This window comes from Amaranthus tricolor, chromosome 1, assembly GCF_026212465.1.
Source record: "Amaranthus tricolor cultivar Red isolate AtriRed21 chromosome 1, ASM2621246v1, whole genome shotgun sequence".
NCBI lineage: Eukaryota > Viridiplantae > Streptophyta > Magnoliopsida > Caryophyllales > Amaranthaceae > Amaranthus > Amaranthus tricolor.
In genome coordinates, this window is record NC_080047.1 from 44,237,457 (window position 1) to 44,381,635 (window position 144,179).

The 144,179-nt window shown below is 33.3% G+C and overlaps 12 protein-coding genes and 1 non-coding gene across 27 annotated transcripts; 7 read left to right on the forward strand and 6 right to left on the reverse strand.

Annotated features, from left to right (window-relative positions):
• Positions 1-5,958: 5,958 nt before the first annotated feature.
• Positions 5,959-23,731, forward strand: LOC130801107 (uncharacterized). 13 transcript variants are annotated; one of them, XM_057664900.1, is made up of 31 exons: positions 5,980-6,117; positions 6,672-6,810; positions 6,984-7,090; positions 8,419-8,744; positions 9,042-9,202; positions 9,386-9,451; positions 11,145-11,262; positions 11,358-11,467; positions 11,550-11,645; positions 12,020-12,143; positions 14,544-14,611; positions 15,731-15,817; positions 15,932-16,087; positions 16,174-16,269; positions 16,741-16,800; positions 16,883-16,998; positions 17,085-17,172; positions 17,915-18,019; positions 18,110-18,214; positions 18,393-18,445; positions 18,540-18,603; positions 19,153-19,284; positions 19,939-20,051; positions 20,160-20,253; positions 20,501-20,720; positions 21,683-21,813; positions 22,351-22,497; positions 22,606-22,734; positions 23,036-23,134; positions 23,214-23,252; positions 23,329-23,731. In XM_057664900.1, exons 4-31 carry the CDS (start codon positions 8,504-8,506, stop codon positions 23,461-23,463), a joined length of 3,153 nt encoding a protein of 1,050 aa, XP_057520883.1. In that variant the 5' UTR covers positions 5,980-6,117; positions 6,672-6,810; positions 6,984-7,090; positions 8,419-8,503; the 3' UTR covers positions 23,464-23,731. The 13 variants fall into 13 exon arrangements, with proteins under 13 accessions (XP_057520879.1, XP_057520883.1, XP_057520857.1 ...); XM_057664896.1 differs by lacking the exons at positions 6,672-6,810; positions 6,984-7,090 and adding an exon at positions 8,061-8,254 and having other exon boundaries at positions 5,959-6,117; XM_057664874.1 differs by having other exon boundaries at positions 6,672-8,254.
• Positions 23,732-24,720: 989 nt separating this feature from the next.
• LOC130801156 (transcription factor IIIA-like) lies at positions 24,721-28,126 on the reverse strand. The gene is made up of 6 exons (XM_057664933.1): positions 27,931-28,126; positions 27,684-27,821; positions 25,721-26,009; positions 25,408-25,637; positions 25,162-25,305; positions 24,721-25,060 (listed from the first exon to the last, which is right to left on the reverse strand). The coding sequence occupies exons 1-6, from the start codon at positions 28,063-28,065 to the stop codon at positions 24,881-24,883; spliced, it is 1,116 nt and encodes a 371-aa protein (XP_057520916.1). The 5' UTR covers positions 28,066-28,126; the 3' UTR covers positions 24,721-24,880.
• A 5,613-nt stretch (positions 28,127-33,739) lies between these two features.
• On the forward strand, positions 33,740-43,747 carry LOC130800920 (alpha-L-arabinofuranosidase 1-like). Of its 3 annotated transcripts, none has more exons than XM_057664676.1 (17): positions 33,740-34,190; positions 34,764-34,981; positions 35,777-35,831; positions 36,870-37,081; positions 37,329-37,450; positions 37,547-37,700; positions 38,420-38,489; positions 38,636-38,781; positions 38,876-38,921; positions 39,030-39,082; positions 39,614-39,758; positions 40,261-40,379; positions 40,480-40,551; positions 40,626-40,729; positions 41,548-41,803; positions 42,613-42,756; positions 43,269-43,747. In XM_057664676.1, the coding sequence occupies exons 2-17, from the start codon at positions 34,814-34,816 to the stop codon at positions 43,419-43,421; spliced, it is 2,019 nt and encodes a 672-aa protein (XP_057520659.1). In that variant the 5' UTR covers positions 33,740-34,190; positions 34,764-34,813; the 3' UTR covers positions 43,422-43,747. The 3 variants fall into 3 exon arrangements, with proteins under 3 accessions (XP_057520659.1, XP_057520653.1, XP_057520645.1); XM_057664670.1 differs by having other exon boundaries at positions 33,740-34,058; XM_057664662.1 differs by lacking the exon at positions 33,740-34,190 and adding an exon at positions 34,217-34,310.
• Positions 43,748-44,637: 890 nt separating this feature from the next.
• LOC130800936 (E3 ubiquitin-protein ligase At4g11680-like) lies at positions 44,638-50,598 on the forward strand. The gene is made up of 4 exons (XM_057664683.1): positions 44,638-45,227; positions 46,298-46,417; positions 48,885-49,152; positions 50,091-50,598. The coding sequence occupies exons 1-4, from the start codon at positions 44,833-44,835 to the stop codon at positions 50,253-50,255; spliced, it is 948 nt and encodes a 315-aa protein (XP_057520666.1). The 5' UTR covers positions 44,638-44,832; the 3' UTR covers positions 50,256-50,598.
• A 721-nt stretch (positions 50,599-51,319) lies between these two features.
• On the reverse strand, positions 51,320-53,403 carry LOC130800943 (50S ribosomal protein 5 alpha, chloroplastic-like). The gene is made up of 2 exons (XM_057664692.1): positions 53,146-53,403; positions 51,320-51,956 (listed from the first exon to the last, which is right to left on the reverse strand). Exons 1-2 carry the CDS (start codon positions 53,222-53,224, stop codon positions 51,610-51,612), a joined length of 426 nt encoding a protein of 141 aa, XP_057520675.1. The 5' UTR covers positions 53,225-53,403; the 3' UTR covers positions 51,320-51,609.
• A 3,639-nt stretch (positions 53,404-57,042) lies between these two features.
• Positions 57,043-62,760, forward strand: LOC130826506 (probable protein S-acyltransferase 1). Its single transcript, XM_057692089.1, has 6 exons — positions 57,043-57,530; positions 58,596-58,775; positions 58,855-59,157; positions 59,782-60,003; positions 60,976-61,444; positions 62,259-62,760. Exons 1-5 carry the CDS (start codon positions 57,375-57,377, stop codon positions 61,417-61,419), a joined length of 1,305 nt encoding a protein of 434 aa, XP_057548072.1. The 5' UTR covers positions 57,043-57,374; the 3' UTR covers positions 61,420-61,444; positions 62,259-62,760.
• Positions 62,761-63,815: 1,055 nt separating this feature from the next.
• LOC130813712 (probable protein S-acyltransferase 4) lies at positions 63,816-70,569 on the forward strand. Its single transcript, XM_057679562.1, has 6 exons — positions 63,816-64,148; positions 65,703-65,876; positions 67,057-67,365; positions 67,873-68,094; positions 68,835-69,296; positions 70,132-70,569. Exons 1-5 carry the CDS (start codon positions 64,098-64,100, stop codon positions 69,252-69,254), a joined length of 1,176 nt encoding a protein of 391 aa, XP_057535545.1. The 5' UTR covers positions 63,816-64,097; the 3' UTR covers positions 69,255-69,296; positions 70,132-70,569.
• A 935-nt stretch (positions 70,570-71,504) lies between these two features.
• On the forward strand, positions 71,505-74,905 carry LOC130813702 (magnesium-protoporphyrin IX monomethyl ester [oxidative] cyclase, chloroplastic). Its single transcript, XM_057679551.1, has 5 exons — positions 71,505-72,377; positions 73,370-73,434; positions 73,725-74,052; positions 74,155-74,253; positions 74,478-74,905. Exons 1-5 carry the CDS (start codon positions 71,928-71,930, stop codon positions 74,739-74,741), a joined length of 1,206 nt encoding a protein of 401 aa, XP_057535534.1. The 5' UTR covers positions 71,505-71,927; the 3' UTR covers positions 74,742-74,905.
• Positions 72,895-72,966, reverse strand: TRNAC-GCA (transfer RNA cysteine (anticodon GCA)). Its single transcript has one exon. It is a non-coding gene; the product is annotated as a tRNA-Cys (tRNA).
• On the reverse strand, positions 74,659-77,913 carry LOC130813720 (probable aquaporin SIP2-1). Its single transcript, XM_057679572.1, has 3 exons — positions 77,488-77,913; positions 75,697-75,957; positions 74,659-75,608 (listed from the first exon to the last, which is right to left on the reverse strand). The coding sequence occupies exons 1-3, from the start codon at positions 77,773-77,775 to the stop codon at positions 75,447-75,449; spliced, it is 711 nt and encodes a 236-aa protein (XP_057535555.1). The 5' UTR covers positions 77,776-77,913; the 3' UTR covers positions 74,659-75,446.
• Positions 77,914-79,959: 2,046 nt separating this feature from the next.
• LOC130813727 (protein MEN-8-like) lies at positions 79,960-81,481 on the reverse strand. Its single transcript, XM_057679586.1, has 2 exons — positions 81,132-81,481; positions 79,960-80,307 (listed from the first exon to the last, which is right to left on the reverse strand). The coding sequence occupies exons 1-2, from the start codon at positions 81,454-81,456 to the stop codon at positions 80,069-80,071; spliced, it is 564 nt and encodes a 187-aa protein (XP_057535569.1). The 5' UTR covers positions 81,457-81,481; the 3' UTR covers positions 79,960-80,068.
• Positions 81,482-114,255: 32,774 nt separating this feature from the next.
• LOC130799991 (calmodulin-2/4) lies at positions 114,256-115,560 on the forward strand. Its single transcript, XM_057663314.1, has 2 exons — positions 114,256-114,716; positions 114,814-115,560. Exons 1-2 carry the CDS (start codon positions 114,683-114,685, stop codon positions 115,185-115,187), a joined length of 408 nt encoding a protein of 135 aa, XP_057519297.1. The 5' UTR covers positions 114,256-114,682; the 3' UTR covers positions 115,188-115,560.
• Positions 115,561-116,849: 1,289 nt separating this feature from the next.
• Positions 116,850-131,557, reverse strand: LOC130799974 (ubiquitin-conjugating enzyme E2 22-like). Its single transcript, XM_057663290.1, has 7 exons — positions 131,114-131,557; positions 130,106-130,280; positions 124,660-124,804; positions 124,405-124,482; positions 118,116-118,228; positions 117,886-117,989; positions 116,850-117,425 (listed from the first exon to the last, which is right to left on the reverse strand). Exons 1-7 carry the CDS (start codon positions 131,353-131,355, stop codon positions 117,059-117,061), a joined length of 1,224 nt encoding a protein of 407 aa, XP_057519273.1. The 5' UTR covers positions 131,356-131,557; the 3' UTR covers positions 116,850-117,058.
• Positions 131,558-144,179: the final 12,622 nt, after the last annotated feature.

Here is a 144,179-nt window from a genome sequence, read left to right on the forward strand (position 1 = left end):
GGGCAAATTGTCGTGGACCCTATAGACTTTAATTATCTTTATATCGATTTATGGCTAAAATTATCGTATTAATTATTTAAAATAATAATAATGAATTTTATTGGTTAAATAAACTTATCTCTTTAAAATGATTCCATTTCATCTTGGTATTTTGATAAAAAATTTATTTTGAACATTTGTAATTATAAAGAATTATGAATCAGTTTATCGGTAAAATAGTCAAACTAACTTGTTGAAATGCTTAGCATTGTTTTTCTTGAACTTTTTAGTCAAAGACTAATCTCATTTATATTTTGGACCCTTAATAATTTGTCAGGTTATTTTTCATAGTTATGATAGACTCGTTGACTTATATGATTATCTATGACATAATAATGACTTAATTTAGCCTTTGGAATCTTAGTATAGTTATGAAAATTTATTATTTAATTAATATTAATTTATTAAATAACTATTAATTTGTTTCTATTAAAAAGGTAGAACTGTCTAAATTTTGACTAGTGAAAGTTTGACTTATAAGAATGTAAACTATTTCGGTTTAGAGTCTTGTTTGATGTTGCATGACATTGATTGTATGACTCTGTTAGTAAGGTAATGTCGAACCATGGACCGACATGTAAAATTCCGACGTCCGTGTTAGCCGGCACATAAAATGCGGTGTCAGACGGGGGGTCCGAAAAAACCCATCATGTGAAGTCTCGAGCATAACAGTATTGAGAGGAGTGACAAATTCCAACCACAGTTAGGGTTTAGAACTACGGTCCTCACCTAACCACACCCTTACATATATCAGTAGTCATTATTGTTATGAACTTGTGATGTGCTAGAATGGTAAAGTTATGAGGCTTAATCGAACTTGATTGAATAAGCATTAAGGTTACCAAGTATTTAGTAGTAGTAATGAACTTCTGCAAGTATTGAGAAAGTAACTTAATGGCTTAATAAAGGGCAATAATGAGTAATAACCTTCTATATTGTGCTTGATGATTATTTTGTAAGTATGAATTAACTATCGCATCATAAGCTTGTTGAGGAAATTGTACTCGGCTTTATCGTTGACAGACTCAATCGGCTGTCATCCGTATTATGAATGACAGTATTTTGCAGGAAAATTTAGCTCAGGTTTCGATCCAGGCCGCAACTTTAATTATTCTATCGAGGACTTAGCTACATTGATTTAACTTGATGACTTTGATGATTATAATGTACTTATTTTTTTTATCGTATTTAAGCAAACCTTATGTTATATTTTCTCAGTTGCAATTTTTTTTTAACTTTTGTTTTAAACGGTTTTAGTTTTAATGGTTTTTAGCAGTTCGACATTTTACATTTCCGCATTATTTTATTAATGTTAATTATGTATCGAGAGTGCCGCTCGTGCTACACCCATATTCGGATTCGTATTCGAGATCCAAATCCGTATCTAGCCCGTTTTAAATGGAAATTAAAAATAATATTTGGATACGTAAAAATGGATCCGGGTTTACAAATAGGGCCGGATCTAGAACCGTTCTACCCATGATTCACAAAAAAAAACCAACACAAAACAAGTACATATTTATAGATTATAAGACAAAAGGTACAACGCTACGACCTACGAGCATTTAAAATGTTTTAAACTAAAAAATAATAAACTATTGAACACAAATCTATATAACAAACTATAAACCCTAATTTTCTTGATAATAACACAACACAAGTACTAAAATACATATTAACATATTAAAAGACAAACCCTAAAACATCAATCCTTCATTAAAAAAACCATAAATCCTAATTTACTTGTTAAAAATACAACTAATGTATATGTTAACATATTCAAAGACATGAGATAGAAGGTTACAAGCATTTAAAAAGATCTTAAATCTCAAATGACAAATTCTAAATCACCATTCATGCATAAAAAAATCATAAACTCTAGCTTACTTGTTTATAACACAACACGATTACATATTAGCAAATTTAAAGACATAATGTAAAAGACTACAATAAAAAGATCTCAAATCTCAAATGACAAATCCTAAATCACCATTCATGCATAAAAAAATCATAAACCCTAGCTTACTTGTTTATAACACAATACAAGTACATATTAACAGATTTTAAAAACATGATGTAAAATGCTACAAGCATTTAAGAAGATCTTAAATCGAAAATGATAAACCCTAAAAAAATAATCAGGCATAACACAACCCATAAACACTAAATTACTTTTTAATTACACTACACAAAAGTACATATTTACATATTAAAAGGCATAAGGTACAAACCTATAGGTATTTAAAAAATCCCAAATCACATTTAACAAAACCTTAAAACACACATGATTAGAAATGCCAATAGAGATGGTCTGTTCAGACCTAGATCCGTTTTTTAAGTGAGATTCGTATTCAGATCCAAATCCGTTGAGTCGAAGGTGGATTTTTCTAATATTTTCCTTTTTCATAATTTTTTTTATCCTAGTTGTACTTTAGTTTACACTTGGACATATTTGAACCACTTAAACCTTGACATTTGGTTGGAAATTTGAGAGGGTACCATGTGAAATTTGACAACTCTTTTAATTAGTTGTATGATGTTGTCATTAGGGCTGCACACGGTCCGGTCTGGTCTGGTTTGACAGAAAAATCAGACCAGACCAGAAATTCCGGTCTGGAAATTTTCCAGACCAGACCAGACCAGTCAAGAGACCAGACCAGACCGTTCTAGAACGGTCTGGTCTGGTCTGGTCTACGGTTTTTTTTTTTTTTTTTGTATTTTTTTAATTGAGTGAAAATCTAAGATAAACGATAATCTGTAAACAAAATACATCATCAACATATTGACATTCAACATATCAAACGAGTAATACCAACATATTAACATTCAACATTCAACATAATTAGCAATTTAACATTCAGAATTTCAGAATGTTGATTCTTCCAATACTAGAAATCTACAATCAAACAAAATGGTGATTATTCAAAATTCCAATCAAACCCTAAAACTGAAAATTAAGCAATTACACATGTTAAACATAAAACAGAAGTCAACAAACGGTTAGATTTAATATCAGTTGCTATATCATGTTCACGGGAATTGACTGTGAAATATATGTGAATTATATTCTTGTATGATTGCTTAGTAATTGTCAAGATTGCTTAGATTTAATATCAGTAATACCAACATAGTCAAGATTGCTTAGTCAAGTTGTAACACAGACCACCAATTATTAACATAAAATGCCAAATTGTCAATGGAGGATGAAATGGAGGATGCCAAACAAAAACCCTAAAAATCAAAAACTGATAAAAAAACCCTAAAAATCAAAAAAATCAACCAATATACTTACATTACGAGATTCTACACTTGATTCCGTGGTGAATGGTGAGATTGGAGAATGAAGATTGGAGGACTGTCGACTTTGAAGCTTGAAGGAGGCGTCTTTGAAGGAAGCAGAGGCGTCTGGCGTCTTTGAAGAGAGGTCGATGGGTTGAAGCTTGAAGAGTTGAAGGAAGCGAGGCGTCTTTGAAGGAGGTCGATGGGTAGAAGCTTGAAGAGTTGAAGGAAGCGAGGCGAGGCTGTGCAGGAGGCGAGGTCGAGGAAGAGAGGAGAATGGGAGAAGGCGAGGAATGAGAGAGGAGGCGAGGAATGGGAGAGGCAGCCAGCAGGAATCACGACTAGTTGCCCTAATCCCCTAAAATTTGATTTTATTACGGTTTTCCGGTCCGGTCTGGTCTGAAAATTTTAAAACCGGGACCGGACCGTTTTGGATTACGGTCTGAAAAAAAAAACCAGACCAGACCATTTAGACCGTAGACCAGACCAAATATTAAATTTACGGTTTGGTCCGGTTTGGTTTACGGTTTAGACCAAATCGTGTTCAGCCCTAGTTGTCATAAATATCTTTCTAATTTTTTTTTCTTTTTCCTAATTTTTTTTTATCCTAGTTGTACTTTAGTTTACACTCGAACATATTTGGACCACTTAAACCTTGACATTTGGTTGGACATTTGAAATAGTGCAATGTGAAATTTAACAACTCTTTTAATTAGTTGTATGATTTATGTCTCAAAGATTGGACCGAGAACAAATTTATTTTGATGATCAATCACTTATTTTACAATGATACTATAAAAAATTCAAAGGTAAATTTAAAACAAAATCAAATGATGTGGTTAATATTTAAAAATTTATACTTAAGGAGGTTTGAATCCAAGTTAATACGCTAAATTTTCTATCTACTTAACCAGCACATATGATTTTATATATAAGAATAATATTATCATTTGACATTATTCATTAACCTTGAATCTGCGCCTGGTAGATTTACACTTGTAAGTCATTGTAACTCGCACAACTTTAACATAAAGTTATTTTCAATTAGGGAAAATACGGATATTCAGCAAACAAATGTTTGAATTACGAGGTTATATCTTATTACAACGTTTGAATTTTCATAGTTTCTTAAAAGTTATAAGTTTATTTTTTATTAATAGCAATAACCTTCAATGTAATTATATATCGTCTTTCTCAATCTCAAAAAAAATAATCATCTTTCTTTTTAAAAAAAATAACGTTTAGGTAAATTGGTTTTTGTAAGTGGAAAATACAAAAGAAAAATCATTCAATTGAAAGAATTTATTATTAAAAATCAACAAAAAAAATTATCCAGAAAGTCTTTTGTAAAACTGTTGATGAGCTCATATAATTAGTCAATTTTTTTAATTGATCACTTTAAGATTGTAAGTAATCACTTAAATATTATAAATGGTCACTCTAACATTATAAAAACCTAATCACTTTAATATTGTAAGTAATCACTTTAAAACAATAAATATATATTAGATCAGTCCAATAAAAATAGTCTGACCGAGAAACCATTCCATTCCAAAATCGGTGAAATTCATTTTATGGACTAGTGAGAGTCAATGGCATCTTACATATCTACACAAACATCTTTTTTGATATTACCTTTTCCATTCATCTATTTCCTTTTCATATTGATTTATTTTAAATTCCCATTCCTTTGTCCTTTGATTTTATAAGATATTCAATCAATTTTTTCTTTTCTTTCCTTTTACTTTTGATTTTTTTTTTGAAAATCTTGATTTTGTTAGATATCCAATTTGATTTGTATTTCAATCCTCCCTTTTTGTCCTGATTGTATCATATATTCAAATGAATTATCTTGATTTTACAAAATGATTAAACGATTTATTCGTTTTTTTTATTGTCACGTCAGCAAATAACCTGATATTCCAGTCGCTAACAAGTAAAAGTTTGTTGAATGAGACTAAGTTTAAAGTTCATCATAGCGTATACACATACATAAAATTCAACATGATAAACTATTTCTGGTCAAAATTTGACATGTTATATGCAATTTTTAGTTTAAACTGAAGTTTTCTTATGAGTTGAATTTCCCAAAAAACCCTAGATTGTTTATGAGAATAGATCAATCATGTGACGTGTAAATGACTTCTACATTTGTTGGTTCCGACTTCGTTAGTTATACAGTTGATGTACAGTATAATTATGATAGTTCAAACTGAAGTTTTTCTATGAATTGAGTTTTCCGAGAAATTCTGAATTACTGATAATAATTATAAACCAATAACAAAATGCATTACAATTAATTGCATTACTATACAAAATGTAATTTTAAGACTTATTATCATTTGCGGATTTTAGGTTAGCTAACTAGTTGGGATACTTTTTTTCACTTTTATTCTTGTAACATGAGTTTAATTCTCACCATCTATTAAAATAATTAATTTTCTCTATGTCTTTGTATAGATTCTCCAGATACAAAATAACTCATTATATCATCGAAGAATTTTAAATAAATCATAAAAGATTTTACCTAATTTTTTATTCAAATATATTTTTAAAAAAATAGTGAGGTGGGGCATGCACTTTTACCACCTCAACACAACATTTTGCCGATAGGATTCACTCTCCTTAAATTGGTTTTCTAGTCAATCTTTTCTTCTCTATATAAACTTCAAATAGTCCATTTTAGTAGGTTTCTTTTCTTTTTGCCCTTGTTCATTTTCTCTCATTGATTCTGATAAATAGCCTGAAATCCTTGATCAGTTGCTCATTAATCCAATTGAACTTCCCGCTGTTCAATTTGTAAGACCATTTTTTGATTCACCCTTGTTTTTATGTTTTTGAATTTTGTTTATTCATCAATTTGTATGTGCACCAGCTTTGTAAAAAATTAAATTCAAGAAATACCCGTCAAAGAAATCGAAAATGGGAGATGGGTTTTTGCTGCTTGTGAAATTTAATTAAAATGTGAGGCAATAGCGAATAAAGAACAAGAATAAAATCACAATTTTTATTTATACCCAATAAATTTGTGCAATAAATGATTCAATTGAACACTTGATTGATGGTTTTAATACTGATTAATGCATAGTTTGCTCTTTGAGTGGATTAAGTAAACCTGTGAAATGAATGATCATGATTGAAAATTCTCATCAAAGATGTACGTGGGAATAATCAAAATGTTTTGCTTGCAAGTGGGTTGAAGTTAATTTGGATTTTTTATTGTATCAAACATGCTATGGTTGGTGATGTTAATTCTATGTGATTTATTGATTATTATCTTTAGGGTTTAAAATGTGTCTGACTTTGCTTTTTTTTTTTTTTTTTCTTTTTTCTTTTTTTGCTATGGGGGGAAGGTGCTATTATTTGAGGAGGAATCCTTCCTTTAGCGTAGGTGATGTACACCACTCCATTGATATTTCATCTATGAAGTAATATGTGAAGCCTTGAAAGAAAAACAATTCAAGAATTTTTTGGTAAAAAGCTGATCAAGAGGTTTATGTATATTATCTCTTGCTTGGATTAATGTTTATTTGCTCTCTCTCCTCACTAGATATAGTTCATAAAGAATTTGTCTATTCTCGATTGAGTTTATTGGTTTCCGATATAATGGAATATGAAAAAAAATAAAATTATTCACCTGCGTTTCTCATTGGTTAAAGTTGCAGATTGTGTTTGATATCAAGGTTCAATTGAAAATGGCCTCTTTGGGTGAGGTTGCATAGATGCAACCCCACAAATTCTTCTTAGGTCGGAGCCACTTCTTGGCATTCGGGTAATAGAATCTATCAAAAAATCTGATGAAGATTATGTGTTAAAATAATAAAATTTTTGCTTCAAAGAAGTATTGTCACACTAATAAACATTAGATTGAGGAGCATCCTGAAACAGTGAAATTTCCTCGTGCGTTAGTTGTTAGTGGTTTGGTCTTATTTTCATAGTGCAATAGAGTTTCATACGGGTTGAGTTTTTGTGATTTGACTCGTTTCACTTGCTGTTTAAGTACTCAAAGTATGTTTTCCGAGCACCTTAAAGCTAGCTATACATGTAATGCACCTCCAGGCAAATTAAGCTCATTCTCTTCTATAGAGTTTCACTTCTTTGATCACCATTCTGTTTTGCACATTGAGCAATTATTTTAGATTGATTAAAGAGGCTAAGCTCTTGTATTGCACATTGTGGGGGGCCAATATTGTGGAAAATTTTAGTATTTTCCGTACAAATGATTGATCACGTTCTTGAATCTCAAGATGAGTTGAGTTCAAATTAGCTATAAAGGAGATAATGGTTGTTGTGTATTTATACTGTTGCCTTTAGCTCATTTAGCACATGATAATGAATGAGATTTATCTCCAATACCGTTTCAGTGCTTGATATTGCAGAAAACTCAAAGTACGTTATATTTATCATGGTGTACTTCGTACCCTTCTTTATGGTCAAATACTTTATATATTTTGGATATTCTAGAGATTTGGTGCATTTGCCGCTAATTTTCCATTTTTTTTCGCGTGATGCTAGTTTTCCATTTTCTTAGTGCCCAATCCTAGCTGTTTTATTGCATGCTATATTCGTGCATTTTCTGTTTCATTGCTAATGACAAATTGTCATGTGGGTTTTTGTTGTGGTTAGTTTGGGCATCATGTTTTGGAATTGATTTTCTTCTATGTAAAGATTTCTGGGCTCTCTCCTTTAACATTATAAATGGATTGATATCTATATTAATGCTGTTCTGTATCTTTTTTCAGATCAGCTGCGCTCTTCTCTGACCGTTATTTTTTGGTTCATTCGTTCAGACAACTGGATGGCTCTTTTAGTTTAAGTTGTAATTAATTTTTCAACTCATCCTGTAAGGCTGTAACACCAAATATTGTCATTCATTAAACTATTGGATGCTCTTATGTATCTATATCTGTGAAATTGAGCAGAAGCTATTCCATATGTATGCATTTTTATTCTATATAATCAAGCTTTATGCATTTACTTAAAAGAGTAAAGCTTTTTTTTAGTAGTGTTAATGAGCTTTACCTTACCGTTATTCTAATTCTGGCTTCATTAATTCTTTACATCTGGAGACATTTCTTGGATTTGGTGATAAACTTGCAGATTTCGCGCAGCGTTCTTCGAGAAACAAGAGAACACAATAGAAAATTACCTGCTTGGTTCTTCGAAAACTTGATATATTGCTTTCATGGAAAACTTGGCTCAGCTGGAAGCATTGTGCGAGATACTTTACAATTCACAAGACTCATCTGAGCGAGCTTATGCTGAGAACACTTTGAGATGCTTCACACAGGATACCAACTCCATGCCACAGTTGGAATACATACTTGAGAATGCAAGAAACCCATATGCAGTTTTATTTGCTAGTTCAAGTTTATTGAAGCATGTCACTGAAAATAGGCTCCCTTTGCAGCTACGCCTTCAAATTCGTAATTTTTTCCCACTTCATTTTGTACCGTGAATACTTTTTGTTTACTTCTATTCCTTATTGTTACTATCTAGAAGTTAGTCTCGAAAACCCAAGAAAACGATTAAACACAGTAGGTGTTGAGTCAGCTGATTTGAGATGTAGTATTAGATTTGCATTGTTGGGTTTTGTTACTCTTTGGAGAGGATGATATAAACATGTAATTTCATTGTTTTTCTCCCTTCTGTTGTATTTTGATATACTTTGGAACTTTATCCTCTTGTTTTTCTAATTTGACATGTGTGACTTTTATCTGAAGGCAATCACGTTGTAAATTATCTGGCTTCTAGAAGTGCCAACTTGGAGCATTTCGTTATGACGTCGTTGATTCAACTTTTGTGTCAAGTGACAAAATTTAGCTGGTTTGATGATGACAAATTCCCTGAGCTTGTTAATGATGTTGTGAACTTTTTGAACCAGGTTAGTGAACTGAAATAATCTCATATATCTGTGGATCGATGTATAACTTGCTGCGTAACATATGCTTCGTGTTAAAGTGGTTTACGTTGTTTTTATGCTTCAAAAGTTGCAACAGTAACTTTTAGCCTTGATGGCTTTCCAATAAAATTGGATTCATTTTATGGTCTTTGCCAAATTGTGTAGCAGGGAGTCGCTCATTGTGCAATTGGATTGAAGATCTTGAATCAACTTGTGATTGAGATGAATCAGGTAAGTTTTTATCGAGTATGGTATCTAATTAATTTATGATTATTGCTTGTATAAATCTATAGAGGGTAATATTTTTCCTTCATTGGTTTCATTTATTTTCGATTATTTATTGAATGTAGATGATCTTTAAATACATGAAGTCTTTGTTGGTTTGTACAGATTCTGACTATTAGGAGTTTAGTTTAGTTTATATAAGGATAGAATGTAGACTTAAATTGTGTGACTAAGTCTGGCAGCCGTGGCATTATAGTTTTTCATTGGGAATAATGCTTAATCATTTATGCAGGGTGCTGTATCTCAAACATTTAGCAACGTGCCTGTCAACTTGTTTATGTTGTATAAGATACTCTCATCAATAAAGCAGGCAACTGCAGCTGTTAAGTAACAAAACAAGATATTCCCCCCTAATAATTCAAGGACCATAGTGGATGTTAGAATGTCATTTCTGATCATTTTTACGAAAATTTCTGAACATTATTTATCTTCAAAAACTGTGATATTGTTTGGTAAATGTTAATTACAATTAGTAGAAGACAAAAATCCCTTAATAAAAATCTTGTCACTTATTGAATCATGACTATGAAATCATTGGGGATTTCACTACTTGCGTAAATTACTAGGTTGCAAAATTTAGAATTGGTGCGTAGTCAATTGTGTGTGCCTCTTTGAGGACCCTTTGTAGCCTGTCATTTCAACTTTTAAGTAGGTTGTAAAATACGAAAGGAAAAACTTTCAGGAATTATTTTTGGTTTTCTTTTAATGGTGAGAAAGATATAATCATTTGCTGTGAGATATAGTATCTTCTATCCTTCCTAAAGTGGATGGCAGTTTGTCGATTGGGAGGTTTATGGAAATACATTGCTCGTTGCTAAAGTAGAGTTAATTGGAATGATATGCTCTGTGTTGCGTTGTGCCAATAGTAAGACGTGCTCAATTCTTCCTTTATCACGAGGTGACATGTAATATTGATGGGAGCCTTTTTGTTTTGTGTGGCATGGCAGCACTAGTGTTTTCCCTTGTTATATCTCTATGGGTTTTGCCATGGCCAAGGAGAGGCAGATATCGGGGCATAAAAATGTTATGGAAATTTTTTGTAACTTAATTGATAATTTTTTGTAGGCCAGATGACTCAAAATATAGAATATGATCGAAATTCATTATAATAACGTTGTTCAATTTGTCAAATAATTATTGTCTGTCTTGTTAAGTCATATTACAATTCCTGACACAATCTTAGTACACATAGTCCAGAAACTTAATGAATGCTGTTGTGTTTCCAGATTTTTAACCAGCTTGTCTCATTCCATTCTTGTGCTTGTAGCTTTAGTATTTTGGCTATTGGATGGGATTGTTGATGTTCTGCAGGCTCACATGTATTGTCAGACTGTTGCTATTGTAGTAAATCAAATATTTGTAGTTGCTATCCTGGATTTAATGTCACTTGGAAGAAGAATCCATATGGATCACCATTGGAAGTTTGGAACTGATATATTAGTTCATGTAGCCGATCCAATCTTTTGGGATAAGGCTCTGGCATTGTTGTTGTATCCTGGGTTTAGTGGTACATAATATGTCATCGGTGGAATAAGTTAAGTTCTTTTGATGTTAGTTATGAAGATTGATTGTTAAGATTTCTTCTTGCGTCAACATCTGTATCTTACTAATTGGAGCTACAAAATCTTTCCAATTGCAGTCAACTCCAGGACTAACATTGACACAAAATCGGAAGGTGGCAACGAAGTTCAAAGACCATGCACTTCTCCAAATTTATGGAATATCTGTTACATCATTGCTTAGACTAAAAACTGATGGTAATGAGCTAAGTACTTTCGACATTGTGCAGGCATTAGTTTCGCATGTTATCTATTTCATATATCTTCAACCAACAGTTTCTTTGTTTTTGTAGCTCAACAGAAGTTGCAGGAGTTGGCTCTTTCACTTTCTCTACAATGTTTATCTTATGATTTTAATGGAACATCAATTGATGAAAGCTGTGATGAAACTGGTGCCAATCAGGTATATCAAATTGTGTAAAGTAGTTACTTTTGTTCTAAGCTCTGGTGATTTTCCATCAACCTTTTTTTCCAATGGGTGACAGATTCCACTCTCCTGGAGATCAATCATTGAGGAACCCTCTACAGTGCAAATATATTTTGATTATTATGCAATCACCAGCCCTCCTCTGTCAAAAGTAGTAAGTACACTTGAGTCTCACCTAAACAACTTTGTTTTGCAGGGAGTAGAAAATCGTATAGCTTGTGTTAATTTACTTGACGATGATAATCAAAAATCTGTAAATCCTCCTTTGGAATTGAGTTTCTCACCATGGTATCTATGAACATATGTGCCCTCTGTGTGAAACATGGATTTGGTTGTCGCGTATAATTTCATTGTTCGTGGAGGTGGGTTTTCACTTTATATACTCATAGTGTAAAGTTTGATGAATTGATTTTAGCAAGTGGTTGTACTTGCTTGTATTTACAGGCTTATGTGAGTATATGTAGTATTTTTTTATTGACACAAATGCATTTATAAATGTGAGCTGATGACTGAATATTTTGTATCAAGGCTTTGGAGTGTCTAGTGCGCTTGATATGTACTAGAAGAGGTTTATTCACAAGCAATACCACACGTATGCAATTTCTAACTTTGTGCATGATGGGAACAAAGGATATCCTGGAGACCGGGAGAGGTTAGTTCACTGATCAATGTTTTCAAGTCTTCATATTTTCTGTCCCTGTAATACGCAGACTGTTTGTAAACTCTTCTTTACTTCCTGTTCAATTTGCAATTGTAGTTATGTCTTGAGTCAAATCTGGATATTGTAGGCCGTGACTTGTTCCATCACTTTGTGAAGTCGAGGATGGATCCACAAACAACATTTTACCTAATTTTTTCTATTTTCCTTTATTCTCTCTTTCTTAATCTTTCCGTTGTAGGAGGCTGGGAGCCATTTGGGGTTAATAAATCCTCAGAGCACGAAGTTCTCATGCTACCAGTGGAACTTAAAAGAATAAACTTCTCTCTCAGCACTATGAGGTAGCTGTCTGCCACCTACAACCTTAGCTATTTTTTCTACCCCCTTCTTACTTTACATCCCCCACCAGCCACTGTAACCCGTATCTTATCACAGGGGTCCCTTCCTTTTCTTCTCTAAGTAAAGGCATCACCGTCCCTATATTCTCACCAAGGACACCTTAATCCGTATCGTGTGTTTCATTCACATCATTTAAGTCACTTTAGTACCGAAATCACCTATTAAAACCTACATTTAAATTGGAGAGGAGAGGGGTGGGGTATACCTTATTCTTGTACTAGAATTAATCATGTTCTGGAGAAAAAGTGAATTGATTGTGTTGGCGGTGTCTTCAGCTTTGTTTTATGAGCAAACATGGAAGTCAAGGAATTCAAAGCATTTAGTTGTGAGTCAAAGCTGCATTTTGTTCGTGCAGGTGTGCCACATTGAGGGTGTGGTAGTGTTCAGGTGTTGTGTGTGGGTTAAGTTGTTGGTCTCAACTGTGCATTTGTGTCTATGGGGAATGCTTCGTCAAATGGGTGGAGAGTGGGGGGTTAAAGTCAGAGATTAAGCTAGTGAGGGAGGGATGTGAGAGTGACCGAGGGAGGCATGGAGAGAGAGAGAGAGAGAGAGAGAGATAAATGATTATTGTACAAAGGCCGGAGAAGTGATGAATACCTTTTATTCCTGATAACTGTAAGGGTTTTTACATGTCAAACAATCTCGCAATCCTTGAGCTTCTATACTTCATTAATGTATCATATTCTCATAAATTATCGTTTGCCTTTTGTAGGGATGATCATAGATCTAGGACCTTATTGGACCCGCCCAGACTTGACCCTAATTGAGGATTCATGTCTCTTTTTTTCGAAACCTAATGGCTCTAGATTCAATAGAATATTGTTTGGGTCTGGGCGTCCCATACCCAATTCATGGCTAATTTTAGACTTATTTTAGATATATTTAGGCCCATTCTAATCTAGATTCAACCTATAGACCTACTTTAGACCTAATTACTAATTGGAGTATTGGGACTTAAAACTATAAATATAGTGGTTTACAAATTGACGCTAAGACCCATTAATGACCCAGTTTAGATCCTAGACCTATTAGATCGGTTGCTTTGGGTTTAAGGATTTCAGACCCTATGGGTTTGGCTCTGGTTCCATTCAATATAAATGAGTCAGTTGGGTGTGACTTGACCCTACCCAGTCTCAAGCATAGTGCGAAAATGAGGACGCATCACCGTATCACGATTGTATTGTAAAGGTACATGAATTTACCGCGACCGAAATATAGGCCGCATTGACCGTGAACCGCGATATCCATTTTGTGATTGTTATCGCGACCCTGAGCGAAACCGTATTTTTGCACTATGGTGTCGACCCATGTTCAAAACTAACCACAGCTTTAAAATTGATAGGCTACAACTCACTTATGAATAAAATTTGAATGTTTATCTATAAATGCTGTAATATTCATAGAACAATAATTTTTTTGAAGTTTCCTCATGACCAAACCTAACCCCCAGCTCTAAAAATGATAGGCTACATTTCACTTATAAATAAAATTTGAATGTTTGTCTATACTGTTGTAATATTTATAGAACAAATATTTTTTTCAAGTTGATTGATAAGATTATAAATGAATGCTATTTTCAAAGTATGAAAGTTTTGATAACAAAGATCATTGTTGCCAGATTTTAAAATTGAGTAAGTATCAACTTGGATTGATTGGACTAGCTGTAAATATAATTTACTCTAAATGCTATTAGCATTATCTGTTTAGGATGCACGAAGTGACATGATGTAATGTTGTCAATATGAAATCCTGTATCCATACTAGGTATATTCAAATTAAAATGATAGCATTGAATTATATGAATTTTCAAGCCTTATAGGGTCTGGAATTTGTTCACTTTGTATATTGGGATTTTTGAAATCATTCTATAATTTCATTAGATTCTTTATGAAGCAGATATGACCTTAGAATATTGTTTACAGTTACTTTTTTGATAAACAGCATATTCATATATAATACTAGGTATTTGAAGTCTTAACTCTGATTTTGGCACAGGTCTCAATCATCATGATAATTACCATGAACTTTGCCGTCTCCTTGGGCGTTTTAAACTAAATTATCCGGTACACATTTTCCCTTTTTATGCTTTTTGGGTACATGCATCTTGACTGACATCTGTATATTAAAGAGAATTGTTAGGATTCCTTTATGTGCTTTGCTTCATCAATCAGTACTGAATTTTTAGAGATTCAAGAACCTTAGTTGTCTTACTTTTACCTCCAACTTAAACCCTAATGCGCCATATTTCATTAGGAGAGACATGCTCGAGTTTAAATCCTGGAAGTATTACCACATTGTGAAGGTTTCTGAGCTTGCTATGATGATTTGTTTGACAGTTGCAAGCCTTTGGATCGTTTGTAAAAGTGGGCATCTGAGATTTGAAATGCTATTAGTTAATGGGCTAAGGCTTGGTTAAGGGAATGTTACTAATTGTTTAGTCTTTGGGAAAATTAATACTTGTCTATAGGCTTGGACCTTGTTAAATTTCCTACATGATCTTGGTAAAGTTTGGGCCAGACTATATAAAAACCCAAACACCATTATCTTTAAGGAGAAAGTAGGTTTTGGCTGAGTTTTACTGGACTTTGCTATGCTAGAAGAATCCTGTAGCTTTTTTAAGTGAAATTTCTTAAAATTATGTACGGAGGACTAAGTGACAACTTTACAATCACACTCTCTTGACTGTTCTTTTATTTAATTATACGATCCGGATATCTTGAGTACCTTGTCGCTTGTTAAAGCCAGTACGCAATAATAGTATATTTCTGACAGTCTCTCACGCTCATTTGTTTTGGTTTGTGTGGTCCGCAATATATTTTGAGATTAAGGATTTGGCGTTGTTACGTATTAGATGGAGTTGGAGCCTACATTGTATAAAATGCCTATGTTTTTGATAGATGCTTAATTCTGTGCATGCCTGCATATGAATGTTAACAACTGTCGAACAAAAACAACAATGCTAAAACCTTAATTTCAAGTTTCCAACTTTATATAAACTTGCATGCACTGAAATAACTACAGGAAGTTGTTATAATGGTAAAGTATACAGTCCTATTAAGTTTATTACATATCTCCCAAAAGCTCTCACAAGTCACATGGGGAACTTAAATGTTGCATACTCATTGGAACGGAGAGATGAGTTCAATGCTAAAAGTTTGTATTTTCCTAAAATTTTTATGCAGTTATCAGATTTGGTGAGTGTGGAATGCTTCAATACATGGATGAATCTAGTTTCAGATTTAACGCTGAAATCTCTGCAGTCTTGGAAGGTTAATGGCAATTTTAGATATTTTTGGAAGTCTGATGCATGAAGTTGAATTCTTTCTTTCTCTACATTGCGCAAAAAATACAAGTTGTATGAAAATGTTTGAATATTTTTTCAGTGGACAAGCAGCAGCATTTACTATCTTCTAGGACTAGTTTCCAAAATGATTACTACTTTACCATATTCAAAGGAATCGGCTGAAAAGTTACATTTAAATGAATTTGTGCCGAAGATTTTGGAAGGATTTATTTCTTCACGATTTGACTCAATACAGGTAAAGAAATTATGTTTTACACAGCTTTCGATTCATTTGTTTCTTATTTCTTCTGTGACCAAGTATCACTAACATTGTTTGGACAGGCTGGGTCCTCTGATGATCTTTCGGAAGATCCTCTCGACAATGTTGAGCTAATCCAGGATCAGCTTGATTTCTTTCCATATCTATTCAGATTCCAGGTTTGACCTAGAGTTTATGAAGAGTATGTGTTGTATTTGCCTAGTTCAGTGACATTGACCTTTGACCGGAAATTATGCAAAATTAATGTTCTTCTCACTTTTGGGGCTCATAGGGGGAGGGGGAGATGTTGGTATCTATGTTACTTAGACTCGGGTATTGATGTCGGATACTGGTACGTGTCCAAGCGTCAGATACGTCTAAATATTCAATTTTGCACCTAAAATGAAGTATCCTAGTGACATACCAATATCCGAACATCAAGAATTGAACATGGGTACGTGAAGCAAAATGAAGAGTTCGAGTAACATAGGTGGGTATAAAGGATAAAGGTCAAACCTTAACCTCAAAATCCAATGCCTGATCATTGTAGCTTTTTTCGGCTTATATTTTATTTGGGGTGGTGAGGGGTGGGGTTTGCTATGCTGATTGTAATTGTCATTGGTAATAAATTATTTTCTTCTTCATCGCAGTATGGGAGCTGCAGTACCTACTTAGCAAATATTATGGACCTACTCTTACAGGAATATATGGTATATAGTAGCCTTATAGTTATTGACTCTAAATATTGGAACTAAACATGAGTGGTTAATGATTGATGTGGTTGTGATATAGGAGGGTACGAAAGTCCAGGATTATGTTTCTAGTAGCAACATTGCAATTGTGGAGACCAAACTAGCTTGGATGGTTTATATAGTGGGTGCCATTATGAGAGTAAAAAATTACTCTGGGTATGGATTTCATCGTTGTCATTATTGCGTTTGAAGTTTTCAATAATAACATAGAACTAGTATGGATTCTTCTTTTTTTCTTGCAGTGGCGAACCAAATGAAGTTATCGACGCAGAACTTTCAGCACGTGTGTTGCAGCTGATAAATTTCATGGATGCTGGATCATATGTCCAGGTATCCTGACTGGATATTATGATTTATAATTTTTGTTATCTTTTAAACGTAAGCTTTTGAGGTGAGGTTTTGAGGGCTCCTTAGAAAATATTCATTTGTAATATTTTAATCTCCCTTCACTATTCTTGATGGTTATCCTTGCTATTAGCATGGCTTGACAATTTCTACTTCTTCACAGATCATAAAATTTAAGTATGGATCTACACTCTTTACCGATATTGCCGTAAAATTTTATCTTCGATCACTCAAAATTCCACTCATTTCAATCAATTCACATCTTCGTTTCTTATACTCCTATTACAAATAAAATCAAATATAATTCAATCAATAGGCAAAAAGAGATAATCAAGAAAATCACAATTTGGGAATGAAATAGTTAGCAAAGAACGGATAGAAAGTGAAGAGAAATGGATGGAAGAAGGAATAATTAGGGGAAGAGTGCGACATTCTCAGGGAATTCTTAGGGAAAGAGAAAGAAAACAAAATATAATCAAATCACTTCTATAATCTATTATTTAGAATTTGAAACTAGAAGGTCTTGGTTTTGTTACCGGAGGGATGGGAGTGGAAACAAACTAAAGGTAATTGTTATCCTAAAGTAATTGTAATATACTAATAGTTATCTAAGCGACAAACCAAATGCTTGTAATGGTAATTTTATTTTATTTTTTTCGTTACCATTCCATCAAATTTCCATACCAAACACCTCCTAAGTGCTTATTGATTTGCCTACATTTTTTAGAGATACAGTGAACTCAGCAGGCAGAGGCTTGAACTTGCAGTTCTCAGTTTCTTTCAAAGCTTTCGGATTACTTATGTTGGAGATCAGGCAATGCAAGCCTCTAAGGCAAGTGCATTCATTGAAGCAATTTCATTATAGGGTTATATTATACGATACCAGGATTAAATCTAGTGCCTTTGGTGTTTTCTGTTACAGCAGTTGTATCTTCGATTGTCTGAACTCCTTGGCCTGCATGACCATCTGTTGGTTTTGGATGTCATTGTTCAGAAAATCGCCAAGAATTTGAAGTTTTGTTCAGAGGTAACAAGAATAGTGTTTTTGCTTCAAATACACAAACCGTAACTCTTTTAAGATTCTTGAGTTGGATCATTAATTTAATGAGGAATGAAAATCAGAGCAACGACTACTACTTTATTACCTCGATGCCAATTTTATTGTCAGAATTCCTGTTGTTTAAGGATCTTTCTTCCTTCTGCAGAGTGATGACATTTTGGATCAAACACTTGCTCTATTCTTGGAGATGGCATCTGGGTTTGTTTTATACATAATGAAATTTACATGAACTTATTCTGATATTTCTTCCATTAACACGATTATGGTACAATTACATATCAATTTTATTCAGGTATTCGACGGGAAAGACTCTTTTAAAGCTGGATACTATTAAGTATTTAAAAGCAAATCACAGTGTAAGTAGAATTTCTTAGTTTCTCCTTCTCAATTTCATATACAAACCGTACGGATAGTCCAAATCACACTAAGGTAATAGGGATCCTAGAGCCTGGGCTTAAAACAGGTTTGGGGACTGGATTGGGGTGCGGCATAGTGCAAAAATTCGATTTCAGTCGGTCGCAGTAACCATCACAAAACGGATTTTGCAGTCATTGTGGCCTATATTTCAGTCGCGGTGAACTCAAAACATTTAGGATGCTGTCGTAATACGGTGATGCGGCCTTGTTTTTGCACTGTGCGTGTGTCATAAAGTGAGGTGCAATTTTAACAATGAAAAACTTTGTAAACATTGAATCAATGCAGCCATTGCAATTTTCACACCTTAGTGCACCTTTGTTACACCTCATTCAAAATACTCAACCCAGGCAATCCTATTTCCTAAGCGCTTGGGAAAACTGTGCTTTGGGTTCAGTGCCTAGCCACTCTTCAGCTGGTCCTTTTTATGCTCTGGTGGCTGCTTGTTATTATCAGTGACTTTGTTGATGTATTTTTTATTGGTCTATCAGAAGGAGAATTTTCTTTTCCTGAAAGACCACAATTCTCGTAGAAGAACCACTTTCTATTACACTATTGGCATATTGGTGTTCTCAGAAGATAGCATTGTCAAATTTAAGCAAACGATGGAGCCTTTTCAGCAGGTATGTGTTAAGTGTTGACCATTTACATAATTTTAATGTAACGGTCCATTTGTTAATCAGTACTAAATGGTGGAATTGTAATAAAAAAATTAGTGTAATTTTGGTAGGAATATCTCTTGACAAGTTTAATGGTTATGGTTATATTCCATCAACAATTTCACTTTCTTACAAAATTCATTTCAATGCATTATCATTTAAACATGTGGTATTAGGTGGTAATGGAAAACTGTGAAGAAAAAAACTTTTTTATGATCAGACTTTCATTACCGTGGGAATGACATGATAAATATCATGAAAATTTACACTTCAAATCACTCCCATTCTCACCATTTAATACCAACCACCAAACAGGCGTAAATGTACTTAAAATTTAAGTGTTGCTGCGTTGGAAAAGCCTCTTCTATTAATTCAAGCTAGTTAGTTGTAACTCCATCGTTTCTTAGTTGCAAATTTGCAACGTTTCTCCTAAAAAGTTTCCACATAAAAAGGAGAAACATTGTGATTAAAAGGAAAACAAAAGAAGTATATGATTTGTCTTCTTCCTCCAACGTATTGCCTTATATGGTTAAAAATTCCGTCGCAGCTTCATTTTTTGTTTCTGTGATTGTGGACTTTTTTCTCGTTAGTATTATAGATTTTCCTTGGTGTTTGTAGGTTTTCGTCAACCTTGAATCCATTCCTGAACCAGTATTTCGGGATGAAAGTGTAAAATGTGCTTTCATTGGGCTCATGCGTGATCTCAGAGGGATTACAATGGCCTCACACAGGTTTATAGGCTTACTGTTATTCATATAATCTTTGACCATCTGATTTATTTTAGTATCGTGCTCTTTGCTCACTTCAGAAATTCACAAACTCCTTGTTACCTTTTTCAGTAAAAAGTCATTTGGATTTCTTTTTGATTGGTTGTATCCTTCACATATGCCTGTACTTCTGAAAGCTATGGCTACTTGGGTTGATAGTCCAGAGGTACGCTGTTCATTCTCATGACAAGAGTTTACATATTGGTGTCTTTGCAATGTATGATGTGGGTCCAATTATGAAATATCTTGTTGTGTAAAAAAATTGTCGATTGAAGATTGAAGATTCGAGATTCAGATCAAAATGTGTTAGATGAGTGGAGTTTGTTCTAAAATTATGAAATATCTTTTTCTGTAAAGTCCGCTAGATCAATCAATACCCCTTGTTCTTAGTAATATCTCAATTGGTGTTGCAGGTTACAACCTCGTTGCTGAAATTCATTGCAGAGCTGGTATTAAATAAAGCTCAACGCTTAATGTTTGATCAGTCGTCTCCGAATGGCATACTGCTCTTCCGGGAAGTTAGTAAGTTGCTTGTTGCTTATGGATCCAGAATACTTTCACTACCTGTTCAAAAGGATATCTACAGAATGAAATACAAAGGAATATGGGTATCGCTTGTCATTCTCACCAGAGGTTCGTATACAAGAACATTTCACTATTTCAATACTATAAGTGTCTCCCATCTAGTAGGGTTTGCGGGATCTGATAACCTTACCCTTGTGATACCAAAGAGGTTGTTCTGATTGACCCTTGATAGTGCACATAATTGCAACTATACACCAATAAAAAATGCTCATGATTTAACTCACATGAGAGGTTTGCTCCCTTTGTAATTCACATGATTGAGCATCGACTTTGCTTTTATATATTGAAATAAGTGTGCTTCTCCTCTATTCCTTTGACTTCCTAGTTGTCTTCAAAATAATGTTAAAAAGTTTGTTAACCACAAAATACCTTTTCGCTTAAGCAACACCACACCTCAATAGGAATATTATCTGGGGTCGGCAGTCTTAGCTTTCCCCATTCTCCAGAGTGCCTCTTTCACCTCTTTTGTTATCTCCCGCATATGAGTTGAAAATAAAAAAAATTAGGGCGTACTCGCTTTCTGGTGGAAGAAACAAGGGAAACTAAGTTTTTTTTTTAATGTACCATCACCTTAAAAAAAAAAAAAAGTACCTTAAGGTGGTTGAATTTGAGTAGCAGGAAGAGTTCCTGTTTAAGGGGAACAATTGTTGTTTTTCGGTGGACTTTACATTGAAGATAGAGAGTATTAGGAAGAAAATACTTGTAGTGAATAAACTAGGAGAAGTAGAAATAGTTCGGACGGTCAATGGTTCTCCAAATTTTAGATTAACCTAGATCTTTATACAGAAGAATCAGGACCAAAAACATCATATTTGAAGCTGAAAAGTGGATTAACATTTTTGGGATGCCAGGAAGTAGAAGTCTGTTTTTTGAAATGTTTATACTGAATTTTTTTGATTAATTCTTAAGTTTTTCAATGTTATTTAAGCCAAATAGGGATTGAATTATGCAGCAGAATTGTTTTTTTCATTGGGTTCTAACTTGTACTTTTAATCCTATATGAATGACAGCAATGTCCGGAAACTATGTCAATTTCGGTGTGTTTGAATTATATGGTGACAGAGCCCTTGATGATGCTCTTGATATTGCTTTAAAGATGGTTCTTTCAATTCCTGCTGCTGACATCTTGGCATACAGGAAGGTACTTCAAAATTTATTCTTACCATTCTCATCTAATTAAAAATGTAAAAAATTAGCCTTTAGGACTGTAATATGTGGTATCTCCTCGATTAAAATATGAAACATTATATAACACACCAAAATTATGTATGATTTTACATAATTATCAACATGATTCCATTCAGGAAATATAATTCTTATTCATCATCATCATTGTACCCAGTGTATCTCGCCCATAGAAAACTATGATCAGGGTCTGGGGGAGGGAAAGAAGACGGCAACCCATGTTGTTTCCGCTGAATGCCTTGTTTTACAAGTCCCCCTTATGTAACATTTAGCTTTCAATAATATAGGAAAAATTACTTTTGTAAATCTGGCTAATTCTTGTCACGACCAGGTTCTCTAGCTGACCCGATATGTCGTTTTCACTGAAACCATGCTACAAGTCACCATGCTTCTCCATATGGAAACAGTTTCCACGTTGAAGATGACCCCTTTATATTTCTTTTAGTTTTTATTTCTTTTCTTTTTCGACCTTTTTTTCCTGAATTATTGACAGGTCTCAAAGGCATACTTCAGCTTTATAGAGTGTATAATGTGCAAGCTTACTAAAGTTGCCTTAAACCTTGATGGAACTACTTTCAAGTACATTGTCAGATCTCTTCATTCGAGCCTTCAACTTTTTGATTCAGCCATTTTATCACAGGTTTGAATGTTACAAAATTGATAGGTTAATACAATGTGTCGTTCGGTATTTAAAGTTCTTTCATTTCCATACATGCTGATGCAGTTGTATTTGCAATTTAAAATGCAGTGTGCTAATGCAATTGACCATTTGGCAACTTTCTACTTTGAACACATTTTGATGGCTGAATCACCGGCTTCGCCAGCTTTACTCAGTTGTGCTCAGCACATTTCAGATTGCGGTGATATCTTTTTGGATGTAAGTTTTTTGTCTCAATTTTCTTTTTCTATCCTCTAAAGTTGAATTTGTTTCAAGTTCACCCTTCATGATGTAATACGGTTTTAACTATTGTTACATAATTTGCCAGCTAATTTGCCTTTTGAATTCATGATTCCCTTTAAATGGCCCAAAATACCCCAAAGCCGACCATAATTCTCTTTTTTATTCATTTCACGATGACATTAGCGAATCATCTGACACTGTGTAACACTTTCGCGAGTATGATTATCTTATTATGAGCTACGAGTCAATAACACAAGCAACATAATGTTTTGATCAGATTTTGAAGACCTTGTTTGAGCTAATTTTGTTCGAATCCTCCGCCACCCATTGGGATTTTAGCAGGCCAATTCTGAGCTTAATCCTTCTCAGTGAAGAAGTAACGATCTTCTTACCTCATCGTTTTCTTTTACCGTTATCACAATGCTTGCTAGATTACATTCTTTTGTTCTATGCAGATGTACACAAAATTGAAAGCTCAAATAGTAGCGTCACAAGTAAGTTATCTTTTCTTACAATGATTCGCAATCCTCCTATTTTTCATTGCATTAATTATCTTCTTGTGTGATTCAGCCCATGCATCAACAGCGTGTTCTTCATAGCTTTGATATACTTATGGAAGATGTTACTAGAAGTTTAGAATCTGTTAACAGGGAGAGATTCAGTCGAAATCTTCAGAGGTTCAAGAAAGAATTCCTTGCAAAATGATTTCGATCGCCTTTCAGAACATTTATGTCCGAAATAGCTTAATGAGTGAACTAGAATCGACTTGTAAATAGTTGTGATAGTTCTATAAACTGTACATTCCGTCCGTGAAATACAATTGGCCTTCAAACTCAAATAGAATCATACAGAACTATTATTTAGTAGAGGGAAATTTCATCCCTATGAAATTTTGTCACAAAATATTGTTTTATGGTGATGTCAGTATTACAGCTCTTAATATAAATCTCTGTTCATCAGTTAATTTGATCAATATTTTCCTTGGAGTTCATTTTTGTGCCTTATAGCATACTGTTAGTGCATATTTTGCTGAAGCACTGCTTAGCTTTGGGTGACGAAGGCTAGGAGCCGGTTTTATGATCCGTTGTATTGCAGATATCACTGCATATGAGATATTAGACTCACTCCAACTGGGTGTGAACCTGAATTCATATCTTTAAGCAGCATGCAGCTATGAGATTTTATGGAGCCGTGCCCGCACATGAGGGCACTGTCGCACCGAGTTCAAAAAATAACAGAATTATGTATTGCTTTCGCCGAGTTATGTGAGATTGAAGCCAACGTGAGGATAATCTTGACGTGTTATTGGTAAGAAAAGGAGAGGAAAACATGGTGACTTATACATAAATGTGTTTTGCAAATACTTCCATAGCAATCTTTTTTGCCAAATTGACTATGGGGTTGTTTGGTACCAAATATTTTTGGTTAGCTTTTTATATTAACTTTTAATTTGTTGGTTGGTTTAAGAGCCAAATACAAAGTTGACAAATAGCTTTTTATACCACTAAAAACTCATTTTTGAGCCAAAATAAATAAATAAATAAACTGATTTTCAATATTGGTTCAAATTTCTTCTAATAAACTGCCAAAAATAAATTTTACCAAATATTAGTCTATTAATCCAATCAGCTTAAAAGGGCTAACAAAAATAGTCAACAATTTTAATTGGTCAAACAAACAGAAGGTACTTTTAATGAGCTTTAACTGAAATGACAATAGACCACTAAGCAGTTGAGACAGCAAGTACACCAAAAATCGTTACCAACAAATAGGGAGAGCACAAATGCAGAAGCTCAGATGTTTAGAGAATACAAAATGATTGATATTAATAGATTATGGAGTAGAAGAAATTATACATAAACAGTTGAACACTACATTAACATCCCCTATGAACCAAAAAATACAGATTCTGCTGCCCATAAGAAAAATAACAATAATAATAAACAATTATAAGAAAAATAATGATAATAATAATAATAATAATAATAATAATAATAATAATAATAATAATAATAAAAAATTCACCAAAACATAAACATTCAAACACTATCATTAACATCCTTCCTACAATCTACAAATTCACCAAACTCTGCTGCTTTAGCCTCGAATATCAAAAGAACCATCAATCCTCATCATCTGAAAGCAACCAAGATATAAACTCTGAGCTTTCACTCAGAAAACTGTCACATTGATTCGGGGGGGTGATCCTTTTTCTCATAAGCATCTCAATACAAGGTAACTTTCTTTTACGCCCACTCCGAGGCCTGGATCTGAATCGTTCATCAAATTCCTCGAGATCCCCCTGTTAAAAAACAAATAAAATATGTCGACAGACGTGTTACATCTTGAATATAAGTGCATAAACCATATAAATTGAGAGAAGATAAAAGGATAATTTCTTACAGGCACATAAACATGGCGAAAAGTTTTTTCATGGTTATCCCGCACATGCTTGAAAGCGAATGTCATGCCACAACCAGGTATGCCACACATGAAGGGCCTCAGTTTCAAATGCACTGCATTAATATGCTGCTGCAGATTTGATTTCTGTTTTATCAAGTCAAATATTTAAATCAGTATATTTATGCATTTCTTTATCATCAAAAAAGTAATATAGACCAAAAGTTGAAGCTTATTATAAGGGCTTACAGTGGTAAATGAATGGTCACAACCCTCAAAGTTGCATTTAATTGTAATTGGTAGGTGCTCTTCATGTGTTTGGAGGTGCCGTTTGTAATTTTTCCTTAGTTGCTTAGAACGACAAACCTCACATTTTACATATTGGTGACATGCTCTGATATGTTCCCTGAGGCACTTGATATTGGAAAAAGACTTCATACATTTGGGATCGGCGCAAAATGTTTCTGAAGATTTCAAGACTGAAAAAAGGTGTATAATCCTCCATTAGCTTCAAAACTGAATTTTTAAAAAATTCAAAGAATAAGACACAAACAAAACTTGCCATGTGATTCGGCATGTTTCTGCAACTGAGAAGCATATCTGAACACCTTTTCACACCCAATTTCCTGACAAACATGTTTGTCCTGTCCCTTCTTGCCGTCAGATTCAGGCTTATCCTTGTGAAAATCTCTTACGTGTCTACTAACGTTGCTGTGAACAGAAAACTCCTTATTACAATTTTCTATAGGACATTTGAATAACTTCCCTTCATGTTGGAGCATGTGTCGATTCAAGTGATCTTTCCTTCTATAACTAGCATTGCAGTCATTTACCGGACAAGAGAAGGGCCTCTGCAGATAAATAAGTAATTTGTTCAGTCAAAAAACAAAGCACAACAAGCACTCTCTAGATTGTCTGAAAAATTGCCCTAATTCTCAAACCTCAAAAGAGTGCGTGTTAGAGGCTTGGCTTGACGGAGCTTCTCAGGAGGTCCCCCATCCTGATACTAGTCCAATCAAGATTTACAAGATAGCAAAGCCTCATCGCATTTTGGAATTCTCTCTTTGGGATCCAATGCTTCACACACTTCCACATTAGTTCATAATCTGCAAGATTAACATAAATCAGCAATATGCATGGTGCAAATCACCCAAAAAAAAAAAAAACCTTGTCACAAATTGATTTGATACTACACTTCCATCATTAAGCACAATAATATTGCCCAACGCTGCATATTACTAACCTTAATCAAACGTACTAAGAAAGATTGCCAAACCCTTATTACTATAAAATTTTACCATCTACTAATAAGTAACTTTGAAAATGTAGTTTTATTCAACCCTAGTGACTAGTCTACAACAACAATTCACCAGTGTATTTCATCTAAATACAGTATAGACTGATATTATTTCTGTGCTTAAATTAATCAGGATCCACACACGTAGATTCCAAAGCACTAAATCAACACCATTATGCCTTTAAGTGGCTCTGGGGAAAAATCACCAAACCCAAACCACTTAATGCTTTAACATTTTCACTAGTCATATATACTTCTAGATTATACGCATGTGGGCTTACATTTGAACGGACTGGGTCGCATTGGTCTTGCAAAAAAGATAGTGAGCTCACCATGAAGCAAAATTTGTATCGAAGTAAACCGCCTCAAAATACAAATTTTGCAATCCTCCTAAACTGTTCAAATAAAGACTTGTAAGAAAGAGCAGTATATTTTGTAGTCGTAAGTCGTAACAATTGTCACAATAACCAAGTTGTTGACCCTCTAAACATTCTGGATAATTACAATAAACTATCCTTGAAAATTCAGGTTTCCTAATCAAGGACCTATCACTTGGATCTTGGACAAGAATTTCTCCAATGATAAAGGAACATTTTTTTTTACCAAAATGCCTCTTATTTTTTCCAAAAACTACCCACTTAAAACAATAGAAGGAAATATAAACTGAGTTCCTTTTCTGTAAGAACCCAGAAGACTTCATGTTCTTCATCTAAAAAAGACTGATATATCCCAGATTACTCAGTCAAGACTTCAACTTCCTTAACACCCATGATTATAGCAGAAAAACAAAGATCAAATGCCAAAGCATCAAGTCAGACCATAAATTGCTTCTTGAAAGTACCGACTAATTGGCACAAGATGCTTCGAATAGTGGTGATTTTGAGGCAGTAAGAATAAGAGCTAAAGATATACGGCAGTTTTAAAGGGCTCAAAGAAATAAATGAAGGGCCGTAAACAGAGATTCACACCCACTAAAAATCCAAACCATTAAAAGCTTACACATTTTCACTGCTATAAACTATGTTGGCACTGATTTTCCTCAAAATTGACAAAAATAAGCTAAGTCAACCACCGTTGAATAGCCATCAATCAATTACTAAAATTTAAAGTCACTAATCATAATAAAAAAAAATCAATGAACACAGAAATTAAAGTAGTTCAACTAATTAACACTTCAAAAAATAAAATTTTAGAACATATGAATTAATATATTAAAATATTAAATTACCTCAAAAGAGTGACTAAGCATGTGTTGCTTCAAATGAGCTGGTTTCTTGAAGGTAACACCGCATTCTTCACAAGTATTACAACTCATTTCTCCCTCACCTTCCTCACCTCCAAGCTCTCTCTTCTTTTCCATTTCTTCCTGTTATTACGTATCAAACAAAACAAATCATAATTGAGAAAACATCAACGATATTCAAGGAGAAACGCAAAAAAAGAGATAGATTTTCAAGATGAATCAAGAGAAATACCTTATGATGAGAGATCAAGTGAGAATTCAGGAGTGACTTTTTGGATCTGGAAATACCGCAGAACTCGCAATAATAGCGACGAATATCTCTGAATATTCGACCTATTTCTTCTATCCCCTTGGGTTCTTCTCCCATGGCTGCCGCGGCTATAAAAGTGAGGTTTCTAGGGTTTTCGAATTTCGGCAAGTGATTAAGAGTTAAACGATTTGGGATTTTATAATCAGGCCATCAGGGACTTATTGGTTTGGGCCATTATATGGGTTCATTGTAATGGATTTGGGTTTTTCTTTTGCGAAACAAACATTCCATTAGGCTAAAAGTTTACGGCCCAACTTGTATGAGACCGTCTTAAGGTGAGACGACCTCAAAACAAGAACAGTTCATCTTGTATGATATCGTCCCACCATGAGATGGTTCCATATAATAACCCATTTTTTCAATTGATTACTTTAAGATCATTGATAATCGTTTTAAGGTAATAAGTAATTATTCTAAGACTACAAAAAGTAATTATATTAAAATTATGGGTGATCGCTTTAATGTTATAAATAATCATTTTAAGATAAAAAATATATATTGGGCCAGCCCAATAGAGATGGTATCACCGTGAGACCGTCTCATTTAAGAATTAGTGAAACAAGAAACACATAAGCTAAAAAGTTTCTATTAATGGGCTATTTAACTCAAGTATGAGGCATGTCTCACGGTGAGATCGTCTCTTACAAAAATTTGTGAAGTTTCCATTATCACAAATACAAATTCTTGTGAAGGACGGTCTATCCGAAAGACGCATTAAATATATGGCTAAATAGTCCAATTAATACAAATTAAAGAGAAAAAAATGTGGGCTTCTTGATTTGAAGTCGTCTCTTTAAGAGACGGTCTCTCACAAGAGTAAGTGTTTTATTATTGGGCTATTTATTCAAAGTATGAGGCACCTCTCACGGTTAGATTGTCTCATACAAGAATTTGTGATAAAAGAATACTTGTCTCCTTTAAGTGCGTTAACTCCATTCATAAAAAATAAACCACAAATTCTTGTATAAGACGGTTTCTCCAAGAGACATTCTCCATCATAAGTTGAATAGTCCAACAAATAGAATAATTAGCATATGAGCTCTTTGTTTTGAGGTCGTCTTATCGAGAGATGACCTCTTACAAGAGTAGCTCTTGCTCTTTTTTATAGTAATGGAACATTTTATTTGTGGAAGATTGGTGTTAGAAATACTTTTACATGTGAGAACGAAGGATCTCACATTACAGAATTAGTGAATTGTGAACTTGCATATAATATTTGGTATGTAATCCTTCTAATACTATATGGTTTTGAAAAATAGTAAACCTTATCAAATGTATATGCAAGTCAACGCTCACTACCTATGAGTTTGTGGGCATATAAATCATGGGTATTGCTTAATACGTTTAATGTATGGACTACAAAATTTGTTATTTTAAGTGTAGAGGTCGGTTTGTTTTGAAGTGAATGCCATGATATCATATTTTTCTTACTCGGATTTCACATTAGCGTTGACTTGCATACACACTTGGTGAGAATGACTTGCATACAAATTACAAACCAACGAGTAATAAACGTTGACTTGCATATACACAGTTGATGAGCGTTAACTTGCATACAAACTACAAACCTACGAGTAATGAACATTGACATGCATATATATATATTGGATGAGATTAACTCTTTTAAAAACGATATGGTATTAGGAAAATTATCCACAAAACATTATATACAAGTCGACAATCTAATATTCAGCTATTTTAATAATGTGGTATTCTTTTAACATGTAAATTATTTCTAAGAAATTAGTCAATTACATACATCTAAATCAATTGTTGGTTATTGTGTTGCATTGGAGTGAACGCAAGCCAATATTAATCGTTAGAAATCAGTCAAAAATGTGGAATTAACCAAGTAATCACTATCCATTAATTTTGTCATCCAATTTGGATGGTCTTTTTTGTAGTTGGCTTTACGTGGAATGTTACGCAATTATCTTGCTTTATTCCTACTTGTAGTAAATTATAGGAAGACCATCCAATTGCTCATACCTTAAATGGAAGCTAATCCTTTGATGTGTAATTAGTGTCAATATCGTGTATCGTGTTGTGCTGTTTTTAATCTCGTTATTTGATCGTATATGTGAAAAAATAACTATTAAAATAATATTAGTCATAAGTATTATATCAAAAGGTTATTATGGTATGTTTTGTAAAACATTACTTCAAATTGTTGTTATATTAACTTTTGCAAGTTATTACAAAACTAAAAGCTACTACAAAATAGCACTTGGTGAACACTACTATTGATATGATTAACACTTCAATCATTTTTATGAGTTTGTTAGGAACAAAAATATTTTTCCACATATTATATCTATATAATTAGTAATTTTGTTGCTAATTATAAATAGTTGAGTGATAATTTCTCTAAATGTCATGAAAAAGAATTAAAAATCTGATAATAGTTATAATCACGACCGTAAAACTATTAAAGTAAAGGAGTGATAGAACCAAAGTTACTCTTGATCTCCTACTTTTTTTTGATATGGAGGAGGGTAACGAGGAAGAGAGAATTACTCGTTTAAATAAATCGAATTTTTAGATTATAAAGTAAAAGTAGAAAAAAATTAAGTGAAAATCAAACGCAACACATTTTTTAAAAATAATATTTACTTTATCGTGTATTATTTCATAATGAATCAATTCCGCCTCATAATATTGAAAGCACATCTCATAAGCTAATGGATAAGGATATACCTAAATGAGTAAATCATACAATACTTTTGAAGTTTTAGCAATAAATTTTAGTTCGCCCTTTAATAGTTTGCCAATAAAATTGAATAATGACAAATCTTCTTGTTTGGTAGGTGATAAATTTCTACCTAAAACTCTAAAAGGTCTATGAAATTACTAAATTGGGCAAGTATTGACAAACCAAGCAAACCAACCCTTCAAGGCATAGCATATATGGAAAATAGTTGGTCCCCATCAACATACAACACCCTAAAATCTAAAATGAGAGCACACAAAACAAATTTGTTGAAGATTGATGAGATCAAACTATGCACACAAGTTGTGTGATACAAGTACACAACATATACACATAATCAACACAAGTTAGTTCTTTATCATCAATAATTTTTTTCAGTTTAATTTATACAGTACTCTCTTCAAATTAATTTTTAAATTTGTATGTTTGTTGAGAATTAGTGGAAAGAAACGAGGCATAGAAGAACACGCTCTTAATATTTCTTGTTTGTTTATAAGAAATAGAAATAAAACTTCAAGTTCACATTGTTTAGATCTCTTAAACTCAGTGACGGAGTCACGTAGTGAACAACGAGGTTGTTTGACCTCACTTAAATTTTCAAAATTAAAGTTTTTTGCATATTAAATTTGATAAATATGTCAAATTTACTAATAAAAAATGCAAAAATGATAGTAATTATTTTCAAATAATTGTAATTTGACCTCACTTAACATATTTTCTATTTGTTTTGCTTTACTTAAGTGCGATATTAGAAAAAAATCTAATATATTTCATAAAAAATAAGGACATTACTATTTGTCGCCACCCTTTTCATTTTATCGTCACCCCTCCTAATGAAATTATGAATTTGCCCCTGAACTTTAAAAATTTACAAATATGCCATTGGAGTTAATAACTTTTCATTTTCATTTTTTTTAATTTTTTTTTATTATTTTTATTTATATTATTATTGTTATTATAATTATTATTATTTTTGTTATTATTATTATTATTATTATTAAACCACAATAATAATAATAATAATAATAATAATAATAATAATAATAATAATAATAATAAAAATAATAATAATTATAATAACAAAAATAATAAAAATTTTATAAAAAACAAAAATAAAATTAAAAAAAAAAACAGTCGCACAAAACGTGCGACTCGAGTCGCACGTTCTGTGCGACTGGTTTTTTTTTTTAATTATTTTTTTTTGAATTTCGACTTATAAAATTTCTTTTGTTTAATTAATTCATTTTTTAAGTTATTATTATTATTATTATTATTATTATTATTATTATTATTATTATTATTGTGGTTGTTATTATTATTATTATTAAATTATTATTTTTGTTTTAATTATTATATTTAATTTATATTTTTAAATGTTATTAACCCAAATGAATATGGCGGTAATATTGTTTACATTTATAAATTAACTTCAAAAACTTGAGGGGATTGAACCCATTAGATCAAATGAAAGATCCACCATTGCTCATGAAGAAACCACAATATTTCCTTATAATTGTCAATATATATGGTATTTGAGACCGTCTTTTTTAGAGACCTCTCAATTTGAACCGGCTTAATTTAAATTTATTTTAAATAATGAAACAACATGATGTAATGCACGTGTTTTATTTTTTTTCCCAAATAATTGTTCAACTTTATTATTATTATTATTAAACCACAATAATAATAATAATAATAATAATAATAATAATAATAATAATAATAACAAAAAAAATAATAATTATAATAACAATAATAATAAAAAAATTTTAAAAAACAAAAATAATTTTTTTTTAAAAAAAAAAACAGTCGCACAAAACGTGCGACTGGTTTTTTTTTTTTTTTTTTAATAAATTTTTTTTTTTTGAATTTCGACTTATAAAATTTCTTTTGTTTAATTAATTCATTTTTAAGTTATTATTATTATTATTATTATTATTATTATTATTATTATTATTATTATTATTATTATTATTATTATTATTATTATTATTATTGTGGTTGTTATTATTATTATTAAATTATTCTTTTTGTTTAATTATTATATTTAATTTATATTTTTAAATGTTATTATTATTATTATTATTATTATTATTATTATTATTATTATTATTATTATTATTATTATTATTATTATTATTATTGTGGTTTAATAATAATAATAATAATAATAATAATAATAATAATAATAACAATAATAATAAAAAAAAAAATAAATAAAAATTTAAATGAGGTGTATATTTCTAAATGAGGTGGAATAGTTGTCCACGTAGGACGGTGTGGTCGGCTTGAAGTCATCAATCTTACTGGGGCCGTAAACAAATATTACCGCCATATTCATTTGGGTTAATAACATTTAAAAATATAAATTAAATATAATAATTAAAACAAAAATAATAATAATAATAACAACCACAATAATAATAATAATAATAATAATAATAATAATAATAATAATAATAATAATAATAATAATAATAATAACTTAAAAAATGAATTAATTAAACAAAAGAAATTTTATAAGTCGAAATTCAAAAAAAAAAAATAAAAAAAAAAAACCAGTCGCACAGAACGTGCGACTCGAGTCACTCGACCTTGCGACTGTTTTTTTTTTTTATTATTTTTTTTTTGTTTTTTATAAAATTATTATTATTATTGTTATTATAATTATTATTATTTTTGTTATTATTATTATTATTATTATTATTATTGTGGTTTAATAATAATAATAATAATAATAATAATAATAACAAAAATAATAATAATTATAATAACAATAATAATATAAATAAAAAGAATAAAAAAAAATTAAAAAAATGAAAATAAAAAGTTATTAACTCCAATGGCATATTTGTAAATTTTTAAAATTATGGGGCAAATTCGTAATTTCATTAGGAGGAGAGGTGGCGTTAAAATGAAAAGGGTGGCGACAAATAAGAATCGGCAAAAATAAACATATAAAATAGGAGTAGTAAAAACTTCTAATCACATCTCATGGATTAAATTAAACTACTTTTATTGCTTATCCAATCACTAACACATCACTCAGATAATAATGTAATTGTAGATTGTACTCTTAATAGCCTTAAGGATTCTTCCGTGAAAGCAAAGCCAGACTTATCTTCAATCTTCATCCTGTCTATTTCAAATTTTCCATTTCAACACTCTTTGAAGTGGCCCCCCAATTTCTTGGGTCACTTCACATATTTTTGTTTCTTTCTCCCCATATAAATCTTCAATTTTTTTAGCTTCCATTGTCAATATTCAATTCATGCTTTCTTCTCATATAACCTAAACAATTAAAGAGTTTCTTTGAAGATTACTTAACAAATTTTTGCAGGTGAACATCACAATTTAATTCAATGCAAGGGAATAATATATAATTTACAACAATATAATTTATTGGCATGCATATGTTTAGTATAATAATTCCAAAGATCAACACTTTATTGGTTATACTACTATAATAGGAGTGAGTTGTACTTGTACCCATGATTTTTTGGATTATTTTGACTTATCTGAATCATTTTTAATTTTCCATTTCCATCGTTTAGGGTGTTTGTTAATGGGTAATTGAATTGCATGCATAAAGGTTGCAACTTTGACTTTTATTTAATCTCATTTTAGTTCTTGGGTAGGTTTGTTTGTTGCCAAATTGAGTGATTATGGTAATTGGTTATTGGGTCTTTTACACAATCTCAATTTGATAAGCTGATGATCACAATTAAGTGATTAAGGTGCTTAATCATTGGGTCTTTGTTGGGAAGGTTTATCCCACTCCATAATTAAAGATGTGTGCATACTTTATAAGTTATCGGAACCCTTCTTCCTGTTGCGATGTGATTTTAGGATAGTATATATCTTTTTGGCTTATCATGTTTTCCGATAATATGCTCACATTCACAATAAGTTCTTTGAAGTTATGAACTCAGAAAAAGGGTTATTGTAATTCATTATAACTGTTTACATGATGATCCACTTTTTTGTGATTGCTATTTTTGGCAATTTTGGGTGTGATTTATGATTTTACTAAATATGGATACAGATTCTGCAATTTTCAGAAGATTGATTGAAGATTAATGTGTTAAAGCAGCAATGGGTGGATATTGTTTCTTGCTACTCCTAGTAATTGGTTCATGTACTCTGTATAATTCTTATGGGATTGGAAGGTTCATTAAACAGAATGAAACAGCAGCACTCATAGTGGAGACTTCATCTGGGGGCAGGCAGATTCCAGATACATTGTTTGGGATATTTTTTGAGGTCAGTTCAGTCCCTTGAAAGATTTGATTTTTATGTATATATCCGAATGCAATAATGGCTCTTTTTGCTGTTTGTCAAGTTTGGTTTATTTTGTATGCTATATTGATACTTTTGGGAAAGCAAGTGATAGAATGTATAACTTATCTTAACAACCATCTACTTTTGTTTGAGTATATCTTATTGAAATAATGATAGAATTGTTAAAGTATATACGATATCCTAGGGCCTCAACCATCAGCTTAAGCTTTTGGTCGAGTCGATTATTTGGCATGGTATCAGAAGCCAGCGTGACAAGAGGTAACGGGTTCGAATCTCAACCACTCCTCATTCAAAGTGGAATATTCAGCGCATGTGCGCATCCACAGTTCTAGCCCAATGGGCTCTCATGTGAGGGGCGTGTTAGAGTATATAAGATATCCTGATGCCTAAACCATCATCTTAAGCTTTTGGTTGAGTTGGTTCCTTGACAAGAAGGTTATGGGTTTGAATCTCATCCACCTCTCGTTTCAAGTGTAAGAGGGCATGTGGTGCATTGACACATCTTTCCCAATGGGCTTTCGTGTGAGGGGACGTAATAGAATATAGTATAACATATCCTGTGGCCTCAAGATCAATATCAACTTAAGATTTTGGGTTGAGTTGATTCTTTGACGGTTAGTCAACATGTTAAATGCCAATACAAGTTTATGATGATGAAAAATGTGGATAGGAATTAGTGGATCCTAATCTTTTGGGATAAAGGCTTCGATGTTGTATTTTTGTGGATGATGAATATGCGAAATGCTATATATGCAGGAAATTAATCATGCTGGATCTGGTGGCCTTTGGGCTGAATTAGTGAGTAACAGAGGTATGTTCTATGTCCTTGAGTCAAATTAGAGTCGGCCTTTTCTACTTTGGTTGTTGAGCTTAACAGATTCTCCCGCCCAAACCCTTTTCAATCAGCACTATAAATGGTGTGCTGTTATGCTAGTATCAAATTGCAAATTTTCTTATATATGTGAAAGCAATGTCAAATTCACAATTTCGGTTTGTTGCTTAATCCTAATTCCTAACCAAACTCCAAAACATTGTTATCTGGCTATATTTTAAAATTGGACCATCTTAATTCTCAATTTGAACCAATATGTTTCTATATGTAACCAAGATTGCCAACTGTTCTGTTTGTTTTATGGTTAAGTCATAATCCATTTAGTGAACATTTCTATACCATAGCAGAAACTTGGTTGAATGGCTGTACTAAATTACCGGACTACTGAGGTTTAGCTAATTGCATATCAATTTTCTTATAGTTAGTCAGTTAACAACAGAAAAGCTCACCACTTTTGTAGATGTGTTTCTTATGAAGCTCGGGTGGGGAATATAAAGTTGAAGTAGGGTAGCTACAGTCTGTTCCTTGCGGTCGAAGCTATTGCATTGATAGGCAGGGCTTGCCGGTACAATAAAGCAGTCAATTGGGATGCCCCCCCCCCCCCGACCTATACCTATAACTTTTGCAAACAAACCCAGCTCTTCCAAGTTTCATTAGACCCCTAAATCTTGGGACAGAAATTTCCCCCAAAAAGATAGGACAAAGATCTCATGGTAATGACGTGCATTTGAAAGTTTGGAAAGTGGGCTTCGTCCAACTCATGTAGAAAATAATTAAATAAAACATTCCGTTACCCCAACGCCATTAAGTGGCTTCCACATAGGGTGGGGTTTGGGAGGGTTTGATGTATACCACCTTACCCTTGTTAATTACAAAACTAAAGAAGTTGTTCCGATTGACCCTTGGCAGCATACGTCATGTGCAATTTAATGTACATAAGTGCACATGATGAATCATTTTACTTTAGTCCATTTTACTTGCGTAGTTGTGTGTAATCTAGAAAATTTGTGACTTTAGGTTTTGAAGCTGGAGGTCATCACACTCCGTCAAACATCAAGCCTTGGTCAATAATCGGAGATGACTCAACTATAACTGTTGTTACGGAGCTTTCATCATGCTTTGAGCGCAACAAAATGGCTCTTCGGATGGATGTTTTATGTGACGATTCTGGTCCCAACGCTTGTCCAAATGGAGGTGTAGGAGTCTATAACCCTGGATTTTGGGGGATGGTAAGTGACAGGAATCTAGACCCCAAATGGAAAATCTTTCAGTATTGTTTTAGAAGGCCAGAAAGTACAAAAATCATAGCTAATTAAGTAACAATAGGTTAAGTTCAATTCAACAAAGTTTTGTAAAGTTAGGCAAGAAAATAAGTTAAATTTAGCAAAAATCAGCTTGAGAATACACCCTTAAATCACATAGATATAGTTTTTTTGTGGTGGTTTATTTATATTTTTTCCTTGCTTGGTATTGCAGAACATTGAACAAGGGAAGACATATAAAGTAGTCTTCTATATTCGATCAAAAGGATCAATCGATGTTGATGTGTCATTGACTAGCTCAAATGGAGGGGAAGTGCTCGCTACCATGAATGTTGTGTAAGAACTGTACCTTTGTGGAAGGTCTATATATAGTTTAGAAGTAAGAATCTCTTTTTATGCATGCATTCTTAATCTAGAAGATTATGGTGGCAGCGCCAATGAAACACAAGTTACTGATTGGAAAAGGATGGAGGTTATGCTCGAAGCCAAAAGTTCTAATTCAAATTCAAGGCTTCAGTTAACATCCAAAAGAAAGGGAGTACTTTGGATTGATCAAGTGTCTGCGATGCCAACAGATACATATAAGGTAGATACAATTATACTAGCAAATTGCATCAACCGGGTTGGGTCAATATCAGGTGTTGATGATTTTAGGTTGGGTTAAGTCTGATTCGGGGCCTACAGATAGGTGGGTTTGGGTTGAGTCGGGTTAGTTTATCTTTTCAATATTTTAATTATGTTAATAATTGCGTGAGTTTGGGTCGAGTTGGATTAGGCTAGGTTACACCTTTTTAATCTTTTAAGTATGTCAATTATTGTAGTTGAAATGTTTAAATTTAAAGTTTCTAATTGCAAATGTTAAAAAGGCTATACATTGAGGTGTTCAAAACAGACCAACCTTGTAACCAAACCCGACTTTGCCGCGACTTCAAAATGAATTTAAAAACCAATGTGGACAAAAAACCCGATTTAAATTGACTTGAAACACTAAAAATTGACTTGATGACCCAAATGAACCTGTTAGTGCAAGTGCCAATTCTCCTTGTGTACGAGATGATTTTGATCATCTCATAGCCCATTCCATGGCTTGCACTTTGGAGAAGGATGACGTGTATACAATGGGACATGGGGGATTGATATTTGGATCACTACATGTGGCGATCAATAAGCTAGATGTCTTGAAAAACTTCCAGATAGTGCATCGGAGAGAAGAAATATTATGCATAAACATGTGCATACCTAGTTATAATTTTCTTTTTGTTAGGATTTTCTCTTGTACTTGAGCACACTACTTTGTTCATACAGGGGCATGGATTCCGTAAGGACCTCTTTGAAAAACTTGTTGCAATGGAACCAAGATTTCTCAGATTCCCAGGTAACTTTGTTAAACTTGTTATTTAATGCAAGTATTTCGATATGTGGCGTGTTGGCCTTCACTTTTTTCTAAGATGTACATGTCAACGATTTTGTAACATTCTTATTTATTTTATCTAAGTATTCTTACCTGAAATTCCCTATCAGGTGGCTGTTTCGTTGAAGGCGAATGGCTAAGAAATGCTTTCCGTTGGAAAGAAACTGTTGGTCCGTGGGAGAACAGGCCAGGACATTTTGGAGATGTTTGGATGTACTGGACTGATGATGGACTTGGGTATTTCGAATTCCTCCAAGTAGGACTTGTGAACATTTTTCTATCTATAATGTCCCTTACCCATCAACTGTACACTGAAGCATGGCTAAATGTTGTGTTTGTAATGTTGGTAGTTGGCCGAAGATCTTGGGGCAGCCCCAGTTTGGGTAATTAATAATGGTATGAATTATGGGTAGTAAAGATTTTGTGTATTTGTTGAATTTCTTCTCTACTGTCTTAATTTTCCTTTTTTTGATGGTCATGTATATTCTATTCCGACTACCATAGGAATTGCGCATCAAGATCAAGTTGAAACATCGGTGATTTCTCCATTTGTGCAAGTATGTTTTCTATACATTGTTCCACGTGAACATTACTCTACTCATCGGTTTTTCAGTTCGCTATGAATTATATTAGTTCCTTTTAGTTTAATAACTGGAGAGTGCCCCACTTGTGAAATTACTCTTGTTAAATCTTAAGCAACACATGAAAAAGGTGAGTTTGGGTTACTTATAAGCTCAAAGGAGGTGTCCCAAAGTCATTCGGAGAGGGACTGTCTTGCAAGCTAATGAAAACTTTTTTTTTTCTCATTTTCTCTAATGTGGGACAATTTTCAACACCCTCTCGCATCCCTCGCCACATGCGAGTATTTTTAATGTTAAAACATATTGGAAATGAGGCATATGCTCGACCCATCATGTAAGACTATCATAATAGACTTCGTTTACCTATCATTTGAAGTTTGAGTATACACACATCATATGAATTCCGTACTTCTCAGCATGGCTTTATTGAAAGTCAAACTTGAGAACCACCTCCATGAACCGATGATCAAGTCTTTCTATTGATGATAACTTTATTCTTGGATGTAGGAAATGCTAGACAGCATAGAGTTTGCTAGAGGTGATCCTTCTTCTCAATGGGGTTCCCTTCGAGCTGCAATGGGTCATCCAGAGCCTTTTGAGCTCAAATACATTGCTATTGGTAATGAAGATTGTGGAAAACCATATTATCGAGGTACACTTTTGTTAACCCCTTCTGCACTTAAGTGATTTCTTTTCAGCATTTTTTGCAAACCCTCTTATGTAGTCAATTTTGTCATTGTATGCTTCCCACCTTTGACGATTATGTTTTTCCTATATAGTGAAAAGTTATAGGAGTATTCTTATTCTACGACTACTATCTAGCAAATGTTCTTGGTTGAATAGACGTTTTTCTGTTCTTGTGATATCAATGCTTCCCAGAAATAAGTCCTGTGGTATTAGGGGTTATCTAACATCTATGTTACTTGGACTCGGGTACTGATGTCGGATACTGGTACGTGTCCAAGTGTCGGATACGTCAAAATATTCAATTTTACGCCTAAAATGAAGTGTCTAAGTGCCATACCAATATCCGAGCATCAAAGATGGAACACGGGTACGTGAAGCAAAATGAAGAGTCCGAGTAACATAGTCTAACATTATGCTGATCATTGAAAGTCGAGATTCATTCTCTTAATTCTTTATACTTTAATCAGGAAATTACCTCAAGTTTTTCGCTGCATTAAGAAAAGCCTATCCAGATATCCAAGTAATATCAAATTGTGATGGCTCATCCACTCCATTGGATCATCCAGCCGATATGTATGATTTTCATGTAAAGTCTCGACATTTCCCTCTGCTTATGTTACTGGTGTATGTCTGACATCAATAGCAACTGAATGACAAATACCCTTTCATGTCTTGAATTTCGACAGATATACACATCTGCAAATGATATGTTCTCTAAGTATCATAAGTTTGACAATACACGGCGTAATGGGCCAAAGGTACATGAGTAAAGGATTTTTTTGCTAATCTTAGTTTAAAACGGAATTTTCTCATTACTTTGTCCTCTGTTCAGGCTTTTGTAAGTGAGTATGCTGTTACCGGAAAAGATGCTGGCACCGGAAGCCTTCTTGCTGCGTTGGCCGAAGCTGCATTCCTTATCGGAATAGAGAAAAATAGGCAAGTACAACATTTAATTAGCCTTGTTAGCTAGCTGAACGACATGTTTTTCCTTCTAGCCCATTTAACTGGTGGATAGTGTGCAAGGTCTATACTCCATACATTCATATCTCCTGTGTACTCATAGTGCAAAAATATGGTTCCACTTTCGGCCACAGTCGAAAAACGAATTTCGCAGTCAATGGCTCAATGCGGCCTATAGCATATAAGCATATACACATTTATTCGATGTGAATTCAAAAACTTGATACGGTCGTGATATGGTACTGCGGTTTCGTTTTCGTACTATGTGTGACCTGCCCTAGGATGATCTTCCTTCTCATTCCAAAACTGTGTTTTTGAAGTACTAGAAATCCCCATATTGCTATCATAGTGAGTCCGTGGATCTATATGTCCCGTAGTGAGCAGTCCCAACCCAATTTCAAAAATGCTATATTCATTTTATTTGTTCGGTGGGGGTGGAGATAGAATTGTCCTTCGCTTGTGGGCTCCCAGAATCATACAACAAAATAGTAGGTATTTTGCATTCTCCTTTTGAACTTTCGACATTTACCAGGTGAAGAGAGTCTGAAATAGGTGCTTGGGTAGAGTTCTTTATATGTTTATAGTCTGTCACATGATTCACTAATCTCCTTGTGAATCGTGTAAAAAACGAATGATGGTCGGTTTTGGGCTATTTTAGGGTCATTTTGAGCGAAAGGCGAATTAACTAGCGAATTATGACACATCTTTATACCCACATAATTTTCTGAGCATATATTTGTACATCTATACTCATAATCTTCCGGCGCTAAAAAGTAGTTGTATTTTGAGTGCAGTGATGTTGTTCAAATGGCAAGCTATGCTCCTCTTTTTGTGAATACGAATGATAGACGATGGAACCCTGATGCAATTGTTTATGATTCCTCACGTGTCTATGGTACACCTAGCTACTGGATGCAACTGTATTTCGCAAAATCCAGTGGGGCAACTCTTCTCAAAACCGCACTTCAAGCTAGTTCATCTGCTTCTCTAGTTGCCTCTGCGATTAGTTGGAAAAGTGCAACAGACAACAAGGATTACATAACTGTCAAGGTTTGGAACTTTATATTTACACTAATTTTTTATTAAGGCCGTGTCGCCATGAGACGACTTCAATTGGGTCAGCCCAAACTATTTAATAAAAATTGCTTCCTGTACAAGTGTGAATTCAGATTTCAATTTTTTTTTACTAATGGACCTTCTGTATGGACCCGTCTCACGGTGAGACGGTCTCATTCTCATACAAGATTTGCTGAGTTATAATCATAGCAACGACACTTGGGACACTCCTTTAGAATCCTACCCTTTGCATAGTTCGTATAAGTATAACACATACCACATACCATTTTATTTTCTGAAGTTGCTGGAAATGAGATGAGGATACCCTGAGTCAGAAATTTTCCGGTGACAACCGTTTGTGATCTTTAGTATTTACATAGCTTTGTTGGTTTACTAAAGGTTGTTACCTTTTTGAGGGGGCTGAACTTATTTCATAGGCTTAGTTACTTTTTGGAGCGTCGCAATCATTTCACAGGTGTAACTACTTTTAAGGGCATCACAATCTTTTCACAGGCTTAACTACTTTTTAGGGCATAACTCGTTTTTGAACAAGCTTGATTCATCTAACATGATTGCAATCTCGATGATTCAGTATAATTCTCGGCTGTGAGACGAATGTTTTTCGTGATGGTTCAGTATTTAAAGTTTACTTGCTTTTTGACCCGTGGCTTGACCAGAATTTACTAGAACCCCCCGACAAACACCCTGATAGTGGAACTATTTTTTGTTTTTCTGATATATGTTACGGAGACGACGGTTTTTTCCATGAATCTGAATCTGACTGAGATTTATGGTTGTTGCAGATTGTGAATTTCGCTAGTAGTTATGTGAACCTCAAGTTGTCTATTGGTGTCAATGGAAATTCTGTCCGGCTAGCTGGGTCAAAGAAGACTGTTATGTCTTCTACAAATGTAATGGATGAAAATTCGTTTCAAAGTCCTGAGAAGGTAATATATGAAACCATAACTTAAGCATATCCGATATTTACTCAACCTTGTAACCGAACCCAACTTGACCCGACTTCAGATTGAATTGAAAACTATATAAAAATTAATTTGGACACAAGACTTGACTTTAAACCGATCCGAAACACCTGATCAGAAATTGACCCGTTGACCTGAATGAACACTTCTAAGCATACATGCCATTATTGATGATTAGTTGCTGATGATTCTCCGTGTAATGTGCATTTTACTCGATCGAGTACTCGAGCGCTCGACAAACATTCCACAACCATGTAGCATTATAGAACTTTCCTAACGTACTCTAAATACTCCAAGAGTACTTGAGTCTCAATGACATAGGTCTTTCTGCAACTAAAATTTCGTAAGATCTTATAATGCTCAAATCAATCAAAAACATACGTTTTGCATCGTTGAACACTAATAAGAGCATTTGGCAACAGTTAGTAATTTGAGCTACTTATCAATCTTCTATGGTCTTGATTATTTGCTTGCAGGTAGTTCCATCTTCTACCGAATTCACTATAACTGGCAGAGACACGAATATCGTGCTCCAGCCATATTCTTTCACATCATTTGACGTCGTACAAGAACATTCAAGTCATCTGTTAATCAAAGAAGCAAATTCTGGCCTTGAATCTTCTTTCTAAGTCGATTCACACACATTTCACACACATTTTACACACACGAAACTAAATAATATACCGTTGTATTCAAACGATCGTCATTTTCAGTAAGAAGTCCGGTTCTCGGATCTTGGCTCTAGGGTTTGGTTCAATTCTAGTCCAAAAGCTTTATATCAAGTTGGTTTTTTTCTTACACTTCATTTATTTCAGGTGCATTAATTGTATTGTGTTATTTGTATATAACTTCATAGTTTATGTAACTTTCAAGGTTGGGCTAATGAGCCTAACATATGTAGATGTCATTCTGATCTAATGAATAAAAGAAAAAGAAGAAAAAACCTTTGAAGTGAGTAGTTTTCCCTTTCCTTTTTTTGTCTTTGTTTATTTGAATTGTTCTATTTTAGGGACACATAATTATTTATTTGCAAGTCTTGTATGAAATCGTCTCTCTACGAGACAAGTCTATATAGTCGTTTATCTTATTGATTATTTTAAGATTGTAATTAATTATTTTTTGAACTCATCACTTCTTCCTTATTTTCTCTCTCAAATAATTAAAAATACATTACTTAATTTATTTAATTGACTTGTATTTCCAAAAGTGTGTTTTTTATGCAAACTAATGAGGGTTATTATTAGTAGTAAGTGCTAATACTTTACCTAAATTTGCCATTTTTTATTTTGTTTCATTTTTTTGTTTTGATGTAGATCCACATTATCAATTCTAATCTATCTAAAACCTTTTTTTTTTTACTATCTCATCCGCATAATCATTAATTTTGTCTTACAGTCTAACGATAAATAACTAAAACAATTTTGCTCTATTGTATCAAGATCAAAGGAGCAAAAGGAATATATTTTGTGTTCTTTATTTTTTTCTCCGTATAATAAAAGTTAAAGATATTGCGAACTCAATCGTATATCGGGATTTAAATATGTCTTCACTTATATTGTACTTGCTACAACCTCCAAAGGATAGTGAATTAGTGATGCATCCTTCAATTGACCTTGAAGGAAGGAATAACAAAACCAAACATTCAACTCAAAAAAAGTGAGGATCCCTTTCAAAATCTTAAATCTTTTAAATCAACCTAACACATTTCTCCCAATTGGTGTACTCCTAATTAATTAAATACTATATGTACCCATTATTAATTAATCATTATTAATTAATCAATAAATTTGCATGCATTAGGAGTAAATTAAGCATTGACTAACTAGAAAGAACAAATTTTTAAAGCAAAAATATAGAGAGAAATAGTACATGTCCAAATAGCAACTCTCCTCCCCTCAAATCTTGCAATTCTTAATTCTTCCCATTCAAAATTTTCAACTTTCAACAAACCTCACCTTCTCCCTTCCTACTCCAACAAATACCCAAATTCAGTGTTCAAACATTCATCTAAATCAACAATCTTTCTTTCCCTTATTTACAATGGAGGATGAATTAACCCTCCAAAATCATAGCTGTTTAAGGAACTATTTAACTTCCAGTTTGTCTAATTATCACCCATTAACAACTTGTATCAATGGCAGTTACTCTGAGCTTTGTTTTGACAATGATTCTGATGATGGGTTTTCTAGGGATCATGTTTATTGTAGACCCTTTGTTGTTCTTGATGTAATTTGGAATTTGGGGTTTGTTTTGGTGTCTGTTTTTGTGTTGCTTTGCACAATTAAGGAAAAACCCTCTAGTCCTTTGAGGGTTTGGATTGGTGGGTATGCATTTCAGTGTCTTATGCATGTGGGTTTTGTGTTTTATGAGTTTCGCCGTCGGAATCATGGGGTTTTTAGCCGGGTTTCATTGCCGGATGGTCATTCTTATTCAAGGTATATGTTTGGTACTCACTAATTTTGCTTTTAGTAGTTTATTATTGGCTGATTTGTTTAGTGATAAGAAATGGTCATTAATGTGGATTTTATTTATCATACTACTATGATAATTATGATGGTGGAAATTATTGTAATGGATGAGCCGAGCCGAACACTCGTCTGTGCATGTATGCTGAACCAATTGATTGTTATTTTTCTGTTTTATATGTTACACATTAATACTAATAGGGTTTTTAATCAAATGACCCAGATAGATTGCCCCGGTTAATTGTGTGAATTCAAGGATGATGAATACATTTGGATGAATGAAAAATGGCATTTTTTTGATTGGAGTTGGATTTAGCCCTTTTCTGGTGTTTTTGACTGGTGGTTCTTGTTATTGGGTGGTTCTGGTGTTTGGATTTAGCTCTCCATTGCACAATTGGTCGTATGAGACGATCTCACTGAGAGATGCGTCATATACTAGGGTTAAATAGCCTATTTAATATATATAATGTGAATATGGGCTTCTTGTTTTAGGTCGTCTCACCGTGAGACAGTCTCTCACAAGAGTAGCTCTGTAGTCTGAAAATGGTTGATATGTAGATATAGAATATTAGTAAACCTTTGGCATTTTCTATGATAAAAATTAGTGATTGAAATTGATGTTGTTCATGGTAATTGCTTGTCTACTAGAACCATCAAATGATCTAGTGGGGACTATTGATTATGCTTGTAGTTGTCATTCGTCAAATTCATGCAATTCATTTATTAAATTTTATAGGCTAGGGTTTGTTTAATTGAATGTATTAAATAATTGAATTTATTATGGAAACTTGCGAAGGATACATTTCGGTATGAGCAATATTGTCTTAGGGTTATGGTTGGGGATTTTCGATCTAGCTAATATGTCTTACTCGAGTAAAAAACTCGATAACTGATATGTAATGTATGCTGTAGCATTGTTAACTATTGCTTTTCGGGAAATAATAACTCATGTTAAATTCTTTGTGGTTCCTCTTTGGTTCGTTTTGTCTTGTTGAGGGAAATCGCCAGTATCACGTAACCTTGGCTGCTTTGCTTTTCAGTATCGTGAAGAAACTAGAATCAGCAAACACAATTGCATCATCATTTTGGTGGGTTTTCGGATTTTATTGGATTGTATCTGGTGGCCAATCTCTTTTGCAGGATTCTCCTCGCCTTTATTGGTAAGCAACTAAGCATACCCTTTTTCTTTATTTTGAAATTTACCTGTTCATGTTCATCGGAAAATGAAGCAGTTTCATAGGTGAACTTGGTGGAAGAAGGAAACCGAAAGATTTGTCCTGACTAGTTGATTACCCATCTTGGTTCTAAATAAAACATCCTAGGGTGACACAATTTGATACAAATCAATTTCTTTTTGTAAAGCCATTTTAGTGTTCTAAAAGTATTCCAATTGTCAAGCCCTCAATGTGGATCCCTTTTTCAATCTCTGCACTGCATTTTAATGCATATGATAAGTTTTCAAAAACATGCTGGTGTTTGGGTATTCCAAGATGCTTATTTTTGTCGGAATGAGAGGATCTTTGAGACAGATGATGTTTGTGGTGGCCAAGATAATTCTTACTAGCTTCAACTAGGTGCAAAAGTAAACGTGCCCATTAGCTTGAATGCTTAATGCTTTTACATTGACTACTTAGGGTCTCTACTAGTTCACCCAATGAGTTATAATTTGCTGTTGAGCGTGGTGTAGGAGAAGTATGGGTTTTGGGTTTGGTTTGCTGGTGAAAAACTCAAAATTGGTTCATAACAAAATCTCCACTCTTTGGGTTAGCTTATTAGTGATTAAAATCGATGATGGTAAGTGTAATTATATTTGCTCTAAGTTCAGTAATGCTTACCACGTCATGCACACTATTAAGCTGGAATACACGGACACTTCCCTGAAGTGGCGTGTCCCGTGTCGGACACGTGTCGGACACGGACACGCGACGGACACGCGAAAATCCGTGTCCGACACGCCAAATGAAGTGTCTAATATTTTAATATTTTTTCGGACACGCGGACACGGCAAGGACACGGCAGGGACACGGCAAGGACACGAAAGGGACACGGCAAGCAGTCAAGGACACGTTTTTTTAAAAAAAACTATTTTCCTTTCTTTTCTTCTCCGTTACTTGTCATGCTTCTGATAGATATGGTCTTGATATTGATGAATTATTACCACATTTATTATCATTATTTTCAATTTTATCATCATTTTTTCCTAATTTTTGCAACCCATGAATGATTGAAACCAACCTTGAATCTCTATCTTCTTCAGAAAAAACAAAACCCAAATCCATAAACCCTTTAAGTTCTTCAAATTCAAGGTCAGATAAACTCTTACTTAATCCCTTCTTTTTTCTTCTTAATCTGTTGGTAATTTCTGGGTTTATTTTCCTTTAATGGAGAAGAAATCAATTTTAATTTTATTTTTTCTGGGTTTTTTTTCTTTTCTGATTTTGAATAATCTTCAAAATCTTCTGATATTTTCACAGAAAAAAATAGTTTGCAGTTTTGATGTTAGAAGAAATAAATTTAGAGAAGAATAAGAATCACTTAATTTTGTGGGGAATTTGAGGAAATTGTTTGTAGAAAGGGTATTTTAGTATGAATTGTTGGCAAAGCTGGGATTTCTAAATTTGATGTGGGTATTTCTGAGAATTTTTTGGATTTGAATAGTTTTGTCTGGAATAAATTAATAAAGATTGTAAAATTATCTTTAATTTGATATATTTATTATATTACCATTTTCGTGTCCCCGTGTCCGCCATTTTTAAGTTGGCGTTTTCCCGTACCCGTGTCGTGTCCGTGTCCGTGTCCGTGTCTATTTTAGTGCAACCTAGCTATTAAGTACTATCAAAGGACAGCAAGCATGGTTTTTCACTGTTATTGAGAGGGTGTTGTTGCCTGTTCAGAATGTTAATGTTTGTGTTCAATACCTCAAAAACATCCCTTTTCTTTGAATCCCAGATAAGATGTTCTAGAACTCTTGTCAAAACGCAGTTGTTATCATGAACGTCGGGTAGGATAGATAACAAGCTGCACTGAGGAAGCTGAGTGGAGTGACTAACGTTTCTAGTTGAGCATTTGTTATAATGCCTAAATTTGAGCTCAAGAGCAAGAGACTGGAAGAAAGAATATTAACAAATGGCACAATAAAATTTAGTGTGTAGGGACTACGGAGTTGACGCCTATCAGTGGCTAGATCCATCACCTGCTATGGAGATCATTTCTGATGCCGCAAAAGTTCTTCGATTATCTGTGGGATTTCAACAGCCAAAGCATTCTTATGTTTGTTTGTTGAGATTGTTGTCGTTTCTTTTTCTGCTTCAGTATTTTGATTTTAGTAATCATTTTCAGGAGATTGGATCGTATTTTCACATATCCTTGATAATATGCTATTTGTGGAGAATGGATTTGTTTTCATATAATGTCATTTTTACTAGTAGTATAACAATTTTGGGGACTTCCCTTTCATACGCTCTTTGATTCCTTTGATTTTGTTTCATCTAACATGGTGAATATAAATGGGGCAATTCAACAGGGTAGAGGGAGCAAGAGATTTTGAATGATTTCTGAACTTATTTTCTTCTTTTATGTCGTAGAGGTATTTGTTAACTAACTTGAGTGATTCTTGAATTTCCGCAGGTTAGCAGTAGTATTCCTGGCACTTGACGTGTTCTTTATGATTTTCTGCATCGGAATGGCGTGTATAATTTGTCTAACTGTCTTTTGTTGCATCCCAATTATGGCAATTATATATGCCATTACGATTAGAGAAGGAGCATCTGAAGATGAGATCAGACAACTTCCAAAGTACAGATTCTATCAGTCTTGTACACCAAGGATGTCCGACTCTATGGAATTGAAAAACGTGAATCCCATCGAGGAAGCAACCTTGCAATTTGAAGATTCCGTAAGTGACTCTGCCTTACTATACTTTATATATTACTCTTACTGTCTGAAATAGTATGTATGGGTTTTGTTCAATAATACTTCAGGACAAGTTATCGGGATCGAGATTCTACTTGGAATTGATATGAGGGTAAGATCGAATCGGTAGGATTGGATCATAGTACGATCCTAGAAAAAAAATTTTCATACCAAAAAAAATTTTCCCCTTCATATTTATTCGTATTAAAAGTTTAAATAGTGATATAAAGTTTCTTCAACTTCATTTTCTCAAAAGTGGTACACAAAATCATTCAATAATTATTATAAAACACCATATCAATATAGAACTTCAATTTTTAATTGGAAATTATGGAAAATTTTCAAACGTAAGTGTGTATGTGAAAGAAATTAGCGAAACATGGTGCGTAAAAAACTGAATGTAATTGAGATTAATTTTGTTGGATCTAATCGTAGGAGCGTAGTCGCGTTAATATCCTACCACTCAAAATATTTACCCACTTAGGATCGTAAGATCCTACCAATTTCACGATCCTACCTACAATCTGGATTGCTCGCCCATTTTTGTATCCTAGAATTGATTCTAATAACAATGTGTCGAGTAATAGTTTTCCTCTTAAATACTCTCTTTTGGCAATTCGTGCTATCGCAAACAATATAAATCTTGGCGAAAAACTGCCTGCATGTTAATGGTTCATGAAGTACATCTTCTCTTTGATGATTAACAAAGAACTGCCCACTTAATAAACCGATCATTTTGAAAAGCTGATCATAAATGAGCGATATGAAATGTATATCGAGGTCTATTTGCCCATCTCCAGCTTATTTATTTGCATCACGTGTCCTCATTACTGGCTGAGAGAAAATTAGGTGTGTTTGGGTGTGTGTGTGTGTGGGTAACAGGATGTTCCCGAGATTTAACTTTTATAATATAAATTGCAGGAATGTTGTATTTGTTTAACCCGATATGCTGAAGGAGCAGAAATATGCACCCTTCCCTGCAAACATAATTTCCATTACGGATGTATCAGCAGATGGCTACGGATAAACGCAACCTGTCCACTTTGCAAATTTAACATCAAGGCGAAGGGTGACGCATTGGTCTGATTTATATATCCTCGTTGAAGCTGTTAGTATTAGCTCATGCAGGCTAACTGATTCTCCCACCAAAATGTCGAAGATCGACTCACTGTAGTGTCGCAGCACTTCGCGGTGATCTGTTCGCACCGACTGATAGATGATGTGGAAATGTAATTTGTAGAGGGACTGTATTGCCGGCTAAACTAGTGTATATAGTTATTTTCTAGTTTAGGTTTCTCCATTAGTTGGTTATCCCTTTTCTTGGTTATGTGTGTAAGTAGTCAATTATGTTGAAGCAATCTAAGTAGCACTTTTACTATGCTTTGTGCTCTAGCTGCACTCTATGTTACTCGGACTCTTCATTTTGCTTTACGTACTCGTGTTCGATTTTTGATGCTCGGACATTGGTATGGCACTTAGACACTTTATTTTAGGCGTAAAATTGAATATTTAGACGTATCCGACACTTGGACACATACCAGTATTCGACATCAGTATTCGAGTCCAAGTAACATAGGTTGCTCTTAAGAGGCACCTCTACAAATCACAAAACATTTTGCGGTTGCGCAAGTCACGAGTTTGAGCTTTGCCTCAACTTTGAAATGACGGTACTTCCTAGTTATCTACGGTGATACCGAATCGCCCTCTGTTACCTCTATCGCCACAATCCTTGAAGTCCTCTGTTTCGAGTTGCTAATGTGCAGTGATTTCCTAGGATTTATAACAGTAATGTTTTAGTCACTTATTTTAAGAGAATTGGATCTTGTTGCATGTGCAACTTTTCCCGGGCGGGACCTGAGTTAGATTCTTGCTATCCTTTTTTAGGACTTTACTTTCGGCCTATCATGAACCTAAAAAAAAGTTTTGTAGAAGAGTTGGAAGAGATCTTAAAAAAAGGTCAACAAATTCAGTTTGTTGTTTGTGTCATATTTTCCGATGATTCAGTGAGAACTAATAAAGTTCATAAGAGATCCGATGAAGACCAATAGCTAAAAAAATTTCACACAATGATTAACCAGTTCAAAGATCCCAAAAGATTGAAGACGACTAAGAACCGACAACTATAGACAGAACCTTTGACCAAGTAGAAGGGCTAAAATAAGTAGGACTAATGCTTGATCCAAAAACAGATTTATATTGTCCTTGACAGATTGTTCAAGCATATACATACTGCTGAAATGGACAAACATATACATATCTATGTTTCTCATCAACTTTAGCATCTATAGGGCAGTTTCTCTTCTAGTACAAAAACACAAGTACTCTCAGGAACGTAATTAGAGCTAAAAATCAAATTGAATTTCCCCTTGAAAATGAGCAACAAAATACCAGACTACACAATCTTTCGAAAACAAAATAGTCAGCGAGTTCATTGCTTCTCTTACACATTCTTAAGCTTCTTCATCTTCGAAGGTGGCCATCGACCTTTCTTTCTCATCATTCTTTTGCGCATAAGACGTTTCCTTCTGAGTCTAACCTTCTTTGCGATTTTCATTTTCATCTTCTGTTCAAGTTTCAGCTGCAACTTTGACTCCAGTGGAAGATTCTGAATTGGGATGTTATCTTCATCATTCTCCGATTGATCTTCAGCTTCACCAGCCGGTTTATCTGCAGCTGAAGCCTTAACAATGATAGCACATCTCTGTCGAGTTATTTCTGGTGCATGAGCCTGTAAGCCGTGTCTAAATGTCGGATGCAATGCAACAGAAACATTTTGCAGCTTGATTGCTGAAATCCCACATCAAAATGAGATATATATCATCATCACATACTCAATTTATTACGGTCATAAAAGATATGATCAGGGTCTAGAGAGGGTTGGATGACGACAGACCATACCTATGACAAGGAGGTTACGCTCAATATATATCTCAGAACAAAATGAGATATATATCAAGGTGGTAAATAGTACAACTAGCAAATCACAAGTGTAGATTGGAATCATGAATCTTCATGGTCTAGCTCAGTGTTTCACGGCTAAAGGTTGAAACATGATAATGGGTATTCAAGGCCAACCCTGAGATTTGAGAGGCTCAGGGTGAAATATTAATTATGGGCCCCTAATTACTAAATATACTACTATAGGCTCCTAACTAATAAATGTTAAAATGTCGTTTTTCTAATTTTTGGACGGGCTTGCACTGGCCCCTCTTGCCCCCTTATAAAGCCGGCCCTGTGGGTATTGGGTACGGATATGCATGTCACTGCCTAGTTTTGTTAGTTCAGCTAAGTAGTGTGCCATTGGCAGTCTGGAAAGAACCCATTTGCATGTTTGGATCACAGTCAGTGAGGTTTTAAGCAGGTAACAGAATCTTTCCTCCTCAACCATTAATCCCAACATTTCACTTAAGATTTCCAGTATAACTAAATAACTTCTACAACAACCCATTACTCCAATGCAATCTTAACTAAGCACCTACGCAGAGTTTGGGTAGGTCCAATCTACGCAACCTTACCCTAAAAATAACAATGAAGTTGTATCCTATTGATAAATATCATCTAAAACTCCAAATTAATGATCTTAGGGTTCAAAAATTTGGTACAATTACCTACATTAAACTTGGAAAAAAGGCACTACATTTGGGAACCCAATAAATTCCAGGAATAAGGTATTTCTCACTTTCTATCACATGAAAGTAACCAAAATTAGGGCAAATTTCAAGACTACTACACTAGCAAGCTTGTAAAAGTAATTACATGTATAAATGACATAACTTCAACGCAAAATGGCAACAACTAAGAAGCACACCAAGTGCTTGACAAAATGCCTCAATGAAACTTAAAATTAAGAGCACAAAGTAACAATGTATTCACGTACTGAAACAATTGAACTATGTAAAACACAAGAAAAGTTGGTATTCAGAAGTCAATCTCATGAATCATGATGAGAAATAAATAAGAGAAAAAATTAACTTACCAAAGGAAGAAGAAATTTTAATGGAGGTGGTGGGAGGAGGAGTAGTCGTGAGGGAGAAGAGAGGGGAGAGGAGAGCCATCTCTCTGCTCAAAACAGGTGAGTGGGAGACTGGGTTTTGGATAAGCCTTTCCTTTTGTAAGATAAAAATTAGACTTTTGGTGTTGTTTGATCGACGGAAGATTATAGTTGGTTAGTGGTTGTTAGGTAGTTTAAATTTTCGATATGAGTTTTTTAGTTGTTTAATTCATTTGAAAGAATGATTAACTCGGATTCTATATTATGTGAATGAATTAGTTATACTTATACATATAGATGTTTGATAAAATTAGATATTGATTTATATTCGTTTATTAAAAAAGATCAATTAGTGAAAGACAATGAAAAATTTGATTAAAGTAAATGATCCATTTTGACCGGTGAAACTAACTTAAAAAATATTATCAAATAATACTTTTGATTATTTATATAACCAATAAATCAAAAACTAAAAGTCAAAAGTTAATCAAAAGGAGGTCAAAAACATATTTACCTAACTAGGCCTTTCATTCTTTTCAATAAATCAGACAAAAGTTCGTAAATAAAAGGATTGTTTAACAGCAAAAGGATGGATACATTCTTTTAATCGTGAAATAAAGTAGGAGAAATTTAACCCATTAGTTGTTGGAGTTGGTGATTTGAGTGTACCGTGGTGTATCAGTTTGGTGTATGGGTCAAAATAAGTAGTAATGATGACCTTGCCGATATGATGATTAAGTCATTGTCTACCAACAAATTCACTTTGTGTATGGACTTGGATGGTTATTTCCTTGCTTGATGTGAAGCTTTTTAGGGCATTATGTAGCCTGTTAGTTGGATTGTTAGTACTCTTGGAGTGTCTTAAAGGATGAGTGACTTGAGTAAACTCAAGTCAAGATGAAGATTGTTGGAGTTGGTAACTTAAGTGCAAAATATTGTATTGACTTAAGTGTATAGGTACATTAGAAGTTGTGCAGCTACAAGATGACAATCACTGATAAGTCACTTATGTAATGCTGCAACATAGTGCTCGAACAAGGCACAAAATCGCCTTGAACAAGGTAGCTATCAACCTCGAGGTAGTTATAGGCAAAACCTTCTGATGTGACGTGCTCGAACGAGCATCTAATGCAACACTTTACGTTTTTACATTATTTATAGGTTACCTTTGTTCTAATTTTCTCACTAATTTGTAAAAAATTGTAGAGTCAAGTGAGATGTTGTGAAATTCATATCAAAATGTAGTTTTCAAATATCAAATTTTTATAATTTTAAATATACGTAATTCAAGATATTAATGATGAAAGTGTTGCAGTGGATTACATGAAAAATCTAACATTGCGAGGAAGTATGTTCCAAAATTTTAAAATAAATTGAAAAAAGTTCTTTTTTGAATGGTGATAATGATATTTTAATACATGAAAAAATAAATTATACAAAATTAGTTAGTTAATAATAGCTGTCTTATGAAAATAAAACATTTAAAATATTTTTGGAAAAAGTGTATAGTAAAGCAAGCTTAGTACATATTGAAGTCACAACAAAAAAAACAATATTCTTAATCAATTTTTTTAACCCAATGGAATATCAAAGGATTTATTTAACCATTACATTAATTTATTGTATTGAAAATGGATACAAAATCACAACAACAAGAATCCTTATTCATACATCCACCATTAAGATATTTGCTTCCTTTTGCAAGGCATGCATGCCTACAAATCTCGTCACTGCAACCTGTCACCGGAATTGGATACTCAGCACATGGTTTTCGATCACATTTGCCACCTAATTATAACAATTAGCCCCCCAAAAATATAATTAATAAAATATCAATAAAAAATAATAAAAATATAACTCGTGTTATTCATAATTTTTATGAGGTAAAAGGTGAGTAAAATTAAGGTAAAATATTCAAAAGAATAATATTATCATTATCATCACAATAAGTCCCGTTCAAGGCTTAATTTTGGGAGAGTAGGAAAGATATGGCAGATCAATACCCTCATCAAGAGGAGGTCGTGATTGAAGAGATCCTATTAATTTGAGTATCGTCTAACATATGATCGAGGTCTCTAAGGAAAAACAGAGAACACAAAACATATACGAATATAACACCATCCAAGAAGAAAAAATTAACCAAACTACAAGCAGACAAAAACGACTAAAAAATATACATAAAAGATAAAAAATAAAAATTAAATAAACTAATGAGATTCACATACACAAATCTAATGTCTCCAATTAATTATATTCAAAAGAATAATATCAATAATAATAATAATAATAATAATAATAATAATAATAACTCGTGTTATTCATAATTACTATCACATCAACAATAAAATTTATACTTCAATTAAACTTGAACGAATTTATCATGAATCATGCTCAAACATAGACAAACTATAATTGATATAGTTTAATTGTTTGATATATTTATCATCTAAACTATTATTAAAAAAAAAAAAAAAAAAAAAAAAAAAACTATGAATGTGAGATTTGAATAGGAGTATAATTACCACATGGAAGCAATAGAAGTGAAAATATGAAGAACAAAGCAAAGAAGCCCTTAGCCATGGATGATTCTTGTGACTTTTTTTGGTTGTTATGAGTTTAATTGCATTTCATATGGATTATAAATTTTTATTTTTTTCTAAAGGAATTCAACATGATTAGCAATTAAGTAGATATGATTTCCTTCCTTATAAAATGATGATTAGCTTCCTAATTTCTATATAAACAAATATTTGAATAATATTATGCAAATTTAAAGAGAGTATTATATGAATCCCTTGTTGTTATTACTTATTAGTTGTTATGATGCACATATGAGTGATACCATATCCACTTATATCCTTCCATAATTGGAAGATATAGGTGGAGGGTACATATTTGAGGATAGTTAGGCCATGTCTTGTTAATCTTATTTTTAATTTTGCTAAATTATATTTGATTTAACGATTTAAATCATTTTTCTCCTCTATTTATTGGACTAAATAGTATATATATATATATATATATGGACGATTTAAGAAAATTATATTTAATTTAAGATAAAATCTAATAAGTTTCGATTATTAGCTTTGATAAAAGGATCAAAAAATTTAGTCAAACTCAAAGAGAATAAATATAAATAATAATGTAAAATTGTAGGAAATTAAAAATTTGTCACTAGATCTCATCAACTCATTTATACTATTTTCATTTTTCTTATTTATAATAACAATTATACTATCTATATGAGAATCAAATCTTATCCTAATTTGAGCGAATACGGTTGTGTTCAGCCTTCCAGACATGATCTATTTTTACTATTTTGTATATTTAGTGAGCAGAGATGTAACAAAAATTGATAAATTTCTTAAAGGCCTTGTACAATTTCAAAAGTTATGATAATTTTTTAACAACTTTATATCTTTAAACACTTAATACCATCATCATTATCATCATCCTACCCAGTGTATCCCACCCATAGAAGAACTATGGATAGGGTCTAGGGAGGAAGGACGGCGGCAATTCATACCCATAAAGGAGAGCGCGACCAAAAGAGTCCCTCGGCAACTCATACCCATAAACACTTAATATATAGTACGTAATTTAATATTGAGACTTTTAATTTTCCGTGGTCATATAATGCTAAATATGTTAAACATACTCGGAAAGGAGTGAGAATCAAACCTCAAAAACCTTAAATCCACTATTTTCATTTTATTATTGTTACTATTATTTATTACAACCACTAATAATAATAATAATAATAATAATAATAATAATAATAATTATTATTATTATTATTATTATTATTATTATTATTATTATACTCCTAAATAATTTATTATTATCATGATTTTCAAAAATAAAAATAGTTGGCGCTATAGTCAATCATTGATTCATTGGTCACCTTGACATACTATGCCAATCCCCTAAATTTGAGGCATCTTCATCCATAGGAAACCGTTAGGTACAATTCTGGAACACAATTTGAGACAGAAAGAGAGGCAAATTTCTTCGTGACAAATTTTCATTCAAAATTCTTGAATTCCCAGGAGGAAAGAAGAAAAATACCCAACAATGATTAGCAGGGGAAGATTATAATAGCTAGATCAAAGATTTCATCTTCCCTTTGCTGCATTGCCTACCAAGTGTATGATCAAATTCCCAAGAGAAAATGTTTTATATACTAACAAAGCTATGATTTTGATGGGTGTAAGATGACAGACATGGCCGATGACAACAAAAGGATTACAAGTAATCGAAATAGTATGCCTCCTGATGGACTTGCTCCATGGAATTATGGGTCTCAATCTATGCAATCAATACGTTCCACGAAACCTGAGAGGCTCTATAAAGTTTGGCCTGGCAACAATGTATGTTCATTGTTAATCAAACATGAATTTGGATTAATGTTTTTGTTTTGCCAAATTTTCTTTAGTATTAGACATTTTATTGTTTTTATCTAAATTATGATCATTCCTAGTTTCTTGATGAAAGTTTTATGCTTATATGTTTTCTTTGATATTAATGGATGGTAACTAGTGTAGGGAAACATGTTTCTTCTTAAAAAACACATTTGTAGGAACCTTATTTACAAAACTTCATAGAAAACATAGATTTGCATGGAGAAACTTTGGATGGACTTGTTTGCATAACCTTGCTTGACTTTTTATGTGTTTTCTCTTTAACAATATGTTTTTAAGCTCATTGAGGTGACTAGGTGAAAATTGAAATTTTGGATAAGGTTAAGATTTAATGTACATTGTGAAGCTTCAAGTATATAGAGAAGGAAGTTAAACCTATATGAAGAGTTAAAGTACATAATGCGACTAGCGTGTATTGTTGAGTGTTCATGGTCTTTTTCGCCTATAAAATTTCCTAGTTCCTTGCTGAAGTGATGTTTTTATTCACTATTATGTTCTATGAGGGGTTGTAGAGTTGTTTCATGCATTGTTGCAAGTAGCGGTGTTCATTCGGGTCATCAGGTCGATTTCTGAGTTAAGTTTTTCGGGTCGGTTTGAAATCGTGTTTTGTGTCCATGTTTTTTACATAGTTGTAAATCATTTTTAAAGTCAGGATAAATCGGATTTGGTTACAAGGTTGATTAAATTTTGCGTTATTGGTTCTGTTTTGAATATCTCTAGTTGCAACGGTAATGATTGTGGTGGATGAAATTAAGAAAGAGTTTGTTCAAATGTGATTGAATTTGAACTTGATTTGTTGTCGGGCTTAATTTCTTAATATTGATAGTTGAAGACTGGAAGGTGACCAATAATTACACATGACATTTCTGTAGTTATAGCATAATTAACACTGAGCTATCTCCTCTAATATTGCTTAGGTAGTTGAGAGCCACATGCGAGTACATTTTACTATGAAGACTTCTGACTGCCTGTGTAAGAATTAATGTTGATAAGCTTCTGCTTGTTGTATGGCAGAAATTTCTTTGTGGTGGGAGATTGGTACTTGGCCCTGATGCGGGATCCCTGTATTTATCCTCATTTTTGATAGGATGTCCAGCTTTTACTTTTTGTATAAGGATGCTCGTTAGGATCAAAGAACATGATCCCCTCTATGGATATGGGGTGCTGACCACAGGTGTCGTTCTCACTTTTATGGTAAGCCTTTCTTGGATGTGCAAGGACCAGTACTTAAGGTGATATATGTGTTGTATGACGCATTTTATGAATTGTGTAGGATTTGTTGTTTCTTTTCATGACCTCTGCTCGAGATCCAGGAATAGTTCCAAGAAACAATAGATTAACAGAAGAGGACGATTTTGATAGATCTTCATCATTGGATTTGGTTGCGGGAAAGTCTTCTAGTCTAAGGATTCCGCGTACTAAGGATGTACCAGTTAATGGCTACATTGTTAAAGTCAAGTTTTGTGATACTTGTAGGCTATATCGTCCACCCCGTGCTTCTCATTGCTCAATATGCAACAATTGTGTGCAGAAATTTGATCATCACTGCCCATGGGTGGGTCAGTGTATCGGACTGGTAAGTTGGTTCCCGTCATTCTAGATCAAAAAAAAATAAATGTGAATAATTTTGACTACTAAGATAGCTTTTGAGCCCGGCCCATTTTTGTATAAGCCCGACCTAGCCCGTATCTGGCCCATTGAAACACCCCTATATATAACTATATGATCTATTTTATTGTCCCTATTTTTCTGGGACAAGTCACAAGGAAAACCTGTGTACTTCAGCATCACGAATTAGTCTTCATTGATCTTCGTAAACATATTACTTGCACCAAAGCACATATAGGCATAGACAATCAGTTCTTCATGTCCATCGGTTTGTGAATAACCATGCATAATTTTCTTACTGTTGAACTGTATTCATCTTCAGGCCATTAAACATATGCTGTGTGAGTGAGTCTTTCATCATTGATACCATGATATCTTTCGTTTAGTAACAGATCGGTTTTCTTTGAATAAATTATATGCTATGATTTTGAATTGCAATAAGTATCTGTTGAAATCAGTGAATTTAAGAGCTTTACACTCATGTCTTCTCGAGGTTTCTGCTGTGTTATTACATACTCTGTCACTTTGTTTTTTCGTTTTCTTTTCCTCCCACTTTTTATTTTACTAACTGGATATCATAATTCTCTTGCAGCGCAATTACCGTTCCTTCATCTTCTTCATAACTACTTCAACGTTCTTGTGCATGTATGTCTTTACATTCTCGTTGGTCAATCTTCTTCGGAAAAAGGGAGGCCTTTTGCTTTCTATGTCACACGACATTACATCAGTCATTCTGGTTGTTTACTGCTTTATAGCTGTTTGGTTTGTTGGTGGGCTTACGGTCTTCCACTTCTATTTGATGTCATCCAACCAGGTGATATTACATTTACAACTATATATACATATTTCTAACATTCTTCCTTGAAATTGCTCATAATACATTGTGCTGTACTCATGCTACTCTGTCTTAAGGGTTTAACATGTGAGATATTCTAACCTAATTGAGTATATCCTCCAGTGTAACATAATTCGCTAGCTAATTCGCCTTTTGAATTCGTGGTTCGCTCAAATTTGTCCAACAATAGCCCAAAACCGATCATAATTTGCTTTTTCCGATTCGCGATTCGTTGGGAGATTAGTGAATCATGTGATACTGATATCCTCTCTATTCTGTTGTTAAATTCCTTAAATAGAGCATTTGCAAACCATGTTATTCAGTTTCTTCATTTCACCTCATGATATGATTCATGGATAAGACATAGTGCAAAATAGTGGCTGAAAGATCGCATTGTAAAGGTTTTTGAAGTTTCCACGACTTCAATACAGGCCACAATAACTATGAATCATCCAAATTGACTGTAAAGGTTGTTTTGCGACCATTACCTCAACTGCGACCACACATGATATTTTGCACTATGGATAAGACCCTTAGACATGGTCCATGGATTTGGATATATGGCTCCTATGTTACTTGAACTCGAAAACTGATTTTAGATACTGGTATGTGTCCAAGTGTCGGATACGTCTAAATATTCAATTGTATGCCTAAAATAAAGTGCCTAAGTGTCATACTAATGTCCGAGGATCAAGGATTGGACACGGGTATGTGAAGCAAAATGAAGAGTCTGAGTAACATAGTATGGCTCTAAACATTATACCATGCCTATATTTGTCATATATGGTTTAGTCTGACAATTGAATTGTAATTCAGCTCCATGGGTTTGAAACTTTGAATAACATAGTTTGCTGAAACATATACAAGAGCTCAGACATGTGCATGGTTATGAATTCTTTTATTTTCAGAACCAATTCACTACATTCTGACATATTGCATTTTCCAAGGCAGACCACGTACGAGAACTTCCGGTACCGGTATGACAAGGACAAAAACCCCTATAACTTTGGCCTGATCAACAATCTAAAACAGTTTTTCATGACCAAAACGCCACCTTCAGCTATCAATTTCAGAGAGTTGGTGCTTGTTGAAGATGTTTATATACCTGAGACCCCAAGCTCCACTGAAAGTTTTTCTGGGTTCAGAAATAATTTGGATCTTGCAATGATACAAGGACTAACAAAAAACGGTAGTGTGGCGCTTCCAAGCGTTCTGCAGAACTTAGATTATGCTGATATTGATGACAAGTATAAGAAGCAAGTAGGTAATGTAGGGACTTCAAGGGATCTTGTAATGTTTGCCCTAGGACAAGCTTCTGCACAACAAGGACACCAAGTCACAGTTCGAGATGCTGCTGCCACGGAGAACAGAGCTGAACACGATGATGCTCGTTAGACTGCTGTGTGAACCCTAGTTGAAGGTAATCTCCTCTTACTTTGTTTTAACATTAGGCCTATAACTGCATCCGATATTGCTGAGATTAAGGCTTTGGCATTGTTGCTATAATAGCTGCACCCAATATTGTTGGGATTAAGGTTTTGACATTGAGCTGAAATCCTTTTTTCATGGAAGACAAGAAGAGTGATCCTGATTTTCCCATGTATTGTTTTTAGGCATAGTGCAATTGATCATTTTAAAATCATGTACTTATGTTACATATATGCCTTGCCAAAGGTAGCATTCAGATTGATTATATAGATTAAATTGTCATTTCTGTCAGGAACCAACTCATAGCTTTTTAGTTAACTTTTGACTTTTTGATTGGTTAAACAACCAAAAAGGTGTTTGGTTATGGCTTTTCAAGCTTGCTGAAAAGTTGATAAGCCAAAAAATAAAATAGCTATTATAAGTAGCTTTTTTCATTGACTTTTGACCAACACTAACAACTGGAGTAATGTTTACCAAACGTTTCTTTAAAAACTAGCTTAACAACTAACAAATCTATTAATACTTTCAACTAGTCAAACCCGCCAACAACTTTAGCCAACAGCTCTAGCTATGAACTATTTGCCAAACAGACAAAAACTCAAGCTGATGATTAAAGCTTCTTGATACGCTCTATTACGCTCCCTCACATAAGGGTTCTTGAATCAAATGTTTGTTTTGAATGATTCAGCATGCTCGTGTTTTCGTTCATTCATGTCTTCGAATAGCTAACTCATCTAAATTGATGGAATGCATGCTTATCTATCCTTTTCATTACAAGATGTCCATTTGTTTACTGGTGGAAACAGGTTATGACAGATCCATGTAGAATCAAGTGAGGATTGTACACAAAAATGAACTTCTTTTGACAGCATTACAACAGGATTATGACCTAAAGAGACATTGTGTATGTGTTAATTTAATCAAGAGGCTTGTTTGGTGATCGGACGACGAAGGAAAAGACTAATCAGTCATCTACAACATGAAGAATGAGTTCTGAATTATGATGGCACTAACTGCAGAATGTAAATCAGAATGAAGACTGCTATTATGCAGTTTTACCTTACCTTATATCTTGTTTGAATTCTTTATTGGTACATATTTCTCCCTTTTAAGACCCAATTTGTATATTTTATACTTAGATTTATTTGTCAAGGTTTTTGTCAGATAAAACATAATACATAGGTAGAAAGTTGATTTTGGAGGTGTTCTTTTGTGATGGGCATATTGTTGCAAATGTGCACAAGATTGTAAATATTTTACAACGTTTCATTATTTTAATGTCATTGAGTGACTTGCATTAAAGTGAAATTTGGAATGTTAAATGAATGCTGTCTCACCGTTTGTGATAATAAAGAGATTTACCCAATTAAATCTTAATGACAAATATTATCTATAATTTCATGTAAATCAGAAGTGCATATGATATAATTTAAAAAGACATTTAAAATATCGAGATTATTTTTCTGAGTCTTATCAAATACCCATTCATTGATTTGTTTCTTTTTGGGTTTGAAGCATATACTACCAAAAATTTGGCAAAGCATGATCTTCATTTTGCCTAGAAAATCATGACTATTGATACTTAGCTAGCTGATGTAAGCAACCAAACCGCGTGTAGACAAATTCAAATACGAAATACGGCAGCAGATATTCTAACTACTAACTACCTTTACATTTTATTTTATTTTTTATTTGATTTGTATCTCTCTCCAAACTCTTGATTTGTGATTCTATTTATAATTGTATTGTCAAACATCCACCTCAATATTTACAACTTTGTCATTTTATCTTTTGTTCGTATATTTTCTTAACGATTACAACAAGCTGCTCACCACTTAAGCCACACAGTTTGTATTCAATGAGTAATATCTCCATCATTCTCCCCATTACTCTAGATAGACAATAAATACTTTAATTTGATCGTACCTGTAATAACATCTTCTTCAATTGTCACCTCTTGCAAATCAGTTTGCTCTAATCCACTGAAAATGCATCTCAAATACTCTTTTTTTATGCCACTTATACATAATAGAGATAATCTCGTCTTGAAACCATTTAATTTGAAAATTTATATAGTATTTAAGTTAATATTAATTTTTTTTCCAATTTAATATAAGTCAGATGTGGATTAATACGATTACTTCAAGTCTTCGATAGGCGTAACAAAGATACTTCATGAATTATGATCACATTATATGCAAAATATGAAATATCCTTATTTTATTCGATTTTCTATGTATTTATTCAATAATTCGACCGGAAAACCCGCAAGAGAATTGAAACAATCCTCTCTTTTCCAGCGTGGACTACCCCTACGTGCCAAATACTATGACAATTGACACACAACAAACAATAAAATTCAGAAAAAATATGAAATATATTCATTTTTTTTAACACATACTGAAAAGAGAAAAATGTTCTTAACTTCAAATTGCAGTTTTTCGGAGAAGAATTTGCTGAACAAACTCTTAGTGATTTAATTCTGTCACTGTTTTTTTTCTCTTGATATTAGAGGGAATATTTCTGAGAATTTGAGTGATTTTCTTTCCTTTTTAAGGATTTCACATACATGAAAAACATGGTAAATTGTTCTAGATGTGAGAAAAGGTAGAAGGTTTTCCGGGTTTTTCTGGAAGTTTCAATTGATGGCTACAAACAAACCCAAGAGAATCTTTGAAGTTTGGAAGGGAAATAATGTAAAGTTCATATCTTTATTTTCTAAATTGACTGTTATACTGTGTTTTGCTTGTACTGAATTGGTTTCTCCTATTTTTTAAGTTAGCAATACTGGGTTTTCATGATCATGTATGAATGATTAAATGTGGTGAGACTGTCTGATTTTTTGCACTTTTTGTTCAATTGATTATGATTAGTTGAATGATTTGATGATGCTAGTATTACTGGTTTTGCTTGTTCTTTATTGATGTAATCATGGTAATTAGTTTTGCTACTGTTCAAAGACTTGAACTTTTTAGGGTGATTTTGACCAAAATCCATTTGATGGCATTGAGCACAAGAACGTGCCACTATGAGACGACCTCAAAACAAAAAGGTAAAAGTTTCTATTAAACACAAGGCATGTCTTATGGTGAGACCGTATCATACGAGAATTTGTGAATGCCCATTAGGTTAATGACACCTCTTATTTATATGAAGGTGCAATGATGTCTACAAAGGGTCACTAGGAAATAACTCTTTGTTATCACTAAAATAAGGTTGTGTACATCTGACTCTAAATCCCGCCCTAGTAAAATTGGGGTATGGAAAGTTGTATGATCAAGACTCATATTTTTCTCTTTGAAATCTTCATATTGTAATAAGTGAGACTGTCTGATTTTTCTGTTTTCTCTTTGCTACTGTCCACTGATCAAATTGGTGTTGTGGGAAAATCAAATTTAATGGGGTGATTTCTAGGAAGGTTTATGTGTATTGAGGCAAAAAGAAATATGCAGTGAAGCAATAGCATTGTGTAATATTAACAGTAGCATGATAGATATGACTTGAATTTATGTTTTAATTGAATGGGGTAATCTTCTAGGTAGTTCAATGTAGAATTTAGGGTTTGAGAGGTTAAAAACAATGGAAAATGATTGGCCTATAGTAAAAGTGGAAATTGAATTGCAGAAAGGATATGATTTGGAGGTTGATGAAGTCATATTGTGCAATAGAAGGTCAGATTGAGGAATCGAAATGCAGTTGATGTTATAAAACCTGTCGGGGCCGCATATATTTGGGTGAAATTCTTGGTGCGCAAGCATAGAAAATGAAAATTTCCTTAACAAAATATAGAAATCAATAACCAAATGGGTCGTCATCATCATTCATCATCATACCCAATGTATCCCGCTCATAGGGTATGAGCAAGGATGGTAGGGAAGGAAACCAACCAAACCAATGTGATTCGCTAATCTACTCGCTAATCGAAAAATGTGAATTAGCCGATGAAATATGTTATATTAAATGAAATAATAGTATCACTATCAATAAGTGATTATTGAGTGTTTCATTAAATCTTTCATTTGGATTATAATGATTATTGAGTGTTTCTAAGTGAAAGGTTAATTGGCTCTTGATGAATTTTACTTGTTATATTATTTAATTATCTGGAGGCTGAAACTGTTTTTGCTATATGATAAGCTAAAGATGATGATGTTTTCGTAATATGGTTCGGGTTTAAATGGATAAAAACCTCTAATGAGTTTAAGGAAACACACATATTCAACATTTTTTTTTTCTTTTTCTTTTTGTAGAGATTTTTTTGTGGAGGAAGATTTATATTTGGACCTGATGTGGGATCACTGTTTTTGTCTACCCTTTTAATCGGTGGACCAGCATTGGCATTTTGTATACAGACGTTTATGAAGGCGAAAGACAATAGTAAATGGTATCCTGTGGCGGCAATTGGACTTCTACTAACCTTCTTGGTAAGTTTTTATTTGGATGCTACGCTTACTACTACGCCCTCTACCAATCATATTAGATTTTCCTATGAGGACGTCGTTTAGTAGTCATGTATGGAGGACTGAACTGAAGATTCCTCCATTGCACTTGAAACTTTGCACAAACTCCATTTGCCTTCATTTGTGGTGTATAGTATGCTTTCATCATGATAAATTGACATAATGGTAACGATTAACGAGTATATGTATGACATCAAAATTTATTTTATCTTTGATTAAAAGTGGTTAATGGTAACAACTAACAACCATCTACACGAACTTTTCATACTTGAGGTCCGAGATTTGTATCTATGAGATTGAAAAGTTCATACTTGAGGTTGTGTACATTCAACACTCCCAGAACTCATCGTAACTGGGAGCTACTTATTGGCATTGGAGCACTGAATGTTGCTGTTATTGCCAGAACTTATACAAAAAGTTAAACTTCCACATGGACCGTGTTTGTGTGTATTAACCACAACTGATACGAGGATGACTATTGCTTCTCCTTTTCCATCCGAGAAGTTAAAGCCTCAATCACACATGTATATGCATACGAACACCAAGTGTTACTCCCTCTATCCTTATGACTTTGCCACACTTTTCTTTTTGACCTTCCCTTTATTTTGCCACAATTTCCTTTCATGAAAATGTCACCACCACTTTCTTTTATTCTCATTCACACATTTCAACTCTCCTTTAATGTCATCCACACAATTTAAATAGTCCCACCATCTCTTAATCTTTGCACAAAGTTCCATTGTTGCAAACTATAAGGGTCTAAGGGTGTAACTTTATTTCCAACACGGCAGAATCTATCACTGGCTGAAAAGATTTGTTTCAACTGTAATAAATGCCTTTCTGAATGAAAGGCAAGATTACAGTCCATCCTCAATTAACTTAGAAAAATATCTTATTGAGTTATTCAATGGCATTTGGGTAATGGAATGTGGTATCTAAATGAAATTGTTCAAAACATTACACGGTTAAATCTTTTTTAACCGAGTCCTTGTCTCTCTATCCCACTTAAGAACTAGAAAATGAATGTTCACAAATAAACTATTTTTCTCGCCTGACCAAAATTATTTATGCAACGAGTTTGCAAGTAAACACATAGATAATCTTCAATACATGCCAGCCTGATCTTCAGTACTCTTTCATGCAGGATTTAATGTTTTTATATATGACTTCTGGTAGAGATCCTGGAATAGTCCCTAGAAATGCAAGGCCCGTGGAACAAGATGATGGATCTGACATAACAAACCCTTCAATGGAATGGGTTCACGGAATGCATCCACAGTACAAGATTCCTAGAGTGAAAAATGTTTTTATGAATGGTTATATCGTTAAGGTGAAGTTTTGCGATACATGTTTGCTTTATCGTCCTCCTCGTGCTTCCCATTGCTCCATTTGCAACAATTGTGTACAACGATTCGACCATCATTGCCCCTGGGTCGGTCAGTGTATTGGACTTGTAAGTGGATTATTTTTTTGTTTTCCTAGTAGAGGTGTTTAAAGGGTCGGGGCCCGCTAAAAGCCCATGACCCGGCCCATCTTCAGAGGGTCAAGCCTGTTAAAATTTTAAAGGGCCTGGCTTTTAACGGGTCGAACAAAACTTAGTCCATATAAAAATAGTATGCACTATAAAATGGGTCAGGTCGGGTTGGGTCAAATGGACTGCTGACCCAATACGACCCACTATAAAATAATGTGACCGGACCTGTTAAGAAATTGCCCGGCTCCGCCCCATTGAAAACCTCTGATTCTTAGTGAATGCACCTGATAAGTCACATCATGCAATAATATCCGCGAGTTATTCATTGAAACGTAGATGAGATTAGCTTTTGTTTTGTAAGAGATGGAGGTGGAGTAATAACTAAGAACCTTACTGATCATTATCATCATATATACTTGTAGTAATGCATAATGCATTATTCTTTGAGTTAATACTTAATAGACATCATTGTTCTTGTTTATGCAGCGAAACTATCGTTTCTTCTACATGTTCATATTGACAGCAACTATCTTGTGCTTGTATGTCCACATATTTTCTTGGATTAGCCTAGTGCAACAACGGAGAAGTATTTTGAAGGCTATGGCACGGGACGTCCTCTCCGTTATTTTGATCGTATACTGCTTCATAGCTTTTTGGTTTGTTGGAGGCTTAACTTTTTTCCATTTCTACCTTATTAGTACCAATCAGGTAATTGTCAATTGTTAGTGTATAACTTCAGTTCAGGCTTGATTTGTGGCATTTTCATGAACATCTTGATTAGAAAATTTCTTTATTTGTCCTTGTGAATTTGCTATTGATAGTGACATCTTATGAGGCAAATATCTGTTATATACTCTAACACACCCCTTCAAAAGAGAGCTCATTGGGCTAGAAGTATGGATGCGCACATGCACTGAATATTTCACAATGAGAGGTGGTTGAGATTGATACGCGTGACTTCTGGTCATGTTGGATTTGATATATGTCAAGGAACCAACTCAACCAAAAGCTTAAACTGATGATTGAAGCCCCATAATATGTTATATACTCTAACAATATCGTTGTCAGTAGCAAATTCACAACTCACAAGGACAGAGGGAGTAAGAAGGAAAAAACAAAAGGAGAGTAAATATCCTAATGAAGGAATACGGTTTCTTATGCTTCATTTGACTTTAAATACGTGTATCCTAATGAACTACAATACGTACATGAAGTGAAGATTTACGCCAGAAACTGAAACCAAAAAAGTTGCTCACATAGCTAATTCATAAAAATTACTGTATCGGGCTTCTATAAATTCAAGAATTGTTGGGATCATTGCTTAGCTGCATTTACACGATTATCTACAGAAATTATGATAGATAAAAGCATTTTTTCATCAATATGAAACTAAAATATAAGCTAACATGATTCTTGGATCGAGTCTCATCCTTTTTGAACATGTGCAGACTACTTACGAAAATTTTCGCTACCGCTATGATAAAAAGGAGAATCCATATAATATAGGGACACTCCGGAACTTTAGCGAAATTTTTTGCTCTCCATTGGCTCCGTCTTTGAATGATTTTCGAAAAACTGTGATTGAAGAGGAGCAGGCACCAGACGAACAGTTCCGCTCATCTTTTAATGTGGATATTAGCTCTAAGGAGAAAATAGACATTGAAATGGGTGATAACTATCAAGATGATGATGATGATTCGGCACTACCTAAGATTTTACGAAATTTAAGCTATGATTATATAGAGGATAACTTGAAAAGTAAAGATGGTGGCATGATTGCCGATCCATTTTTGGAAGATGAAGAACCTCTACATATTTTGCATAATTCCCTTGCTGAAGATGAGTTTAATGGCGGAAAGCTTCATTAAAGCAGCTCTTCGTGTCTCAGTGCCAAGAAAACTCGAACACAGGTTCATAACTTTTTACCTTTCTTTTCTATGCGTAGTATATTCTATGTAATTATATTCAGTTTTCTTAGGGGCTTAAGATCCTGAGTTTAGATAGTTCGCCCGAAGTTGCTATTAACGGTGCAGAATTAGCATCTTTCATTAGTTCTACTATAGTTCACTCACCAAGGGTATTGAAAAAATACGGTAATGAGACACTGGTACGGAAACAGGAGTGATGCGATACCGTAAAGCCAAATATCGGTCGAAAGCACGAGATATCCCTTGAAACGTTCCAAAATGCTTGTTCTTTTACACCTTTACAACACTGGAATATGTAAGCTCGTTCTTTAGAAAACCTTTTGCAATGCAGCCTTGTTTTTTGCTCTATGGTGCATACTGCATTACACCCTTTTAGCTACCTCACAATTTAGGCAAATAGACTCTGTATCAAGGGTATCCAGTGCATACCATAGTGCAAAAATGCGGTAATTTGCGGTTGTGGTCGAAGTAATCAGACAATGATACGGAAAGTCAAACATCGGCGGAAAGCAAGAGACATCCCTTGAAACGTTCCAAAACGCTTGTTCTTTTACACCTTTACAATACAGGAATATATAAGTTCGTTCTTAGAAAACCTTTTGCAATGTGGCCTTGTGTTTTGCACTATGGTGCATACTCCATAACACCCTTTAAGCTTATCACACAATTTAGGCAAATAGACACTCTGAATATTTCTCATCACCAGAGTATTTAAACTTCAAGGAAACGATATAAAAGATTTATCTGACTTTCGCTTTATTACTCATTCTGCATCATTTTTCAAGTGTTCTAAACGATACATTTCTTCGTGTTACAGGCATGATCAACACCGGTCTTTATAGCACGATATGAATTCAGCTAAGCGTTTATCATAATCTGTACATATCACACATGTGACCTGATTAGGCTCACAATAAAATGCACATAAAAACCATGCTATGGTGGAGCAGGGTGAGTCTCCAGGAATGATAGATCACTCAACCTCAAGACACTTAGAACTACATTTTATGTATTTCAGATTTCAAACTGTAACTTCTTTTTGGGATATAGTTTTTGTAGGGTTTGAAGAGCTGACAATACAAAGTCATACATGTTGATTTTCAAGTTTATTTTTCTTCTTCCCTTATGGCAAGTGTATATTATTGCTAACTAATTATTACACTTACAAAAGGATTGATAATTTTATTTTTCAAATAATAGATACTAGTTTTAAACCTTGCGTGATGAATAAATCTTTGTGTTCAATATTATTTTTTTGTTGGTGTGTTCGGTAAATAGTTGTTGGTTGAAATTATTGGTTGATTTGATTAGCTGGAAGTGTTGTCTAAAAATGGAGTAATTGTTTTAATTAGCTATTTAAGCCAATTGTTAAGGAAATGTTTGGTAATATCTATTTTCAATCAAGAAAAAAAGGTAAAGTAAGTGAAACGATTCGAAATAAATAAAGGCATATTTAAAGGAACAAAAGGAGCATCTGTAGACTGTAGCCATATACTTTGTAGTCACCACATGTTATAATACAATCATGGTTTAGAAATGCGTATGCTGAGGTGGATGTGTGGGCACACTTTGATGAATCGAATTAGGAACCAAGCGTTAAGGGACAAACTAGGGGTAGCCCCTATATTTGGAAAAATGCGCGAAAATAGATTGAGATGGTTTGACCATGTGCAGAGAAAGACCTTCGACGCACCGGTGAGGAGGGTAGAAAGCATTTTTGTAGAGGGTTAGAGGAGTCAAGGAAGACCCAAAACTTAGGGTGAGCAAATAAGAGTTGACTTGCATGAGTTAAACCTCTCTGCGGACCTGACTAGGGATAGGAGCAATTAGAGACGCTATATCCATGTCTTAGATTACTGATGTCCTTTTAGTTTATGTTTTTAGTGTCCTTAACCTCCTGCTTTTAACGTCTCATTTCTATTAGCGCTTTGTTTTTTTTTGTAATGGTTCTTATTTTTATAGGCCTTTAAGTTATCTTTCACGTGTAATCACATCTCTTTATCATCCTCGAGCCGAAGGACTCCTTTGGCCGCGCTCTCCTTTATGGGTATGAGTTGCCGCTGTCTTTCCCTCCCTAAACACTAGCCTTAGTTTCTATGAGCAGGATATACTGGGTAGGATGATGATGATGATGGTTAAGACCAATTGGAAACAAAAATCTAGATTGTCTTAAGGAGGATCAAATTATCAAACAAACACATCTTTGTGATCCCATACATAAAAGATCAATTAAATTTGGAGAGCATTACAACACATGAACACAAGCCAAAGCCATACAAACCTCAAATATCTCAACATAAACTCAACATATGAAGAAATTATAACCACAAGTATATTGAAGCCAAGTTGAAGCACACCCATAACTTTTAGAAATAAACCAAATAATCCCATCAAAAAAATCAAAACCATCCCATCATCAAATGCCACGTGTCAGTCAATCACTTGGACCTCAAGATTTCATTGGATCAAATTCATTACCCTTAACCCAAAAAAAAAAAAAAATTCCCATCCAAAAATTGTTGATAATTGTATACAAATACAAGTACTCCTACTTCATTCTTTCTTCCTTAGCTCATCATCCATTCTTCATCCTTACTTCCATCCCCAACCAAAATGGCACTCCTAAAACCCATTTCCAAGTTCACCCCAAACTTGAACCCAAACCCGAACCCATTAACCCGACCCACAACCAAATTCTTTAGAGTTTCAATGTCAACAACCACTCCTACACCCACAAAACCATCATCAAAAAAAGGGAACAAGAAAGAAATTCAAGAAACCCTTTTAACACCAAGGTTTTACACGACTGATTTTGATGAAATGGAGCAGCTATTTAATACAGAGATTAATAAGAACCTAAATGAAGCTGAATTTGAAGCGTTATTGCAGGAATTTAAGACTGATTATAATCAAACTCATTTTGTGAGAAACAGTGAGTTTAAGGAAGCTGCTGATAAGATTGATGGGCCTTTAAGACAGATTTTTGTTGAGTTTTTGGAAAGGTCTTGTACTGCTGAGTTTTCTGGGTTTTTGCTTTACAAGGAACTTGGTAGGAGGCTTAAGGTATTTTACTTTGATTACTCTTAAAATGTTTCAATTTTTTTGGTTTAGTGTAATGTAATGAAGTTTTGGTTATTTTAAGGGTTTATAAATTTATTGATGTGGCTTAGTTTATTAAATTAAATAATTGAATTAGAGATATAGGTACTTTTTAGTTGATTTGATTTTTTTACACGGATATTGTCATCCTTTATTTTTATTTCACGTTGAATATATAGCGTTAGACTTTTATGTGACTGAGATATGAAAAAGTACGTAAGTAAATAATACATTGTAGTTTTTAAACCATACCCTGGTTATAGTTTTATGAGCCATAATTTAAAAATTTTGATTGAATTTGTCACTTAAAGATCTAAAGTTAATGGTTTGTTGATTTATCTATGTTAATTGGGTGTGTATTTGGATGGTTTTGTAGATTAATTTGGAAATTTGAAAACTATATTTTTGTTGTTATGGTTTTTTCCCAAAAAACAGTATGCTTTTTTTGGTGTACATGTTGATTGTTGCAAAATTAAAATAAAGGGCCCAACCGGGTTTGAACCGGTGACCTCTTGATCTGCAGTCAAATGCTCTACCACTGAGCTATGGACCCTTTGATTGTTAATTTACACCTCTATTATAATAAAAAATTGCTGTGAGGAACGATCTTTTCGAGATGGTTCGTCTATCTTGGATCTGCAGTCAAATGCTCTACCACCTTTGATACTTATTTTACACCTCTATTATTTACAATTCATAATTACAAATTTCTTTAGTTTACATAAAAGTGTCTGATTTCAGTTGTCAGTCTTGTGAGTTGTGAGTTGTGAGTTGTGAACTTGTGACACTTAACAATGATAGTAGTGTAATATGTTATTTAGATTGATATGTCCATATCCAATTTGGTTGTCTTACACGCACTACATTCAAGTGTCAAGAATTTAACATGGATATTTGATTTAAGCCTCAAGTAATGTATATGCCATTTTCATACCTGATATGCTTTTTATTTGCAGAAAACAAACCCAGTGGTGGCTGAGATTTTCTCCCTTATGTCTAGAGATGAAGCCAGGCATGCTGGGTATGTATTATTCCCCCTTAATTATTTTCCAAACTAATAATCAGAGGTGGATCTAGTACAAAATCATATAATGTCGATAATATTTAGAAAATGTGCTTAGAGACTTGAATTCATATCAACGCATTCATATAAAAAAACTTCTACCAACTCAACCAACACATACATTAATATCTATACTTCTAGAAGTATATGATTTTATACATCATTGACTGATCTTATATCCGCCCCTAGACATAATCAAATCCAAGAAGTACTTATCTTGAAAAATGTTGTCAACTGCTGCTATGCAGGTTTTTGAACAAAGGATTGTCAGATTTCAATTTGGCCTTGGACTTGGGTTTCCTGACTAAGGCAAGGAAGTACACATTCTTCAAGCCAAAGTTTATCTTTTATGCGACTTACCTATCGGAAAAGATCGGATACTGGAGGTACATTACGATTTACAGGCACCTAAAGGAGAACCCTGAATACCAGTGCTACCCGATCTTTAAGTACTTCGAAAACTGGTGTCAAGATGAGAACAGACATGGAGATTTCTTCTCCGCTCTTATGAAGGCTCAGCCGCAGTTTCTCAATGACTGGAAGGCCAAACTCTGGTCTCGTTTCTTCTGTCTCTCGGTAATTAACACTTTTCGGTTGTCAGCATTCGCACCTTTATCCTTGCTAAACCCGATGTGTTCATTGATGGTTAACTTTTGTTGTATTGGTGTTTTGACATAGGTGTATGTTACTATGTACCTCAATGACTGCCAAAGGACCGCTTTCTATGAAGGGATTGGTCTTGACACCAAAGAATTCGATATGCATGTCATCATTGAGGTGAGACTGAAATTTGACCAATCATCTCCATAACAACTGACTTTAACCGCTTGCTTATTAGCTAAAAAGTCAACCAATATTTCTTGTTCGTCAAACTAAACAATAGCCATTTGCCAAACAGACTATGTAAAGTTTTTGCGAGCACCCTTGAACTAAAACGAGATAAAACCACTTAATTGTTTGCTTGTATCTATACTTGAATATTGATGCTTTCGCCTTGGCAGACCAACCGCACAACTGCGAGAATATTCCCAGCGGTGTTGGATGTGGAGAACCCGGAATTCAAGAGGAAGCTTGACCGAATGGTAGAGATAAACGAGAAGCTGATCGCTGTAGGACAGGGCGATGATATTGGTTTCGTAAAGAACTTGAAGAGGATCCCGTTGGTAGCAGCACTGGTTTCGGAAATCTTGGCTGCGTATCTGATGCCACCTATTGAATCAGGCTCAGTCGATTTAGCAGAATTCGAGCCACAGCTTGTATATTAGATTTCCCAATGTATTCAACCATATCATTCCTTATAGTAGTTTATACTTGAGGATAACTCGCATTTCGGAGAACCAAGAAGTTGTAACAATATGTAAACTTATGAATTGCGGATTTTGACATCTTGCATTGTTTATGATACAATGATACAACCTTGTTTTGCGTATATTTTCTTATGCATGAACCATAATCTGAAATTACAGATGACCCTAAGTGTTCACTACACCAAAAATCTGCATTTACAGATGTGTATTACCCTGTTCTCATGGCACGCGTGACTCACGACACATATTACATAAGAAGGTTCAACACTAATTCAAATGAACCCGGATCAGTAAAACATAATTCGCTAGTTAGTTCGCCTTTTAGATTCCTGATTCACTCAAAATGTTACAAAAATAGCCTAAAACCAACCATTCGATTTGCGATTCGCAATGCAATTAGCGATTCATGTGACACTGACCCGGATCAAGAGAATGTCGAGCTTTTGAGAAACAACAAGGGCTTTGGACAATACTAAATTCTGATCGATTTCAATGATTAATTTGAAGTTAATATATCGAAAAAACTTTACACTTTGTTTTATGGATAGTGAGTACAATAGGGACTCCTACTTGAAAGGTTCTATACTCCTAACTTTTTTCAGCGGATATACGAATGCCAAATCAAAGACTTACAAAAAAGAAAAAAGGAGAAAAGTACAGAGATTATTCTGATTTTGGCTTGGTGTCCGATTTCTCTTTTGTGTCGGGGAACAACACCGTGAACATCCATACCGCCAATAAGGTTGCCTCGACTGGAGCAAGCCAATAGACAAATATGTGTTCCTTAGTTATGTGATCACCACGAGCGTATGCCCATCCCGTCACCTACATCAACAAGCAACAAAACTGATCATTGAACGAAAATTCAGTAACTGATATTAGACAGCGTAAAAGATATCGTAAAGGCACATACAGAAGCTGGGTTCATGCATCCACCAGTTAAATCCGAACCAAGAAGGTTAAGGGTGAGTTTCGAAAGGCTAGAAATCCACGTCTTAGTCATGAAACTTCCCGGAATTGTTCTCGACAATGACATAGAAATGAAAACAATCAAAAAGGTTAGGATTCCTTCTGTTAACGCGCCTTGATGGATGTTAACGTTCAGCTTTGGTCCCCGGCCAATTTCAGGGAAAGTATAAATTAGGAACTTAACTCCATATATAGCACCAAGCACCTGAAATGGACATAAGGCGAATAGTTTGAAAAATAGATGAACAGGAAGATGCCTCACTATGTCCTAAAGCAAGATAGTCCAAAAACAGAAACAATAACAGAGAAGTGAACTCTCATATCTACCAAAAAAGGCCAGTAACTACAACAACAATAACAATGCCAGAGTGGAGTCGGCTATATGAACCAATATATCAGTTCCAATACATGTCAAACATCGACGCTTGGATCTGCGTCTAAGTAGAAAGTACAAAGGACATAAAAATGGCAGGCTTCACTTCCAAATTCCAAAACTATAGCCACAGGCCACAGCTAGAGGTGTTTAAAACAAACGCGGCGATTCGATATTTATTAAAACCTTATAACCGAACCTGACTTTGACTTGACTTCAAAATGACTTAAAATTTACGTAAAAACCAATGTAGACACATGATCTAATTTTAACTAACTCTAAACACCCAACCAGAAATCAACCGGATGACCTGAATGTACACATATTGAAATAGCAAATATTAACCAATATCACATTAGAATATAAAAGTGTAGCAAATTTAAGAGCAGAAAAAGAGTGATTTTATAAATGTCAAAGTAGATTTCAAAAGAACCCTCCTATAACAAAGCTCAAAATACAAGCACATGAACAAGTACAGCACAATGTCCCTGTTTCAAGCATAAAATGGCCTAAATGGGACATATAAGTGATACTCCACACTTGACACTACCATTGAAAAGCGTGCACTGTTATATGGAGTATCACCAATTTCAAAAATCCATCAATACTCTTAAATGTCTCAATTTCATTGAAAAAAGAAAGAATATATCAAGTACAAATCTCAATTTAGGACATACTACAAATGGTAAAACAACACCAAAACATAAGTACTTCCCTTAGTTCAAATTAGTTGCTCTACTCTTTGTTTTCCAATATACTATTTTAATTCTTCATCTCTTTATCGTTGCACCATCTAAGTTATAAAAATATTGACTTGAAATATGCATTGGCAAGAATCAAACAAGATACCAGATGTCTATGTTCTTCTTTATACATCAGAAGTATGTAAACAATACTCCCTCCGACACACTCATTTTGCTTCAACTAGTATTTTGATTCGTCCCACTCATTTTACATTATTCTACTTTTGGATAATAATTCATCACTTTCTTTTAATCTCATTCATATATTTTAACATAGTTCATTTTGTCTTTAGTTATTACCAATATCCACTTTTTTCCCTTTGCTCCTAATTGACCAAGACATAGGGAGTATTGATCAGTAAATAACACCTATAACAACTAATTTATGCTAGGTAGTATTAACAAGAAAATAATTCAACTTTCAAAACCCAAAAAAATCCTAAGTTGAAGTAATATCAAACTAAAAAGCATAGAACTTTCCCAAATATAGCAATAATAATAAATAAAACAACCAAACCCATTAAAAAATCAAAATTTCTAACCAAATCAATCTCAATAGGATTAAAAATAAAACCCAAATTAATCAAATAAATGATAAAAAGTGGTAAGAAATCCATACCTGAGCTGGAATTCTTCCTCCAACAATGAACAAAAACTGACTAAAACCCTCAGAAATTGCTCCAGCCAATAAATTCAATGGATTATAAGTAGCACCTCTTGCATATTTACTCAATAACGCAAACAAAAATAAATTAATAACAGAAAAACAAAGCTTAACGATTTCTCCTGTAAAATTATGGTTAAAACCCAGAAAATGGAATACAAAGATTTTGACAAGAACACCAAAACATACCCACATAAATGAGAGCACAAAATCTGAAACTAATAACAACCCAGATTTTCCCATTTCAAATTGAATTTAATGATTGATTTACAAAGTTTTTTCTTCTTCTCTATCTTTAGACTTTGAGTGTCAGAATTCTATGAAATTCTCCATTTTTTTATGTTGTGGTTGGGAATAATGATATGGAAAGCTAACGTTAGCTGTTTTACTAATTTATAAAATTTGTGGGCCGTAATCGTCAACAAGATTCCAAAGTATACCCGCGCTGAAAGTGGATTTGATGGTTCGATATATATGTGATCTTATAAACGAATCCGTCTTTTATCTGATTTTAAAAATAATTTATAATTATTTAAGAATGAATATGAACACAATCACACAAAACTTGATTTTAAAACCGAAAACCCGAAATCAACCCGATGATCTGAATAAATTCCTCTACTTATTTGAATTTCAACAAATGTTGTATGAGACGATTTCACTAATGTGATCCATGTATAAGTTAAATAATCTAATTAATATAAATTTATAGGATGTAAATTTCTTATTTAAAGTCGTCTCACCGTTAAAAGAGTCTTTCACAAGAATAACTATCAAGGTTTTGTGAGCTTTTACAATTGGTTCTTAATAGTTTATTTGTTAGATGTTGGCTCATTCATTTGATTTACTCACAGCATTCCTTAATAAAGTTCTCATAAGAAATATTTATAGAAATTAAGAAAAAGAGAATCTTTTAGATAGTACATATATTATTTTATTGCATAATAAATTTGATGGAAGAAAATTGAGGACCATAGATATTAAAAAAATATTAAAATAAAGTTAGTGGAAAAAAATATGAGGACAAGAAGTATTATTAAAATATTAAAATATTAAAATGAGTAAAGTTATTTTTGTTCAAACTTTGTGATATAAATGGAAAGATTTCTTATTAGAACAACAAATGAAAAACGAAAAGTGAGAACTTCTTTGAGTTTCGGAGGGAGTAATTGATTAGTTGGTAACATTAATTATTTAATTGAAAATTTTCCTTAATGAAGGAACAATATCACCATTTGTGTTCAAAACGATATTAAAGTGGGTGATTGACTCAAACCATATATACTCGCTAGAGATCCTTATATGCCATAAATTTGTATTTCTCGGTGATTTCCTAAGTTCAAAATAATTGGTTGAATTCCATAAAACCATTTCACTAAAGTTTATTGACATTCTTTTATCAAGCAAATCAGCTTCATTTACTTATAAAAAATAATCCACATTATTTATGCTCTTATATACTGTAACAAAAGATTTCCTTTTAACGGGACAACCCGACAACGATTAGTAGAGATAATTTGCAAAATTAGTGATAATTATTTTGTTTACTTTTATTAACGAATTCAATAATATATCAATGAATAAATTTACATACCCAGTTTGAGAATAAGCTCTCAAGCTATATATCTCACAATGGAGATCTCTGGAGATCTCTGGAGATCTCTTACAATACAAATACATTGAAAGAAAAGCTCTCTTGGTATTTTACCCTATCCTCTTATAATGAATCAACCCTTTTTACAAGTGTTGTGTGTTGATTCTATAAATGCATAAGCCCTTTATGTAGAGGGTACACAATATTCTAGAATCACACATTAACTCTACAATAACTCACTACATTAAACCTAGAAATAATGCCCCATTAAGTCACACACTTAACTCCACAATAATGTAGCAATACATCATAGAAAAAGTCGCACATTAACTCACCAATAAATAGCAATTAATTACATATTTAATTTCCCTTTTGTTGCACCCTTACGCCCTGTTCGGTAGATAGTAATAAACGGTGATAATGAAAATGAAAAATTAGTGTAATTTTGGTTGAAAAATCTCTTGGTTATCTTGATGGTTATGCTTGTCCAACTTCAATCATCTCATTTTCTTCATAAAATTTATTGCAATGCGCTTACCATCGGAAGAGGTGGTGTTAGATGGTAATGAAAATTTGTAAATAAAAAAACTTTTATATTCAAAGTTTCATTACCATGGGAATGATATGGAAAGTTTGATGAAATTTTAAACTATAAATCATTTCCATCACCACCATTTAATACCACTAACCAAACGGGCCGTTAATATTGCTCTCAACATAACATGCCTTGTTTTGAGTCATTGAGTCACCACTATCACACATAGATAATTTATTTGTCCTACTATAAACATAATATACGAAAAATCTTCTAACTTATTTTAAATGTCCAACAAATATCACAATAACAAAGTTTTTACAATAATGACCTTAATTAGATTTTTCAATAACGAAATAAACTGAATAAAACTAACAAAACACTAAACAAAGACTAGTAAGTTTATTTCAAGCAGTACATTGAAATGAGCCGGCAGTATTTTGAGAACAACGCAAAGGAGCACAACAAGCTCGAAGGCCGGGCTCACATGAATGTCCAATGTGCTGTTCACAGCTTGAATTTTCACACTGGTGAACACCCTGTGATACTTCCTGACATTGTAATCCGCTACAACAGTTTGGTGATGCAACATTACATGCTTCTTCATCTCCCACGCAACCCTTAACTGATACCATTTTCATCATCACTATAGATAATTTCATATAAAACAAACTATATTAGTCTAATTTTATTTTATATGTAATAGAGGCGAAGCCAGAAAATAAAAATTCAGGCCGGATAATTATAATTTAATATCAACAATATATAATTGAATATTTTACGAGGAATGGACTAAACAAATAGATCACAAGAATAGACTGCGTGTAGCTTCGCCCTTAGCTTGTATGTTATAATGTTAACTTATTTAATTATACTAGATTTCTTACATCAAAATTGATCTTATTTAGCTATTCTAGTTTGTGATTAAAATTAATTTAGTGATTATATGGTAACAGATTATGTTGACTAATTGTAATTAGATTTTTAGATTATAATAACTTAATTGAAAAGAAAATTAATCATAAAGTGTGGTAATTATTGGCCTTTTGGCTAAAATAAAGTGTGGTAATGTAATATTAACAATATTTGAAATCTACAAGGGAGCCAAATTACTAAAATCAAATGATTAATAGTTAATACCAATGAGTAGAAGAAAATATTTGTATTATGAATATTGATATTTGATTGTCCAATAATTTTATTTATTTTTATTTAAAATGTAAAAAATGTTGCCTACTTAGTTAGACTACTTAGAATTTGACAAATAACATGACTAAAAGCTTTAAGATATAAATCAACTTACTAAATTATCAAGAAACAAATTAAAACATTATATTAATGATAACAAGATTAAAAATATTTATCTATATATATATATTATATATGTATTACTAATTAAAACAACGTTGAAAATCGTCTATAACAAAAATTATAATTTGGATAACAAGATAAAATTAAATATTTACTTACATATTTTAGAAAGAATTGTATTACTACAGCTAAGAGCAGGGAGTTTGCAAGCAGAAGGAAGTTGGCTAGCCACCCTAAAGGTGTTGCAAAGGCAGCCAGGTTCAACAGCTTGAAGGGCCCCACAGCACTTGGCGCTCGGAGCCGAGTTTTGTGTGCCAGGGAGGACAAAAGGTGCACACACATTTAGGTTACCAAGTTGGTTAGCACAAGTGTTTTGAGCTTGAGCCATTGAGGCCTTTATTTTCATTCCTAGTACAATTATTATTATTACAACCAAATAAATAACCTTAGCAAGTGATGTTGATTTCATGTTAATTCTTGCCATTTTTTATTATTTTTTCTTTTTATTGATTTTGATTTATTTGATATATAATTATATTGTTTGTGATTTTATGTAAATAAGATTAAATTTGTAATGAGGGAATTAGAGCTAGGGTTTAAGTAGTTACAATGTGATGTTTTGCATGACTTTTTTATTAGTAAGTCATCAAATTTGCATTCCATAAAAGATGTATAGCAAAGAGTTAAGAGTGATGTTAATTGAAATGTACAATGATCTTTCAATTTAAGTTCAAAATTAATAAAATTAATGGCATGTGAAATTTTAAATTTCCGTTCAACGATTTAATTTAGTGCTTAATTAACACTAATATATTAATTTTGTGTGATTAACATATATATAAATAATAATATTTGATTATTTTTAGGAAAATTTGTAAATAATTTTTTTTTACTATTGCTTATTGATTCAAAATACCCCCAACTATTATTTAACTTTGTGTATCCCATATATTGAGATATACTTAACCTTGAACACGATATACATTGTTTTCAACCAGCCTTTTAAGGGTATTTTGAGTCAATAATTAATATTGTTTTGTCGCTCTCTGTACGGTTCGGGATTGAAAAAGCCCATTGTATGAGAGATATATTGGTGTTTTTTTGGCCGGCTTACAAAAACCAATTGCCAGTCTCAAATACATTAACCTTAGTTATCTTCTTCTCTATTGCAATTCTTCTATTTGAATGTATTAAAACCAATTTAACTTAATTAATTAGAACACATATATTTGAACTTATTGGACATAAGATGTGGGAGCGAGAATAGATTCACTTTTTAAAAAATTCTGTTTATTATGGATGATTGATGGTGTTCAAAATGCAAAATGATTTAAAGTTTTGTTTAAGTCATCTGTATGTTGAACAGAAAATTTGGGATTGGATCTCTACTAGGTGTAGGTATCAGCTGGGGGTTTCTTGACTGTGCACATCCTCTTTGCTCTCTCCTTGAAGGGAACAGGTATGGTTTGTCTACATCTTTCAGGAAAAAAAAAACCTCACCCGGACCCTGCCTTATACGGAAAACTAAAAGTATTCTTTATCTTTGCTAGTCATTTTGACCTACTTTATAATTAATATCCATTTCTCTAAAAAGTAATGTTTTTATGGATAGACGATGCTTGGAAAAAAACTTGAATTCAACGCTTAATGTTCAAATGCAGCTACACCATAGTCAACTAAATTGAAAAGTAAAAACACTATAACACAATAATTTAAACATATTAAGTATTATCACAAAGCTTTATGATCCAATCCATTTATGATAATTATAGTATATCAGCAACCCTTCAAACAACTTGACACTCATACGAGCCAGGAGCAACAGCAACACACCCATATGGTTCACAGCAATCACGTACGTCGGGTTCACATGAATGTCCCACGTGGTCTTCACAAACTTCAGACTCACACTGGTGAACACCTGGAGAAACTTCTAAACATTCCAGTCCTTGACAACAGTCTGAATTAACAGGATTACATAGTTGTTCCTCTACAGTACAAGCTTTAGTAGAAATCATTTGCAGCATTACTGTAGAAACCATAAAGAATCAAACTATTAGCATAATTTCCTTTTTTCTATATGATATAATTCAAAAAAAAAAAAAATACGTATATATAAAAAAGGGAAAAAAAAAAAGAAAGTAAATAACATGTTGCAAGGATAAAAGAAGTTGCCAATTTAATTTGCTTGTGATTGCCATCCTCTCAATTGCTTGCTCGAAAATCTAGCTCGATCGATCGAAGTTGTGTGTGTAGTATACTTATAAATTTAGGTTATTTTTTTTGTGTGGACTTCCCATTATCTTTCTTTCTATATATAGAAATTGTGATCCTCGTTTCTAAATATATTTTATTTGGTCAGCTATGTCAAAGATTCTACTTACACACAATGTTGTTATATGGTGTATTACTAATGCATTATTATATATAGCTCTACAACTTAAATAACACTCTAAACGTACAACTAGAGAAATACAATGACTCCAAAATACTAGCTTGATATTGGAACTAAGGTTTCGTTTAAGTATTATTCCAAATTAGTTAGTTGACAATTGTAATTAATTGGTGCCCATATTTAATTTAATTAAATGATATGTAATTAATTATTAAAAATACTTTCACACAATGTTGTTATATGATGTATTACTTATTCATTATTATTATATAGCTATTAAGCTTAATAACACTCTAAAGTTTGCTGAGATAGATTTACGAAGTCCTTAATTAAACCAGAGTCAGAGCTAGAGCTAGAGTCAGTAATCCAGTCACCCGTGCACAAATTAAAGTCCGTGAAGAAGAAGGGTAGCGGACATATCATACTTGTATCCCTTCTAAAAAGTAAATAAGAAGAAATACGCGCACTAAGAAAATTCCTTAATTACAACCATTATGATATATTAATGACAAAATCATTGATAATTAATGTTGATATTGTGTATAACTTAATAAATTAGTTTTCAAATAATTATATCATGGAAAAATGAAACCATAAATATTATTGGCATAATTGTTTACTTAAGTTTCTATTTCAAAGAGAGTTATCTTTATATGTTCTATTAATTCCTTAGTCCCATTGAATTTTTAAAGATTTTTTTTGTCCTTTTTTTAAGTTTTTTTTTCACTTTCTATTAAGGAAATTTCACCATTATTTTCAAATTTTTCACTTTTAAAAAAGATTTAAATTGAATTTTTAATTTTTGTCTACTTTGAAACATTCTTCACATTAGATCAAGTTTCTGGATACTTCTTAGTTTTTCTCCCATGGTCGGTTAAAACTAATTAAGTTCTAGGTCAAGATTCTATACTTGCACACAATGTTGTACTTATTCATTATAAATATATTATATAGCTATAAAACTTAATCACAATCATTATGATATCTTAATGATAAAATCATCCATAGTACTTTGCTAATAATGTTTATATTGCTTGTGTATGATTAAATAAATTAGATTTCAAAAAACTATATCATGTAAAAATGAAACCAAAAATATTATAATTTGTAATATTTTAACAGACTAAATATACATGCGTTAGCTTAATATAAAATGATCTCACAATAAGAAATTTTCATTTAGTAGTTTGTGTTAAAATTATGTTTAAAGTCATTTCAAAATGTCTATTTGGTCTATTGATAGTGACTGTGACCTATTTCAAAATTTGTGTTCCATAGGCCATAATTAAGATTACTCGCTAATAGGCATATCACCAGAAATTTCCGTTTTTAAGGTAAGATAATTAAACAAAAAAATTTTATTCAACGTGTATTGGTCAATAATTCTAAACTAGGGTCAACTAAGCTAAGAGGTATAGATATTATATTTTAAAATAATATAATAATTAATAAGCAAATTTTTTATTTTTGTATTAACATATGATGCAAATAGATAAAGTATATCATAGTTTCTACATGCTAAGCAAAACTCACCTAGCTTGCATTTCGTGAAGAGAAAATACATGCAGGCAACTTAAAAACGAAAATAAAAAAACACACAATGTAAAATAGAAAACTTAAGTTTCACAAAATGGATCACAACATTCATGAACACCAGGTTCGCATGAATGTCCTACGTGGTCTTCACAACCTACTGGTGAACATCTAGAAATACTTCCAAACATTTAAGTCCTTCACAACAGTCTGGATTTACAGGATCGTATGATTGTTCCTCTACAAGACAAGCTTTGATGGAAATCATTTGCAACATTACTGTAAAAGCCATAATAAAGATTTGAAGTATTAACACAATTATTAGTTTACGTCATAAGTTATAGCTTAATCAAATATGTATAATATAGAATAAGAAGAAAGAATTACATGTTGCTAGGATGAAAAAATTAGCTAATTTGATTTGCTTTTAATTCGTCATCCTCTCCCTTGCTTGCTCGAAAATCTCGATTGAAGTTAATTAGGCAACTAATATTTTGTTGTGGACTTTCCATTATCTTTATTTCAATTTATAGAAGTTTACTTGGGAGCTACACGTTGACTATATTCCATCATAACTGTACAATAGTGTCATACTCATGTATTTTTGAAAAAAGTAAATTGCTATTTATTTATGTAATGTTTGAAAACAATTATTTCATGTTAAATTATTAATTTTAATTATAAAATTATAAATAAAGAATTTGAAAATGACAAGATTTGAGTAGTCATTTTTAAATTCTCAACTTTAACTACTTTAAAAGAAATGGTGGATTTGATCTAAATTCAAATTTTAAAAATTTTTAATTTGCCAAAATAAAATTATCGTTTTCGAATATGACATTAAATAAAAGAAAATTATCTAATTCCTCTGGACTCAAGGAACTGGCTATGTGCATGTTATGTGGCTATTCTAATTTATTTTAAAAAATTAGTAATGAAATTTTTATTATTAGCACCAAATAAAATAAACTATTCTACTTATCGTTGATAGTCCTTGTGGGTCTGTGACCTATTTTAAAATTTGTGTCCCATAACTAAGGTTACTCGTTAATAGGCATTTCACTAAAAATTATCGTCTTCAAGATCAGATAATGAAAAAATTCAACATGTATGGTCAATACTTCTAATTTCTAAACTATGATCAACTAAGCTGAGAGTCATAAACATTTTAAAAAATTATGAAAAGCAAATTTATTCTTTTATAAACATATATATGATACAGAAAATAGATTAAAAAAAAAAAAATCATATAATGAAATTGCTAATTGGTAAGAGGAACTCACCTAGCTAGATTTATTTAGAAAAAAAAAATTTAAAACATACAACATAAAACATTATAACACAATATAATAAGCAAATTCTTTATTATTGTATAACCATTGATGCAAATATGTAAAACACATCATAGTTTTTACTAGGTAAGCAGACACACCTTGCTTGCATTTTGAGAAGGGAAAATACATAATATAGCAAATGAAATATCAAACTCCATTCATGATGATAATTGTAGTACGCCAACAACCCTTTAAACAAGTTGGCACTGATATGAGCCAGGAGCAACAGCAACACAACTATATGGATCACAACATTCACGTACACCAGGTTCACATGAATGTCCCACGTGGTCTTCACAATCTACAGGTTCACACTGATGAACGCCTGGAGAAACTTCCAAACATTCAAGTCCTTCACAACAGTCTGGATTAACAGAATTACATGGTTGTTCCTCTACAACACAAGCTGTAGGGATTAATTGCACAACCGAATAAAATGCTGTGCCGTTTATTATGCACTGCCTTTGTATTTATGATACAAGAGAGCCCTAGAAAAGACAAACTAGGAAAAAAGATAAATTAGGAAATACTCCTAAATTACCATAACCAAATTAGGAAATACTCCTAAATTATCTTAACCCCATTCTATGAGATATTTACACAATAATATACAAAATATATTGCAATACCCCCCTCAAGTTGGAGCATGGGGTTCAAAAATGCCCAACTTGAAAATAAGAAATTCAAACTGATTCTTTCCTAGCGCCTTGGTGAACACATCCGCCGATTGAGATTTGGTCGAAACATATGAGGGAGCAATAAGACCATCAGTTATAGCATCACGAACAAAGTGACAATCAATCTCAATATGTTTTGTGCGTTCATGAAAAACCGGGTTTTTAGCAATATGTAAAGCAGACTCAATATCGCAAAACAACGGAACAACCTTCGAATGATGTATCCCCAAACTCAATAATAAAGCCTTAAGCCATTTTAACTCACAAGTGATTGAGGCCATTGCCCTGTATTCGACCTCTGCAGAAGAACGAGACACTGTATGCTGTTTCTTAGTCTTCCAAGAGATAGGAGACTTACCCAGAAAAACTAGCCAACCCGTAAGAGATCGACGAGAGATTGGACAAGCTGCCCAATCGGAGTCACACCAACCGTGCAAAGTGAGGTCTGAATCTGCATGCAACAATATACCTTGTCCCGGAGTACCCTTCACATAACGAACAACACGAAGAGCAGACTCCCAATGTTCTACCCGAGGTGTTTGCATAAACTGAGATAAAATATGCACAGAATAGGCCAAGTCAGGTCTTGTGACTACAAGATAGATTAATCTTCCAACAAGTCTGCAATAAGACTCTGGATCTGCCAATAAATCACCTGTAGCTAAACCAAGTTTATGATTTTGCTCAATGGGAAAACCACTTAGCTTAGCTCCTAACAGCTCTGATTCAGAAATAACATCAAGAGTGTACTTTCTCTGGCACAAAAACACACCTGCAGAGCTACGAGCCACCTCAATGCCCAAAAAATATCTTAAAGGACCTAAGTCCTTCATTTTGAAACAGTCACTGAGATATGCCTTGAAAGCACAGAGAGCAGCAGAATGGTTACCAGATATAACAAGATCATCTACATATACTAGGACATTTATCTGAATAATAGCCTTAGTAAATGTAAATAAAGAGTAATCTGAATAAGATTGAAGAAAACCATACTCTTTTAAGGCGGAAACAAGCTTCGCAAACCAACAACGAGGAGCTTGTTTAAGACCGTACAAGGACTTGCAGAGTCTGCAAACTAAGGAGTTGTCTGAGTTTTCAAACCCGGGAGGTAGCTTCATGTAAACTTCTTCATTTAAATCACCGTGAAGAAAGGCATTGTGGACATCCATCTGATGAAGTTCCCAATTTTTGGATGCCGCAATAGCTAGAAACGTCCGAACTGTTGTCATCTTGGCCACTGGAGCAAAAGTTTCGTTGTAATCAATCCCTTCTTATTGATGATTTCCCAACACAACCAAACGAAACTTCAATCTTTCAACATCACCATTAGACTTGAACTTAGTACGATAGACCCACTGACTACCAAGAGCACGCTTACCCGATGGTAGAGATTCTAGAGTCCATGTGCCATTATCTTCTAACGCTTGTATTTCCTCATTCATGGACTTTCTCCAACCTTCGAACTTCATGGCTTCTTTGAATGACTTTGGATCATCACTCTTAACAATAGCTGCAACAAACTTTAGATAATTGACAGAAAAATTGTCACATTTAATATAGTGTGCTAAAGGATATGAGGTATCGGAAGAGTGAGTTGAAGAAGGAGTGGAGAGAGATGGATTGTTAGCAAACACATGATGAGCAACATAGTCCCGATGTCTCACATTTGGGATTCTTTCACGCATCCCCCGACCTAAAACAGGCTCAATGGGATGGTCAAGGGAGCTAGCAGCATCACTGGGCTGAGAGGCAGACATAGCTGGAATATGCATCGGTTCAGGGCCAGCGTCTGCAGCCTGTCCAGTGGGCAGATCAGTGGTTGGCGAGGGCTGCTGCTGCGGGGTGCCAGTGCTTGCTGATTGCTGTTCACGCATAGTGTCTGTACTACAAGCATCCGACAATACACTTTGCACACACAAATCACTTTCATCCTCATATACCACATCATTCATACTAAAATTCGCAAAGTCATCATGCACATCATTATGATAGACACCAATATTGGGATCTATATTGACATCTTTCAGACTACGAAAAGGAAAAACCTCTTCCACAAATTTCACATCCCGAGAGACAAAGAAAACTTTAGCATCAAGATCATACACATGCCATCTCTTTTGTCCAAAAGGATATCCCACAAACACACATTTGCGACTTTGACTAGCAAACTTATCACCCTGGGTTTTCTGATTATGGGCAAAACACAAGCAACCAAAGGTGCGAATGGCATTAAACATGGGAGGTTTGTGAAATAAAATTTCAAAAGGGGTTTTATTTTGTAAGAGAGGGGTTGGGGTACGATAATAAGATGAGCCACAGCAAGGACACACTCCCCCCAAAAATAAATAGGCAAATTTGCTTGAAACCGTAAAGCCCTCCCAACACTCAAGATATGTTTGTGTTTTCGCTCAACTCGCCCATTTTGTTGTGGGGTTCCTACACAAGAGGATTGAAACAATATACCCATGGCGGAAAAATAATCAAACAAACAATTAAATTTTGTGCCATTATCACTTTGAACAATTTTAATTGTGTGAGAAAATTGTCTATCAACCATAGCTACAAACGTCATAAACGAACGAAATACTTCAGTTTTATTGACCAATAAATATAGCCAAACTGCTCGGGAATAATCATCAACAATAGTTAAAAAATAACGAGCCCCACAAGACGAAACATGCCTGTAAGGACCCCACAAATCACAATGTATTTTCTCAAAAATCCTAGAACTTCTATTTTCACTTAAGGGAAATTTGTCTCTATGATGCTTAGCACGAAAACACACTTCACATCCAGTATTCAAACTACTTTTATTGTTACTAACATGAGGAAGTAACTTAACTACTCTCTCGGAAGGATGACCCATACGTCTATGCCACAACTCCAAGCTCGAAGAAGCGTCCACCGCAGATACTGAGGGCATTACATCCGATTTGCTAAAATAGAATAGTCCATCTCGCCTAACTCCCATTCCAATCAGCTCCTTCGCTTGGTCCTGTATTGCACATATAAAAGAATTAAATTGGACAATAGTTTGTAAATTATCATTAAGTTGAGACACTGAAAGTAAATTGCAGCTTAAATTTGGCACATAAAGAACATGAATAAGAGTAATCGTGTCGGACAATCGGACTGACCCTTCCAATGTAGCACACACTGTTGCACCATTAGGTAAACTGACAGGACAATTTATGGAATGAACATTAAACAACCAAGATTTGTCACCAGTTACATGATGAGTGGCACCAGTATCAATGATCCAAGAAGTACTATCAAACTTACCATTCAAACGGTTATCTGGAAATGTACTATTACCAAATAAGCCGGTGATTGCTTTCCACTGTTCGGCGGTAAACAATTGAGCACTGGAATTGTTTGAAGCCGTTGAAACAATAGCATTTGCACGTGGAGTGGAACCCTTGCCGAATCCTGTAGATGACTGAACCCCTCTTTTTTCACGAGATGTGTAACCCTCTGGAAAGCCATGTAACTCATAGCATGCACTCTTGACATGTCCCTTCTTCTTGCAATGGTCACAAATTTTATCATTCCAACATTGAGAGATATCATGCCCGCGCTTATTACACTTATCACACACCGGCACACTAGAGCCGCTGCTGCCACTAGGGCCACGACCCTTTCTCGCTGTTGCAGCATGGACAACAAACCCAAGAGCCGAGTTGGGTTGCTGCTGTTGTACGGACTGCTGGGCATCCGCTTTGACCCTAGCAGTGCCACGCATTCTTTCATCTTGGGCAACAGATTGAAAAGCTTTATTTAACGAAGGCAGGGGCTCTTGAGACAACAAATTAGAACGCAAAGATGCATAATATTTAGAGTATAAACCAAGTAAGAATTGGTGGAGACGATCCACATCACGTCTAGTTGCGTGATGCTTCCCAACATCACACTTTCAGTTTCCAGTGCAACCAATCAGAGGCTCATGTTTGTCCAATTCATCCCATAAAACAGATAATTTGCTAAAATAAACTGCTACAGGCATAGTGTTCGTTTGTTTACAACTATTGATTTCGGATTTTAGTTGTTGAATACGGAGACCATTAACAAGACAAAATCGTTCGTGTAAATCATCCCACAATTTTTTAGCATTATCATAATTAGAGAGCATTGATTTTACCTCCGAGTCGATGGTGTTCATGAGCCAAGAAACGAGCATACAGTGGATGGTCACCCAATCATCCTTCGTACACGGTGGAACAAAACTCACAATTGATCCGTCCAGAAATTCGAATTTCCTCCGAGAGCACAACGCGATACGAATGGCGTGAGACCATTCATTGAAATTAGCAAGCTTTAAACGAATATTAGTGATGAAATCTCCCGGCCGATCTTGTGGTCCGAGATAAAAAGGTGAGGTAGGCTGAATTTTTGACAGTGGCGGTGGGGATGATGAATCGCCTTCCATCATGATTGCATAGTAAGGAGATCGAGAATTTTGACAGCGGCGGTGGCGGTGGAGCTCTCGCAGTTTAGGTATGAGACTTCGAGAGAGAAGAAGAAGGAAAGGAGATTTCAGGCAGTTTGGATGTGGAATATCGCAGTTTGAGGAAGGAGAACAGTAGCCGCCCAAAAAAAATGTGTATTCAGGCAAGAAAGAATGAGGAAAGGGCGAGCACGAAAAAAAATTTAGGTTATTGGCTTCGATACCATGTAGGGATTAATTGCACACCTGAATAAAATGCTGTGCCGTTTATTATGCACTGCCTTTGTATTTATGATACAAGAGAGCCCTAGAAAAGACAAACTAGGAAAAAAGATAAATTAGGAAATACTCCTAAATTACCTTAACCAAATTAGGAAATACTCCTAAATTATCTTAACCCAATTCTATGAGATATTTACACAATAATATACAAAATATATCGCAATACAAGCTTTGATGGAAATCATTTGCAACAACACTGTAAAACCATAAAAAGCATAATCATTAGTTTAATTTATAAGTTATAGCTTAATCAAATATGTATATATAAAAAGAGAATAAGGAGAAAGAATAACATGTTGCTAGGATGAAAAAAGAAGCTAATTTGACTTTCTTGTAATTTGCTATTCTCTCTATTGCTTGTTCGAAAATCTCGATTGAAGTTGATTAAGCAATTAATATTTTGTTGTGGACTTTCCATTATCTTTGTTTCAATTTATAGGCATATTTATTCACCTAAGCATGAAAAAATTATAATATTGTGTAGTTATTAATGTTGGAAGTAATGAATAGGTAGTATGGAAATCTTAAATTACAACTTTGCAATTGTGGGTGTGAGAAAAAGATGAAAAGAGTCTTTTAATTAATATTTATTTAAAAGTAGGGGTGCACGTATATAAAAAGAGAAAATCATGTTATTTTTTTGGGTAAAAATTATATATGTTGATTTTTTTTTTTTTATGAATTTGTTCAAATAATTTAAATTTGTCAGATGAAGTAAAAAAAGAGAATAAATGTGTGCGAATAGGTAATATAATGTATGGACATTTACAATAAATAGAATTTGTAGTGTAGTATATCAATTCTTGTAGAATATGGTTGTCCTAGCAATTTTTGTTAGTTGCATATAGTACAAGGGTTTACATTTTAAAGTATATTAATTTCCGATGGTTTAAGAAAATTATCGGACTTCAAAACAATGCTGGATGGTTTCTCAAGCACTAAGCCATCAGCGGCAAGCGAATATACATGCACATAACGTATTTGGTATAGTAGTTTAAATATCAACTGGTCAAATTAGACAATAAAAATCAACTAGTCAAATCAGCTAATGTAATAACTTTATTAAAATTGAATTTGAAATAAATAAAGAATTTTAAAACTGAATTGGAAAATTAAATAAATGAGTGTTTAAAAATCTTAATCTGAAAATATTAAAATATATAAGAAATTTAAAATAAAATTTAAATATTTTATAATAAAATTTAAATTGAAATAAATAAATATGTAAATCAAAGATAAATAAGAAACATCAAATTTAAATATTTAAAATAAATAAACAAATGAATTATTTAAAAACTCAAATAAAATAAAATGAATAACACAATAAATTAAGTTATCATGTGATCAAGTTGTTGGTAAAACAACCATTGAATGAAAATGAGTTTGAAAGTGTAGCGTACTTTTCAACAATAATTGAAATTCAGTCTAAAGAAGTTTGAAGGGAAAATTTGACCCATCAAATACAATTTTTTCCAAAAGTAAATATTAACAAAAAATAAAGCTCATATAATAACTTTCGCACATCCCCGTAGAATATCTCATTAGTAACTTTCGCACTTTTTGCAAAAATAGAAATGCACATATATTGTAACTTTCGCACTTTTTCATCAGCACACATTTAATTTTTTATTTAAGTGGAATAACATAAAAAGACAAAACAAATACCGATAAAGTAAACAAAATAAAAAAGTTAAATTAATATTCTAAAAGTCTCATCCTATTAAATTCTTCTATATAAGGGCGATTTTCCAATATTATTAATCACCATTATTTACTTAGACTACCTTTCTCATTATTATATTTAGTATGAATAAGAGTGATTCTGAGCATGCATGTCAGCATGTGCAAGGTAACCGACCGCACAGAGCCTCCTAAATTTAGAAGTCTCAAATATTAGTTTGACATTACTTGTTTTTAGACTCAAATTTTCAAAAGAAAAAAAAAATAAAAAAGGCTTTATATTTTATAGGGTATTTTTCAGGGCTGTTCCTGAGAGTAGTTTTAAGGTGCAACCTCCCTGGGCCCAACTCTTGAAGAGGCCTAAATTGAGTTAATTCTTATTATTAAAGATCATTTTTTAAATTATATTTTTGTACCTTATCATTATATAAACTTAAATACATATATTTTTTTGATATTGATGTGATGGAAAAAAGAGAAATCATATAATGCATAGTTGAAGAAAAATATCGAAAGTTTACTTATTCAAGGGCCTCTTTTTTAATTTTCTCTTAAGACCCAAAAATTATCAGAACGACACTGGTATACATAATAATATCATAGCAACTTAGCAAGTTGAAAGGTGAAGTTTCTACACTTCAAATGGCCAGTTCCTTTCATCATATATAGTTGACTCCATAGAGTGCAATTTAACGTGGGAAACCACGAAAAATCATAGTGCGTGGTCCATCCTTGTCTCTCGCGAGCTTCAACATTGTGATACAAATTAAGGATGCCTCCTTACAAAATCACGAAAATCACGAAAGGAAAATTTAATGCCAAGTGCTTAACTATATGAATTCGTATTTGTGGTATATTCTCTTAAATAGTGGTATTCAAAAAAAATCCAACGATTTAATATTATTATGGAGTTTTAACTAAAATTTTAATCTGATAATAGCTAAAAGCTCCAAATATGTTATGAGCGATTACATACTTACATTGAAAATCTTGTGATATGTTTATAATCTAATATATATGAACTTTAAATAAATAATAACTGAATAAATCATGTAACTTCATTTTAAAAAATAAAGTAATAAATTTTTTAAATTAGGCATGAGTTGGACAAAGTATAAAACCTCTAGCTAGAGACAATAAATAAAATTTTAAACAATTTTTTTTATTATTAAATATTTCACCTACTACCTAATGAATTACAAGTTTACAATACAACTATTAAACTACTCCTTAGAGCATAATAAAGTAGCAACTCTTCACATGGATATGATAAAAGAATAATGTGACAGAACAGTAGGAGCCATATAAAATAAAATCCTTCCTATCAGTGTCGTTTCTGATAATTTTTAGGTCTTAGGCAAAAAATTAAAAAAGACCCTTGTATTAGTAAAGTTTTGATATCTATTTTTTTTCTTCAACTATAAATCATACAATTTCCCTTTTATCTATCATATAAATTTTAAATAAATGTACGAATTTAAGATCATATAATGATATAGTAAGAAAATATACTTAAAGAACTGATTTTAATACTAAGGATTAACTCAATTTGAGCCTCTTCATAAGTTGAACCCTAGACAATTGCAGAGGATCGGCCATGCTAGTTATAATATACATAGGATCTTGAATTTTGCTTCTTCAAGTTGATTGTTATGTCAAACGTTAAAGGATTGTTATGACATTAATTTATATTTTTAGTATAATAATTATTGATTTTTTAATTTAAAGCTCCCTATAAATAAAGTGATTAGTGACAATTTGTCATTTACTGACATATATAATTATTACAATAGTATATATAGTGACATTTATGAGAAATGTCACTAGACATTATATCTCGGAATACATTAGTATGGTTTTTTTATTATACTGCTAAATGGTCTAATAAATATCAATAAATCTACTACATATACCAATAGAAATTTAAAGTAGTAACATTTAAATTAAATATCACTAAAAATATCCAACTAAAAATATATTATATTGTAGCAATACGTCCACACAATTTATTTTTCTCGAGCGTAAGATAGGATGAGGGAAAAATAGAATTAGCTAAGATTCGATCTCAAAATCTTATATATTATTATTTCCCACAACTTGTTAAAGTGCTTAAAAGTGATGGAAAAAACAATAGTATATTTTATTATGTTATCCAAATTGGATTAGCAAGTTGCAAAGCTTATACCCTTACTTTTCAAATTCCTTCAAACATGCATGCCTATAAATAACTCACCCAACACCCTCTATATCTCCACATAAACAGCCAAAACCAAAACCCTAATCACCATTCAAAACCTTAATTCAACCTCTTATAAGATCTCAACCATTAACCAACAATGGCTTCCACAACCAAAATCTCACCCATTACTCTTTCTCTTGTACTCATCTTCGTCACCGCCACCACCACCACCACCATACCCAAATCCAATGCTCAACAACTCCCCATTGGTCTCATCCTCAACAACATAAACATAACCACCGTCAACATCAATGGAACACTTGCTCACCCACTTTAACCTTCCCCGCCACCTTACTCACGCCTCCTCTCGTCAACGCCACCGTCCAAATCACTCTTAACGACGCCGTCATCGCCGCCGTCAACACCTCCGCAACCGGCGCCTTCGGAATCACCCTTAATGTGACGAATGTTCTTAATGGGCCCATTAATAATGCTAATCTCAACACTCTGAGAGTGAACATTGGCGGTTCGGGTGCCGGATGCAGGATTTTTACAACCCTTCAACCTGGTGCGTTATTCCAGTTTTCTACTTTTCTTCAATCTGTCAATAACAATGGTTCCGCTAATCTTAATGTGGGTAATTTGTTGGATATTCTTCTTCCTGGTGTTATCAACTAGTTTTATTAACAGGATAAGAATCATGGGTCAGTCTAATGGATAAAGACTTTTCCGTTTAATTCTATGAAAAGGGTTTGATTTATTCTCACCTCTTAATTATCTGTATGAATTCTCTAGCGAAGCCCCGAATAAAAAAAGAGACAAGGCAAAATTTGTACCTATTGGAATTTTATGAATTATATCCTTTGCTAGAATTTTAATTTTGGTTTGTACAAACTCGAACCAAATAATTTTATGTTTAGAACTTCTGCGTGTTTTTTTTTATTATTTTTAAGCAATTGTACTTTTTATAGTGAAATGATGTAATGAAATGTTCATATATATGGTATATGTAATTATTTTATGATTTTATCTATGGGTCTAATAATTAGGGTTTGAATGGAGTAAGAGAGAGTTGTCAAACTTCAAGTGAGGTTTAGCTTGTTTTTTAATTTATGAGACGCTCTAATGTTTAAGGTTACAATCTATTGGATGAGCTTGCAAGAATGAGAAATTTTGAATAGAAATTAGAAAACCTAAAATGCATTTGATTAAGGACGTATTATTAAAGCATGTCATAATGAAATATAATTAAGTATTTCACATTTTTATTTTTATAAACATATGATGCAAAAAGATAAAGTACATCATAGTTGCTACTAGCTAGGCGACACTCACCTAGTTAGCTTTTTGAAAAGAAAAAGACATGTGAACAACTTCAAATACGGAAAACAAACACACAACATAAAAGATAATATTCAATATCACAAAGCCTTAAGATCCATTCATTATATTTGTAGTATGCAAGCATCCCTTCAAACAGCCTGGCATTGATACGAGCCAGGAGCAACAGCAACACATCCATATGGTTCACAACATTCACGTACACCAGGCTCACATGAATGTCCCTCATGGTCTTCACAACCTACAGGCTCACACTGGTGAACACCTGGAGAAACTTCCAAACATTCAAGTCCTTCACAACAGTCTGGATTAACAGAATTACATGGTTGTTCTTCTACAACACAAGCTTTAACAGAAATCATTTGCAACATCACTGCATAAGCCATAAAGATTTAAACTATTAGCATACGTATCTTTTTATATACGCTATAAATCAATCAAATTTGTATATGTAAAAACGAAAAGAGAAGAAAGAAAATAACATGTTGCAAGGATGAAAAATGTTGCCAATTTGATTTGCTTGTGATTTTCCATCCTCTATATTGCTTGCTTGAAATTCTCTATTGATGAAAGTTGTGTGTGTAGTATATTTGCAAAATTTAGGTTATTTTTTCTGTAGACTTCCCTATTTCTTTCTTTCTATTTATAGAAGTTGTGATCCTCTTACGATAATTTTAAAAAAGAATTACAATTTTTAGTTTTTTTTTTTTCATGGCCGGTTGTTGCTATTAAATGTCAGGTCAACATTCTACTTGCACACAATGTTGTTATATGATGTATTACTAATTTATCACTATTATTATTATTATATAATTACACTCTAAAGAACTGGAGAATTATTATTATTTTTTCTTTTAGATGCTGTGATAGATTTATGAATTCCTTAATTATGATATCTTTTTAATAAAATCATCCATAATTAATGTTCATATTGTATATATTAATCAATTGTATTAGTTTTCAAATAACTAGATATTATGGTAACACCATTTTTGTTGGGCTGATCAAATTTATATTCACCGTGTTAACAGAATTACTTATATATTAGAGAAATCATTTTTTATAGAGTTAAAGTGATTACTTATAACCTAATAATGCGATCATTTATTATTTTAAATTAATGATCAATTTAAAAATGAGCTAATTACATAGACCTAGATCATAATGATTTTTGGTCTCATACAAGACGCCAGTTGTCTTTATTTGTTCTATTAATTGCTTCGTCCCATTGAGTTTTTTAATATTTTTTTTTATTTGCTGTATAATAAAGAATTAGTAATACATCACATAACAACATTGTGTGTAATAAGTAGAATCTTTGAAGTAGCTGAGCAAATATAAAAATATTCACAAATTTGAATTAAAAATTATTATTAGAGGATCACAACTTCTATAAATAGAAAGAAAGAAAGTGGGAAGTCTACACAAAAAAACCATAGCCTAAATTTATAAGTTTACTACACACAATAACTTTCATCCTTTAATTTCAAGCGAGCAATAATAGCGGGGATGACAAATCACAAGGAAATCAAATTGGCGACTTTTTTTATCCTAGCAACATGTTATTTTCTTTCTATATTTTTTCCTTTTTATATTATATACGCATATTATTTGATTGATTTATAACATATATATATATATATATATATATATATATATATATATATATATATATATATATATATATATATATATATATATATATATATATATACATATATACATATATATATATATATATATATATATATATATATATACATATATACATATATATATATATACATATATATATACATATATATATATATACATATATATATATATATACATATATATATACGTATATATATATATACATATATATATACATATATATATATATATATATACATATATATATATATATATATATATATATATATATATATACATATATATATATATATATGTACATATATATATATATATATATACATATATATATATATATATACATATATATATATATATATATATATATATACATATATATATATATACATATATATATATATATATACATATATATATATATATATATATATATATATATATATATATATATATATATATACATATATATATATATATACATATATATATATATATATACATATATATATATATATACATATATATATATATATACATATATATATATATACATATATATACATATATATATATATATATATATATATATATATATATACATATATATATATATATACATATATATATATATATATATATATATATATATATATATATATATATATATATATATATATATATATACATATATATATATACATATATATATATATATATACATATATATATATATATACATATATATATATATATATATATATATATATATATATATATATATATATATATATATTTATATATATACATATATATATATATATATATATATATATATATATATATATATATATATATATATATATATATATACATACATATATATATATATATATATATATATATATATATATATATATATATATATATACATACATATATATATATATATATATATATATATATATATATATATATATATATATATATATATATATATATATATATATATATAAAGATACGTATGCTAATAGTTTAAATCTTTATGGCTTATGCAGTGATGTTACAAATGATTTCTGTTAAAGCTTGTGTTGTAGAAGAACAACCATGTAATTCTGTTAATTCAGACTGTTGTGAAGGACTTAAATGTTTGGAAGTTTCTCCAGGTGTTCACCAGTGTGAGCCTGTAGGTTGTGAAGACCATGAGGGACATTCATGTGAACCTGGTGTACGTGAATGTTGCGAACCATATGGGTGTGTTGCTGTCGCTCCTGGTTCGTATCAGTGCCAGGTTGTTTGAAGGGTCGCAAGCGCACTATAATTATCATTAAATGGATCAGATCACAAAGCTTTGCGATACATACTTAAAATCAATTTTTATATTGTGTTTTTTTTGTTTTTGAAGTTGTTCACATGTATTTTCTCTTTTCAAAACGCTAACTAGGTGAGTTCAGCAGCCTAGTAGCAACTATGATGTACTTTACCTGTGTGCACCATTGGTTATGCAATAATAATGAATATGTTTTTGTGTTCTACATTTAAATGTGTTTCGATTATGAAACGAGGAAGTGCGAGGCACTTGGAATACTTGAAGCGGAAGCGTTATCGAGATCAGCAATCAATGAAAGGGAGGTGACCTGAGTTCCTGCAATGCAACACGTTAGCCTTGCCGGGGGTGATCTCCCGGAAAACCCCTCCGACGCTCAAGTTAGACCAGAGATGAGAGATCAATGAATAAACGATAATAAATTGACTGCAAGAATACAGATGTCTGGGTAGAAGTGGTTTGTATTTGGATAAGTTAATGAAGATGATCGTGAGTAGGGATTTTTGAGGATTTTCGGTATGGTTTTTTCACTGCCCTTAATTGATGCTATCTGCCTCCTTTTATAATGGTGGAGAGGGAGTAATTTCTGGGAGAGAGTAGATCATCATGGGTATGATGGATGGTAGTGGGTAGTTATTTTAGGATTAGGGAAGTTACTAACTTAGTGACCAAGCAAGGTGGTTAAGAAGTTTAGAAAAAGCCCCTTGACTGAGAGTCAAGGTCAACCGAAAAGTCAAAGGGTATTAAGGTAATATAACATCAAATAAATAAATAAATAAATGTTATCATAACAAAATGATTATCGTTTTTTTTTTAGATTAAAATGATTATCGTTAATAGACTAAATAGGCATGTAATATGTATAGATGACCTTAAACAAAACTTCAAATCTTTTAACATTTTAAACACCATCAATCACCCACAATGAACTTAATTTTTTAAGATATATTCAATAATCATAAATTGAAAAAAAAAAAGCGATATCAAGAATTATTAAAGGTGAACGATTCTATTTTGCTGGCACATCTTATGTCCAGTAAGCTCAAATATGTTAAAACTATTTATCAATTGGTTTTGACATTTTGAGCGTAAAGTTTTGAGTTTCACATTGAAAGAAAAGGCAATAGTTGACAAGCGTATGAGTAATTTAACTCCAAATTACTAAGAAACTTTTTGGAAGGTGTCCTAGTAGAATCGTGTTATTTTTTGGTAAAACTGTAATTATATAATGTCCTTTTTAAGCAAAATGTGTTAGACAAATGAGATAATCCTAGTCAAAAAAAACATGTTACGACCCGTCTGGTTAATGGTACTAAATGGTGGTAATGAGAATGACTTATAGTGTTAAATTTCATCTAAAGTTCAATATCATTCCCATGGTGATGAAACTTTAATCACAAAGAAGTTATTTTGTTTACAAATTTTCATTAATTATCACCGAATACCACATCTTTCAATGGTAATGCATTGGAAAATTGAAATGAATTTTATGAAAAAAATGAGATGATTGAAGTGAAAGTATGGCTATCAAGATAACTAAGAGATTTTTTAATGAAAATCAGATGAAATAAGTTAAATTTGTAGAACCAACATATGAATAAGAATAGGTAATATTATGTATTGACATTTACAATATAATTAGTAGAATTTGTAGTAATTGACCAGAGATATGAATAGCTAGAGACGTAGTAATCGTGTTTCAGACTTATATTAGTTCCCTTCCCTTTTCCGGTTTCTACCATGGCTATTTCTTCATCTTTTTAGTTACCTTTTTGTGCTACGCAGGGTACTATTTAATGTAGTTTGTTTTAGTTTTAGTTGTAGTTGCAAGTATCAGAAAAGTTGTATGCCACTCAACTTTCTTTTTTGTAGGGCCCATCTATTTAGGGGAGTATCTAAGGGTTCTCTTTCCTCTTATTGTCCTCTCTTTGAAGGGGTACGAATATGATCTTTCCGCTACATACCTTTGTCTTTCTTTAAAACCCGACTTATATAGCATGTCGAATTGAAGAGAAATCCCTATGAGAAATTTTAGTAAATCAATACATCAATCCTATTTATCTTTTTCTCTACTACAATTCTTCTATATGAATCTATTAAAACCAATTGAAGTTAATGTTGTAATAGTGACTCAAACTAGCAAGCACCATTGAAGAAGATGAGTATGGGTCAAAGAGGAGGTCTGCGGGGCGCGAAGAAGCTGCTGCCTCAGTCCGCGGGGCGCAGAGTGCGTTCTGTCTTCACTTCGCAGCTCGCGTAGTTGTACACAGCTCGCGAAATGGCGGTTTCTTTTCACGAAAGGTGTCTTTTGGGACGGTTACTTTGTGTTTATTATGTAATAACTTCCTTTTATTGGGCATTAGTATATAAACTCCCATTTTAGGATTAATATATGATGATTCACAAAATTGAGAGTGATCACAAGAGATCCATTAATTTGTGAGTGTGATTGAGATTCATCTTGTAATTCTTTGCGATCATAGTGATCTTGGTGCCGGTAGATGTAGCTATCACATTGATAGTGAACCACGTTAAATCTCTCGTGTCAATTTCTTATTTTGCATTGAATTTTCTTATTGTTTCATTATTGTTCAACGAACTTGCTTCCGTTGTCGCACAACAATTGGCATCAAGAGCTCAAGTTTAAGTCCTTGGAGAGTTTTTTGAGTGGAACAATGGCTGGAGATTCTACAATAAGAATCGAGAAATTTACGGGAAAAATGGCTTCGGGTTATGGCAAATAAAGATGAAGGCTCTGTTGAAACAACAGCAAATCTGGCGTCCGTTGGCTTCAAAGAGTACTACTGCGGGGTCGGATGACGGTTTAACTGACGGGCAATTAGCAGTAATGGAGGAAAAGACACATTCTACCATTTTGATAAGTTTGGATTATTATATCATCACGGAGGTCGCTGATCAGGCTACAGCGGCGGAACTATGGATGAAATTGGAGTCATTGTATATGACTAAGTTGCTGACGAACAAATTATTGCTGAAGCAGCGGTTGTTCAGCCTTCGAATGCAGTAAGGTACTCCCTTGTGGGAACATCTTGAAAAACTTAACTCTATTTTACAAGATTTGCGTAACTTAGATGTTAAAAAAGATGACGAGGATGCTGCATTGATTTTACTTGTGTCTCTACTGTCTAGCTATGAGAATTTTGTTGAGTCTTTTGTTGTTGATAAAAACTCACTGACCTTAGAAGAAGTGAAGGCAGCACTTCATACTAGGGAACTTCGTCAGAAAGCTATGGGTGATAACGGGGAGAGTGGCAGTGGGTTGTTTGTTAAGTCAGGGAAATCTAAAAAGAAGAAGGGGGTTAACAAGGGCAACAATACTGGGTCGGGTGCTGGAAACGGCAATAAGGGATCTGGTAAAAGTGCGGGGAAGACCTGTTATTACTGCAAGGAACCGGGTCACTTTAGGGCTAATTGTCCGGTGAGGAAGGGCAAGTCCCAAGCTGCTGTAGTTGAGGAAAAACCGAAAGAGAACTATAATTCGGAGGAAGACTTGGCATTAGTGAGTTTTGCTAAGTCTGGGGTTCTTTCTGATGATTGGGTTCTAGATTCGGGGTGTTCGTTCCATATGAGTCCGCGTCGAGACTGGTTTGACACGTATGAGTCTTGCAATGGGGGTAATGTTATTATAGGTAACAATGCACCTTGTAAGATTACGAGTATTGGGTCCATGAGATTGAGGACTAGTGATGGGCGAAAGTTGACTTTGACTAGGGTGCGACATGTCCCTGCTTTGGGGAAAAATCTGATTTCATTGGATACCTTGGATGATTTGGGGTACAATGGAGTGTTTTCAGATGGGGAGTTGTCCATTTATCGAGATTTGGAGTTGGTACTTAAGGGTATCAAGAGGAACACCCTCTATGTCTTTGAGGGTGTCACACTATCTAGTTCTGCGATTTGCGCATCAGTATCTCACCAGGAGATGACCAAGATTTGGCACATGAGGCTTGGTCATATGGGGGAGAAGGGGATGCAGCTATTGTCTAAGAGGGGTCTACTATCCGGGATCAAGGTAGCCAACCTTGAATTTTGTGAGCATTGTGTGTTTGGGAAGAAACACGGGTCAAAGTTTAGCAAGGGTGCTCATATTACTGATGATGTGCTCGATTATATCCATTCAGATTGCTAGGGTCCATCTAGGGCTGAAGATATGGGAGGTTTTTGCTATTTTGTATCATTTGTAGATGACAAGTCCCGTTACACATGGATTAGGTTGCTGAAGTCAAAGGATGAGGCCTTCAAAGCTTTTAAGCAATGGAAAGCTTTGGTGGAGAATCGACAGGGTAGGAAGATCAAGAAGTTACGAACAGACAATGGGCTAGAGTTTTGCAAAGAGGAGTTTAATCAGTTCTGTGCAGATGAGGGTATTGCTCGGCATCATATCGTCAGGAGGACACCACAGCAGAACGGTGTTGCAGAGCGGATTAATCAGACACTGCTTGAGAGAGTTCGATGCATGCTCTCTAATGCAGGGCTTGGGAGGAGGTATTGGAGTGAAATTGTGATGACAGCTTGTTATATCATCAATAGGGGTTCTCATTCGGGAATTGACTTCAAAATCCCATTTGAGATTTGGGTCAAAATCCCATTTGAGATTTGGAGTGGTAAGTTGCCTAGTTTCTCTAATTTGAAGATTTTTGGCTGTATTTCTTATTATCATGTGAGTGAAGGTAAGCTGGATCCACGAGCTAAGACGGGGTGTTTTGTTGGGTACGGTGATGGTTGAAGGGGTTTAGGATCTATTCACCTTCGGAGGGTCGGGTCATTCTTAGTAGGGATGTCACTTTTAATGAGAGCACCATTTATTCCAAGAAGAGCTCAGAGTCTTCTGATTTGGGAAAAGAAGGGGAGAACTTGCTGTAGAGAGATGGAGTACTTGAGGTATATCAGTCATCCATTACTGATTTACCTCGAGTGCAATTTATTGATGATGAAGTTGAGGTTCCAGTGCCGAGTACTCCTAAACCTGAGGTTGTTCCATCTTCTCCTAACTCTAGGGAGGAGGTGGAACTGTCTAATCAGAGGTCATCTAATCTGACACTATTCTTGAGAAACCTAGACGAGTTATCAAGAAGCCTGTTAGATTGATTGAAGAGATGGAAGTAAGAAATTGCTTTGTTGAGAATTTGACAGGTTATGCATTGAGTGTAGCTGATGATGTAGAGTCATATGAACCTGCCACGTATAAACAAGCAATTAGTTGTAGTAAGTCGGCGCAATGGCTTGCTGCAATGGGTGAAGAGATGCAGTCTCTTTACAAGAACAGAGTGTGGGAACTTGTGAAGGTACTAGAGGGGAGAAAGCTTGTGGGGTGCAAGTGGATTTTTAAGAAGAAAGAAGGATCATCTAAATTTGAGAAAGTTCGTTTTAAGGCTAGGCTAGTTGCAAAAGGGTTCAGTCAAGTAGAAGGGGTTGACTTCGTGGAGATATTCTCACCAGTGGTTCAACATACTTCTATTCGTGTGCTATTGTCGATTATAGCACATTTTGACCTTGAGCTAGAGCAGCTGGATGTTAAGACGGCTTTCCTTCATGGCGATTTGGAGGAGGAAATTTTGATGAAGCAGCCCGAGGGATTCGAGATTCCAGGGAAAGAGCACTATGCATGTAGATTGCTAAAGTCATTGTATGGACTTAAGCAATCCCCTCGGCAGTGGTACAAGAGGTTTGATTCTTTTATGGTTTCGCATGGTTTTGATAGGAACTCGTATGATTGCTGTGTGTATCATAGTATGCTAGAAAATGGTTCCATGATTTATCTGCTATTATATGTTGATGACATGCTTGTTGCCTCAAAGAATAAATCTGATGTTGCTAGACTTAAAGAGTTGCTTAGCTCGGAATTTGACATGAAAGATTTGGGTCCAATTAAGAAGATTTTGGGTATGGAAATCTATAGGGATCGGGCTAGGGGTAAACTTTTCTTGACTCAAAAAAGTTACATCGAAAAAATTTTGTCTCGTTTTGGGATGGAGAAATCGAAGCCTATAAGTACACCAACATCTTATAAGCTGCAAATTGTCTTTGTCTATGTCACCTCAAACTGAGGAGGAGTTGGCGTATATGTCTAGAGTCCCTTATGCCAACGCTGTTGGTTGTTTGATGTATGCCATGGTCTGTACTAGGTCGGATATTGCACGCTGTTAGTGTTGTGAGTAGGTTCATGCCTCGACCTGGGAGAGAGCACTGGCATGGGGTGCAAAGGATTTTTCGTTATTTAAGAGGGACAACTGATATTGGTCTTGTGTATGGGAATGGTAAGGAGTGTTTGGTAACTGGATATAGTGATTCTAATTATGCAGCTGATGTGGATACCAGGAGGTCGGTGACCGGGTATGTGTTTACTTTGGGTGGTTCTGTGGTTAGTTGGAAGTCCACATTGTAGTCTTCGGTTACGTTGTCTAATACTGAAGCTGAGTACATGACTTGAACTTCTGCAGCTAAGAAGTCTATATGGCTCAAAGGCCTTGTAGGTGAGCTGGGTATCGCACAGGATTTTGCTACGATGTATTGTGATAATCTAAGTGTCATTTGCTTAGCTAAAGACCAAGTACACCATGATCGGACCAAGCACATTGATGTCAGGTATCATTTCTTGCGTACTGACAAGAGGGTAAAGGTAAAGAAGATCGGGACCACTGATAACCCAACTGATTTCTTTACTAAGTCTTTTCCATTTAGTAAGTTTAAACATTGCTTAGACTTGCTAAATATTGATTACTATGTGATGTAGTAGGCCCTTAGGGGCAATGTTGGGGAGCTCCTGTTGTACGCATGTTGGCCTTAAGGTGGAGCTCGCCCAGGGCTTGTGATGCAGGTGGAGCATTATGAGTTGTTATACTTGGTGACAAGTATGTGATAGGTCTTGATTGGAGACTTGTCGGGATGAGTCTTGGTTGAAGACTTATCGGGATGTACAGCTTATGCATGAGCTTTACATCGGGTTTTGGCTTGAGACATGTTCACTTTGTGTTGATGAGATCGTTTGCTGAATACGAGTTTTCGTCAAGGTGGAGATTTTTGTTAATGGTGACTCAAACTAGCAAGCATCATTAAAGAAGATGAGTATGGGTCAAAGAGGAGGTCCGCGGGGCGCGGAGAAGCTGTTGCCTCAGTCCGCGGGGCGCGGAGTGCGTTTTGTCTCCATTTCGCGGCTCGCGTAGTTGTACACGGCTCACGAAATGACGGTTTCTTTTCACGGGAGGTGTCTTTTGGGACGGTTACTTTGTGTTTATTATGTAATAAATTCCTTTTATTGGGCATTAGTATATAAACTCCCATTTTAGGATTAATATATGATGATTCACAAAATTGAGAGAGATCACAAGAGAGCCATTAATTTGTGAGTGTGATTGAGATTCATCTTGTAATTCTTTGCGATCATAGTGAAATTATTTGATCTTGGTGCCGGTAGATGTAGCTATCACATTGATAGTGAACCACGTTGTTGGCCTCTTAAGGTTTTGATGATGACTTCACTTTTAAATAAACAAACATGTTTTAGAGATTGTTTTGAAGGTGAATATCCGATTTTGTTGAAATCGTTGATAAAGCCTATGACTTGGTTCGTGAAAGTTGTACATGTCTTAAAATATCCAAGAAGTTACATAAATGCTTATGATGTTAAAAGTAGACATACAGTCTACTGTTCCCAAAGTTGACAATCTGACAGAAGTTGTGGATGGAGACAGTACACTGTTCCCACATCGCAGGTCCTAAGAAAACATCGGCTGGAAAATTACGATTTAATTATTTTCTGTTTTTAAGTTGATGTAACGGTTAAGAATTAAATTAATTGCTTAATTAATTAATAAATTGGTTGGCAAAACTATTTTTAGGTTATCTAAAAATAGCCTAAGAATTATTCTCTTTGAAAAAGAATCTCCTTTTAATTAGGATCTTTGTTTTAACACCTATGCTATTTTTAGCTTGAAGGAACCGTTTTCTATTTTTAGTAAGTGGTAACCGGATTCCATTCTTAGCATTCCACTACCGTATCTATTGAGAATATGGAAGTTAGTGGAAGGTATGCTTATGGGAACTGACGGCTGTTCCCACTATAAATAGGGGGACTATGCTTAAACCGAATCATCCATCCAAGAGTGTCCATTAAGGGAGATCATTTAAGAAAAATATTTTCAGTTTTTAAATGCCAATTAATTTATTATATTTTTCTTAAAGCAATTATTTAATTTTTATCCTCTTGAGAATTTGGCCTTGTAAGGGTAATTGAGTGTTTTGTTGTAACTAGACTTAAGGGAAGTCTAGAGGAATAGAGAAGCTTCAAGAGAAGTGTGAGAAGAGAAAGAGAAGGAGAAAGAGAAGAGAAAGAGAAATAGGCCTAGAATAGAGAAGCTTCAAGTGAAGCAAATTGTTTTATGTGATTGTAATTGATTGCCTAAAACATAGTGAGAATTTTGAAATCCCGGGGGGTCGTGGTTTTTCCTTCTTATTAGGCCAAAAAGGTTTCCACGTAAAATCGTTGTCTCCTTTTATCTTTTTCATTTTAAGTTTAAATTTTATTTTATTATAATTCCGCAAAAATTAGAGGCAAAAATCTTAAACTTAATACACAACAATTCACCCCCCCTCTTGTTGCATTCGATCATCTATTTGTATTTCTACACACGTTAAATCTCTCGTGTCAATTTCTTATTTTGCATTGAATTTTCTTATTGTTTTATTATTATTCAACAAACTTGCTTCCGCTGTCGCACAACAGTTAACTAATTAGAACACATTTGAAGTTATTGGACGTAACATGTGAGAGCTAGCGAGATAGATTTTCACTTTGATAATCTTGGTATCCTATTTTAAAAAAATTTATGATAATTGATTTCTTAAAAGTTATGTTCATTACGGGTGATTGATGAAGTTTAAAAAACGTAAAAAGATTTAAAATTTTGTTTGAGGTCGTCTGTAAAGGCATGTTTGATATCAATAATATTGCTCTAACGAGTGACATATTTAAGGATAGATGCTTGGAAAAAAACTTGACTTCAACTCTTAATGTTCAACGATGGTCAACTAAGCTAGAAAGTAAAAACACTAACACAAAACATTAAACATATTCATTTTTATTGTATAAAATCAATGATGCACACATGTAACGTACAACATATTTGCTACTAAGTTAGGTGAACTCACCTAGTTTGCTTTTTGAAAAGAGAAAATACATATTAACAATTTTAATTACGGAAAAAAAAAACAAATACACAACATAAAACTAGATTTTAAGTATCGATCACAAAATATTATGATCAGATTCATTCATGAGAAGCATCCCTTCAAACAACCTGGCACTGATACGAACTAGGAGCGACAGCAACACACCCATATGGTTCGCAACATTCACGTACACCAGGTTCACATGAATGTCCCTCATGGTCTTCACAACCTACAGGCTCACACTGGTGAACACCTGGAGAAACTTCCAAACATTTAAGTCCTTCACAACAGTCTGGATTAACAGAATTGCATGGTTGTTCTTCTACAACACAAGCTTTAACAGAAATCATTTGTAACATCACTGCATAAGCCATAAAGATTTAAACTATTAGCATATATATATATATATATATATATATATATATATATATATATATATATATATATATGTTATAAATCAATCAAATAATATGCGTATATAATATAAAAAGGAAAAAATATAGAAAGAAAATAACATGTTGCTAGGATAAAAAAAGTCGCCAATTTGATTTCCTTGTGATTTGTCATCCCCGCTATTATTGCTCGCTTGAAATTAAAGGATGAAAGTTATTGTGTGTAGTAAACTTATAAATTTAGGCTATGGTTTTTTTGTGTAGACTTCCCACTTTCTTTCTTTCTATTTATAGAAGTTGTGATCCTCTAATAATAATTTTTAATTCAAATTTGTGAATATTTTTATATTTGCTCAGCTACTTCAAAGATTCTACTTATTACACACAATGTTGTTATGTGATGTATTACTAATTCTTTATTATACAGCAAATAAAAAAAATATTAAAAAACTCAATGGGACGAAGCAATTAATAGAACAAATAAAGACAACTGGCGTCTTGTATGAGACCAAAAATCATTATGATCTAGGTCTATGTAATTAGCTCATTTTTAAATTGATCATTAATTTAAAATAATAAATGATCGCGTTATTAGGTTATAAGTAATCACTTTAACTCTATAAAAAATGATTTCTCTAATATATAAGTAATTTTGTTAACACGGTGAATATAAATTTGATCAGCCCAACAAAAATGGTGTTACCATAATATCTAGTTATTTGAAAACTAATACAATTGATTAATATATACAATATGAACATTAATTATGGATGATTTTATTATAAAGATATCATAATTAAGGAATTCATAAATCTATCTCAGCATCTAAAAGAAAAAATAATAATAATTCTCCAGTTCTTTAGAGTGTAATTATATAATAATAATAATAATAATAATAATAATAATAATAATAATAATAATAATAATAATAGTGATAAATTAGTAATACATCATATAACAACATTGTGTGCAAGTAGAATGTTGACCTGACATTTAATAGCAACAACCGGCCATGAAAAAAAAAAACTAAAAATTGTAATTCTTTTTTAAAATTATCGTAAGAGGATCACAACTTCTATAAATTGAAAGAAAGAAATAGGGAAGTCTACAGAAAAAATAACCTAAATTTTGCAAATATACTACACACACAACTTTCATCAATAGAGAATTTCAAGCGAGCAATATAGAGGATGGAAAATCACAAGCAAATCAAATTGGCAACATTTTTCATCCTTGCAACATGTTATTTTCTTTCTTCTCTTTTCGTTTTTACATATACAAATTTGATTGATTTATAGCGTATATAAAAAGATACGTATGCTAATAGTTTAAATTTTTATGGCTTATGCAGTGATGTTGCAAATGATTTCTGTTAAAGCTTGTGTTGTAGAAGAACAACCATGTAATTCTGTTAATCCAGACTGTTGTGAAGGACTTGAATGTTTGGAAGTTTCTCCAGGTGTTCACCAGTGTGAGCCTGTAGGTTGTGAAGACCATGAGGGACATTCATGTGAGCCTGGTGTACGTGAATGTTGTGAACCATATGGATGTGTTGCTGTTGCTCCTGGCTCGTATCAATGCCAGGCTGTTTGAAGGGATGCTTGCATACTACAAATATAATGAATGGATCTTAAGGCTTTGTGATATTGAATATTATCTTTTATGTTGTGTGTTTGTTTTCCGTATTTGAAGTTGTTCACATGTCTTTTTTCTTTTCAAAAAGCTAACTAGGTGAGTGTCGCCTAGCTAGTAGCAACTATGATGTACTTTATCTTTTTGCATCATATGTTTATAAAAATAAAAATGTGAAATACTTAATTATATTTCATTATGACATGCTTTAATAATACGTTCTTAATCCAATGCATTTTAGGTAAGCTCAAATATTTTCTAATTTCTATTCAAAATTTCTCATTCTTGCAAGCTCATCCAATAGATTGTAACCTTAAACATTAGAGCGTCTCATAAATTAAAAAACAAGCTAAACCTCACTTGAAGTTTGACAACTCTCTCTTACTCCATTCAAACCCTAATTATTAGACCCATAGATAAAATCATAAAATAATTACATATACCATATACATATGAACATTTCATTACATCATTTCACTATAAAAAGTACAATTGCTTAAAAAAAAATAAATATAAAAACACGCAAAAGTTCTAAACATACAATTATTTGGTTCGAGTTTGTACAAACCAAAATTAAAATTCTAGCAAAGGATATAATTCATAAAATTCCAATAGGTACAAATTTTGCCTTGTCTCTCTTTTTTATTCGGGGCTTCGCTAGAGAATTCATACAGATAATTAAGAGGTGAGAATAAATCAAACCCTTTTCATAGAATTAAACGGAAAAGTCTTTATCCATTAGACTGACCCATGATTCTTATCCTGTTAATAAAACTAGTTGATAACACCAGGAAGAAGAATATCCAACAAATTACCCACATTAAGATTAGCGGAACCATTGTTATTGACAGATTGAAGAAAAGTAGAAAACTGGAATAACGCACCAGGTTGAAGGGTTGTAAAAATCCTGCATCCGGCACCTGAACCGCCAATGTTCACTCTCAGAGTGTTGAGATTAGCATTAGTAATGGGCCCATTAAGAACATTCGTCACATTAAGGGTGATTCCGAAGGCGCCGGTTGCGGAGGTGTTGACGGCGGCGATGACGGCGTCGTTAAGAGTGATTTGGACGGTGGCGTTGACGAGAGGAGGCGTGAGTAAGGTGGCGGGGAAGGTTAAAGTGGGTGAGCAAGTGTTCCATTGATGTTGACGGTGGTTATGTTTATGTTGTTGAGGATGAGACCAATGGGGAGTTGTTGAGCATTGGATTTGGGTATGGTGGTGGTGGTGGTGGCGGTGACGAAGATGAGTACAAGAGAAAGAGTAATGGGTGAGATTTTGGTTGTGGAAGCCATTGTTGGTTAATGGTTGAGAGCTTATAAGAGGTTGAATTAAGGTTTTGAATGGTGATTAGGGTTTTGGTTTTGGCTGTTTATGTGGAGATATAGAGGGTGTTGGGTGAGTTATTTATAGGCATGCATGTTTGAAGGAATTTGAAAAGTAAGGGTATAAGCTTTGCAACTTGCTAATCCAATTTGGATAACATAATAAAATATACTATTGTTTTTTCCATCACTTTTAAGCACTTTAACAAGTTGTGGGAAATAATAATATATAAGATTTTGAAATCGAATCTTAGCTAATTCTATTTTTCCCTCATCCTATCTTACGCTCGAGAAAAATAAATTGTGTGGACGTATTGCTACAATATAATATACTTTTAGTTGGATATTTTTAGTGATATTTAATTTAAATGTCACTACTTTAAATTTCTATTGGTATATGTAGTAGATTTATTGATATTTATTAGACCATTTAGCAGTATAATAAAAAAACCATACTAATGTATTCCGAGATATAATGTCTAGTGACATTTCTCATAAATGTCACTATATATACTATTGTAATAATTATATATGTCAGTAAATGACAAATTGTCACTAATCACTTTATTTATAGGGATCTTTAAATTAAAAAATCAATAATTATTATACTAAAAATATAAATTAATGTCATAACAATCCTTTAACGTTTGACATAACAATCAACTTGAAGAAGCAAAATTCAAGATCCTATGTATATTATAACTAGCATGGCCGATCCTCTGCAATTGTCTAGGGTTCAACTTATGAAGAGGCTCAAATTGAGTTAATCCTTAGTATTAAAAATCAGTTCTTTAAGTATATTTTTTTACTATATCATTATATGATCTTAAATTCGTACATTTATTTAAAATTTATATGATAGATAAAAGGGAAATTGTATGATTTATAGCTGAAAAAAATAGATATCAAAACTTTACTAATACAAGGGTCTTTTTTAATTTTTTGCCTAAAACCTAAAAATTATCAGAAACGACACTGATAAGAAGGATTTTATTTTATATGGCTCCTACTGTTCTGTCACATTATTCTTTTATCATATCCATGTGAAGAGTTGCTACTTTATTATGCTCTAAGGTTTACCATTAGTGCTTGCCACTTAAATTTAAAGCCTTTTTTATAGTAGACCATATCCCAGAAAACAAGAGTTGGCTTCTAATTCTACTTAGTACTCACGCCATTGACATAAATTCCTGGTGGAACAATTAAGTGAAAGGCATATGAAATAGATTTGTTCAGAGATGTGTGGGAATGTGTTGAAAGGCAGAGTTGGCAAGATGTGTCGTTCTAGATGGTTTTTGTTGGGTTTATTTTTGGCCAGTCAAACGCTAAAATATTGATCTTTCGAGTGGAGCAGTTGATAGTATCATGGCTTAGTAATTGTTGCAAATAGTTTTCTGTATATAATGAGTGTGCGATTGTTGAGAGATAATTTCTTTGTTGGTGTCATTACTTTACAACAAGTTTGCTGTAAAAAATCAACTTGTTTTTGAGTGAATACAAGCAACCAAAATATTAGAATGTTATTTCACTGATGGACTCTTACTTGCCTATTATTTTCTCATCTTATTGAATGACTTATCTGATAAATATGGTATTAATGTAATGATGTTTGTGTTCTGGAAGTTATTCGATCTAATTCTCAATCTCTCGAGAGTGTTGTGTACTCTTGATAATAAAGCCTATCAACATCTTTAGTTTACTTCTCTAGTTTTTGGAATGTCAGCAAACCTATGTGTGCTTCAATCACCTCAGATGTTTTTGAAAATTTATTTTGTGCTGGGTTTCTTGAATGGTTCTTGTGCTACGTACCTTCTCCCAAAATTCCTTCCCAGACATATCACATGATATCATACACGTGTGACAGAAAGTGCTAGTTTGATCTACATTATGAAGTGACTAGTAATTTCTTTGCTAAGCATTAACTTTTCCTGGATGCTTATAGTGATTTGGAGAACCCATCAATGCTTACAAGTTACAACAAGTTGCACCTTATTTGGAATGAGGGAATTGGAGGGAAAGAAAGAGGAGGAATTCGGAGAGATATTTTGGATAGGAGGGATTTGAAAAGAAGGGATAAAGTCCAATTTTATTATATCCAAATCTCTCCAAGTGGAAAGATTCCTTGGAAAATGACTTTTCTATAATTCCCTCCTGTTGTTTTCCTCCTAAACAAACAAAGGAGACTTATCTATTATTCCCTTCCTTTCTTTTCCTTTCACTCCCTTCCCCTTTCCTTCCTTTCCTTTGCCTCCTAAATTTTTATCCAAGCTCAATGTTTCTGTTTTGGGGTTCTGAGCTCCTGGCAGCCTCCGTATGGGGTTATTGTTATGTTTCATTGCATGCTATCCCAAATGAAAAAAGGTGTTGTATATCTGCAACACTGATGAGATCCTGTAATGTTTTCTAATGTGTTTGGCACCTTTTCTTTTGGCTTTAAACCGACCTTTTCTTATCCCAGGTTGTATCACCACCAAGGAGCTCGGAACAGTGATGAGGTCCCTTGGTCAGAACCCAACTGAGGCAGAGCTTCAAGACATGATAAATGAGGTTGATGCTGATGGAAACGGTACCATCGACTTCCCAGAATTCCTCAACCTGATGGCCAGAAAGATGAAAGACACTGATTCCGAGGAAGAACTTAAAGAAGCTTTCCGTGTCTTCGACAAGGATCAAAACGGTTTCATCTCTGCTGCTGAGCTGCGCCATGTGATGACAAACCTAGGTGAAAAGCTCACCGATGAGGAAGTCGACGAGATGATCCGGGAAGCTGATGTTGATGGTGATGGCCAAATCAACTACGAGGAGTTCGTCAAAGTGATGATGGCCAAGTGATGAATTCCTGGTAAATGATGAAAAAAAAGATAAATTTGTAAAATGTTAGTGAATTATTATGAGACCTATATTGTTTTTTTTTTTCTTTAGTAATTTCTGATGCATAGAAACCAGACATTTTAGGTCATGTTGTGGATTTGTGATTGTGGTGATCTCTGTTTGGCAATTTCTGTAATGCTGTTTTTCTTGGTGACTGTTAACTTGTTCTTTCTGGTTTCTATTGTATCAGTATCCCTTTGGAGAATCAACTAATTCTGATAATTGATTCAGTTCTCGAAACACATTATTCTATGCATTTGAATTTTGACTGTAATCCTGTATGATATAATTGGCTCATTAGTTGTCTCACCAAATATTTAAAGGTGTTTAACAATTGGTTATTGTCTTTTGGTTGATTTAGTTGGTTGTTTAACCAGTTGGTACTTCGTAGGCTGTTTGTTCTGTTAAGTTAGTTGTATAAATCAGTTGTTATCGAAAATGTTTGTTAATGTTTGTTAAAAGTAGTTATATTGCCGCTTATTTGGGAAATAGTTTAAAAGTCAAATGACAGTAAAGAATGTCAAGAGCTACTTATAAATTGACTTATAAGTCAGTTTTTCAGTTAGTTGGTTACAGCAATTACCAAACAGAACAGATCAATAAGTCTTGAGTCAAACGCAAACTAATAAGCTGCTAAATAAAGTGTTTTTTTTATGAATAAAAATAAATCTAGTGCCAAATGCAAACTAAACTCAAACTAATAAATCTACAGAACAGATCAATAAGTCTAGAGTCAGAAAACTAATAACTCATTTTTTCAGTTGGTTACAATCAATTACCAAATCAGTTTGCAACATCTTTTTCCTAAATTAAGTGTTTTTTTTCTAAATAAAGTGATTTTCTTTCTAATTTAATTGTTATATTTTCTCCAAAATAGAAGTATTGTAACTCAAAAGGAATCAAGAAATAAATTCCTATCTACAAGATTTTTAGATGCATTTTTGTACCCTTACGCAAAGATGCGAAATATTATAAATGAAATTGAGCAATTCTTGTATGAAACCGATATGAACTTCAATGTTAGTGGGACAATTAAGTTTACTACATAGAGAAGACTAGTTAAGTGAAGTTTCATGTTCAATGATAAACATTATATCGATGAATGCAACCAGAGATTAAATCAATTTTAAGCTTGAGATGAAGAGACAGACGTTAGAACAAATAATGTTTAAAATAAGTTAAAATAAAATGTAGTATATGAAAAATCATTTAATTACAAAAGAACATAATGATCACAACAGAGATGTTGTAAAGTACATACGAATTAATAGTACTTAGATATAACATTATTGAATGATGCAAATACGGATTATGAAGCACAAGATACCAATCGATCTTCGCTTAAATAATCGCTCTCCTTAGAACTTAGTCTTCTCCTGTTTGAATTTGCCATGTGACAAATCAAAATAAACTTTTGAATGTTTTGTAGCAAATTTAAAAAGGTCGAAGAGTATTTTGAATGTGAATTCAACTCGTCTAAACTCGTATTTCAAGAAACATAATTAGGAGTGCTATTTTTTTAGTATTAGGAAAAAAACATAATAGAAGTGCTATATTTTAGTATTAGCAAATTTAAAAAAATCAAAGAGTATTAGGAAAAAAAGTTGAGAACAAAGCAGGAGGTTTAGCAGAAGGGAAGGATAATGAGCTCAATTGACAAAAGATTCCAAGATACATGGTTCATTACAATATGTCAAAGCAACTAGTCTATGGAGCTCCCTCTTGCGTAGACGAATGTGACAATTGCATAGAGACGAATTACATTACCAGAACGGGGCCACGCAAGAGTTAAACCGACCAAATTAAGGCACAAAATAAGACCGTCACCTTCTTCATAATCTCTTCAAGCTTTTCTTTCTAGCATCGATCTTCTTTTTCTCTACATGCGTTTTCAGCATACCACTCTTCTTTTCTGCTAAAGGTGCAGCTGATGACCCGGCTGCTCCACCCTCATTAGAGGGTGGAACGGAAGCAATGGCACCGTTAAGCTGATCTTGAAGGCTCGTTGCCTTGCTGCTAGCCGTTGATGGGGCAACGGGGGATGGTGATAGAGCACCACTACTCACTAACTTGTTCTTTGGATCGACAGTTTGAGCTGATGTTTTGTTTCGTTGATCAACGTTCAAAGCTGTGGTTGACTCTGAAATAGCTCCAGGCTTTATTTTAGATTTCGGCTTGGCGTGAATTCCTGTGTACAGTCTGACAAAATCAACAAACATTAATCAAATGCTGTTCTACTATAACCAACACTTTCTTCATTGAAAAAGAGCCCAAGTTTAATTCTTTTAGAGTTACTGTTTATAATTTTTTATTTTTCCTAATTGACTATATTTGCTATCCATTAAGACTGTCACCACTCACCGGGACCCCAGACCTAAGTCCGACTCGGATATAGTGTCTGACTTGGCTATTTTATGAAAATATTTCAATATTTAGAGCCAAAAATGAAACGACTAACGGCCTAAGCGTCATACCCACGTCCAAGTGCCAAGGGTCCCACACGGGTACTTGAGTATAGTGAAGAATCGGGTAACAAAGCATAAAGGTGTTCGCATTTCAAGGATACCCAACTCCTACGCTGTAGGTGTTAGCTGATCTTATTCTTCATCGAGAATCCTAAAACCAAAGGATGGAGGGAGGAAAATAAAAACTAGCTTACCTAGCAAGCCTCGCGTACTCCTCATAGTTTTCAAGAAGCATCTTGCCAGCTTGCTCATTCAAAGCCGACTCCGGGAAAGGTTCTATGAGTAAGCATCTTATAACCTGTTTTCCCAAAAACAAAGATGCAAAACGGAGAAGGATCATGACTATAAATACCCACAGAGATCATCCAAAATACAAATAGACAAGTGGAAGAAAAGAGAAGTCGGGAAATAGTATAGCACGTACTAAAAGAACATGTCGCAATCCTAGAGTGGGGTTCCAGTCCTTTTTCAAGGTGTTGACACAAATTTCACCGTTATTTGAGATATTTGGATGGAAAATTTTGGTAAGGAAATAACCTGCGAGTAACCAGAAAAGCCATGGTTATCCCTATCATACAAAATATTGGAAATATAATGCAAATACAAATAAAACAAACCGATTTGTATTTCCCTTGTGTGGATGGCAATGAAACTCCTTGCTTTGTAAATCACCAAATGGACACCATGAAGATAAGGTTGCGACAATCAAAGAAGTCGCTCGGAAACTTGATATCAGTAGAAGGCGTTCATGCACTTTCCTATTGTGATATTTCTCCCACAAAGGTGCTTGGGATGATAATTGAAATTCACAATGAGATACAATCTACACAACAAAATCCTAGCACAAGGAAATTGCAATAGTAAATACAAGTGTTGTAGTGAATTATGAACTTTGATGATATTAAGAGTTAATTACTCTCTCAATATTATCTCATGAAAGGAAGAACAAGAATAAGAGTATTCTTAAGAGAGAAATCATAAATCATATGAAATTGGGATGGAATGTCCCTTGTCATGCAACCTCTATTTATAGAGCTATGCATCAAACAATACCTCCTTTTGAAACAGAAGTGTTTCACCAAACAAAGCTTTTTCACCAAGCAAAGCTTATGAAACAATGTAATGTTTCACCAAGCAAAGCTTATGAAACAATGTAATGTTTCACTAAGCAAAGCTTATGAAACAAAGTAATGTTTCATCAAATTCTTTGAGGCATTTAATTTGGACTTATAATATATTTATTTAGTCCCACTACTATACTAGGTATGTAGTATATACAAATCTTGGTCTATATACTCTAAATGTTCAACAATCCTCCCCCATTTAGAGTATAAGAAACCTCCTTCTTCCTTTACACATTAAGTATATAATTCCGTTTCATGCATCAACGCTAATGTCCCTACGGATTGAATTAACGCCTAGTATAAAACACTTCACAAGCGATCGAACTAGAATGATGTCCCTACGGATTGAATCAACTAGCCCATCGAACCACTTGAAGGTTAAATACGCACAAAACCAATAACACATTGTCATTTACCTTGACACATTATATAGGGCCGTGTCCATATCTATTCATAAGTTTATCATAGTCGGATATGCCAATCTTGACTACTTGAAGCGGCCAAAACTTCAAACTTATATAGGTAGGTTCTCACTACGCAAAACATATCCCCGTGATAGGATACCACCAAGAGCTCTTCAACCCTTGACCTTGAGAACTTAAGCGACTACCTTGTCATCACGATCTAAAGCAACTATGGGTCATTCATCCTTGTTGCTTTCAAAGACTTTAAAGGACTTTACCACATTGAATTCAAGACACAATGCTACTTGTGTGTGAATTGGGACTTTCCTTTAAACTTTATTGACATAAACCGATCTCAATTGACGCTTGTTCAATTGAAACCTTACTCATGGCTTTAGTGAAAAAATCCGCCAAATTGAACTTGGTGTTCACATAGTCAAGAGTTATGACCCCATGAATGATAAGATCTTGCACTAGACTATGTCTTAGAGCAATGTGACTCGACTTACCATTATACACTTGACTATAAGCTCTTCCCAAAGCCGTTGTGCAATCCGAATAAATTGCCACCGGTGAAATTGGCTTTGGCAACAAAGGTATCTCAAACATGAGATTCCTTAACCACTCCGCTTCATTTGCCGCCGAAGCAAGTGCAATGAATTCCGCAGACATAGTGAAATCTGCTATTACCATTTGTTTCTTGGAAGCCCATGAAATGGCACCTCCCCCATAAACAAACACCCAACCACTAGTTGAAGAATTATCCTCTTCATTTGTGATCTAACTAGCATCGGAATAACCTTCCAAAATAGGAGGTTCACCACTATAAGTTATACCATAATTTATGGTTCCTTTCAAGTATCGTAATACTCTCCTTATCGCCAACCAATGTTGGGGACCCGGGTTACTGGTAAATCTACTCAATTACCAACCGCAAATGCTATGTCCGGCCTTGTACATGTCATAGCATACATCAAAGATCCAATAATCTTTGCATACTCTAATTGAGAAATTGGTTTTCCGGTATGCTTGGTAAATTTCATACCTTGCTCCATGGGACTTGAGATTGGTGTCGAATCTTGCAATTTTAAACCTATTAAGCACTTTATCAATGTAATGAGATTAACTAAGCTTAATATGACCACCATCTCTTTTGATCTTTATGCCTAAGATCACATCGACCTCCCCCATATCCTTCATTTGGAAGGATTTAGACAAAAATTCTTTGTCTCTTGGATATGTACTATACTAGTACCAAAGATGAGTATGTCATCCACGTATAAGCAAATGATAACTCCATTGCCATGGTTATCAAATTTGCTATAAACGCATTTATCCGCTTGATTCAACTTGAATCCAAAGGACAATATAGTTTCATCAAACTTTTGATGTCATTGTTTTGGTACTTGTTTAAGTCCATATAGTGACTTAACAAGTTTACAAACCTTATTTTCTTGTCCTTTCAAAACAAACCCTTCGGGTTGTTTCATGTAAATTTCCTCATCTACCTCACCGTATAAGAATGCGGTTTTCACATCCATTTGATAGACCTCTAGATGATAAATTGTAGCCAACGCTACCAACAACCTAATGGTGGTTATTCTTGCAACTGGTGCATATGTATCAAAATGATCAATACCAAGCTTTTGTCTAAAGCCCTGTGCCACTAAACGGGCCTTGAACTTATCAATGAATCCATCAATTTTCATCTTCTTGCGAAAGATCCACTTGCAACCAATTGGTTTACAAGTCGGTGGGAGATCTACTAATACCCAAGTATTATTCCCCATGATGGATTGCATCTCATCATCTATTGCCTCTTTCAAAAAGGCACTATCTTGTGATGCCATAGCATCACTAAAAGTCAAATGGATCTCCTTCCACATTAAATAAATATGGAACACTCGAAGTAATCATTATTCTAGTACCTTTGACCAATCATCAAATTTCTTAGTGCGCATTTTTTCTTAAAAATGACTTTTTATTAAACATCTCAAACAAGAGATTAATGACTTTTTATTAAACATCTCAAACAAGAGATAATTTAATCTTTTTTTTTGTCTAAAACTAAGACAAATGTTTGTAGATAAAATATTATCTTTATTAGTTTACACTTGGAAGTTTAAAATTACCTCCCTTATTTGTAAACATTCAATCACAAATAGAAATGACAATTCTTTGTGATCCAATTCAAAATTGAATTTCATACATATAATTATGTATAATTCGAAAAAATTTCTTACATTATTACAAACTAGTAATAATAAATAAATTATTAAACATTATGGAATTTATTTGCCATAATATATATTTTATGCTTAAGGCATAAAATACATTATCATACCCCTTGATAATTCACATGTCTTAAAGGACACAATTTTATAAGTAAATACTTATAAATAGTAATCACTTTATAGTTTTTTAAAATAAATCAACTTGTCACATATAATTTATGAATAAATTATATACAATCCATTTACTTATATGGATCAAATAAACATACCAAAAATATTATTACAAACTAGTAATAATAATTTGATTTATAAACATTATGGAATTTTAATCACCATAAAACATAATTTGCAAAATCTATGCAAATTAATTTATTCTCTTAAATAGAATAACATTTATTTCATAACTATTTTCATAAGTAATGATGAAACAACCACTTACTTATAATTTCAACATTGTTGAATTGTACATAATAATTTAAATGTAATTATTATAATAATGGTCCAACCATATTAAATTTAAATTTAATATGTGTTCATATACACAAATATGTATATCCATATGACATAAAAATTCTACCCCTTAATCTTCGTTATAATATAACTAGATTGACTTGGGTAATTACATAACTCATTTGAGTATTTCAATATAAATCATTACCCCTTTTATTTCTATAAGGAACTTGGGTAATAAAAAAAAATATGTCACTTTAATTTTGTCTCATCATGAAAAACTTGACAAAAAGTCAATAAATTTATCATTTACTTATAGGTAGTTATTCAAAAATAACTACCATAACTAACCCCAAAAATGGTTACATCAATAAAATTGATACTTTATTTCATAATTAACAATAAAATAAAACAATTACAAATCAACAAACTGAAATTAATCGAAAGTATGCTAAACAATATTATCATACCTTTGTTTATGATGCTATATGACATACATCAATTATCAACATGATAAAACAAAATTAATCACTTTCTTTAAACATGCCTCATGAAGAAATAATTCCATCAAGTATAGAACATAATCATACTTTAATCAATCAATATCCGATAAAACACATACTTAATGTATACTTGGCAATTTTAATTTATATATAATATATAAATCCTAACATTGTAGTACTTTTATTCCATACTACAAAATTTCATTACCTTATTAACCATGATGATCACATGAATAAATTTCTATTCTCTTTTCTTAATTAATTATTAAGAAAAATAACACTTTATGATTTTCATCATAAATTTTTATCATCAAAATAACACATACCCACTTCTCTAGATCATATCTTTGTAAAATACTATTACCCACATGTTTTACTTCAAATTAAAATTTGAACACATGTATATGATCATCCAAAAGAAGATTTAAATGTATGTAAAAAAAAATTTTTTCACAAATTTAAACACAAAATATCAAATATAATTTATGATTATTAAATCTCAAGAAAAACTTACTTGTTTTTCATGATACTTCTTACTAAAGATACCCATGAAAATAAATATTTCATTTGCCATCATCAGAACTTCATGCCGAAATAATTGTCCAACTTGATGAAAAATTTTAACGAGATCCTTAACGCTTGCCATCTTTGAAAAATTATCACAATAGATTATTGGAAATATAATGCAAATACAAATAAAACAAACCGATTTGTATTTCCCTTGTGTGGATGGCAATGAAACTCCTTGCTTTGTAAATCACCAAATGGACACCATGAAGATAAGGTTGCGACAATCAAAGAAGTCGCTCGGAAACTTGATATCAGTAGAAGGCGTTCATGCACTTTCCTATTGTGATATTTCTCCCACAAAGGTGCTTGGGATGATAATTGAAATTCACAATGAGATACAATCTACACAACAAAATCCTAGCACAAGGAAATTGCAATAGTAAATACAAGTGTTGTAGTGAATTATGAACTTTGATGATATTAAGAGTTAATTACTCTCTCAATATTATCTCATGAAAGGAAGAACAAGAATAAGAGTATTCTTAAGAGAGAAATCATAAATCATATGAAATTGGGATGGAATGTCCCTTGTCATGCAACCTCTATTTATAGAGCTATGCATCAAACAATACCTCCTTTTGAAACAGAAGTGTTTCACCAAACAAAGCTTTTTCACCAAGCAAAGCTTATGAAACAATGTAATGTTTCACCAAGCAAAGCTTATGAAACAATGTAATGTTTCACTAAGCAAAGCTTATGAAACAAAGTAATGTTTCATCAAATTCTTTGAGGCATTTAATTTGGACTTATAATATATTTATTTAGTCCCACTACTATACTAGGTATGTAGTATATACAAATCTTGGTCTATATACTCTAAATGTTCAACACAAAACAACACGACTACACAGTAGAAACCTTTTTTTTCTGAGTTTCTTTATCCTAACAGCCAACAATATTTTTAGATAATACTTCTATAACACAGGCAGGTTTGTAGAACATTTAGTCACCACTCACCACTACAATGTAGAAGCCTTGGCTCCCGTGGAAGCATGTCATCAAAATAACGGTATGAATCTGATGGTTAGACTTAGGAAGCACATCACTTCTTACAGGAATCATCAAAGCCAAAGCCTTAAAATCCCAACAATATGGGTCAATTACATGAAGTAAAACATTTCTAATGTGAGAAAGTGTCACACAGCGCAGAAATATGGTTTTGATAGCAGTAAAGAAACATATTTCACAGTCAATGTAGCCTATATTTCGGTCACGGTAACTCAAAAACCTTTACGATACGCTTGGGATACAGTGATGCGGCCTTGTTTTTGCACTGTGAATTTGTCACTATCAATGATTATAGTATTATACCATCAATAACGATCATCAGATGAAAAAGGAAACCATACCATTATCAATACTAAAACTATACAAAGTGAAACATACTTCTTTATAAAAAATTACAACCAAAAAAGAAAAAATAATCACCTTTGGGAGGAGTATGGGGGAAGTCGCTTGATAAGATCAATTTCATGCGGAAAACACCATTTTCGTATGGGGTCCCAGCTGCAATTTCAGACACGACGATTACTCAAGAAATCATTGGAGCTTAACTTACTAATATGGAATCTTTAAAAGCCCATAAACTTCCGACACTGCGAATCAATAAATACCAACACGGGAGTAAAACCCATTCCGAGCACTCATCTCCTGGAGAGAGAGAGAGAGAGAGAGAAAACACACCTGGACCATCTATATCAGCAAAAATAGTTGTAAAATCATCATCATTAACGCCCACTTTGATTCCTTTCGGAGGTGTTTCATCAAGATTTTTTAACTCTTTTGCAAGCTGCCTAATAACATTTGGTGGAAGATTTTCATTTGTCGCCTGCAGTAACAAAATAATAATAATGATCACTGGTCGAACTTAGGAAAGATTATGAATCTTCCAAATACTTATGCATCAAATCAAAATGATACTCCAGAGATACTACAGAATCTCGACACAAAATAAATTACAGAGCAAGCAGGATTTTATTTCCACCATCAATTGTCATTACCGGGTCCACCTATATACAATCAAATAAAGCAACCAAAACATAAAGTGACCTCTTCAAAAGGTGTCTAATATTTATACATAGGTAAAGTTTAATTCTACAAAAAGCAAGCTCGTATGAAGTGCAAAACATATCCCAGAAAACAAGAGTTGGCTTCTAATTCTACTTAGTACTCACGCCATTGACATAAATTCCTCGAATCAACCAAATACGTAATCGCCGTTCCCATAAGTGCATATTAAGCTAGATAAAATCCTTCAAAAGTGCAAAACATGAATCCCCATAAAATCTGTGATGTAGCTTTTACTTTTACTTTTACATCCCATAGCACACCACACTTCTAACATAAATTCCTAAAAAATATCATTCCCTTAAACTTAAATCAACCAAACATGTAAAACTGTTTACCCCAAGTCCATAAACAGCTAAGAAATTCCCTTTAAAAATGACTTATTCTTTGTAAGATACTTCAAGAAATTAATGTCTAATTACTTCAAGAAATTCCCTTTAAAAATTGATTGATTGAAATTGACATGAACAAAAATAAAAAGTACAAATGGAGCTAAAATTACACAGAGAATATTTCTACTCTTATGTGTATAGGTGCATGTATATTTTACAGACATGTTTATGCTCTTTTTCATTTATATCTACCCATAAACAACTCTAGTATAAAAGGCCAAAGAAAATGATCCATTAATTTTGATAAGGTTTTATTTTAGTGCATAGCTTCACACTATCTTTCTTATTAATCTCGTGTAATTTTAATAAAATATAAAATATATAAAATATTAAAAGTGATTGTAAATCATTTTCCAACAAAAATTTTTAATAGAAAAGGGAAATTATTAAGGTGGGTCGAGTGGTTTAGCTCTTGGTACTTATGAGGGAGTTTGGTGTATATTCTGCAGACAACCAAATATAAAAATAGTTGTAGTATTTCTTTCTAAAAATTTATCCACATTACTATAACAATAGACAATTTTAATTTATTTGTTCTATCTGTTTAAATTAGAATATTTGTAATTGTAAAAAAGTGTATTTTATCTAAATATCCTTGTTTGGTTTACAAAATCACAAATTTATTCATAATAATTCTTACAAAAATCACGATTCTTATTTGGTTTTGGATTTATTAAATGCTCTCATCCTCTCAAACTAAGTTTTAGAAAACTTTTCTTTTATCTTACGCGCTCACTCTTCAACTTTCCGACCTTTGTTATTATTTTGTTATTTTTCTTTCATTATCATATATAATCAAATGCCTCTATAATTTTTATATTCTTAAAATTCACATTTTTATTTTTATATTAAGACTCTATTTATAGCTTAAAAAGTTACTAATATTTGAAAATAACGAACAAGAAAAAATCTAGAATTCATTGTTAATACATTTATAGTTTTCATAATTTAAAATTTTCACTACGACTTAATATATTTTCTTTCAAATTTTGTCTCCTTTATGTCTCATATACAAACATTAAAGACGGAGAAAGTAAAAAATATAATTTTAGGACTTCTTTTTCTGTTGCAACATAATTAATGTTAATCAATGTAGCAATTATGATCTAATTAAAGGCATCTAATTATTTGCGTTTGTTGTATTAGGTTACTAGTTGATATATGGTGTATAAAAGACATAAAACTTTTAATTGAATTAGCTTTTTGACACAGTATGAAAAACCTATATAACATATATAAAATAATTTTCCTTTATAGTTAAAAAATTATATCAATTTTTATGATTATACTCTAGAAGATGAGAGGTTTTTCAAAATTCACTTTTGTTAGGATTGATATTATGTTGATTGGTTGTCCGCATCCTAATTAAGTGTGTCGTTAACAATAACTTTACACTTTAGAAGTGCGGAATATGAAGTTGGACAAAACACAATAATTTAAGGAGTTTAGCTCAAATCTACGTCTTCAGCATTAAGCTCCTTAAACCTTAAGGGTTTTTCAATTTTGTCATTTCCGTTTATTTACTAAACCTATCTAAAAAAAGATACACTTATCTTATAAACGCTAACTATCAACACCCAGCAAAACACCTCTTACAAATAAATGAAACATAAAAACCAACCTTGAAGAGCAAAGGAATAACATTGTATGAATGAATTTCTTAAAAACAAAGATGTGTTTTGCTTTCTTGATTTTAAGACTTCATTATATATAGGAAAAAAATGAATGTAGTCATTGGAGAGTACTTTGCCTAATTAGTGAACATCTTCTTGATCTTCAAAGTTCATGATTATCCCTTATGAACTTACCAACAATAAATAGGAGCAAGTTGAAAGATGCACTTGGTTATAGAGAGGAAGGATGAAATAAGCCACAATTGCCTTAATTCAAATATTTAGTGCTATGTATAAAGAGGGCATATGTTGCATCGGTAAAACTTAAAGGTACGATATAATATATAACTGGTAACATATCCTAGGACTTTAATAATCATTAGCTAAAAATTTTTGTTAAATTGGTTTTTTTATATGATATCAGAAACTAACATGACAAAAATTACTTTTCTTCGTTAAATACTCTTTTTGTTTCATTTAATGTTTATATATTTTATTTTCACGGTTTTCAAAGCATAACTTGAGTCTCAATATCTATAACTTAAAAAATATATTTCACAAAAAAACTATAAAATAGACCCTTCTATTCACTATTATGGTCCTATATGTAATCTTGTTTGCTTCGTCATATGAACTTTATGAATATTAACTTTTTATAATTTTTACTCAAATACAATCAGTGATATTTAAGATTGAAATAATGCATTGACAAATGTTCCAAAATCAAATAATACTTTGCCGAAAATTATAACGTTTTAAAAATAATCACCTGCATAATTAATTGTTATCTAAATGATATATACTTTGCCGAAAATTTATATTTTTTTAAAGTAATATTTTAGCCATACTAAAATACCGATAACTATGCTATCCGGTACACATTCTTTATCTTATAAATATTAGCATTGTTTGTTGATTTTATGGAAAAATGAGTTTATGATTATATCTCATACACACATAAAAAATAAATTTTTAACCCCTTATTTGTATAATTGATTTCTCATAATTTTATAGCCTAAAATAAGTATTAAACACTTAAAAATATAATAAAAGCTATGCTTAAGGTATGGAGAGGGCACAACAACGATGATGGACCATACCTTTATCAAAGGAATTAAGTTGCGATCAAAGAGACCCTCAATTCGAAAAAAGGCCCAAAAAAAGCAATAAAATTTATACAAACTAATAGTTAAAACCTCTTAATTTCAACAGTTTTCAATTTTAGAAAAAAGTTTTAAAAAGAAGACATTTAATATTTTTTTCAGAAGAAACTCTTCCTAGTAGTCAAGAGTTTCTCACGAAGACTTGAAGAGAGTTAGGAGGAATTCACATCATCACGTGGAGCAAACTCCTTAAAATAAGTAGGTGGTAACTCACTAGTCACTAACTGTTAGGTAAAAAAATAGTTTTACTTCATCTTAATTTGCATTATTTGTCGTATTTTGTATTATTTTTTTATTTTGAAATAGAAATATTACTTTTTTTAATCTTATCAATACATTTTAACTTTCTTTTAATTTTGTCTTTACAATTCGACCTTTCTTTTCATTTATTATCAAATATTTTTATTTTTTTTAAAAATACCTAATTTTTTCTTGGATGCTAATTGAAGGGAACAAACTAGTATAAAAGAAAGTAACATTATGCTATTTTTTTCATGAAATTATTCTTACTCTTACACTACTAAGTAAAAAAATTAATAAAAAATGACTAGTTATGAAAGAAAGAAGATGAAGATTCTTTGTCTCCATGGATTCAGAACAAGTGGAAGCTTCCTCAAGAAACAAATCAACAAATGGGATCCTTCTATTTTTGAAAATTTCGATTTGGTACTTTTATTCTTTCTAGTGAAGTGTACTTATCCATAATAACCAAATAGATGTAGGTATATGAGATTCAATCTCTACATAGGAATGCAAACGGGGCGGGGCGGGGATTGGAATTCCCATCTCCATTCCTATCTGTTAATGTAATATCTATCCTCGTCTTCATTCCCGCGACGGGTATAATTTTTTTCCCTGTCCCCTCCCCAATGGGTTTGTATCTAAAATCATCCCCGCCCCACCACCCATCTGGGTATCCATCCCCGTCTAATACCCATTTTTCCCGCCCCACCACCCGTCAAATCCCCGCTTAATACTCATCTGTGCCACATATTTATATTCCATCATTTGAGCCTTAAAACTCATAATACATATCCAAACTCCAAAGTCTCAAACAAACACACATCCAAAGTCTCAAACAATTACGTATCCAAATTCTCAAACAAACACATATCCACAGTCTCAAACAAATATACATGTCTAAAACAAAAGTATTTCAACATCAAATCAAAATCATCCAAAGTAAATCAATCCAAAGTCCGAAAATTTATACATATCTTGAGGCGAGGCGAGGAGGGGATGGGGCGGGTATCACCTAAAACCCATCTCCATCCCCATCCCCGCGGTGGGTATGAAATTTATACCTGTACCCGCCCCATGACCCATCAAACCGGGACCCATCGGGGCGGGGATGGGGCGGGTCTCCTATTAGACCCGCCCCGCTTGCATCCCTATCTCTACATCTCCATAAAACTTAACCTAAGATTTATAGTCAACTTGATAAGAGACTACGTGTTCAAATCTCATTTACACTTTTAGTCCAAAAAACTCTCATATGAGTTACGTTAGAGTATAAAACATATTTTAGAGCCGCAACCATCAACTTAAATTTTAATTAGGTGATTGCTCAATTAACCTGTTTACAATGATTTAAAGTATTTTCCCACAAAAATTTATAAAAGATTAGGTTTTTTTTTTTTTTACAGCTTTATTTGAAGATAATATAGGACAAATTTTTTAAATAAATTCACCCCTATATGATAAACAAAAAAAGAATTGATAATAATTTTCCCGAGAATTTAGCTTTACATTGTAAACAATATTATTATCCAAATACGAGCTTTAACAGCTACGACTAACGCAAGTCTTGTATAGTGTTGGCTACAGCAGTTCATAAGCAACTTAGATATCCAAGTAATTTAATGTTAAGAGGAAAATTCCGGTAAAAGCTTACAATTCTTGCATTGAAAACATTGCAAAGCTGCGGGGCTTGATAAATGGAACCATCCAACACATAATACGTCAACATTGGCGTAACCTTCTCAGGACTATCCCTCTTTTGCTTACGAATAACGAACAAGTTTGGTTCTATAACTTCATTTAGCAAGTACTCAAGGCCTGTCATCTTCCTGTATCACGACCAACCATAATATTTAACGGCTACCGAAAAACCATAAATGTAACACAAGAAAGGTAAGAGACTATCTCGGTGGAAAACATATGGCAAAATGAATCTCGCAACACGTTCCAATCCCTGAGAGGGAGAAAGCCCATCAAAACCAGATGTTACTCACTAACAGCGGTTATATGAGTTCTCCTATAGTAAGCTTAATCCTAGAATATCAGTAATGGCATAATATTTGGAACTTTTATGGGTATGGGTTGCCGCATTCCTTCCCTCCCAAGACCCTCACCATAGTATTCCTATGGGCCGGATACATTTGTTATGATGACGATGAAGATGCATAATATTTGGAATTTTTAATAGCAACCCAAATAGGCAAAATTGTATCCACAAGAATCTATCTATGATGCAAACCAGAAACGATAAATAAATTTCAATCATGGAAATACAGAATTATAGACATACCAACCAAAATTCAAGCATCAAATATTCAACAAATATCATAAAGTTGTATCTTTTGTAAGCATAAAAGCTAAAAATTAAGCATAAAACATCAGAAAAATCGTAAAGTTGCATTCTTTTGCCAAATTAAAAAGAAGAAACTATCTGATTCCAAACAATAAACAAAACACTAAAAAAGTTACATACAATAAGCACTTACTGCAAAATATAAACAAAAATTCATACAATACCCACTTAACCACATCAAAATTAAGCAGAAATCTTCAAATAAAGTCGTAAATTTTGATTCTTGAGTAAATTTAAAAAGAGAAACCTAAAAAAGCAAATGGGAAATAGAAAAATCAAAGCAGGGGGAAAAGTTTGAGATTTTCTTACGAAAGATGAGAAAGGTCAAGAGGGTGAATGGAATTCATCCTCAATTGTTCATTGTTGCAAGTCCGATCATAAAACGGTGACAAAGCGAAGTAATCGAAAACAAGGTTACGATCAAGAGGGTAAGTGTTGAGCCATAGTTGATCTCTGAAGCTTATTCCGGTCATATCGGTTCCCGGAGGCGGCGGTAACGGCGGAAGATTTCCGTCTAAATTAGGGTTTCCTGGCATCGGTGTTGCTGTCATTTATTATCAATTGTTGAATTACTGGATTGCTAAGGGAAATTGGAAGAGTGTGAGTATGAATTGAATTGGAAAAGGGATGATTATAGCTGGGATTTGGGATGTTGTTGTTCAATTGGGTTTTTGAGATTCAAGTGTGGACACTGATTTTTACTCACTGTTTCAGACTTGAATGGGAATTGCGTGAGTTGAGATGAGAATTTAAAAAAAATGTCAAATGAGTTTTGTTTTGTAAAATTTTAGAATGAAATGAGATTTAATAAAAATAGTTATAAAGTTACTAATATTCTCTTATTATTAATTTTATTTTTATTTGTTAATAGTAAAATTATTATTTTTAAACAAATCTAAGTCTCATTCTAAATATCCTTCTACCTTCTAGGACATTAAAATGTAAGACTCGAAAAGTTGAGATTTGAAAATCTCATATCCATTCCTCGTAGACAAAGACGATACTTTATTTAATTCAAGTCTCAACCCTCAAGTCTTAACCCTCAAGTCTCAACCCTATTCCCTCCTACCAAACACCTTTAATTTTCACTTTGCATCTCTAGTTGCTGATTTTATCTAACCAATCGGTCTGAGCCAGTGCGGCATGAGCACTGCTTGCTCATGACTCGACAGGACACGCTGTGGCTTGTCATAGCACATGCAAAGTTGGACTCAATGCTTTATTTTCGTTCTAGTTGATCTTGATTCGACATTAGAAGTATATTAATTTTTCCGGCACTATTCGTGATGGCCCACTCCTACACGACGCCCATATCTACTCGCTCGTGTTAATGTAAAAAATTTACCGTTTTACTCTTTAAAATACCTTTTTTGTGTCTTTGAACATAATGGTAAATAAGATATTTGATTTTGCTTACTTGAATTAAGGAAATTTATTCTTACTTGTTATCGTAGTTTTCTTTTATCAAAAATAAACTTAGTGATTTAAATCTATTTTACTTTTGTTCATTGAATCAAAATTTATTTTATTTTATATACATCATTGCAATCAGCCAGTCACAAACATTTATTATTAGTACACTTGTTTGTTTAACACCATAGCCTATACTTGGAATGACCATCATTTTTCAAAGTGTAAATATTAATTTTTTTTAATAACACCATAGCCTAATTTTTTTTAATAACGACATCTAAATCAGAGATAAAAATTAACAAGTACATAACAATTTTAACCAGAGATAATTTAAAATTAACAAAACTACGATCGTTGTATATGAGATCTGACAATTCTGAATATACTCTTTCACATCGCTCTTTGACACAACCTTCTACGAGGAGGTCGTCCGATCTATTGTAGTCTTGAGATAGAATTGATTTTGATGTAGTTGATGGTAATTGCAATTTTGGTGTATGCTGCATTATTGCATTAATCTCTACCAATAAATCAATTACAAACCAAACTTTATAATTCCAAACTCTCATGAAGGGAGAGATCAAAACCCAATATATGGGCAGAATCAACCCAATGAATGGGTAGAACAACTCTCCTGTAGGGAGAGGACAAATATTATTCTAATAATATTTAAAAAGCTTAAAACGGATAAATTTAGGGGCTTACCATCAACCAAAAGAATAAATTTGTGGATGAAATTAAAAGAAAATGAGTAAGACCATTATAAAAAAAGAGTACAACGTAATTAAGTGAAGAAACTAAAATGAAATGAACAAACTAAAATGAAATGTGATATTTCATAGGGATTAGGGACATGAGATATTAACTACCAAAACTTATTAACAAAATTTTGTAGCTTGTGATTAAGAATTTTAACTAGTTGAGAAGAGGAGGTAAACCAACTAATGCAACATTAGCAACATTATTATTTATTAACGACAAACATAAAAATAGGAGGCAAATAGACTGTATATAGGTAATTCTATAGTGGTTGACTTTTAAAGTCTATTGTCACAATTATTGAATCTTCACCGCTTATTTTCTAAGATAAAATTTGACTCATTTGATTTTTTTAATTAATAGTATGATTTACCTGAAAAATAATAAAAAAAGATTTCAAATGATTTCCAAAACGTATATTTTTTAACAAAAAATAGTAAATACTTTTTAGTTGTCATTAAAGTTTCAAACTTAAAGTTTTATATATGTTGATACAACTGGAATTAAGTGGCGAGCCGAGACATGTTTTAATTATGTAAGTCTTGTATTGATATCTATGACGGCTATGTTGACGTTAACGGGAGGTGACGAAAGAGGAAGCGGCAGCGAAAATGGCAGCTGCGGTAACTAAGCATTGGCTTTTGGTAAGATGGTGGTACTGCTTAGGAAAATGAGGCATGTTGTAAGCGAAAGATCAAGAGGAGTTTTTTTTTTTTTTTTTTCTTTGGATGCCATTTTATTAAGATATGATTTGTATGAGGATTTTGGTTTTGTTTTTGTAATTTGGTTTAAAGTTGTGTGGGGGAATGAGGGATGTACGCGGAGTTGTGGGAAAAAACCGAGGCAACACAACACAAAAGTTAGAAAGCTCGAACGTGGCACTATATAGACTCAGTGTCGTTTCTGACAAATTTTGGGCCCTAGGCGAAAAATAAAAAAAGCTCTTAGTTAGATCCATACTAGATGCTACTTATGCAAATACTAATTTAATTATAAGGATTAACTCAATTTAGATCCCTTTATGAGTTGGGCTCTAGGTGGTTGCACCTTAAAACTACCCTCAGGAATGACCCTGCATAGAGTGCTCATTTGGTCTTGCACTCATCAAATGACTTGTTCCAATAATCTTTCTTAAGATTTTCGTTCTTCTTACTATAGCTGTAAGTCACACTTTTTTTGTTCCTACTTGACTTACTAAATAAAGCATCATTGGTCGTCTCGTTGAACACCTTTTGTGCAAATTTGTAATCAATAAGGTCTATTCATGTTAAAGTTGGCCTTTAATTTATAATATTCTCACTAGCCAATGTGTCTCAACTGTTATAATAAAGTGTCTCTAAGATGTTTGTAAGAAGGGAATTGAACATAAAACGAATATGACCAAGTCTTTATCCTCAATATAACCACAATGCAAAACTATGGAGTAAAACTCATCAAGACGAGATTTCATAGTCTTACTCACTAGTGGAAAAAAACGTATTTGTTGCTTATCATTTGCTGCGGTTTTTGTATTTACGCAGCAATAAATAGGAAAAACAAATCAAAAAAAAACCGTTAAGTGCTGCGGTTTTAGGCCTTGACCGCAGCAAATACTCGCGTGCAGCTTTAATTGCTGCGGTTTGTTACTTGCCCGCAACAAATATGTCTTCCAATTGCTACGGTTAATTGAATGCCCACAGCAAATACCCATTTCAAGCTTTTCTATTTTGCAGGAAACGCACTAATTGCTGCGGTTAACATTTGCCCGCAGCAAATAACCGTTGGAATAATTAAAATAAACCCGCCATTTCAGAAACTCGACTACGTATACACAGAACACTTTGCTTTTAAACGTTATAACCTCTCAAACCCATTGAAAAAACGCTTTATCTTCATCTTCATCTGCTTCGTTCCTCTTCTTCATCTTCACAAACGCAACGTACAGTAGTTTCTTCAAAGTCGTTCTTCATCTTCATCTGCAAACTATCAAAAAACGATGTGTGTTAACAGTTCTTCATCTTCTTGGTTAATAAACCCACGAAATTTAATACTTTGGTCTTGTTCATCTTCAAAACCCACGACATTAAGGTATTTTTTCTCCTTTTAATTTGTTAAGCTTTTAAGTTTTGCAAGATATTTATGAAAAAACTCGAAAATTATGGCTATGTGTTAACCGTTTGTATTTATACTAATTTTGTTTATCATATATATCATGTTTTGTTATATATTTAAGTAATTTCTTCATTTTATTTATGAATGTGTATGTAGTTGTGGTTTTTAAGTTTTAAATTTATCATAATTTTTTTATAGTTTGTAAATTAGGTTTAATTAGGTTTGTTTATGGTTAAATGAATGAGTTGTTGATATGAATGTTAAGTTGTTGATATATCCAAGTTTATGAATGTGATTTTATTTTTATTGTTTTATATGTTGTTAATATATATGAATATTAATTATGGTTAGTACAATAAACATCATTTGGAAAGTTTAAAAAACATTGTTTTACTATTTGGGTTAATTAGGGTTAAATGAATGATTATTACTTAATTTTGTGGTTAGTTAGAGTTCGTTAAGTATATATGTTTAAAAGTTGTGTATTAATTTTGTTTTGAATTAAATCACACTAATTAGGATGACAAAAGATCGTTCTTGGATGTATGGAAGCATTGAATCGTCAGAATTTATTGATGGCGTATTAGAATTTTGTAGTATTGCGGTTGAACATCAAGTTAGGACGGAGGGAGTTGGTTTTTATTGCCCATGTGTCAGTTGTGGCAATGTATCAAAGGTAGATAGTGTTGATATCCTTAGGGAGCACATACTTCGACGTGGGTTTAGGCCTCAATATCATGTTTGGGTTTGGCATGGTGAGGAGGGAGTTTACAAAGAGAAAAGTGTTGTTGAGGACGTCAATAATGTGGCCGATGTCAATGAGGATGTAGTAGATCATGTTGATGGGTATAAGACAGATGAAGAGAATGTCGATGAGGATGTGGATCGTGTTGATGAGATGATGGAGGGAGTCGAGGACGAGTTAGGAAAATATCCTCGTGTTTTGACTTGTTGACAGAGGCTTCTCAAAAGAAACTAACAGCAGTGTCGACAATTTTCAACATTAAGTCAAAGTTCAATTGGAGTGACGCTAGTTTCACAATGTTATTAGAAGCTTTAGGTGAGATGCTTCCTGAGAGAAATGAACTTCTAAAGTCGACATATTATGCCAAAAAGCTCAAGTGTCCTTTCGGCTTAGAGTACCAGAAGATTCATGCGTGTCCGAATGATTGTGTGTTGTATCGGAATGAAAACGAGAACTTAGAAGAGTGTCCTAGGTGTGGGTTATCGCGCTACAAGCGTAAAGGGGCTCGGGATGAAGGGCCCCCAGCTAAGGTATTGTGGTATCTTCCAATAATACCTAGATTCAAGCGTTTGTTTTTTATAAAGAAAGATGCGTTAAATTTGAGGTGGCATGCAGATAGGGTGAAGAAAGGTCACTTGCTCACACATCCATCTGATTCTCCGGAGTGGAAGAGTATTGATAGGTTGCATAAGACTTTTGGGGATGAGGTTCGTAATTTAAGGCTCGGACTGTGTACGGATGGAATGAACCCATTCGGCAATCTTAGTTCTCAACATAGTACTTGGCCGGTACTTTTAGTGATCTATAATTTGCCACCTTGGTTGTGTATGAAGCGTAAGTACATTATGCTTTCGCTTCTTATCTCGGGTCCTAAATAACCTGGCAATGACATAGATGTATATCTTGCACCTCTCGTTGAGGATTTGAGAAAGATGTGGGATGAAGGCGTTTCAGTGTTTGATGCATATGCTAATGAGGAGTTCACCTTGCGTGCAATCCTTTTATGCACCGTTAATGATTTTCCGGCATATGGCAACTTATCGGGGTATAAGAACAAAGGGAAGAAAGCATGCCCAATATGTATCGATGACATGGAATCCACGTTGATTCCTAAGTGCAAACACGTATTCATGCACCATCGAAAGTTCCTCCCACGAGACCACCAATATCGTAAGAAGAAGAAGTTGTTCAACGGGGAGGTTGAGGACCGTGTAGCTCGTCGACCGTTGACCGGTTATGAGGTTTATGAACAAGTTAAAGGAGTTGAGACTGTATTTGGTAAAACGGGGCAAGTGCAAGGGGGTGAAGGCCGATTATGGAAAAAAGAATCAATCTTTTGGAAGCTTCCATATTGGAGAGATCTACAGGTTAGGCATTGTCCTGACGTTATGCATATAAAGAAAAATGTATGCGATGCCATACTCGGGACTCTCATGAACATTCCGGGTAAGACAAAGGATGTTAGGGCCGTGCGAGATTAGTTTGAATGTAAGGGTCTTCGTCCGAAGTTGTGGGCACATGTTAAGGTGAGTAAAAAAAGAAATAGAGCTGATGAAGTTGGTGGCAGTAAGAAGAAGATGAGTAATGATAAAGTTTATTTGCCTCCAGCTTACTACACATTGTCCAAAGCAGAGAAGCGGACATTTTGTGAGTGTTTGTATGGCATTAAGGTTCCGTCTGGGTACTCATCCAACATGAAGAGATTTGTGAGCCTAAATAGTGAGCTGAAGTTAGGAAGCATGAAAGCTCACGATTGTCATGTAATGATGTAAGTGTTCTTACCAATTGCAATCCGTGGAATACTGCCAAAACATGTGAGATATGCTATTACCGAGCTATGTTCGTTCTTCAACACAATTTTTAGTAAAGTTCTTGATCCCTTTAAACTTGATGCACTTCAACTCGACGTGATTGTAACTTTATGCAAGTTTGAGATGTATTTTCCACCTTCTTTCTTTGACATAATGGTTCATCTTATTGTCCATCTCGTTTGTGAGATCAAGCTTTTGGGTCTAGTTTTTTTAAGGTGGTGTTATCCTTTTGAAAGACACATGGGTGTTTTACAAAACAAGGTGAGGAATCCAGCACAACCCGAGGGGAGTATGATTCAAGGCACTATGAGCGATGAGATTAGTAACTTTATAGCCGAGTATTTGGCCATGGCAAAGCCTATTGGACTTCCCACCTTTAGACATGAAGGAAGGCTTGAGAGAAAAGGAACAATTGGCTCCAAATCGGTCACACCTCCTCGAGACTGCCTTCTGCAAGCACACTTGTATGTGTTGCATCATATTCCGGAAGTTCATCCTTTTTTGAGTGAGCATCTTGATATATTGTGCGCAAAACATCCTTCTAAAGGGGATAGGGCATTGATGTAGTTGCATAACAAGACGTTTATTAATTGGTTTCATAATCGAGTTATATGCGAAGAACTCAAGGTTGTATCCGAAATTGTTAAGTGGTTAGCTTTTGGTCCGCGTGATGATGTCAACAAATATGAGGGTTACGATGTCAATGGCTTCACATTTTGGACTGAGGGTCAAGACAAGAAGTCATCTTATCTACAGAATAGTGGGGTTTCTATTTTGGCGTCATCTACATTTTACGCCAGTGCGAAGGATCAAGCGCCGGTTGATGCTAAATTGGTATACTACGGGCGGGTACATGAAATATGGGAGCTTGACTACTCTACTTTCAATATTGGTCTTTTCAAATGTAAGTGGATAGATAATAATCGATGATGCATAAAAAATGACGACCCTTGTGGATTAACTCTTGTAGACTTAGCTCGTTTGCGTGATAGTGAGGAGCCATTCATGCTAGCCACACAAGCCAAGCAAGTATTCTACATTGTAGACCCGTCTGATAAAAAATGGTCTATTGTTGTATCGGGAAAAAGAAGCATCCTTGGTATAGGTGATGTTGAGGATGAGGAAGAATATGAAGCTTTTGAAGACCCCCTCCCTTTATCAATCCAAAATCATTGGATCAAGATGATGTAGATGTTGGTTATATGCGTGTAGATCACACGGAAGGAATACATTTGAATTAAGTGATTCACAAGGTATGAATTTAAAGCTTTTTAAAGTTTTTTTGGCACTTGGTTTGTTTTGCATGAAACTTTGCACAAAACACTATTTGTTATATATATTATTGTGTTGAACGTATTAGAATTGTAAATCATAGTCATATTCTTAATATTACTTAGCTTATGTTCTAATATATTTCTATTCATACTCTTTCAGGTACTGATATACAATGCTTCTATTCAGAGACGAAATTGTCCCCGAGATTGAGACCTCGGATAATAAACATCGTAGTTACGACAGTGAAGAGGACCGAATTGTGAGGGACGAGCGTATAGCTGAAGACGCTCCACCAATTGACAATGATTTTGAGACTGAAGAAGCCCCACCAACGGATGCTCCCACTACCACTAAGAAAAGAAAAGGGTGAGGTCCTACGAAAAACCTCAAAGTCACAGAACCCATGCATTGGGTCAACCCTGCGGAAAATGGCGCAGGCAATATGGAAAACAAGTAGGCCTATGTATCCGCAAGATTTCCATATTGCACGCATGGAACGAGGTTCCAGAGGGTCTGAAGAACTCTCTATGGAATGATACTGTGATAAGCAACTTTACTATTTTTACTCATTTAGTTCCATTTTAAAATTAATTTAATTGACAGTAATAAATATAACTTTTTTTTGTAGAATCTTTTCCACATCGAGAGCGATGAGGATAAGAAGAATGTGTTTCTTTCAGCTGTTGCTGAAAGATTCAGAGATTTCAAATCCAAGCTAGTAACTGGCTGGATTACGAAGAGCCGTGCCCGTACGACCAAAAAGGTCAAAACAGGAAACGAAGGTGGAGAGCAAGCACCTTCGAAGATGCCCTACAAAATATGGGGTCACATATCGAAGAGGGATTGGGAGGCCTTTGTTGCCAAAAGAACAACTCCCATAGAAGTTGTAAGTATTTCATATTATATTATAGTTTTTGATTTGAATTTACTTTTTTTGCTTCAGTCATTAAACTAATACATGACATTCGGTTTCTATTGATTAATTAGGAAAAGCGTGGTAAAGCTTCTGATTTTGCAAGCAAAAGGAAGTTTTACCATCGCTTAGGCCAGAAAACGTACGATGAGGTCCGAAAAGAGTGGGTGGATGCGGGTTTATACCCCAATCAAAGTTCATACACGCCCTCATCTACGACTACCTCCGCATCCGTGAATACTCCTGCTGGAGATCGGGTGCGTGATTGGTATTGCGGGCTTCATTCCCGAGATGCAAGTGGTAAATTTACCATTAATGATCCGAGAACGAAGAAGGTTGCTGATGTAGTGGTGAGTTTTGAAATTATTAAGTATATCTTGATTTGTTTTGTATTCTTTGGCTTTGTTTTACTTATACTAATTGCTATATATGTCACTTTTTATTTGAAGAGATGGGCTGGAAGGAAAAAGAAGCTATGGGGGAGTTCACGCCAAGAGGCAATGTTGACGCATTGCTTATGGTCTTAGGGAAAGACCACAGTGGGTGGGTAGTCGGAAAAGGAGGAGTCCGCGTGGGGCTACAGAAGGCATTCGGCAAAGAGTGTGTTGCTACTCAATCCCGAACGATGCTTCGGGATGAAGTAGCGACCCTCTGAGCAGAGATTACGAAGGACGTTCTCGCCAAACTGGCCGCCGTGTTGCAGAAGATGGGAGCACCCGTTGTTGACTTGGCAAACCTGATTGTCGAGGATCAGGAAAGTCAACATGGGGATCCTAATGCTTTGGTCGAGCCAACACCCGAGCCCATTACCCCCGTAGCACCCCAGCCCATTACTTTCCCTGAAGGAGAAAACCCCACACCGGAGACCATAAACTCCGTTGCTCAAAATCCGGAGCCAACTCCGGAGCCAGTGCTACAGGTACATAGTTTTTAAATATATAAGCACTTATTAATTTAAATTGCAACGCGTTTTAATATTTTAATACTAAACGACGCAATTTTCAGGAGGCGACTCCTTGTTCTCTTTTGCTGCCTCAGTTAGGTGTTGCTAGTGATGACGACTTAACTAAGGTTGCATATGGTGTGGCCCAGCCAACCAAAGAGGGCCAAACAGTGCATTCGATGCCTGTTATAAGTGGCCACATCTGTGTGACCGTGGAAACTATTGTAAAGGGGTTTGAAGATTTCTCACTCCCGGTTCCAATGCCAGCATGGAGCCTTGAGAAACTATTAGTCGCTCTAGGTAGTTTCGTCACATGGCCATATGCTTGGGTCCGATTCACTAACATGGTAAGAATCATTTGTACCTTATTTATTTTTATTTTTTTAATTGCATGCTTACACTAATTTAATTGTATAAATTGAAATAGCAAAAGAGTCCAAAGAGATCTTGGAGAGAGATCGGTTCCTTAGCAAAGGTGTCGACTGGGTCAAAGTCGATGCCAAGCACTCCAATTTTGACTGATGTGGAGCTAAATAATCTCTCTCAAGATTGCAAATGGCTGCACACTTGTGCATCTCGCCTGCGTGAGGAGGACCTAATCATTCTAAACCTGCAGAAGGACCAATTATGCTTTTTAGAAAGCCCGTTTGTAATTATTGCTCCAAGTGACATTGGGCAATTTTTGAGAGGAGAGATGCTGAACGTAGCTCTTATCCATGTCTACACAAAAGTTAGAAAGCTCGAACGTGGCACTACATAGACTCAGTGTCGTTTCTGATAAATTTTGGGCCCTATGCGAAAAATAAAAAAAAGGCTCGTAGTCATGCGCTTAATTGAGAAACCTAATGCTCTTAGTTAGATCCATACTAGATGCTATTCATTCAAATACTAATTTAATTATAAGGATTAATTCAATTTGGGCCCCTTCATGAGTTGGGCTCTAGGTGGTTGCACCTTAAAACTACCCTCAGAAACGACCCTGCATAGAGTGCTCATTTGATCTTGCACTCATCAGATGACCTTCTTGTTCCAATAATCTTTCTTAAGATTTTCGTTCTTCTTACTATAGCTGTAAGTCATATTTTTTTGTTCCTACTTGACTTACTAAATAAAGCATCATTGGTCGTCTCGTTGAACACCTTTTGTGCAAATTTGTAATCAATAAGGTCTATTTATGTTAAAGTTGGCCTTTAATTTATAATATTCTCACTAGCCAATGTGTCTCAACCGTTATAATAAAGTGTCTCTAAGATGTTTGTAAGAAGGGAATCGAACATAAAATGAATATGACCAAGTCTTTATCCTCAATATAACCACAATGCAAAACTATGGAGTAAAACTCATCAAGACGAGATTTCATAGTCTTACTGTACTTCTTGTAAACGAAGATCATACAAACAACTTTTTAAGAGAAATCGATTGTAAAACTCATGGCCATGTAGAGTGATATCAACTTCATTGGAGAGACAAAGTTTCTACGAGGGCAAATTATAACTTTCAACGAGTTTAGATATGGAGGCTACTTGGTACATTTAGGTGAATTTCAAGGAAGTAAAATACTCTCTCCGTCTCTATGAGTTTTCTAACATTTCTAATTTTATCCGTCCTTTTTACTGTATAATATATTTTTTATGTGAAATATTTTAAAATATTTTTGTTGTAATTAATGTATCCATCCCTTTCTTTAACAATCATTCACACATCTTCCCTTATTTCCTCTCACTCTCAATTCTATTTATACAGTAAAATATTTTAAAGTATTTATACAATAGCATACTTTCAATTCTATTTATACAGTAAAATATTTTAAAGTATTTATACAATAGCATACTTTCAATTCTATTTATACAGTAAAATATTTTAAAGTATTTATACAATAGCATACTTTCAATTCTATTTATACAGTAAAATATTTTAAAGTATTTATACAATAGCATACTTTCAATTCTATTTTTACAGGAGTAACTCATATCTACTAGTTTTGGCCTAACTCAATTTAATAGTGTGATATGATTGTAAAGAGCACTACATGTAGATGTAGTAGTGCTTAAAATAAAGCAACAGGCTAAAGTACTGCCTCAACTTGATCCTTCAAGTCAAATTTCTTATGATTATACTTTATACATTATACTCCATTTTTTTAAGTTGTTTCTACAAAAAAATATTTAGAAAAATTAAAAAAATAAAATCTTTTAGATTACAGATGTATTGTTTTATTGAATAATAAATTTGATGGAAGAAAGGTGGAAAACATAAATATTAAAAAATATTAAAATAAAGTTCGTGAAAAAAATATAAGAAACAAAATTATTAAAAAATATTTTAATAAAATTAGTGGAAAAAAATATAAGGAGAAAAATTATTAAAAAAATATTTTAATAAAATTAATGGGAAATATGTGGGATAAAATATTAAAATGAAGTGAGTGAAAAATACGTAAAACTATAAGTGTTGTTAAAATATTAAAGTAAAATAAATAAAACAATGTTGAATGCGAAAGAGAATATTTAGTTTTGAAGAATGGAAGTTTCGATGGACACAAAATATCTTAGTCATTTCACTTTATGTAGTTATAATCCATTAAGACTCTTAAAATATACTCCACTTTTTTGCAGCATCACTAGACCAAACAGCCAATCACTGAGATCAACGAGACACTTGAGTAATATTTAACTTTTTTTTAATAAAAAATCTAACTTTATTAGGTATTAAAAATCTAACCTTATTTTAACTTCTAAAATTAATAAAAATAAGTCTAATTTAGCTTAGTAAAAATGTGCAATGTTAAAAAAAACAACACAAGTAAAATTAAATTTAGTTTAGCAAAATCAAACGTAGTCGATTATAAAAAGTTTAATTTGATAAAAATAAATTATAATGTACAAAATTAAAATTGATGAATTGAATAGATGGTTAAAATTTCAATTCAATATGAGTTGTAGAGAAGTATAAAGATTTTTTTCACTTCAATTTGTGCCTCTAATTAGATAAAGTTCTCCCGTGGGCAAGTACGTCAACTACGATTCCAATCTTATTTCATGAGTAATTTATTTCATTCTAAAAAACGTATGGACACTATTATATAAAAATCTTAACACTTTTTTTGAGTGACTAAAGCAAGTTGAAGAAACAAGTTGTAAACTTTTTATTTTATCCTTACTTTTGTTTTTTTATATCTGTCTCATTTTGCATTATTTATATTTAATTGTTTTTTTACAGATTTTGCACACTTTTTTGTTTTGGCAATAGTCCCACTTTTATTCTCTTAATCTCATTCTCCACTTGTTTTTTGGTTCTTTTTCAATTTAATTTCTCTTTTTCTTAAATTTCACTCATTTTACATCAGGTATAAAATAAAATAAAAGGGAGAACAGGTGGAGTGTGCCTATAAATAACTCGAACCTCCATCCCTTATTCCCCAACAC

Bases quoted from the DNA above. Each gene is read 5' to 3' on its own strand.
- LOC130801107 (XM_057664896.1), top strand. From the start codon at position 8,504: ATGGAAAACTTGGCTCAGCTGGAAGCATTGTGCGAGATACTTTACAAT. The intron at 17,173-17,914 runs GTATCCTGACTG...TACATTTTTTAG, and splicing joins ATGCTGGATCATATGTCCAG to AGATACAGTGAACTCAGCAG. The intron at 18,446-18,539 runs GTTTGTTTTATA...AATTTTATTCAG, and splicing joins TTCTTGGAGATGGCATCTGG to GTATTCGACGGGAAAGACTC.
- LOC130801156 (XM_057664933.1), bottom strand. From the start codon at position 28,065: ATGGGAGAAGAACCCAAGGGGATAGAAGAAATAGGTCGAATATTCAGA. The intron at 26,010-27,683 runs GTAATTTAATAT...ATTTATCTGCAG, and splicing joins TGCTTAGTCACTCTTTTGAG to AGGCCCTTCTCTTGTCCGGT. The intron at 25,061-25,161 runs GTAAGAAATTAT...GTTTTTTAACAG, and splicing joins TTCGCCATGTTTATGTGCCT to GGGGATCTCGAGGAATTTGA.
- LOC130800920 (XM_057664676.1), top strand. From the start codon at position 34,814: ATGGGTGGATATTGTTTCTTGCTACTCCTAGTAATTGGTTCATGTACT. The intron at 34,982-35,776 runs GTCAGTTCAGTC...CTATATATGCAG, and splicing joins TGTTTGGGATATTTTTTGAG to GAAATTAATCATGCTGGATC. The intron at 39,759-40,260 runs GTACACTTTTGT...TACTTTAATCAG, and splicing joins TGGAAAACCATATTATCGAG to GAAATTACCTCAAGTTTTTC.
- LOC130800936 (XM_057664683.1), top strand. From the start codon at position 44,833: ATGGAGGATGAATTAACCCTCCAAAATCATAGCTGTTTAAGGAACTAT. The intron at 45,228-46,297 runs GTATATGTTTGG...TTTGCTTTTCAG, and splicing joins GATGGTCATTCTTATTCAAG to TATCGTGAAGAAACTAGAAT. The intron at 49,153-50,090 runs GTAAGTGACTCT...TATAAATTGCAG, and splicing joins CCTTGCAATTTGAAGATTCC to GAATGTTGTATTTGTTTAAC.
- LOC130800943 (XM_057664692.1), bottom strand. From the start codon at position 53,224: ATGGCTCTCCTCTCCCCTCTCTTCTCCCTCACGACTACTCCTCCTCCC. The intron at 51,957-53,145 runs GTAAGTTAATTT...GTGGGATTTCAG, and splicing joins TAAAATTTCTTCTTCCTTTG to CAATCAAGCTGCAAAATGTT.
- LOC130826506 (XM_057692089.1), top strand. From the start codon at position 57,375: ATGACAGACATGGCCGATGACAACAAAAGGATTACAAGTAATCGAAAT. The intron at 57,531-58,595 runs GTATGTTCATTG...GTTGTATGGCAG, and splicing joins AAGTTTGGCCTGGCAACAAT to AAATTTCTTTGTGGTGGGAG. The intron at 58,776-58,854 runs GTAAGCCTTTCT...TGAATTGTGTAG, and splicing joins GTGTCGTTCTCACTTTTATG to GATTTGTTGTTTCTTTTCAT.
- LOC130813712 (XM_057679562.1), top strand. From the start codon at position 64,098: ATGGCTACAAACAAACCCAAGAGAATCTTTGAAGTTTGGAAGGGAAAT. The intron at 64,149-65,702 runs GTAAAGTTCATA...TTCTTTTTGTAG, and splicing joins AAGTTTGGAAGGGAAATAAT to AGATTTTTTTGTGGAGGAAG. The intron at 65,877-67,056 runs GTAAGTTTTTAT...TCTTTCATGCAG, and splicing joins GACTTCTACTAACCTTCTTG to GATTTAATGTTTTTATATAT.
- LOC130813702 (XM_057679551.1), top strand. From the start codon at position 71,928: ATGGCACTCCTAAAACCCATTTCCAAGTTCACCCCAAACTTGAACCCA. The intron at 72,378-73,369 runs GTATTTTACTTT...TTTTATTTGCAG, and splicing joins AACTTGGTAGGAGGCTTAAG to AAAACAAACCCAGTGGTGGC. The intron at 74,053-74,154 runs GTAATTAACACT...GTTTTGACATAG, and splicing joins CTCGTTTCTTCTGTCTCTCG to GTGTATGTTACTATGTACCT.
- LOC130813720 (XM_057679572.1), bottom strand. From the start codon at position 77,775: ATGGGAAAATCTGGGTTGTTATTAGTTTCAGATTTTGTGCTCTCATTT. The intron at 75,958-77,487 runs GTATGGATTTCT...TGTCCATTTCAG, and splicing joins GAGGAAGAATTCCAGCTCAG to GTGCTTGGTGCTATATATGG. The intron at 75,609-75,696 runs GTATGTGCCTTT...TTGTTGATGTAG, and splicing joins GATGCATGAACCCAGCTTCT to GTGACGGGATGGGCATACGC.
- LOC130813727 (XM_057679586.1), bottom strand. From the start codon at position 81,456: ATGGCAAGAATTAACATGAAATCAACATCACTTGCTAAGGTTATTTAT. The intron at 80,308-81,131 runs GTAAGTAAATAT...AATTATCTATAG, and splicing joins TACAATTCTTTCTAAAATAT to TGATGATGAAAATGGTATCA.
- LOC130799991 (XM_057663314.1), top strand. From the start codon at position 114,683: ATGTTTCATTGCATGCTATCCCAAATGAAAAAAG. The intron at 114,717-114,813 runs GTGTTGTATATC...TTCTTATCCCAG, and splicing joins GCTATCCCAAATGAAAAAAG to GTTGTATCACCACCAAGGAG.
- LOC130799974 (XM_057663290.1), bottom strand. From the start codon at position 131,355: ATGACAGCAACACCGATGCCAGGAAACCCTAATTTAGACGGAAATCTT. The intron at 118,229-124,404 runs GTGATTATTTTT...GGTTACTCGCAG, and splicing joins CCCCCATACTCCTCCCAAAG to GTTATTTCCTTACCAAAATT. The intron at 117,426-117,885 runs GTAAGCTAGTTT...TGATTTTGTCAG, and splicing joins GAGTACGCGAGGCTTGCTAG to ACTGTACACAGGAATTCACG.